Source organism: Leuresthes tenuis, unplaced genomic scaffold (assembly GCF_036924035.1).
Source record: "Leuresthes tenuis unplaced genomic scaffold, fLeuTen1.0.hap1 SCAF_16, whole genome shotgun sequence".
Lineage (NCBI taxonomy): Eukaryota > Metazoa > Chordata > Actinopteri > Atheriniformes > Atherinopsidae > Leuresthes > Leuresthes tenuis.
The window spans coordinates 733,737-866,551 of NW_027325370.1; the positions used below are offsets into that span (position 1 = coordinate 733,737).

The 132,815-nt window shown below is 47.6% G+C and overlaps 7 protein-coding genes across 9 annotated transcripts in view; 6 read left to right on the forward strand and 1 right to left on the reverse strand.

Moving 5' to 3' along the window:
• Window positions 1–4,598, reverse strand: part of cdk20 (cyclin dependent kinase 20) — a 12,321-nt gene extending 7,723 nt beyond the window's left edge. For both annotated transcript variants that reach the window (XM_072367758.1, XM_072367757.1), the window contains exons 1-5: window positions 4,071–4,598; window positions 3,782–3,895; window positions 1,543–1,731; window positions 1,211–1,332; window positions 795–857 (exon numbers count right to left, since the gene is read on the reverse strand). In XM_072367758.1, coding sequence (XP_072223859.1) covers window positions 795–857; window positions 1,211–1,332; window positions 1,543–1,731; window positions 3,782–3,895; window positions 4,071–4,145 — 563 coding nt within the window. In that variant the 5' untranslated portion in view covers window positions 4,146–4,598. The remainder of the gene's footprint in view (window positions 1–794; window positions 858–1,210; window positions 1,333–1,542; window positions 1,732–3,781; window positions 3,896–4,070) is intronic.
• A 1,131-nt stretch (window positions 4,599–5,729) lies between these two features.
• On the forward strand, window positions 5,730–9,820 carry uxt (ubiquitously-expressed, prefoldin-like chaperone). Its single transcript, XM_072366841.1, has 6 exons — window positions 5,730–6,015; window positions 6,423–6,504; window positions 6,642–6,709; window positions 7,588–7,695; window positions 7,766–7,829; window positions 8,955–9,820. The coding sequence occupies exons 1-6, from the start codon at window positions 5,912–5,914 to the stop codon at window positions 9,015–9,017; spliced, it is 489 nt and encodes a 162-aa protein (XP_072222942.1). The 5' UTR covers window positions 5,730–5,911; the 3' UTR covers window positions 9,018–9,820.
• A 2,860-nt stretch (window positions 9,821–12,680) lies between these two features.
• On the forward strand, window positions 12,681–32,097 carry elk1 (ETS transcription factor ELK1). The gene is made up of 11 exons (XM_072367256.1): window positions 12,681–13,596; window positions 20,605–20,813; window positions 22,723–22,908; window positions 22,982–23,155; window positions 23,263–23,409; window positions 24,211–24,531; window positions 24,618–24,768; window positions 24,864–24,979; window positions 25,110–25,193; window positions 26,370–26,471; window positions 28,186–32,097. Exons 1-11 carry the CDS (start codon window positions 13,572–13,574, stop codon window positions 28,282–28,284), a joined length of 1,614 nt encoding a protein of 537 aa, XP_072223357.1. The 5' UTR covers window positions 12,681–13,571; the 3' UTR covers window positions 28,285–32,097.
• Window positions 32,098–36,868: 4,771 nt separating this feature from the next.
• Window positions 36,869–70,392, forward strand: LOC140271644 (leucine-rich repeat neuronal protein 1). The gene is made up of 14 exons (XM_072366926.1): window positions 36,869–37,051; window positions 41,968–42,101; window positions 42,674–42,819; window positions 49,235–49,336; window positions 49,533–49,717; window positions 50,323–50,565; window positions 50,675–50,797; window positions 53,892–54,014; window positions 64,585–64,999; window positions 66,267–66,384; window positions 66,459–66,634; window positions 66,786–66,929; window positions 68,848–68,921; window positions 69,058–70,392. The coding sequence occupies exons 2-14, from the start codon at window positions 42,026–42,028 to the stop codon at window positions 69,452–69,454; spliced, it is 2,322 nt and encodes a 773-aa protein (XP_072223027.1). The 5' UTR covers window positions 36,869–37,051; window positions 41,968–42,025; the 3' UTR covers window positions 69,455–70,392.
• Window positions 70,393–77,792: 7,400 nt separating this feature from the next.
• On the forward strand, window positions 77,793–99,236 carry otud5a (OTU deubiquitinase 5a). Of its 2 annotated transcripts, none has more exons than XM_072366668.1 (9): window positions 77,793–78,638; window positions 80,127–80,220; window positions 90,813–90,877; window positions 90,948–91,104; window positions 91,173–91,321; window positions 91,408–91,593; window positions 94,974–95,175; window positions 95,257–95,328; window positions 98,264–99,236. In XM_072366668.1, exons 1-9 carry the CDS (start codon window positions 78,051–78,053, stop codon window positions 98,401–98,403), a joined length of 1,653 nt encoding a protein of 550 aa, XP_072222769.1. In that variant the 5' UTR covers window positions 77,793–78,050; the 3' UTR covers window positions 98,404–99,236. The 2 variants fall into 2 exon arrangements, with proteins under 2 accessions (XP_072222769.1, XP_072222770.1); XM_072366669.1 differs by having other exon boundaries at window positions 80,130–80,220.
• Window positions 99,237–100,691: 1,455 nt separating this feature from the next.
• pim2 (Pim-2 proto-oncogene, serine/threonine kinase) lies at window positions 100,692–103,245 on the forward strand. The gene is made up of 7 exons (XM_072366671.1): window positions 100,692–100,987; window positions 101,383–101,483; window positions 101,562–101,612; window positions 102,049–102,257; window positions 102,334–102,503; window positions 102,582–102,758; window positions 102,827–103,245. Exons 1-7 carry the CDS (start codon window positions 100,930–100,932, stop codon window positions 102,973–102,975), a joined length of 915 nt encoding a protein of 304 aa, XP_072222772.1. The 5' UTR covers window positions 100,692–100,929; the 3' UTR covers window positions 102,976–103,245.
• Window positions 103,246–105,507: 2,262 nt separating this feature from the next.
• slc35a2 (solute carrier family 35 member 2) lies at window positions 105,508–115,589 on the forward strand. Its single transcript, XM_072366959.1, has 6 exons — window positions 105,508–105,873; window positions 107,444–107,626; window positions 107,708–107,859; window positions 108,036–108,158; window positions 108,739–109,340; window positions 115,299–115,589. Exons 1-6 carry the CDS (start codon window positions 105,810–105,812, stop codon window positions 115,324–115,326), a joined length of 1,152 nt encoding a protein of 383 aa, XP_072223060.1. The 5' UTR covers window positions 105,508–105,809; the 3' UTR covers window positions 115,327–115,589.
• The last annotated feature ends 17,226 nt before the right edge of the window (window positions 115,590–132,815 follow it).

The following is a 132,815-nucleotide window of genomic DNA, read 5'->3' on the forward strand; positions in this document are numbered from 1 at the left end:
GACAGCAGGTGATTGACAGCAGGTGATAGACAGCAGGTGATTGACAGCAGGTGATTGACAGCAGGTGATAGACAGCAGATGATTGACAGCAGGTGATTGACAGCAGGTGATTGACAGCAGATGATTGACAGCAGGTGATTGACAGCAGGTGATAGACAGCAGGTGATAGACAGCAGGTGATTGACAGCAGGTGATTGACAGCAGGTGATTGACAGCAGGTGATAGACAGCAGGTGATTGACAGCAGGTGATTGACAGCAGGTGATTGACAGCAGGTGATAGACAGCAGGTGATAGACAGCAGGTGATTGACAGCAGATGATTGACAGCAGGTGATTGACAGCAGGTGATTGACAGCAGGTGATTGACAGCAGGTGATTGACAGCAGGTGATAGACAGCAGGTGATTGACAGCAGGTGATAGACAGCAGGTGATTGACAGCAGGTGATTGACAGCAGGTGATTGACAGCAGATGATTGACAGCAGGTGATTGACAGCAGGTGATTGACAGCAGGTGATTGACAGCAGGTGATTGACAGCAGGTGATAGACAGCAGGTGACTGACAGCAGGTGATAGACAGCAGGTGACTGACAGCAGGTGATTGACAGCAGGTGATTGACAGCAGGTGATTGACAGCAGATGATTGACAGCAGGTGATTGACAGCAGGTGATTGACAGCAGGTGATTGACAGCAGGTGATAGACAGCAGATGATTGACAGCAGGTGATTGACAGCAGGTGATTGACAGCAGGTGATTGACAGCAGGGTTTTTGGGGGCGGGGCCAGTATTCTTACCACAGGTCGACTCCCTCATCGTACTTCCTGGCTCCGTACAGCAGCTCCGGCGCTCTGTACCACCTGAACACACAAAGCGTAGAGGAAAAACCGTCTGTGATGGAGAGCTGACATCACTGCCAGGGCCGCAGCACAGGATCATTCAGGTAATCAATTATTCCAGCGACTGATCGGATCAGCTAAATTCTCAGCTGATTCTGTATCGCTGACTTGCTGCTAGTAAACACACAGATACAGCGCTGGGCCTCCTCTGATTGGTTGGTTAGGATTACCAAAGAGGCGTGGCTTGGATAAGGTGAAAAGGTCTGAGTGACGGGTTATCAGAGGGTTAATATTCACCAGCATTTCAAAGCTGTGGACTCACACACAAACACACACCTGTGTGAAAATAACCAGGGGGCGGAGCCTGGGCTCACCTGGTGGCCACCTGGTGGCTGTAGAGTCTGTCGCCATGGTCACTGAACAGCCTGGCCAGGCCAAAGTCTGCGATCTTCAGGTGACCGGAGGAGCTGATGAGGAGGTTGGCTGGCTTCAGGTCCTACACACACGCGCACACACACATGCACACGCACATCAGCGACTGTCTGAACCTATCTGACCTGTCCTGGAAAGTCATGGAAAGTCCTGGAAAGTCATGGAAAGTCCTGGAAAATCCTGGAAAATCCTGGAAAGTCATGAAAAGTCCTGGAAAGTCCTTGAAAGTCATGGAAAGTCCAGCCTTCACAAACCAAACAATGTGAGCGCTCACCCGGTGCATGATGTTGTTGTGATGCAGGAAGGCCACGCCCTTCAGCAGCATCATCATGTAACCTTTCACCTGAGCCGGGGTCAGAGGTCGCTGGTAGTTCCTGATGACCTCAGACAGGTCCGACAGCATGAAGTCAAACACCAGGACAAAGCCGGTGCCGTGAGGAAAGACGTCTTTCAGCTTCACCACCTGAAGAGTCCCAGAGAGACAAAAACACGTGAAGCAGCTTCGTTTTCTTCATTAAAGAAACCAAACATGTTCAGATGAGTCACAAAATACCATCAAAGCTCTGATGGACCGGTTCTGGTTCTGGTCCAGTCCAAAGCAGGTGCTGTGTCAGAGGTTAGATGTTAGAGTAATGAGCCAAAACACTCCCAGAGAGTCTGTTTCATTCTGATTATTCACTGATTTATTCAGCAGCTTCTGTTCTGTTCCAGGTCCGGTTTAAAAGGTTTATATTAAAATATAAACCTTATAAACCCAGAAATGTTAACTTTGGACACGTCTCTACATCTTTAACAGAACCAAGACACTGGTTCAGAAATGTGGGATCCAAACTCAAGTGGAGGCTTTGATGGATCACATCAGGAGGACCTGGACCCTGGAGTTTCACAGAAACCTCCAGACAGACCAGAACCTGCTCCAACACTCTGTGGACGTCCAAACTGGGCCTTTACAGAACCAGAGAAGAAACCTGGACCAAACCACACAGTTAGAGAAGAGAAGAAGAACCGGAGCAAACACACTGTGGCAGGAGAACCCCCTCAGGCAGAGGCTGCTTCACCCAGAGTGGTGTCGTAAGTGATGGACCTTTATAAAGGAGAGAACCAGAACCAGAACCTCAGCTCCAGACCCAGCAGCTCACCTCCATCTGAAGGAGAACGGACCCGAGGACAGTAAAGTCCAAATTCTGGTTCCAGGGAGGTGTCAGAGAAGCATCTGTGTTAAACCGGATCTCAGTCTCAGGTATCAGCTTCCAGGAGGGTTCACGCCTCGGATCATGTGACCAAAACATGCCCTTTCAGACAGGTAAACACGTAAAACCCCCTCATTGGTCAGGTGACCGACCCACCAACGAGTTCAGAGCTGAAGAACCTTTCAGCTGAGAGGGGAACCATTACTCAGCCCTGAGGATCACCTCACCTGGAGGCTGGAGGTGAAACGCCTTCAGGAACCATTACTCAGCCCTGAGGATCACCTGGAGGCTGGAGGTGAAACGCCTTCAGGAACCATTACTCAGCCCTGAGGATCACCTGGAGGCTGGAGGTGAAACACCTTCAGGAACCATTACTCAGCCCTGAGGATCACCTGGAGGCTGGAGGTGAAACACCTTCAGGAACCATTACTCAGCCCTGAGGATCACCTGGAGGCTGGAGGTGAAACGCCTTCAGGAACCATTACTCAGCCCTGAGGATCACCTCACCTGGAGGCTGGAGGTGAAACACCTTCAGGAACCATTACTCAGCCCTGAGGATCACCTCACCTGGAGGCTGGAGGTGAAACGCCTTCAGGAACCATTACTCAGCCCTGAGGATCACCTGGAGGCTGGAGGTGAAACACCTTCAGGAACCATTACTCAGCCCTGAGGATCACCTCACCTGGAGGCTGGAGGTGAAACGCCTTCAGGAACCATTACTCAGCCCTGAGGATCACCTCACCTGGAGGCTGGAGGTGAAACGCCTTCAGGAACCATTACTCAGCCCTGAGGATCACCTCACCTGGAGGCTGGAGGTGAAACGCCTTCAGGAACCATTACTCAGCCCTGAGGATCACCTGGAGGCTGGAGGTGAAACACCTTCAGGAACCATTACTCAGCCCTGAGGATCACCTGGAGGCTGGAGGTGAAACGCCTTCAGGAACCATTACTCAGCCCTGAGGATCACCTGGAGGCTGGAGGTGAAACGCCTTCAGGAACCATTACTCAGCCCTGAGGATCACCTGGAGGCTGGAGGTGAAACGCCTTCAGGAACCATTACTCAGCCCTGAGGATCACCTGGAGGCTGGAGGTGAAACGCCTTCAGGAACCATTACTCAGCCCTGAGGATCACCTGGAGGCTGGAGGTGAAACGCCTTCAGGAACCATTACTCTGCCCTGAGGATCACCTGAACCACCCTGGGCAGAGCTGGGTTGTAACACACCTGCTGGCAGATTATCTGAAAGACCTCCGTAAACCTCTGGCTTTTCTTCTTCTGTGAAATCTTTGAAGGTACTGTTCCAGCAGTTCAAACATCGACTCACGTGCTGGTTGTCCTCGATCTCCTGCAGGGCCTTGATCTCCCTCAGAGCCTGGTTGGGGATGCCGTCCTCCAGCCTTCGCAGAGCCACCTTTTTCAGAGCCACCGTCTCTCCTGTCTGACAGAAAACACACTTCACTGACACAGGTTACACCTTTACGCCCTGCAGCTGATCAGAAATCAGTTCCAGGCGGATCCATCAGTTAGGTTAGGGATAACCCTAACTCTAACCCTAACCCCAGCTGTTTCCTCCAGCTCCAAACCAAAGTACAGGTGACGACTTCAGTCATTACCTCGATATGTTTGGCCTTGAAGACAATACCGTGAGCTCCTTCACCGATCCGACCCAGGATGCTGTACTGCTCCATGATCTCCTCAGCAGTCAAACCACCAACTACTGTCTTTACTTCTGTCACAGCTGTCTGTGTTCACAAAACATCCTGGTGTTTTCTGCAGAAAAACGTCTTTTAAATCATCTTATTTTCCTTGGTTTCACTTTAAATCGCATTTAAGTTTAATCTCAAATGTGTGAAACAGGCGCTAAAAGGCTGAGATAGAAACGAACGACGTGCTCCGTTGAAAGAAGAAGCCTTTCAAGGCACTTCGCATTTCGGCTCAATTAAAACATAAAGTTACTTAATAATTACTCAACTTCTTACGGAGAGAAATCGAATAACTTTAATTCGGCGTCTTAAAACAATGGCAAAACAATCCGTTTTATAAGAACAATCCACGTTTACTGAAGAAGTCGATCGCACCGAAATTAACCTAGTTCACGTTGCCTTGGCAACGTGAGGGCTAAGCTAGCTAAGCCAAAACAGCAAACCGGAAGTGTTGTAAAGAGTGTCGGACTGAACAGGAAGTAAAGAAACAGAGTCACAGTTCTCTTCTTTTTGCCTTTCTACGGTTTAAAAATGTGTTACACGGAGAGCCACCCATAGACATATAAAGAATGTATTTGTGTTTCTTTGTGTCTTTGGAGCCACCTGTCCGCCATGTTTGTTTACGGTGACGTAATTATTTAATATATTTTTTTTATAAAAAAAAGTTATTTTAATCTATTATTTTCTTTTGTCTTGCTTACAAGATGTTTTCTGTCAGTCTGAATATAACTTTAACTTATTATTTAACATATTTAACGTTTTCTTCTTCGGCTCCATGTGAACTTTCCACTGTCCGGTGATACTGAGACACCTGTTCTGTTCTTTATGCGTGTGTGTTGTGACATTACGACCATGTAGTTTATGCCATTATGCTTATAAATCCAAGTAATGTTGATAAGTTTTGTTGTCTTATCTAAATGTTTGTCTTGCTTCTGTTTTAACTCACTTAACAAACTTCCTGTTGCTTTATTGAAGTTTTAATCCCTTTTTGCCAGAAGTTTCTGCTTCACTCACAGATATTCTCATGAATCCTGTTAGTCTGTTTCGATTTATCTTAATTTTGTTTGCCTACATTTTTTAAGTCTGTTATTTTGCTCTCTTTTGTACATTTCTGAACGTATGTTTCTGAATTATTTAGTACATGTTGGACACTAAATAAAGGTAATTAAAAAAGTTCTTCTAATCACAATTTAAAAACAATAAGAAACTTTTATTTAAAAATCACAAAACTGTTACTGAACCAGCATATTTTTTAACCTTTTAACCTGGAAATAAATCTGATTCAGTAACCTCACGAACATGAGGATCAAGAACTAATAAGCAGAGAACAAGTGAGAGAAGAACTCGGGAAAAACGACAACAAAATGTGACCAAAGAGCATAAAAAGGATGATTAAAAACCCGTCCCTGACCCAAGTTCTATCCCATCCTGCACATCCCGAAGGGAGAGGATGAAATTCAAGCTTTAAACCGCACGTGTTTGACTCCAAAATATACATTTTCCTTCTAATTCAGTCTGCGTCTCTGCGGGCTTTTATGCTGAAATGCGGAAGTTCCCGTTGATGTATTTCCGGTGCAGAGTGTTGTTTATGTGCGATTTCTGAATGCTAACCGCGCGAAGCCAACAGTTTAAGGTGCAGAAACGTTACATTTAACTCCCGGGAGAGCTTCAGCAGGGACCAGCGAACTTCACCTTCACCGCAGCTGGAGGTCATTTGGATTTAATTTGAATTTTGGGAAGAAACGGTGAACATGACTCCGCCGGTTGATGCTAATGCTAATGCTAATGCTAACGCGGAGCAGAAGGTGCTGCAGTATGAAGCGTTCATCAACGAAGTTTTGAGGAGAGACCTGCAGTAAGACCCTTTGAAACACTTTAATCTGAGTCTGTTCTTTGTGTTCTTGCTGCTTTTAGATGAAGCTGAGCTGTTTATTTGGGAGAAATCATCCTAAAAAACTTAGTTAAATTCTACCAAAGTACTTTTTTAAAATGTATTTTCTATAATCTGATCATTTTTTATTATTAATGAGTTACATTAAAGTGTAATATTTAATGAAAAAATATCCCAAACACATTCAGATTTTTTTAAACATTTACTTTTTTTTGTAGGAATATTAATATTTTCAAATAATTAAAGACACTTTATTAGGAAATGTTGGCCTTCTTAAAAATTATTTTATAAACCTTTCGGAGCTCTGTATATATTATAGAAGCACTTCAGAAGCAGATTTGCTGCTGATGAAGTGTGGTTCTGTCTGACAGGAAGGTGCTGGAGCAGCGGGACCAGGTGTACGAGAAGATGTCTCAGTACCTGCAGCTGAAGAACACCATACAGAGTCTGCAGGTGCACACAGTATTTCTTCAGGGTTTTTCCTCATGTTTCTGGGACATTTCATGTCATTTCTTCAGATCATGTTGTGTTGGTCTGATTCCGTGAGGTCAGTGATGTCACAGTGACGTCACAGTGCTGTGTTCCTGCAGGAGGCGGGCTCTCAGCGGCTGAAGGCAGATGTTGACCTCGGCTGTAACTTCTACGTTCAGGCTGAAGTGTAAGTTACCTTCATCTGCAGCAGAATGGCGGCGGCGTGCATGTGTGGCGTGGTACAAAGTCCAGTTGTCCTCCACTACACATTTAATTTGAAAGTCTTTTATTTTTGTTCTGCAAAAAGCCAAAAATATATATTATTTATGGCGTTGTGCCACACAGATCTTCACACTCAGGTGTGTTCCCGTTCTCACAGCGTATTCTCGCGAGATTTCCCTTGTCCCTGTTCATAGTGTAGCGAACGCCCTCTGCTGGTGAGACTTAGACACTGCATCACCATGTCAAACAATAAACGAACCTTTCCTGATCAGACAACACACTCATGACCTTAATGCAAGTAATATTAGACATAAATAATGCTGTTGCAAAGGCTTCTGTCCCAACTGGGTCCCTCCGTTGGTCCCAGGATTGTCGTCTAGCAGCTCCTACACCACGCCTAAGACAATCCAAACTCTGTTCATGTGTCGTCCCACGATGGTGGAATGACCTACCGAGCGCTACCAGAACAGGGGCGTCCCTGTCTATCTTCAAGAAGCTCCTGAAAACCCAGCTCTTCAGAGAGCATCTCCTATCCCAGCACTTACCTTGTACTTCCCTCCCCCCTCCATCTCTGCACTTTATCTTTCTGCACTTCCTTCTATGCCTGCACCCTATCTCTACTCTGTCCCCTCTGACAGAGTCGGACTCCTGGGTTCCTTCTATGGAGCTTATTGTTAGCTTTATAAAGCTGTTATATCTTCATCTGTAAGTCTCTTTGGATAAAAGCGTCTGATAAATACAGAAACAGAAATAATAATGTTGGTCCCTGATGGCTCTGTGTACCACACATCCGCTCGGTCACAGAAACTTAAACCCGCCCCCCCTCCTCTCCTCTTCCGTCAGCGAGGACTCGTCCAGGATCTTCGTGCAGGTCGGCTTTGGCTTCTTCGTGGAGATGACGCACGATGAAGCTCTGCGATTCATCGACAGGAAGACGAGTCAGCTGACGGCGTGAGTTCTCCATCATTTCAGACGTTTGTTAGCTCGATGCTAACCTGCTAACGCTAGGTTTGTGTTTCAGCTTCACGGAGCAGCTGACCAAAGACTCGGCCAAGATCAAAGCCCACATCCGCATGGTGCTGGAGGTCAGTTCAGACATGATGAATCAGCCTCATCAGGGCTCAGTCAGTTGGTTTTTACTGACGTTTTTACTCATTTGTTTCACAGATTTGAATATTTTCTTACTTTTTGTGGGCGTTTGACAGCTGAAACGGTCTTTGATGCGTTTCTCTGATCAGAGAACGCCATCAAGCCGCTGAGCCTGCTGGGAACTTTGCTTTAGAGCCGCTTTATGTTGCTGTGTAAACTCTCTGTGGTCATGTGGGCGGAGCAGCAGGAAGTTGTCCCCGCCCCCTCTCTGTGGTCATGTGGGCGGAGCAGCAGGAAGTTGTCCCCGCCCCCTCTCTGTGGTCATGTGGGCGGAGCAGCAGGAAGGTGTCCCCGCCCCCTCTCTGTGGTCATGTGGGCGGAGCAGCAGGAAGGTGTCCCCGCCCCCTCTCTGTGGTCATGTGGGCGGAGCAGCAGGAAGTTGTCCCCGCCCCCTCTCTGTGGTCATGTGGGCGGAGCAGCAGGAAGGTGTCCCCGCCCCCTCTCTGTGGTCATGTGGGCGGAGCAGCAGGAAGTTGTCCCCGCCCCCTCTCTGTGGTCATGTGGGCGGAGCAGCAGGAAGGTGTCCCCGCCCCCTCTCTGTGGTCATGTGGGCGGAGCAGCAGGAAGTTGTCCCCGCCCCCTCTCTGTGGTCATGTGGGCGGAGCAGCAGGAAGGTGTCCCCGCCCCCTCTCTGTGGTCATGTGGGCGGAGCAGCAGGAAGTTGTCCCCGCCCCCTCTCTGTGGTCATGTGGGCGGAGCAGCAGGAAGTTGTCCCCGCCCCCTCTCTGTGGTCATGTGGGCGGAGCAGCAGGAAGGTGTCCCCGCCCCCTCTCTGTGGTCATGTGGGCGGAGCAGCAGGAAGGTGTCCCCGCCCCCTCTCTGTGGTCATGTGGGCGGAGCAGCAGGAAGGTGTCCCCGCCTCCTCTCTGTGGTCATGTGGGCGGAGCAGCAGGAAGTTGTCCCCGCCCCCTCTCTGTGGTCATGTGGGCGGAGCAGCAGGAAGTTGTCCCCGCCCCCTCTCTGTGGTCATGTGGGCGGAGCAGCAGGAAGTTGTCCCCGCCTCCTCTCTGTGGTCAGAGTCTCTGCAGGTGATTAATCTGCTCTCTTCTTCTCCTGTTCAGGGTCTGCGGGAGCTGCAGGGTCTGACTGACCAGCCAGAGAGCAGAAGAAGAGAAGTTTTCTAGGCTCTTCACCGCCAGTTCAGACCAATCGGAGGAACCGGTGGCGCTCTGCATCCTGACAGACGTCCAATCGGGATGAGGACAAATACCGAGTCAGACGGCGCCCGCTTCAGCCTGGGTGTGACATCACTTCCTGCTCAGGCTGCTGTGACAGGAAGTGATGTTTTATGAAAACATTTTTCATGTTAAACTTTATTTTTATTATCAAATATGTGGTTTAAAATCTTTCTGAAAACAGTTTTTCTTTTGGAGATTTTCCAGATTAAACTTTAAATAAATACTTTCTTTCCAGATGTTTTTCCTGTTTTCCAGATGAATCATTTCTCTGTTTTTTTTGGCCCACAAACATCTGGATCCTGTAACTTACTGCCACCAGACAACCGGCCGTCCGTTTACTTTTGGATGGCGATGAACATGGAGCCTGTTGCCATGGGAACAGGCTGCTGAAGAAAGAGCTGGAGGCTCTTGAAATAGACTGAGGAGAAAATCAGCTTCTGTTCGGTTTGAGTCTCAGACTTTGAGCTGTTTTTAAATGAGATTTCTGCTGGACTTCCAAACAGTTTCAGAGGAGAAAACATTTAAAATCCCTTCAGGTTCCGGCTTAAATTGGCTGTTTTTTAAGAGGAGCTCTGAATGGAGGAAGATTGACTATATTTATATATATAATATTATATAAATCATATTTCAGCTGCTTCAGCAACAAAAACATCTGAAATATGAAAGTGATGATTCTCATTTTTGGCTATTTTCCACGTGTATTTTTACCTTTAATGACTTTTATTTTCCGATTGTTTTGCAAATGTTTCATGTTTTAAACCAAAATATTTATTTTTAAATATGTGATTAAACAACATTTTTTGTTTGTCTACATGAGCTGAATAAAAAGTTGTAAACCGGAAGTGGTTTTATTTTGGCGGCTCTGAAGCAGTCTGACGTTTCCTTCCTGTTGCTGCAGCGCGTGTTTAAAGTTAACCGGAAGTCAATCACAGCGCGTGTTTAAAGTTAACCGGAAGTCAGTCACAGCGCGTGTTTGAAGTTAACCGGAAGTCAATCGCAGCGCGATTGTTTCCTTTCAAAACAAAAGCGCAAACCCTCTGATTAAGTGTATTTTATTTTTAAATTTGAATTTCTGAGGTTTTTGATGAGTTTGTGCAGAAATATTGATGTTATTTATGTTTGGGCTGATGGTTCTGATCAGGAGAACCTGGAACATCCTGTAAATCACAAAGTTGATCGCTGAGTTTCTGGATTCTTCAGAGTTTGATCTTTCTGGACTTATTGATCTTCTTATTCTGATTAAGTTCACCCACTTTTTCAGTCGCAGTCTGACCTTTGGTTCTGTTTCTTTAGTTTTAATCTGGTTCTTTCACTCGTTTCCTGTTAGTTTTTAGTTAAAATCACTCGGCTGAACATCAGTTACACTGCATTTCCTTTTTGTCAATTTGTTTTACTTGTAAACTAATATTTACATGTCAGTTTTGATTTCTTGACGTTTTAAATCACCTGAAGCCGTTGTAATTGGACCCGTCCGGGTTCTGGAGGTGTTGGAGCGCTTCCTGTCTGTCTGAAACGCCTGATAGGGATAAAGTTTGATTGAATCGGAGGTGGTCAGCTGGGTTCTGTCTCACTGCAGGTGATCCTCGGAGCTGAATGAGGTCACCTGGACTTCTTCTTCCTGGTTCTCTCATCTGAAAAGTGTCTCGAGTTCAAAGGTTATTAATAGAAACAGCAGGATCTCCACAGAGCAAACAGAGGAACTCAAGACTTGAGGCTCAAAACAAGGGAGACGATGTGAGCAGAAGAGGAGCCAACAGGTGGAAACACTTTGGGGCTCAGGGAAGACCGTCAGACACAGGAGGAAGGTACCTGAACCAAGAGGAAGTTTCAAAATAAAACCGGAAATGACTCAAAGCAAAAGTCGTGACAAAAAGGTTCTTCAGTTTTTGTTCTTCAAGTGTTTGATGCTGATGTTTCCAGATGTTTTGCTCCACACAGGGTTTTAACTCCATCCTTCCTTCTATCTTAACCTCATCAGAAGATATTAAGAAATGTAAATGTTTCTGTTTAGAGTTTCTTCTTCTTTTTCTTCTTATTAGTCAGATTTATTCTTTTTTTATGGCACCTTTAGTGTTTCCAGGCAGTTACACGAAGGAACTTTGGTCTCCATGAACAACTAAAAACTCAAGAAGACTTTCAGACGTCGTGCTTCCAGTTTCATGATGAGGAAAAGCACAGAGCGGTTTTTTCACTTCCATCTCATCAAAGAAACTTCACCAGGTGAGAATGTTTCTGCCCAAAAACACCTTCAGAGCCACAGAAGATGAATGTTTTTATGCATTCAAGTCTTTGAAAAAATGAGTGAAAACAGCAGAAAATGTCATTAAAGTCAGAACTGAACAATAAACACAGAATAAAGAAAAAACATAGTCTAATAATCTGTATAAAGAGTCATTTTCAGCTCTAAAAACAAATCTTCCGTCACCAACAGAAGCTCCGCCCCTTTAAAGCAAAGACTGCTCTGATTGGTCATTGAATTTAAAGAGACGTTTCATTGGACAGATGAAAGGAAAGGCCAGATGGGCTGTAAAACCCCTGGTTCTGTTCACCTGAGGTCGGGTCAGAACCAGCAGGTCCAGGAGGGAAACCTGTTCCCAGGCCAGATGGGCTGTACCTGGTTCTGTTCACCTGAGGTCGGGTCAGAACCAGCAGGTCCAGGAGAGAAACCTGTTCCCAGGCCAGATGGGCTGTACCTGGTTCTGTTCACCTGAGGTCGGGTCAGAACCAACAGGTCCAGGAGGGAAACCTGTTCCCAGGCCAGATGGGCTGTACCTGGTTCTGTTCACCTGAGGTCGGGTCAGAACCAGCAGGTCCAGGAGGGAAACCTGTTCCCAGGCCAGATGGGCTGTACCTGGTTCTGCTCACCTGAGGTCGGGTCAGAACCAGCAGGTCCAGGAGGGAAACCTGTTCCCAGGCCAGATGGGCTGTACCTGGTTCTGCTCACCTGAGGTCGGGTCAGAACCAACAGGTCCAGGAGGGAAACCTGTTCCCAGGCCAGATGGGCTGTACCTGGTTCTGCTCACCTGAGGTCAGGTCAGAACCAGCAGGTCCAGGAGGGAAACCTGTTCCCAGGCCAGATGGGCTGTACCTGGTTCTGCTCACCTGAGGTCGGGTCAGAACCAACAGGTCCAGGAGGGAAACCTGTTCCCAGGCCAGATGGGCTGTACCTGGTTCTGCTCACCTGAGGTCGGGTCAGAACCAACAGGTCCAGGAGGGAAACCTGTTCCCAGGCCAGATGGGCTGTACCTGGTTCTGCTCACCTGAGGTCGGGTCAGAACCAGCAGGTTCTGGAGCTAACTGACCAACAGAAGATGTTTGGTTCTTATGAAGTTTTAAAGATAATAAAGTTACTGAACACCTTCCTCCTTCCACAGAACATTTTCAGTGAATAAAGACCGGAAACAGCTTGTAAACTCCTGAGAGTGAGCGGTCCCGTCTCCTCTCCTTGTTCTGCTCCGGTAAATTAAAACTTTGCCCGTCTCCCCTCCTTGTTCTGCTCCGGTAAATTAAAACTTTGCCCGTCTCCCCTCCTTGTTCTGCTCCGGTAAATTAAAACTTTGCCTCCTGCTGCCACCGGAAGCCGCGGGTTTAAACTGCGGCTAACCTGACTGATGAGCAGCGGTGAGGAGGCGTGGGTCCGAACAGGAGGAAACTGACACTCAGGCCGCTTTTCTCTGCCAGCAAACAGCTGGGAGGATTTCACAAACTACTTTCCCTCCTGCGGAGGGTCTCGGTGAGGTCCGTGGATGCGGTCCGCAGACAGCGGCGCTGTTTCGGGGCTGACGCACCAGCGGGAGTGGAGGGAGGCGGGGGCTGTCGGAGCAGCAGGCTAGGCTAGCCAGCTAGCGCGCTAAGCTAACGGCTTCGCCCCGAACAGGACCGTAACCTCGTTAAAACTTCTTAAAATCCTGCAGCAGCCTTATGTTTGATCAACCACCTTCAAACCCAGTGAGAATATTATATTTTTTTTAGTTTTTAGCTCCCTTTATCTGATAACGCTCTGTTATAAGCGCTAGCATTGCTAGCTAGCACTGCTCAGCGCTGGTGAGCGTCCAGGCTGTGACAGCGGGTCTGCTAGCGGGAGGAAGACATCCAGCTCAGACTAACCCAGCTTCTGCTGATGCGGGGCGCTTACAGGTCAGTCTGCCCTGGGGGGTGTGCAGATAACGGCTGGCGTGTGGAACATTAACAGACAGATAATTCTCGGTGCTTTGGGACGCTGTGAGTTTGAATTTCCCCGCTGTGGATGAGTGTTAGCATGGAGGCAGGGGAGCCTGGCAGCAGCAGCTCGGAGCGGTTACATAACACCAGCAGGTCGGGAGAGAAGCTGCTGAACGTCGCCTCCTCCTCCTCAGCCTCTTCATCCCGGCTCTGACAGCCGCAAACTGCTCCTCTACACCAAAAACCGACCGACAGCGACAGGGCGGCAGCATGGAGGAGGAGTGAGCCGCCGGAGGACCGGACACACCGCGACCAGAAGCCCGCACATTCCCGCTGAAGATGGAGACCAACCCGCTCATTAACGGTGAGTGTGCGTGCGTGTGTGCCGCAGTCCTGCGTGTTTCTGAGCGCTTTGCGCATCAACAGGTGTGTGGAAGCTGCCGAGGCCTGCAGCGGGGCTGGATGGACCCGGCTTGGTGCCGTGCATGAGCCCGGAGGCCCGGTGCCGGGTCCCGGCAGCGCGCGGCAGCTGCTCGGTCTGCAGGAGCCGCTTCAGCCGCTCAGTCATAAAGTTTGTTACAGACTGAAGGAGTTAACTGGAGCCTTTGGGGCTCAGTGGAGTCGGCATCACCCGTGGTGGAGGTGGAGTTTTGGGCTTTTATTGATCTTTTCAGGGCTTCTGCCTCCAAACTGTTTCATGTTTTAACAGGTGGATGTGGCCACTGTGACGTCACCTCAGGTTTTACCTCAGTTCTGAACATTTTGGCTCAGAAGTGGTGGTAAACAGCAGCCATGTTGCCTTTCAGGTGAGGTTTCTGTTGCAGGTGGTCAGGATGGAGCAGTTACGTTTGATCAGAGGTTGCTTAAAGAGGTTGTTGGAAACCAAACGGCTCATCTGGGCTGGAACCAGCTTTTCCCGGTCAGCTGTAATGGAGCAGAGACGTTCACGGTCAGCTTGTGCTGAGAGGTTCACTTTAATCTTTGTCCACCTGCTGAACCTCTGATTGCAGCTTCCTCTGTTGTTGGTGAACGTCACAGCGTTTATTTAGGTGATCTATTATTTGTCAGATAAATAATTTCACAATAAAAACTGTTTAAACAACATCATGAACCAGCTTTCAGCCTCAGTTATTTCTGGCTGATATGAACTAAAGACATTTATCTCCTCCTCCTGATGCTGATAACAGGACTATAGAACAGCAGCTATTAGCCTTCCAGCGAACATCCAGCAGTGCTAACATCTGTTAGCTTCTCTGATGTTACAAATGCAACACGGTCTGATAAAATCAGCTGTTTTTACTCTGGTTGGACTTTGATGTGACTCAGAAATTAGTTCATATTAACAGGCTGAAGCTGCTCTGATGGGCACATTAAGGACAATATGATGGTGTGCTTGTGCTAACGGGGTCGTTCTGGTGACATTTCAACAGAAATTAGATTAAAAACAAGTTGCTTTTGGGATTTAAATACAGGATAGAAATTAAAAGGTGTCTCTACTGCTCAGCCCAAGCGTCAGCATCCTTCTGTTCTCTGCTAGCTTCCTTCTGTTCTCTGCTAGCTTCCTTCTGTTCTCTGCTAGCTTCCTTCTGTTCTCTGCTAGCTTCCTTCTGTTCTCTGCTAGCTTCCTTCTGTTCTCTGCTAGCTTCCTTCTGTTCTCTGCTAGCTTCCTTCTGTTCTCTGCTAGCTTCCTTCTGTTCTCTGCTAGCTTCCTTCTGTTCTCTGCTAGCTTCCTTCTGTTCTCCGCTAGCTTCCTTCTGTTCTCCGCTAGCTTCCTTCTGTTCTCCGCTAGCTTCCTTCTGTTCTCCGCTAGCTTCCTTCTGTTCTCCGCTAGCTTCCTTCTGTTCTCCGCTAGCTTCCTTCTGTTCTCCGCTAGCTTCCTTCTGTTCTCCGCTAGCTTCCTTCTGTTCTCCGCTAGCTTCCTTCTGTTCTCCGCTAGCTTCCTTCTGTTTTCCGCTAGCTTCCTTCTGTTCTCCGCTAGCTTCATTCTGTTCTCCGCTAGCTTCCTCCTGTTCTCTGCTAGCTTCCTTCTGTTCTCTGCTAGCTTCCTTCTGTTCTCTGCTAGCTTCCTTCTGTTCTCTGCTAGCTTCCTTCTGTTCTCTGCTAGCTTCCTTCTGTTCTCTGCTAGCTTCCTTCTGTTCTCTGCTAGCTTCCTTCTGTTCTCTGCTAGCTTCCTTCTGTTCTCTGCTAGCTTCCTTCTGTTCTCCGCTAGCTTCCTTCTGTTCTCCGCTAGCTTCCTTCTGTTCTCCGCTAGCTTCCTTCTGTTCTCCGCTAGCTTCCTTCTGTTCTCCGCTAGCTTCCTTCTGTTCTCCGCTAGCTTCCTTCTCAGCTAACAAGCCGTTTCTTCCGCTCAGTGGACTCGATATGTGAACTGGCTGCTTCCTGCTGAGATGCTGTAGCATGGAGGTTGTGCTATCATGCTAAGCTAACTGGCTTTTACAATGAACACACTGTTGGTGCACGGTGTGCGACAGTAATAACAGTCCGTGTGAAACAGGGCGACTGCTGAGCAGAACATGTTGGTGGGAGTTAAATGAAGCAGATCATTTTAGTTATTGAGTTAATCGATGAATCGTTTGATTTGATGAGGAACAGTTTGAGAACCTGTCGGCCCAAAGCTTTGTTCCAGTCCAACCTGAACTGTGGAGTTTAAAGATGAATCTGAATGATCCAGAAGGTTCTTCTTGATGTTTCACCTTTTTTCAGCCAGACTTTGGTTCATCACCTGTTGGACTGAATGTGGCAGCTGGTTCATCTTCTTTGGGTTCTTTCTTCCAGGATTAATCCATCTTCTCGGATGCTTCTGTAATAAACTGTCTCCTTGCTCTTGGGCAGACTGATCCGTTTGTCTGTCAGCTGCTGATTGGATGTTATAAAAGCGGTCGTGTTGGTGGAATTTGAAGCCATCTGAGAGTCATATGGAGTCTGTTCGAGCACCAAATATCACATAAATCCAGTTTATAAAAACCGTAAAAGACTTCAAGGTCAGGTGCAGATATCACAGAACAGACTCAGTTCGGTTCCTCCCTGCAGAACACTCGGGTTCTGGTTCTGGTTCAGGTTGATCTGAGCTCTCAGCTCCTCCATCAGACCTAAATTTCACCGACAAACAAAAACTGAATGAATAAACACGTTGCCATGGCGACGCTGAGGCACAGAGCAGGGATGTGTTGAGTGTTGATCAGCCGCTCGACTCGTGACAGATGGGAGGTGTTGGTGCTGGAGCTGGTGCCGGTACTGAAGCTGGAGCCGGTACTGAAGCTGGAGCCGGTACTGAAGCTGGAGCCGGTACTGAAGCTGGTGTCGGTACCATCAGGTCCAAAGCGTTAAATCACAAAGGTTCTTCACCTCTGAAGCAGCTGCTGGGGGCGTGCACGTGTCGTTGCTGCGCGCACGTTCCTCTCACAGCAAAACACACTTTAGATCAATTAGCAGCAGAAGCCGATGAAATAATGTGAAATTTACACAACAGGAAAGATTTAGTGTAAAAAAATGCAATTTTGTTACGGTAATGAACATAAAAACTAAAATTACTGTATCAATAAAAACATTTCTGAATGTTTACACTATGTGAATTATTCTGAACTGTTAGTAGAACATGCATGAAAAAAATAAAAGCTCTACCTTTCATACATATTCAGTTATCATCAGTTGAAAATGTGTTACGGTAATGAATTTATTTGGTCAATGACTCAATAAAATGTATTAAAGAACGTGTATTGATCTAAAAACTAATTTTAATCGAGCCAGTTAACTGAGACCCTGCTTAATACCAATAAGAGAAAAAAATAGCAAAATTGACCTAAATTAGTTTTTGCAGAAGTTAGGAGAGTTTCGTGAGAATCTCCCACACGTGCGCTCTCTTTCACGTGCGCACAGTCCACACACCGGTGATGCAGCGATGCAAAAGGCTGTGAAAAAGTGATGAAGAAGAAGGAAAACCAGCAGCAAAGCTCACAGGAACTCTGTTTTCAGCAGCATCGTAGTCTATCTGCGGGTCTTTACCTGTCCGACCTTTCCTGCCGAACAGCTGCTGTCAGGCAGAGTCTCTGGAGGGCGGTGTCGGGGCGGGGGAGACTTTTGGTGTTTTTATGATAAATTTGTCCCTTTTGTTGGCGAAATCAAACTGTTTAACAGCAAGTTTTATCTGACATCACAGCGCAGTGTGCTTCCATTTAACATTAAACTCTGATGTGTGTTAGCTTCAGGATGCTAAAGATGCTAACAGCTCTGTGTGTGTCAGCTGGTGTCTCTGCTGCTCGACCTGGAGCGGGTGACCGTCTCTCAAGGCTCGAGGGTTCGATCCCTTGTCAGTGCGTTGCTCGGTCACAGCAAATTAAAAAGGTCGGCTGCCGGCGCACCTGGTGCTCGGGAATCGAGTTGAACCAGAACATTTAACTCTGATGTGTGTTAGCTTCAGGATGCTAAAGATGCTAACAGCTCTGTGTGGGTCAGCCGGTGCTCAGGAATCGAGTTGTGCTCCGGCCCGGAAGCTCCGGCCCGGAAGCCCCCACAGAATCGGCGCCGATGGTGGGAAGCATCAGCTGATGAGCCGAAGGTCGTTGCAGTCGGGTGTCATTGATCAGTGCGCATGTCAGAGGGTTATCACCTGTGAAAGGTCTACCTGCCTGAAAGGTGCGGTGCAGGAGCTGGAAGCCTGAGGCCAGCAGGAAGCTTTAATTAGTCACAGCCTTTTAATTTCAGACGAGGTTTGAAATCAGAACAGACGGACCGGCACCATCTGTTTCTGCGGTGTACCGTCCCTCCCCCCTCGCCGTGTAGCCCCGCCCACACCTTTCCTCTGAGATGATTCTCCTCGTCTTTGCAGAGTTTGTTCTGTAGCAAACAGCCAGCCTCACATGTAGCGACATGTTGGCCGAAGCAGGACCAGAACAGCGTGTTTCCACCTGAACGCCTTCAGAGCCGCTGCAGAGAAAGCTCTGCTTCAGGTGTGTCCTGCGAAGCTGTGCAGGTGAAGGTGCCTCAGGTGATCGAATACGGAGCCTTTTCAGGGTCATGATGTTTCAAACTGAAGGTCTGACTTTGAACTTTAGAAAAACTAAAAATTATAATGAGCTTAAAAACAGTCGGACCCAAAGTCGATGAAGGAAGTAACTTTAATTAAGTTATATGTGGTGACATCACTGTGTGGCGGCACCTTGGAGTCGGAAAATATGACAATAATAATAAATATTATAATTATCACCGTTGAAGATGCCCCCTCCAGAGAAGGTCCCACCTGCCTCCAGAGAAGGTCCCACCAGAGAAGGTCCCACCTGCCTGCCTCCAGAGAAGGTCCCACCTGAGAAGGTCCCACCTGAGAAGGTCCCACCTGCCTGCCTCCAGAGAAGGTCCCACCTGCCTCCAGAGAAGGTCCCACCAGAGAAGGTCCCACCTGCCTGCCTCCAGAGAAGGTCCCACCTGAGAAGGTCCCACCTGAGAAGGTCCCACCTGCCTGCCTCCAGAGAAGGTCCCACCAGAGAAGGTCCCACCAGAGAAGGTCCCACCTGCCTGCCTCCAGAGAAGGTCCCACCTGAGAAGGTCCCACCTGCCTGCCTCCAGAGAAGGTCCCACCAGAGAAGGTCCCACCTGAGAAGGTCCCACCTGCCTCCAGAGAAGGTCCCACCAGAGAAGGTCCCACCTGCCTCCAGAGAAGGTCCCACCAGAGAAGGTCCCACCAGAGAAGGTCCCACCTGCCTGCCTCCAGAGAAGGTCCCACCTGAGAAGGTCCCACCTGCCTGCCTCCAGAGAAGGTCCCACCTGCCTCCAGAGAAGGTCCCACCAGAGAAGGTCCCACCTGCCTGCCTCCAGAGAAGGTCCCACCTGCCTCCAGAGAAGGTCCCACCTGAGAAGGTCCCACCTGCCTGCCTCCAGAGAAGGTCCCACCTGCCTCCAGAGAAGGTCCCACCAGAGAAGGTCCCACCTGCCTCCAGAGAAGGTCCCACCAGAGAAGGTCCCACCTGCCTGCCTCCAGAGAAGGTCCCACCTGCCTCCAGAGAAGGTCCCACCAGAGAAGGTCCCACCTGCCTCCAGAGAAGGTCCCACCAGAGAAGGTCCCACCTGAGAAGGTCCCACCTGCCTGCCTCCAGAGAAGGTCCCACCTGAGAAGGTCCCACCTGCTTGCCTCCAGAGAAGGTCCCACCAGAGAAAGTCCCACCAGAGAAGGTCCCACCTGCCTGCCTCCAGAGAAGGTCCCACCAGAGAAGGTCCCACCTGCCTGCCTCCAGAGAAGGTCCCACCTGAGAAGGTCCCACCTGAGAAGGTCCCACCTGCCTGCCTCCAGAGAAGGTCCCACCTGAGAAGGTCCCACCTGAGAAGGTCCCACCTCCCACCTGAAGCTCCTGCTGACATCATGCATATAAAGAGATGTAATAAAACATTTATGCACGTGCAGCTCGGTTTAATAAGTCTGTTGGTCCCGTGTTTTGTTGTTGTAGTTTTCTTAAAGTATAAAAGTAAAGTATATATAAAGCGTTCTCTGGAACATTTTGAACCTTAATTCAGGGATGCTTCAGGGGGGCTTCAGATGGCGGGGGTCCCTGTGTCGCTGCCTTCAGGAAACGTGGGAGCTGCTACAACTCGTTTCACATCTCAGATCCACAGAACGTGGCCCAGTCTGATCTGGATACTTTTCTTCTTCTTCTTCTTCTGTTCCAGTTAAAGTTCACATCATTTAATTCAGAGTAAAGTCTGGGGGCTGCAGCACCTCCACTCCTCACCTCTCCATCCTCTCGCCTTGGTTACAGTTGATGAAAGGTCGGTCACCATGGTGACGGTTTCCAGGCTGTTCGATAGGTTTGTTGTGTAATAGGTCAGCCGATGGTAATGAGTTTCATTTCCATGGCTGTGATGTGTTCAATGTCCCAGCCTCGGTTCCTCTGCCCTCGGTTCCTCTTCCCTCGGTTCCTCTGCCCTCGGTTCCTCTTCCCTCGGTTCCTCTTCCCTCGGTTCCTCTTCCCTCGGTTCCTCTTTTTTTTTTCGGTTCTTCTCCTTTTGCTTCGGCCCGTGTGGTGCGTTCAGGTGCTGTTTGTTTTCCCAGAGGCGGTGCAGGTCAGTGTTCTTCTGGTTCTTCTGACCCTCAGGCTGCAGACGCTCTCCAGACCTCTGGGTTCCTCGTTTGAAAGGATGCAGGACGGCTGATCTTAGTGTTTTATCTGATCTTAGTGTTTTATCTGATCTTAGTGTTTTATCTGATCTTAGTGTTTTATCTGCATCTTTCTTTAAAACAACACGAGTGACTTTAAATGGAAATTAAAGGATGACCAATGAGACGAAATGTTTGGAATTGAACTGTTCTGGGATCAATGTTTAAATCGTGTTAAACTGCGACTGAATGTTCTCTGCATGCTCTCAAAACCTCTCCCTGTGCTTTCAGCCATGGACCCGTCCATCACGCTGTGGCAGTTCCTGCTCCACCTGCTGGAGGACCAGCGCCAGCGCCACCTGATCTCCTGGACCGGCGAGGACGGCGAGTTCAAGCTGCTGGACGCAGAGGAGGTGGCGCGACTCTGGGGGCTCCGCAAGAACAAGCACAACATGAACTACGACAAGCTGAGCCGAGCGCTCCGATATTACTACGACAAGGTACCGCTGGTTCTGCCAGAACCGGGCACAGGGCGGTTCTCTGCAGAGAACCGGGCACAGGGCGGTTCTGTGCAGGACCGGGAACAGGGCGGTTCTGCAGAGAACCGGACACAGGGCGGTTCTGTGCAGGACCGGGCACAGGGCGGTTCTGTGCAGGACCGGGCACAGGGCGGTTCTGTGCAGGACCGGGCACAGGGCGGTTCTGTGCAGGACCGGGCACAGGGCGGTTCTGTGCAGGACCGGGAACAGGGCGGTTCTGCAGAGAACCGGACACAGGGCGGTTCTGCCAGAACCGGGAACAGGGCGGTTCTGCAGAGAACCGGGCACAGGGCGGTTCTGCAGAGAACCGGGAACAGGGCGATTCTGCAGAGAACCGGGCACAGGGCGGTTCTGCAGGACCGGGCACAGGGCGGTTCTGGCAGAACCGGGAACAGGGCGGTTCTGCACAGGACCGGGCACAGGGCGGTTCTGCAGAGAACCGGACACAGGGCGGTTCTGCAGAGGATCGGGAACAGGGCGGTTCTGCAGAGAACCGGGCACAGGGCGGTTCTGCAGGACCGGGCACAGGGCGGTTCTGGCAGAACCGGACACAGGGCGGTTCTGCAGAGGATCGGGAACAGGGCGGTTCTGCAGAGAACCGGACACAGGGCGGTTCTGCAGGACCGGGAACAGGGCGGTTCTGTTGCTGTTTGCACAGGTTCAGTGGGAGTCAGGTGGTTCGGTTGCTTTACCTCAGACTAATATTTTAGCTTTATTTAACCAGGAGTAAAGTTCCTTTAGGTTCTGGTCAACAAATCTCACATTCTGCACCAAAACTAACCTGAATTAAGGTAAAACTGCCTTAAAAAACCCAACAGAACCATCAGAGGACGGACCCAGGGTGACCCAAACCCAACTTTAAACACCTTTCAGCTCAGACTGAGGGAACAACTCCTCATAACTTGCTGTATTTTACTGAAAGATGCGGTTCTGAAGGTGACCTGGGACCAGATTTAGAAAGTTTGAGCCTCCAGAAGCACGAGTCCAGCTGGAGCTCTGAGGTGAAGCTCAGACAGAACCGGCTCAGACGGAACAGGTTCTGCAGAACCGGCTCAGACGGAACAGGTTCTGCAGAACCAGCTCAGATAGAACAGATTCTGCAGAACCAGCTCAGATAGAACAGATTCTGCAGAACCAGCTCAGATAGAACAGATTCTTCAGAACCAGCTCAGACAGAGGATTCTGCAGAACCAGCTCGGACGGAACAGGTTCTGCAGAACCAGCTCAGACGGAACAGGTTCTGCAGAACCAGCTCAGACGGAACAGATTCTGCAGAACAGATTCTGCAGAACAGATTCTGCAGAACCAGCTCGGACGGAACAGGTTCTGCAGAACCAGCTCGGACAGAACAGATTCTGCAGAACCAGCTCAGACATAACAGGTTCTGCAGAACCGGCTCAGACAGAACCAGCTCAGACAGAACTGATTCTGCAGAACCAGCTCGGACGGAACAGGTTCTGCAGAACCAGCTCAGACAGAACAGATTCTGCAGAACCGGCTCAGACAGAACCAGCTCAGACGGAACAGATTCTGCAGAACCAGCTCGGACAGAACAGATTCTGCAGAACCAGCTCAGACATAACAGGTTCTGCAGAACCGGCTCAGACAGAACCAGCTCAGACAGAACTGATTCTGCAGAACCAGTTCAGACAGAACAGATTCTGCAGAACCGGCTCAGACAGAACAGATTCTGCAGAACCAGTTCAGACAGAACCAGCTCAGACAGAACCAGCCCAGTTTTAAGGTGTGAAGCAGAGAGAATCATCGGTTTGGTTTCCTGAACAGTCAGAGCAGCAGAGGAAGAGTGACCCATGTGTGCCGGCCCGGTTCTGCTCTCAGTTCTGCTGATCCAGCTGTCCTCCTCTTCCAGAACATCATCAAGAAGGTGAGCGGTCAGAAGTTCGTCTATAAGTTTGTGAGCCAGCCCGACCCGTCGCTGCCTGACGGCGCCCGCGGCACCGAGGAGGGCCAGAGGCGGGACCCTGCTGACCCCAGCAGCCAGTTAAAGGGCCTGGGGGGCGTGGCCTCTGCCTGCCCGCCAAAGGGCTTACCGCAGGTACGTGTGACTGTTGTTACTGCGCTTTGTTTATCGCCGTGGCGACAGTTTGCTGATGAGCTGTGATCCGCAGCGCTCCTCGCTCAGCGGCTCCCAGAAGAGCTCCAGGAACGACTACATGAAGTCCGGCCTCTACTCCACCTTCACCATCCAGTCCCTGCAGAACCCACCCCCCCCCCGGCCAATCAAATCAGAGCTCCTGCTGCAGCAAGACCCCGCCCCGAAGGTGGACCGCGCAGCTCGAGAGGTGAGTGCAGACGGCCGCCATGTAAAACAGGTCAACGGCGCCTCGGGCGTCGGATCAGGTGTCCGATGTGGGTCAGAATCTCTGCTGAAACTCCTCCTCCTCCTCAGGTGTGTGTCCTGCCAGACTCTAAGTCCTCCTCGCCAGCAGGCGGCGGTGTTGACTCCGCTCTCCAGGTGATCGTCACTCAGACGTCTCCCTGTCCGACTCCGGCGCTCAGCCCGCAGATCCCGGCCAACACTGCCAGCCAATCACAGGTCAGTACCTGGCTCCGCCTCCCAGGAGACCAGCCAATCACAGGTCAGTACCTGGCTCCGCCTCCCAGGAGACCAGCCAATCACAGGTCAGTACCTGGCTCCACCCCCATGAGACCAGCCAATCACAGGTTAGTACCTGGCTCCACCTCCCAGGAGACCAGCCAATCACAGGTCAGTACCTGGCTCCGCCTCCCAGGAGACCAGCCAATCACAGGTCAGTTCCTGGCTCCACCCCCATGAGACCAGCCAATCACAGGTTAGTACCTGGCTCCACCTCCCAGGAGACCAGCCAATCACAGGTCAGTTCCTGGCTCCACCCCCATGAGACCAGCCAATCACAGGTTAGTACCTGGCTCCACCTCCCAGGAGACCAGCCAATCACAGGTCAGTTCCTGGCTCCACCCCCATGAGACCAGCCAATCACAGGTTAGTACCTGGCTCCACCTCCCAGGAGACCAGCCAATCACAGGTCAGTTCCTGGCTCCACCCCCATGAGACCAGCCAATCACAGGTTAGTACCTGGCTCCACCTCCCAGGAGACCAGCCAATCACAGGTCAGTACCTGGCTCCACCTCCCATGAGACCAGCCAATCACAGGTTAGTGGGATGATTTGTCCCTGAGGTGTCGGAGCCCGGTGGGCTCGGGTCAGATTCTGACCCAAAGTTAGCGAAGTTAGCTTTAACCCTTCTTCAGGTTACCGGAACATTTTTCTCACTTTAAATGGGGATACTTCAGATCATTCAGGGTGGGGGGGCTGAAAGGTTCAGAACCCTGCTGACCCGACCCGTCTCCTCCCACAGAACCCTTCCGGGGCCCCTCTGACCGACCCGCCTCAGATTTATCTCACCAACGTCGGAGACTCCTCCTCCCTCGCCCCCCTCATCCCTCTGGGACCCGTGGGGGGGGCCGTGACCCCGGTCCTTCCCTCCCATGTGTCTGTGGGCCCCCAGGGGCCGGAGGACGCCTTCCCCCCCCACCCCCCACCGGTGTTCGTCATCATCAACCCGCCCCCCCAGCAGCAGCCGGCGGCCCCGCCCCCCATCATCATCAAGGAGGAGAACCTGCCGTCGGAGGAGGAGCTTCTGGAGATGGTGACGCTGGAGAGGAAGCAGGGCGAGGAGGTGAGAGGAAGTGACATCACAGGATGATGTCACCCCACTGTGTCCCGCCGGTTCTGCTTAAAACCTTTTCTCTGCTCCTGCTGCAGGTGCCTCAGCTGATCTGCGGCTCGGTGGAACCAGAACCCCCCCTCACCATTGTGGAGAGCCCGTCCCCGCGCTGCCTGGAGCCCGGGGTCGAAGTTCAGCACCGAGGGGGGGAGGCGGGGCCAGAGGAGGGCGGCAAAGACACGCCAACAGGTAACAGGAAGTGGTGTCAGTGCGGCGACCCGGTTTGATAGAACTCAGCGGTTCTGGTCGTGATGAAGTCGTCTGTTTGTCTCTGTTTCTGTCAGACGTCCCTCCGGCGACCTCCTGCCCCCCCGACGCCGCTCCTCCCAAACCGAAGAAGCCGCGGGGCCTGGAGCTGCCCTCCTCCCCCTCCCTGCCCCCGGGCCTCTCGCTGGATAAGGTGTGGACATGCGGCCGTGCGCTCGCGGCCGTGCGCTCGCGGCCGTGCGCTCGCAGCCGTGCACGGCTTCACATTCTGAAGCGTCTGTTGGAGCTCACAGGTGTGACATCACTTCCTGTTCCCTCTGCAGGTGAATGCAGCCGTCAACAGTTTACTGGCTCCTGGATCAGCGACCAACACGCTCACCCCGACTGTCATCACCTCCCACTCCCTGGTACGTGTGTTCTGTACCTGCTGACTGACCTCTGACCTCTGACCCTGTGTTCTCTGTGTGTGACTCAGTAAACTGACCTCTGACCCTGTGTTCTCTGTGTGTGACTCAGTAAGCTGACCTCTGACCCTGTGCTCTCTGTGTGAGACTCAGTAAACTGACCTCTGACCTCTGACCCTGTGTTCTGTGTGTGTGACTCAGTAAGCTGACCTCCGACCTCTGACCCTGTGCTCTCTGTGTGTGACTCAGTAAACTGACCTCTGACCTCTGACCCTGTGTGTGTGACTCAGTAAGCTGACCTCTGACCCTGTGTTCTCTGTGTGTGACTCAGTAAACTGACCTCTGACCCTGTGTGTGTGACTCAGTAAACTGACCTCTGACCTTGTGTTCTGTGTGTGTGTGACTCAGTAAGCTGACCTCTGACCTCTGACCCTGTGCTCTCTGTGTGTGACTCAGTAAACTGACCTCTGACCCTGTGTGTGTGACTCAGTAAGCTGACCTCTGACCCTGTGTTCTGTGTGTGTGTGACTCAGTAAGCTGACCTCTGACCTCTGACCCTGTGCTCTCTGTGTGTGACTCAGTAAACTGACCTCTGACCCTGTGCTCTCTGTGTGTGACTAAGTAAACTGACCTCTGACCCTGTGCTCTCTGTGTGTGACTCAGTAAACTGACCTCTGACCCTGTGTCCTCTGTGTGTGACTCAGTAAACTGACCTCTGACCCTGTGTTCTGTGTGTGTGACTCAGTAAACTGACCTCTGACCCTGTGTCCTCTGTGTGTGTGACTCAGTAAACTGACCTCTGACCCTGTGTCCTCTGTGTGTGACTCAGTAAACTGACCTCTGACCCTGTGTTCTGTGTGTGTGACTCAGTAAACTGACCTCTGACCCTGTGTCCTCTGTGTGTGTGACTCAGTAAACTGACCTCTGACCCTGTGTCCTCTGTGTGTGACTCAGTAAACTGACCTCTGACCCTGTGTCCTCTGTGTGTGACTCAGTAAACTGACCTCTGACCCTGTGTTCTGTGTGTGTGACTCAGTAAACTGACCTCTGACCCTGTGTCCTCTGTGTGTGTGACTCAGTAAACTGACCCCTGACCTCTGACCTCTGACCCTGTGTTCTGTGTGTGTGACTCAGTAAACTGACCTCTGACCTCTGACCCTGTGCCCTCTCTGTTGTCAGACCCCCGTCCTGCTGACTCCCAGCCCGCTGCCCTCCACCATCCACTTCTGGAGCACGCTCAGTCCCATCGCACCGCGCTCCCCGGCCAAGCTGTCCTTCCAGGTAATAGACCGAGCCCAGCTGCACAGACCCAGCAGCTGTTCAGCTTGTTCCTTCGGTGAAACCGGAGCTCAGACGCTTCGGTCTCTGAGGGAAAGGTGTGAACATGTTGCACCTTTACTCAGTTTTTCATTCATTTATTTGAGCTCAACATTAAAAAGGAAGAAACTCAGAGAAGTTGGACCAAACTGAACGTTGACGGGATTCTGTTTTTCTTTGGTTTTGGTAAATAAAATGTTATTTTTCTGTAAAAGTCTTATTTTATTCCTCATCTTTAGTCCAAATTATTTCCACAGCAGTGTGTTGGAGTCAGCTGCTCACAGGGTTAAAGAAACCATCAGAACCGTAATGAACCGGATGTTTTTTCTGTTGCTTCTTCACTGTTCAACTCTAAGTTTGGTTTCTGTGGCAGTAAATCAGTCACTGAGCCAAAGTGCAGAGCCTGGAAACCTTTTTCTCTGGCGTTTAAAGGTGTTTTTGGTCGGTTCAGATCTCACTGAGCTGTGATTTCTTCCCTGAGAGTAACTTCCTGTTGCTTTCAGAGCATCAGGACTCAGCTGATGCAGCTGATCTCACTGCTCTCTCTCATCAGTTAAATTATTGAGCTAAATGCTTCCATAAAGTTCCTCACAACACCACAAATGAAGAAAATGTAACGTCTCATTCACTAAAACATGAAGGCAGTTGTAGTACACGTAGGTTTTAAGTGCATGTTGAGCTCCACCCACACAGACGTGTCAGCAGCAAACAAACCCTCCCTGAGCTCCATTTATACCTGAATCTGACTCACACACACATTTACTCCTCTGTCTCTGTGAGGACTCACTGACATTTCAACCTGACCCAGGATCTGACCTGAGCCCTAAAACCAGACCTGACACCTTTAAACGGGCCTTTAAAGGCGTTTTTTAAACATAAGGACCACAAACGATGTCCTCGTAAGGTCAAAGACTCTGAGGTGGGTCCCCATAAAGATGGAAAAGCAGGTTGTGGACCCTGCAGGTTTCTGGCTCAGCTTGTTCTCCATCTGTCATCTGGTGAAATTATTCAGATTCAGTTCACACAAAACCTGCCTCAGAATAAGGAACTACATCCTGTTAAACTGTTAAAACGTGTGGATTTGAACTAAATTAGAAGGAAAAGCACCTAAAGTCCAACCCTAAAGGTTGATGTATGTCAGTAAATGATCATAACTCTGACTGATCTGACTCAGTGTCGCCTCCCTCTGGTTCAACCGCAGAATGCAGGTTTTCTTTCATATCTTTCCTTCATCTGAAGTTAATTAAACTATATTTAAACTAGTTTAGTGAAATTTAATAATTGCAATCTTTATTTCTAAATAAAGTGTTTTAATTTCCCTGAAAAGCCTCAGAAAAGCAGAGGGTTTTTGAACATTTGCTTCCCAGTAAAGAGGTTTATTTCAGTGAAATCTGAATCTTTCTCTTTCTAGTTGAATGAATCCAGGATTTCCTGCTGCTGGTTTAATTCAGGCCCAGATGGATGAACAGTTATTTAGTTGAATGGATGTTGCTTTGTGGTTCTGCCTGAACACGGATCAGTTGCAGAGCAGATCTCGAGGGTTTTTCCTGACTGAATCGAGGTTTGAGTGAAGGATGCCAGGAGCTGGGTGATGTCAGGATGAAGCGTTTCAGGCGCAGAAACAAAGTTAAACTCTGATTAATGTGAGATGAAGCTCAGTCTTTTTGTCCCTCTGCAGTTTCCGTCTAACGGCAGTAACCAGATCCACATCCCAGCTCTGAGCGTCGACGGCCTCTCCACCCCCGTGGTTCTCTCCCCCGGCCCCCAGAAACCCTGAGCTCCCTGCCCGCCTCACGCAACTCCTCCCTGGGCCCGGCCTCGCCTGACGGCCCTCCTGGAGGAGCCGGATCTGGACTCACGCCAACAGGAACCAGGAGGTGTCAGCTGACCGGTTCCCGCCGGTAAAGAACCATGACGGCTGCACTGATTGTTTTTGAACCTGCAGCCAGCAGACGGGCGCTTCGTCCTCTTCAGCGAGGGGCTGTTGGAAAACTCCTCGGGACTTGAACGCATCACGAGGCAGACGAGGAGGCGGCCCGCTTTAGCCCTGCGGATGGGTCTGGTTCTGCTCTGAGAGGCGGCTGCAGTCTTTAAAAGACTTTGAGTTTTTACAGATGACCAGCAGGGCGGCGCCACGTTTCCCCCGAAGGCGCTCTTGTTGCTCTTTGTCGTCCAGTTTTTAAAACGTGGTTATTTATTTCTGCAGATGTTTCTGTCGGGCGGCGCCGCCCAGGACCGCCCGCCGTGTCGGGTTTTCAGCTCTTTTCTAACCAAACTTTCTTCACACATGACTTTGAGCCATTGAAGGTTCTTGCTTTGCTCTTATTGGCCGCTTTTTAAGGCCACGCCTTTCTGCGGTTGTGCATGGCCTCTGATTGGACCGAGCTCCTCAGCATCACTTTAAGCTGACCAATGACGGAGGAGAATGTCGTTTCTTTAAAAGCCTCCAAAAGTGACGGATCCTTTCATGGACCGCGGTCACATTCCTCCAGACTGACCCGGTTTCTGTGGGGTTATTGATTATTGGCTGTTTCTGATCAGTGATCATTCCATACTCGCAGTTCATGTACATTTAGCTGCTTGTTGTTGCTGAAAGCCTCGGATTCAGAGTCGTAAACCTGCAGAGATGTTGCCACAAGTTTCTGAGACTCAAAGTTTGTAAAAAGTTTCCATAAAAGAAGCTCGACTCCACAGAGGAGGGTGGGGGGGCGGCACCTTGTTTTCTGCTCCAGTTTCAAGAATAAACTCTAAATATCGAGAGTAAAGTGTAATTATTGTGATTAAATCAAACGGCTTCAGCAGGGATATGTGAGGATATAAAAGTAAGTTTTATTCTCAATGTTCCGACTTTATTCTTGAAACTAAAGAACAGATAATTTTCAGTTCATCACATGAGACTCAACATTTTCCCTTTGGTTAAGAAAATGTTTAATTTCTGAAAACCCCTTCAGAGCCAAATAATTTATTCTACAAACTAAGACTGAAACGATTAATCGATTTAAATTCGGTGCTTCATTTAACCCCAACATGTTTCACACGGACAGTTTTTACTGTTGCACAACTTGCACAAAAAAGAGAAAATACTGAACAGTGTGTCCATTGTAAAAGCCAGTTAGCTTAGCACGATAGCACAACATAAATGCTGCAGCATCTCAGCAGAAAGCAGCCGGTTCACACATTGAGTCCACTGAGCGGAACAAACACAAGAGAACATTTCATGTTAGCATTTTAGTGGAAGTCAGTTGGGTTATTAGCTGAGGATGCTAGCAGAGAACAGCAGGAAGCTAACAGAGAACAGCAGGAAGCTAACAGAGAACAGAAGGAAGCTAGCAGAGAACAGCAGGAAGCTAGCAGAGAACAGAGGGAAGCTAGCGGAGAACGGAAGTAAGCTAGCGGAGAACGGAAGGAAGCTAGCAGAGAACAGAAGGAAGCTAGCGGAGAACGGAAGGAAGCTAGCGGAGAACAGAAGGAAGCTAGCAGAGAGCAGAAGGATGCTAACAGAGAACAGGAGGAAGCTAGCAGAGAGCAGAAGGGAGCTAGCAGAGAACATAAGGAAGCTAGCAGAGAACAGAAGGAAGCTAACAGAGAACAGGAGGAAGCTAGCAGAGAACAGAAGGGAGCTAGCAGAGAACATAAGGAAGCTAGCAGAGAACAGAAGGAAGCTAACAGAGAACAGAAGGAAGCTAGCAGAGAACAGAATGAAGCTGAGGCTCATATTGTCCTTAATGTCATCAGAGCAGCTTCAGCCTGTTAATATGAACTAATTTCTGAGTCACATTAAAGTCCAACCAGGATAAAAACAGCTCATTTTATCAGACGTGTTGTATCTGTAACATCAGAGGCTGCTGGTTAAGGTGTCGTGTTAACTGCTGTTATTCTGAGTCACTGTGTTGTCTGATAACAGACAATAAAACAGGAAATAAGAGGTTTTTTAGGATTTCAGCTGCATTAAAACACAGCTTATGAAAGCAGAGACAGCAGGAGAGAAGCTAACAGATGTTAGCACAGCTGGATGTTAGCTGGAAGGCTAATAGCTGCTGTTCTATAGTCCTGTTATCAGCATCAGGAGGAGATAAATGTCTTTAGTTCATATCAGCCAGAAATAACTGAGGCTGAAAGCTGGTTCATGATGTACTTTTTTCTCTTTTAAATAGTTTTTATTGTGAAATGATTTCTTATCTGATAGATCGAACTGATAACATTTATCAGATTATTTCTTCAGAGCACTTTAATGAAGCACTTCAGCAGAATCATCTGTTGGGCTGAACAGAACCGAGACAATCAATGGCTCTGATGGGATCATGTTTGAGGGAAACTTGTGGCAACACTGAAACCTGCTCATACGCTCACGTGCGCACTCACGTGCACACTCTTATCTTAAAGACTGTTCTTGTTATTCTTGATGCTACCTGTGGTTGCCACGCTAACCTGACCCGACTGTTGCTGAGCTGCAAGTTGCTGTTGTTCTTGTTGCTGCTGCTGTTAATGTGTTTCTATGCTTCTGTGTGTTCGTGCACACGCACACGCACACACACACACACACACACACACACACAGCTGGAGCATCTGGAACTGACTGAGGCTGTTCTCACGTCAGATGATGGCGCGTCGCGGCTCATCGGCCCGACTTGTTGAGCTCAGCCTCAGACGAGTTCCCGACGCTGAGATTTCCCAGCCAGCCTGTGAACGCAGCACGGTGTTGGACTGTTTTACAGCATGACTCTATTTTTCTATCGTGAAGCCTTAACGTGATGCATGACCAAGAAGAAGAAGAAGCCATCTGTTTACCATGAACGTTTCTCTCACCAGCACAACAGGAAGATTGTAACAGCGTTGCATTCTGGGTAAACTTTTAGAGCCAGCAGCTCTGAATTCATTAACCGAGTGAACTGATCCTTTGAAATGTTGCTGCAATGCATGATGGGATTTTATGAATGACCCTCGTGAGGCTCTGAAGCTGCATTCAGATGTTTATCTCTGATTCATCTCGCCATCGACCTCCTCGTGGTTTAAGACTTCATCCAGAGTGAAAACAGGAAGTCAGACTTGTTTTTGGTAAAAACTCATCAGAGCTTCATCGAGCTCAGCGTTTCGGTGTTTTAGAGACGCTGCTGTCAGACAGAAGCTGATTAAAAATCCAGCCATTTTGTAAAGTTTGAACTAAAATGGGCTAATTAGCTGTTAGCTGTTAGCTTTCCCCCTTCCTGTCTCTGAAACCCCGCCCCCTCATTTGCATAATAAGGAAGAAATGCGTAAATATGGAATAAAAAGTCAAATTAACCATACATTAAATCAGTAAAAGATGTAATAAAGAAATAAACCTTTTTGAGGGAATAAGTGGATCAATACGAGGTCAAAGAAAATAAAAACAGGAGTAAAATAAATGAAATATTTTCCAGTGAAAAAAGGTAAATTAAATAAACATTAATTAATGCAGTTTAAAACATTTTACTTATGGCATAGATTTTTATTTTAGGAGGAAAATAATATTTCACCCCAGTTTTTGATGGTCATAAAATGTGCAACAAGATGCTAAAACGCTAAAGTTTTCTATATTATATAATAAGTGCAAAGAGGAACAAACAAGCAATACATTTTGTTCCAGTTATCATCGATCAGTGGGTTCCTGTGGGCCACGGATTCAGTCGTTTGGGTTCTTTTACTCTGCTGTTCCTGAGGTTCCATACAGGCCTCTGGAGCCTCAGGCCTCTGGAACCTCAGGCCTCTGGAGCCTCAGACTTCTGGAGCCTCAGGCCTCTGGAGCCTCAGGCCTCTGGAGCCTCAGGCCTCTGGAACCTCAGACCTCTGGAGCCTCAGGCCTCTGGAGCCTCAGGCCTCTGGAGCCTCAGGCCTCTGGAACCTCAGACTTCTGGAACCTCAGGCCTCTGGAACCTCAGGCCTCTGGAGCCTCAGACTTCTGGAACCTCAGACCTCTGGAGCCTCAGGCCTCTGGAGCCTCAGGCCTCTGGAGCCTCAGGCCTCTGGAACCTCAGGCCTCTGGAGCCTCAGACTTCTGGAGCCTCAGGCCTCTGGAGCCTCAGGCCTCTGGAGCCTCAGGCCTCTGGAACCTCAGACTTCTGGAACCTCAGACCTCTGGAGCCTCAGGCCTCTGGAGCCTCAGGCCTCTGGAGCCTCAGGCCTCTGGAACCTCAGACTTCTGGAACCTCAGGCCTCTGGAACCTCAGGCCTCTGGAGCCTCAGGCCTCTGGAGCCTCAGACTTCTGGAGCCTCAGACCTCTGGAGCCTCAGGCCTCTGGAGCCTCAGACCTCTGGAGCCTCAGACTTCTGGAGCCTCAGGCCTCTGGAGCCTCAGGCCTCTGGAGCCTCAGGCCTCTGGAGCCTCAGGCCTCTGGAACCTCAGGCCTCTGGAGCCTCAGGCCTCTGGAACCTCAGACCTCTGGAGCCTCAGGCCTCTGGAACCTCAGGCCTCTGGAGCCTCAGGCCTCTGGAGCCTCAGGCCTCTGGAACCTCAGACCTCTGGAGCCTCAGGCCTCTGGAACCTCAGGCCTCTGGAGCCTCAGGCCTCTGGAACCTCAGGCCTCTGGAGCCTCAGGCCTTTGGAGCCTCAGGCCTCTGGAACCTCAGGCCTCTGGAACCTCAGACCTCTGGAACCTCAGGCCTCTGGAGCCTCAGGCCTCTGGAACCTCAGGCCTCTGGAACCTCAGGCCTTTGGAACCTCAGGCCTCTGGAACCTCAGGCCTCTGGAACCTCAGGCCTCTGGAGCCTCAGACCTCTGGAACCTCAGACCTTTGGAACCTCAGACCTCTGGAACCTCAGGCCTCTGGAACCTCAGGCCTCTGGAACCTCAGGCCTCTGGAGCCTCAGGCCTCTGGAGCCTCAGACCTTTGGAACCTCAGACTTCTGGAACCTCAGACCTCTGGAGCCTCAGACCTTTGGAACCTCAGACCTCTGGAGCCTCAGACCTTTGGAACCTCAGGCCTCTGGAACCTCAGACCAATGACTGAGGCAACGGATGAAAAATAGCATTTTACTTTATAAAGAAAGACAAAAAGTGTCTTTACTCAATCAAATATGCGTCAAACACATCAGATACTATTTATACAAAGTTATTAGAATTTAATCAAGTTGAAAAGTGAAATTTATCTTACCTAACCCCCCCCTCTGACGACAGGTCACACCAATCAGATTTCATTGGTCAGAGACTTCTCTCCAGACTGGTAATATGATATTTTATTTTTAAAAGGGGGTTAATTACTGTTTGTATTGACCTGAAAGCTCCCCCAGATGAACTCTTCCTGTGAGCTGAAGGGCTCAAAGCTGCAGAGCAGGAAGCTGCAGCATCTGAAGTTACCTGCAGAGCGCCCCCCGGTGGTCAGAATGCAGCTCGACTCCAGGTGGAAACAAACTGCTGGCACATTTTCCAGATTTTATCAGTTCTGTCGTGTTTCAGGAAGTCTTTTGGCTCCGCCTCCAGGTTTAACTGAGACGGAGGTTCCTGTCTGAGACCTGCTCACCTGTTCACACCTGCAGGTCCCATGATGCTTTGCAGCAGGTCAGACGGGACGCTTCTCTGTACATAAGCTCTGTTTGAACGTATATATTCTGTACCGGCCCGACCAATGTTTCTGTGGCCTGTTTGTCGCTCCTCAGAGCCAGCGTGGCCCCGCCCCTCCTCGGCTGTGATTGGTCGAGGGTTTGATTGATGTAAGGGGGGGGGCCTGCTTTTATTTTTCTGGGACAGATTCTACGTGTTTAACGTGTTATTTACTGGAAACATTAAAAAGAAAATATTTTTATGGACTTTAACAGAGTGTAAATGTTGTTTTATACACACAAACACACACACAGTAACACACACACACACACACACACAGAGACACACACACACAGTAACACACACAGAGGACTTATTTTCAAAAGCAGGTCGAGTCCCCACAACGTGATGAAAACCAGACACACTCCTGATGAGGATTACCGTTTAACTCGGCTTTAATCCGCTCTAAGCTGGATTTCAGAGGCAGGATTGTTTCTACTGACAGACTCTGAGATCATTTATTTTTTATTATTCTTTCTGCTGAACCTGATTTGTCATAAATCTCCTGCAGATAACGAGAATCGTTTGATTTAAACACACAAACACACTGATTTCCAGATGAAATGAGGCAGAATCTTAAATGTGACGACGGAGACGTCTCAGAACTGTTAGACTAAAGTTCTCCGGACACCAGGAGGAAGCCAGATATCAAGAACTTTGGTCTTTCAGCATCTACAGAGCAGGATATTGGGAACAGATTCAGGGAGTCTGGGGAAGTCTCAGTGTGGAAAGGCCAAGGACAGAAAGCCCTGCTGGATGAGCTCGGAGCCCTCAGGCAGCACTGCAGGAGAAACCGTCAGGCCACCATGATCCATACAGCCACATGGGCTCAGGAGGAGCTGGGAAAAGCATTTCCACTCAACACAGTCCACGGCTGCATCCAGAAATGTGAGCTGAAGCTGCATCACACCAGGAGGAAGCCATATATCAGCTCTGAGCAGAACCACGGCCCAGTTCTCTGGACTCCAGCTCATCTCAGAGGGACAGAAAGACAGTGGACACGTGTTCTGTGGGCAGATGAGTCCACGTTTCAGCTGCTTCTGGGGAAAACTGCTGAGAAAGAGCATCCAGCTGTTCTCAGAGGAAGGTTTAAAGCCAGCGTCTGTGATGGTCTGGGGCTGCAGCAGAGTCCAGGGCATGGAGGGCTTCATCTGGGTGAAGGTACCACTGATGCACAGCTGGATGTTGGAGTTCTGGAGAGACAGATGCTGCCATCAAGGTGCCGTCTTTTCCCGGGAGGTCCGTGGTTATTTCAGCAGGACGATGCCAGACCTCATTCTGCAGGACTTCCAGCAGCTTCAGACACACAGAGTGTGTGAGCTCGGCTGCCTGCCTGCAGTCCACATCTGTCTCCTGCTGCAGATGTTGGAGCATCATGAAGAGGAGAACCAGACAACCAGGGACTGCTGAGCAGCTGGAATCTGGGATTCAGCAGGAATGGACTCAGATTCCTGTGAAAAACTCATTAAAAAGAGTCATTAAAGGAAGCTGAAGGATGGAAACATGAGTCTGGAGCAGCTTTTACTGAGTGTTGCTGCTGCAGGTTCTGGTTCTGGTTCTGGTTCTGGTTCTGGTTCTGGTTCTGACTCTGGTTCTGGTTCTGGTTCTGAACACTGAAGCTGGTCGGTGAAAACTCTCAGAATCATTTATCTGGACTCATGTCTGTTAAATAAAGGTCTAAACTTTTAATTCGGTAAATATTGGAAAACTCTTTGAAATCAGATGAATAAGCAGGTCTCCAGCATGAAGGTTCATTTTGTCCCACATCCTCCACAACAGGCCAGTTAACACGGGTCCAGTTAAGTCTAAATGCCACATTCTTTCTCTCATTCAGACAATCTAACACTAATACTGGAGTTCCTTCAAAGAAAAATGATCAAATGAAACAGGAAAAATGCTCATTATGTCCCTGGGACCTGAAAGTGAGCCACAGACCTCAGAATAATGCAATAAATGGAGTTTAATTGAGTCTTTGATGCAGATTTTAACAGGAGTCTGGAGCAGCTTTCACTGAGTGGTGCTGCTTCAGGTTCTGGATCTGGTTCTGGTTCTGGTTCTGGTTCTGAACACTGAAGCTGGTCGGTGAAAACTCTTTATGTTTGTGTTAAATAAAGGTTATTGATGGAAAACACTGGGATGAAGGTTCGGCCTCTTCATCATCCTCGCCTTCATCACTCTGAGTCACTCTGAAGGTTTACCGGAACGCTGTGACATCACTGATGATGTCACCACCTGTTTCTTCTTCTCCTTCCTCAGCTGGTTCTGTTCGGACTGAGCTGGGATTGGCCCAGCTGATCAGGTTCTAAATGAGCCGGTACCGTCGGCCCGGAGCCGCTTTGCCTCCATCACACTGAATCTGTTGCCTTTAAGCAGCTGGAAGTGAAGCTTTGAAGCTGAACTGTTTCCATCTGTTCGCTGCTCCTTAGATCTAAATAAAGTTTAGATTGAATTCAAATAACTGGGCTGGTTCTGTTGTGTTTTTAGATCCATTTGCTGTTATTTTCTTTAACTTCATCAGTTTCAAACAGTAAAAGTTGCTCATCTCTGGGAACCAGAACTTTTCTTCTGATTTTGTTCCGTTAGAAGTTGGAAACCATCCGGATCACATCCGGTTCTGTTTGTTTCTTTATCCCAACAGAATTGTTTGTAAACAACATGAAGAGCCGGAAAGTCGCCGCTGAACAACACGCACGCGCTCGTGCTCTCAGGTGCACCCAGAGGAGAACAGGCCCCGTCATTAGGTGAATGTGGAGCATTACGTCATGCCTTCAGATCCCCGCCCCCCCAGCGCAGCATCCGGCGGCTGAGCATCTGATTGGCTGCCGCGGAGTCAGCGGACAGCAGGATGCTCCAGATAAAAGCCTCCGCTCATCCGGATCATCAGAACCTCTGAGAGGACCGGAGACCCCGCCGGACTCTGGGTGACTCTGCGGCCGAGCTCGGTGTGACTGTGGGCGGCCGGCGGCGGTGCGGCGGCTCGGCGGAGCAGGTGAGAACACGGATGTTCACACCGAGAGGTCGCGGTGCGGCGCCTCGTGAGTCTGTGGGGGGGCTGAGGGTGGGATCCGCTGCTGTCAGGGTGGGTTTGGGGCGCAGGAAGTTGGGCGGTCAGGTCTGTGAGCCGAACCAGGAGAGGCGCGGTCTGGTGCTGGTTCGGCTTCAGACAGATTCACATGTTCAGCAGCGCCCCTGGCGGCCGGAAGCAGGAGCTGCAGCAGCTTCAGGGCCACAAAGACACGTTTTAAACGAGCTTTTAAAGTGTTCCGCTGAGCAGAAACAGCACGAAGAGCCGGTTCTGTTTCCGGGGAAGTGTCTCCGTCAGGTGATGGAGGAGGAAACCTGCTGCTGGGATGGAAAACTTTCAGAGTTCTTCACCTCAGTGACGAACATTCTGGTTTCCCATTTCTGATGGACATTGAATGCAGCACTAGCTGATTCTTCTCAGATCTTTTGATCAAATCTTCATCATGAAGTGGGATCAATAACTGAGCCGTTATTGATCAGACAGCTGCATCACAGCAGGTCGTAGAGTAACATTTCCATGGTAACAGGGACTCTGCTTCAGCCAACATCTGGCAGCTCAGTTCTTCCTCAGATTGTTGAACTTTTGCTCATCTTCGCTCTCAGCTGCTTCCAGCATCTGTCTCCAGCTGTTTCTTCTTACCTTTCCGGCCTTTTGCTGCTCCTGACCTTTATGATCCGTCAGATTTAAGATGAGCTGATAAAATGTTTTCTGTTGGGAATCACATGTTGGTTAAAATGTGTCCCGGCTGATCCGCTCACTGGTGTGAAGCGAGGCCTCAGAAGAGCTCCAGAAGAGCTCCAGAAGAGCTCCAGAAGAGCTCCAGAAGAGCTCCAGAAGAGCTCCAGAAGAGCTCCAGAAGAGCTCCAGAAGAGCTCCAGAACGCCGTCATCACACCTCTGACACCAAACTCATTCAAGAACCAAACAGCTCGATGTCTGCACCAGACCTACGGGACCAGAAGAAGAAGAAGAAGAAGAAGAAGAAGAAGAAGAAGAAGAAGGCCAGCTGACTGTTTTCAGCTGTTTAACCTGAGCTGACTGACACCAACAGTGATTCTTGCTCAGATCCACATTAAGGTTTCGGGTCGACCCACATCAGCATCTGGGGTCTTTATCTTTATCTTTATCTTATCTTTAACATCTCTTTAAAGCACAGCTAAGACAAAGGAAGCTGCTCCTCCTGTTTCCCTCCATCCTGCTTTAGCTTTAGAGAGACTGCGGACGTCCCGGTTCTAGGCCAGGAGCAGGTCTTCTTCTTCTTCTTCTTCTTCTTCTCCTTCTGGTAGAGTTTGGTACAGATCAGAGCACCCAGGACTGATGCCAGATGTGCACAGAGCTGGTCGCTGTGAGTCCTTTGTCCCACCTCCGTGTTTTTTAGCCCAAATCAGAGCATAAACGGCTGTTTGGGTCATTTTGTGTTGTTCTTACTTGGTTAATTTGGAGGCTTTTGAAGGAACTTCAGGTTTGGATGTTGGAGGGTTGCTGGTCCTCACAAAGGCAGAACTACCCGTGTGTGTGTTGGAGTTAAGCAGCATCTCTCTCTCCTCCAATCACAGCCGGCGCTCGGGACACTTAACGAGGCGCTCGTTGAATAATTGATGCCAGCTCATCAATATTCCAGGAGGAGGAGATCTTCGGTCTGTGTTGAACATGAAGAAGAAGATGAGCTGCGTTCAGGTTCGACGTGTTTTTCTCAGCGTGAAGCCACAAAAACACCCAGAAGGTGGAAACTCCCACAGGCAGCGAACGCGTCTCTAACTGAGCTGAAGACCTCAGGCTGTGGGAGGAAGACCGCCATCTTGGTTCCACTGCTTTAAAGCTGGACCTGAGCAGGGCCGTCTCTACGATTGGACACGGGGGGGCTCAGCCCTCAGGGGAGGCGGGGGGGGGGGGAGGGGGGGGATAATCGGTCAGTAGCTTTTATCTTCTGATGAAAAACATGATTTCTGTTCGATGAGTTCCAGCTTTCTGTGTGGAAGCTGCATGTTCTCCCCGTGTTTGCTGGTTCTCTGCTGGTTCTCTGCTGGTTCTCTGCAGGTTCTCTGCTGGTTCTCTGCTGGTTCTCTGCGGGTTCTCTGCAGGTTCTCTGCTGGTTCTCTGCGGGTTCTCTGCTGGTTCTCTGCTGGTTCTCTGCGGGTTCTCTGCTGGTTCTCTGCAGGTTCTCTGCTGGTTCTCTGCAGGTTCTCTGCTGGTTCTCTGCTGGTTCTCTGCTGGTTCTCTCCGGGTTCTCTGTGGGTTCTCTGCAGGTTCTCTGCAGGTTCTCTCCGGGTTCTCTGTGGGTTCTCTGCAGGTTCTCTGCAGGTTCTCTGCGGGTTCTCTGCGGGTTCTCTGTGGGTTCTCTGCAGGTTCTCTGCGGGTTCTCTGCAGGTTCTCTGCAGGTTCTCTGCTGGTTCTCTGCTGGTTCTCTGCAGGTTCTCTGCTGGTTCTCTGCAGGTTCTCTGCTGGTTCTCTGCGGGTTCTCTGCAGGTTCTCTGCTGGTTCTCTGCTGGTTCTCTGCGGGTTCTCTGCGGGTTCTCTGCTGGTTCTCTGCTGGTTCTCTGCGGGTTCTCTGCTGGTTCTCTGCAGGTTCTCTGCTGGTTCTCTGCAGGTTCTCTGCAGGTTCTCTGCAGGTTCTCTGCAGGTTCTCTGCAGGTTCTCTGCTGGTTCTCTGCAGGTTCTCTGCTGGTTCTCTGCTGGTTCTCTGCTGGTTCTCTCCGGGTTCTCTGTGGGTTCTCTGCTGGTTCTCTGCAGGTTCTCTGCAGGTTCTCTGCTGGTTCTCTGCAGGTTCTCTGCTGGTTCTCTGCTGGTTCTCTGCTGGTTCTCTCCGGGTTCTCTGTGGGTTCTCTGCAGGTTCTCTGCAGGTTCTCTCCGGGTTCTCTGTGGGTTCTCTGCAGGTTCTCTGCAGGTTCTCTGCAGGTTCTCTGCGGGTTCTCTGCTGGTTCTCTGCTGGTTCTCTGCTGGTTCTCTCCGGGTTCTCTGTGGGTTCTCTGCAGGTTCTCTGCGGGTTCTCTGCAGGTTCTCTCCGGGTTCTCTGTGGGTTCTCTGCAGGTTCTCTGCAGGTTCTCTGCGGGTTCTCTGCGGGTTCTCTGTGGGTTCTCTGCAGGTTCTCTGCGGGTTCTCTGCAGGTTCTCTGCAGGTTCTCTGCTGGTTCTCTGCTGGTTCTCTGCAGGTTCTCTGCTGGTTCTCTGCAGGTTCTCTGCTGGTTCTCTGCGGGTTCTCTGCAGGTTCTCTGCTGGTTCTCTGCTGGTTCTCTGCGGGTTCTCTGCGGGTTCTCTGCTGGTTCTCTGCTGGTTCTCTGCGGGTTCTCTGCTGGTTCTCTGCAGGTTCTCTGCTGGTTCTCTGCAGGTTCTCTGCAGGTTCTCTGCTGGTTCTCTGCAGGTTCTCTGCTGGTTCTCTGCTGGTTCTCTGCTGGTTCTCTCCGGGTTCTCTGTGGGTTCTCTGCAGGTTCTCTGCAGGTTCTCTCCGGGTTCTCTGTGGGTTCTCTGCAGGTTCTCTGCAGGTTCTCTGCAGGTTCTCTGCTGGTTCTCTGCAGGTTCTCTGCTGGTTCTCTGCTGGTTCTCTGCTGGTTCTCTCCGGGTTCTCTGTGGGTTCTCTGCAGGTTCTCTGCAGGTTCTCTCCGGGTTCTCTGTGGGTTCTCTGCTGGTTCTCTGCAGGTTCTCTGCAGGTTCTCTGCTGGTTCTCTGCAGGTTCTCTGCTGGTTCTCTGCTGGTTCTCTGCTGGTTCTCTCCGGGTTCTCTGTGGGTTCTCTGCAGGTTCTCTGCAGGTTCTCTCCGGGTTCTCTGTGGGTTCTCTGCAGGTTCTCTGCAGGTTCTCTGCAGGTTCTCTGCGGGTTCTCTGCTGGTTCTCTGCTGGTTCTCTGCTGGTTCTCTCCGGGTTCTCTGTGGGTTCTCTGCAGGTTCTCTGCGGGTTCTCTGCAGGTTCTCTGCGGGTTCTCTGCAGGTTCTCTGCAGGTTCTCTGCGGGTTCTCCGGCTTCCTCCCACGTCCTAAAACATGCTGTCAGGTTAACGGAGAGTTTCAGCTCCATCCTTCTGTCCGTTCTCTGTCCTTCGGCCTCTCTTTGGGTCAGCTGACGGCGGGACAAAGTTTCTCCTCCTCCATCTGAGCCACCATCATGCAGCCTGCTGCAGGTCCACTGAAGGTTAATTCCACCAGTTTCTGATCTGTAGTTTTAGGTTTTAAACATTTTCATTGTGCGTATATTTGAGCTGCTACCTTTCAGGAAACTGTATTCTTCAGAGTATTTTCTGCAGGAGTCGCCCCCTGTTGGTCATTGGTTAGGATGCAGGTTTCATCCTCTGCAGCCCGAGCAGTAAACTGAACAAACTTCTGGAGTTTATCAGCTGCTCTGAGACTTCAGCTGCTTCTGGAAACTGTCCAATGATGTTCTCGTGCATGCCGGTGGATGCTGTGCGCTCCTGAAGGGGGAACAGGATGTGGAGGATGATTTCTGACTACCAGCTGTTTTATAAGACACATATCTTTATGTAAAATATTTATTTGTGTTTCAAACTGTTGGAAAGCAGAGGAGCAAAGTGCAGCTCTCATTGTTCTGTATTTACTGTTATTGAGCACAAAGTGGATTTGGGACGCAGTGAGAAGCAGCTTAACCAATCACAGCACAGATCAGAGGTCACTTACTGGATGGTTGCCATGGCACCAGAGGCAAGGTGTCCCTGTTTCCCAGCCCGCTGTGTGTGAGCCCACAACAACATCATCAGCATCATCACGGCTGTCTGGTCACATTAGCTCAGTGTGTTAGCGCCCGCTGTGTGAAGCTTATTCTCCCAGATGTTTGGTCCAGAGGCAAAAAACACGTAGCACTGATTATCTGCTGCATATTAAATGGTTAAACACTCAAAACTAACACTTTTGTTTGGTTTAAATGTTCTTTATGTTCTCAGATTCATCTCCTGAGAGAAAACAACATTCTTTATCCTCTCTGTGAAACCTCAGTGCATCATGGGATCTGCGGTCCTCTTCGTGCTTCTTCTTCTCCTGTTTTCACTGTGTGCTGGAGTGGGCGTGGCCAGCCAAGGTAAGCAGCACATTTATTCAGGTAAAGAGTTAAACAGAGTAGAAATGGAAAAATACTGTATTCATCCTCCAGTGGAGGAAATTTAAATGAGTCAAGTAGCTCAATCTTTAAAGAAAATAGACTAAATGTCCTTCTTGGGATTTGTCTCTGTTACGTCCCCACCGTTAAGATCGGGGGAAGAAGGTGGGGAGCAACAATGTAGATCACCGGGAATAAGAACCAAGAGAACAAAACCCCGGGTTCTCAGGCCCATAATACTGACAATCAGCAGCAACCTCCTCATTGCTTCTGCTGCCACAACACACAGTTAGCAGCAAGCTGCTACCAAGGAAGACTCCAAAAAGGCTTTCTGGGTCAGCCTCCAACACCAAATGTCACGGTGGTCTGCGCCCCCCCCCCCCCCCCCCCCCCCCCCAAAAGCATATAAAGGTGTTAAGTTACTCTTCCACCATTTTGCAAACACAGACTTTGTCAGTCATTAAAAGAGCTCATTTGGCTGATGGAGATCAGGTCATTGCTTTAGAAGTAAAAACAGAGAAAAACTAATCTCTGGGCTGATGTTTGTCCTCCAGGTGGCACAGCGCTGTGTCCTCTGCAGTGTGTTTGTGAGACACGACCCTGGTACACCTCACAGTCTGTGTACCACCAGGCCAGGACCGTCGACTGCAACGAACTCCACCTGCACAGATTTCCAGCCAACATCTCTGCTGACACACAGGTAAGGTCACAGGTAACATTATAGGTAACATCTCACAGGTAACATCACAGGTAGCATCACAGGTAACATCACAGGTAACATCTTACAGATAGCATCACAGGTAACATCACAGGTGACATCACAGGTAACATCACAGGTAGCATCACAGGTAACATCACAGGTAGCATCACAGGTAGCATCACAGGTAGCATCACAGGTAACATCACAGGTAGCATCACAGGTAACATCACAGGTAGCATCACAGGTAACATCACAGGTAGCATCACAGGTAGCATCACAGGTAGCATCACAGGTAGCATCACAGGTAACATCACAGGTAACATCTTACAGATAGCATCACAGGTAACATCACAGGTGACATCACAGGTAACATCACAGGTAGCATCACAGGTAACATCACAGGTAACATCTTACAGATAGCATCACAGGTAACATCACAGGTGACATCACAGGTAACATCACAGGTAGCATCACAGGTAACATCACAGGTAGCATCACAGGTAACATCACAGGTAGCATCACAGGTAACATCACAGGTAGCATCACAGGTAGCATCACAGGTAGCATCACAGGTAACATCACAGGTAACATCACAGGTAGCATCACAGGTAACATCACAGGTAGCATCACAGGTAACATCACAGGTAACATCACAGGTAGCATCACAGGTAACATCACAGGTAGCATCACAGGTAGCATCACAGGTAACATCACAGGTAGCATCACAGGTAGCATCACAGGTAACATCACAGGTAACATCACAGGTGACATCACAGGTAACATCACAGGTAACATCTTACAGATAGCATCACAGGTAACATCACAGGTGACATCACAGGTAACATCACAGGTAGCATCACAGGTAACATCACAGGTAGCATCACAGGTAGCATCACAGGTAGCATCACAGGTAACATCACAGGTAGCATCACAGGTAACATCACAGGTAGCATCACAGGTAACATCACAGGTAGCATCACAGGTAGCATCACAGGTAGCATCACAGGTAGCATCACAGGTAGCATCACAGGTAACATCACAGGTAGCATCACAGGTAGCATCACAGGTAACATCACAGTTAATGTTACACAGGTAACATCACAGGTAGCATCACAGGTAGCATCACAGGTAGCATCACAGGTAGCATCACAGGTAACATCACAGTTAATGTTACACAGGTAACATCACAGGTAGCATCACAGGTAACATCACAGGTAGCATCACAGGTAACATCACAGGTAGCATCACAGGTAACATCACAGGTAGCATCACAGGTAACATCACAGGTAGCATCACAGGTAGCATCACAGGTAACATCTTACAGGTAACATTTTACAGGTAGCATCACAGGTAACATCACAGTTAATGTTACACAGGTAACATCACAGGTAACATCACAGGTAGCATCACAGGTAGCATCACAGGTAGCATCACAGGTAGCATCACAGGTAACATCACAGTTAATGTTACACAGGTAACATCACAGGTAGCATCACAGGTAACATCACAGGTAGCATCACAGGTAACATCACAGGTAGCATCACAGGTAACATCACAGGTAGCATCACAGGTAACATCACAGGTAGCATCACAGGTAGCATCACAGGTAACATCTTACAGGTAACATTTTACAGGTAGCATCACAGGTAACATCACAGGTAGCATCACAGGTAGCATCACAGGTAGCATCACAGGTAACATCACAGGTAGCATCACAGGTAGCATCACAGGTAACATCTTACAGGTAACATCTTACAGGTAACATCTTACAGGTAACATCACAGGTAACATCACAGGTAACATCACAGGTAGCATCACAGGTAACATCACAGGTAGCATCACAGGTAGCATCACAGGTAGCATCACAGGTAACATCACAGGTAACATCACAGGTAGCATCACAGGTAGCATCACAGGTAACATCTTACAGGTAACATTTTACAGGTAACATCTTACAGGTAGCATCACAGGTAGCATCACAGGTAGCATCACAGGTAACATCACAGGTAGCATCACAGGTAGCATCACAGGTAGCATCACAGGTAACATCACAGGTAGCATCACAGGTAACATCACAGGTAGCATCACAGGTAACATCACAGGTAGCATCACAGGTAGCATCACAGGTAACATCTTACAGGTAACATTTTACAGGTAGCATCACAGGTAACATCACAGGTAGCATCACAGGTAACATCTTACAGATAGCATCACAGGTAACATCACAGGTGACATCACAGGTAACATCACAGGTAGCATCACAGGTAACATCACAGGTAGCATCACAGGTAACATCACAGGTAGCATCACAGGTAACATCACAGGTAGCATCACAGGTAACATCACAGGTAGCATCACAGGTAACATCACAGGTAACATCACAGGTAGCATCACAGGTAACATCACAGGTAGCATCACAGGTAACATCACAGGTAACATCACAGGTAGCATCACAGGTAACATCACAGGTAGCATCACAGGTAACATCACAGGTAACATCACAGGTAACATCACAGGTGACATCACAGGTAACATCACAGGTAACATCTTACAGATAGCATCACAGGTAACATCACAGGTGACATCACAGGTAACATCACAGGTAGCATCACAGGTAACATCACAGGTAGCATCACAGGTAGCATCACAGGTAGCATCACAGGTAACATCACAGGTAGCATCACAGGTAACATCACAGGTAGCATCACAGGTAACATCACAGGTAGCATCACAGGTAGCATCACAGGTAGCATCACAGGTAGCATCACAGGTAGCATCACAGGTAACATCACAGGTAGCATCACAGGTAGCATCACAGGTAACATCACAGTTAATGTTACACAGGTAACATCACAGGTAGCATCACAGGTAGCATCACAGGTAGCATCACAGGTAGCATCACAGGTAACATCACAGTTAATGTTACACAGGTAACATCACAGGTAGCATCACAGGTAACATCACAGGTAGCATCACAGGTAACATCACAGGTAGCATCACAGGTAACATCACAGGTAGCATCACAGGTAACATCACAGGTAGCATCACAGGTAGCATCACAGGTAACATCTTACAGGTAACATTTTACAGGTAGCATCACAGGTAACATCACAGGTAGCATCACAGGTAACATTTTACAGGTAACATCTTACAGGTAGCATCACAGGTAGCATCACAGGTAGCATCACAGGTAACATCACAGGTAGCATCACAGGTAGCATCACAGGTAGCATCACAGGTAACATCACAGGTAGCATCACAGGTAACATCACAGGTAGCATCACAGGTAACATCACAGGTAGCATCACAGGTAGCATCACAGGTAACATCTTACAGGTAACATTTTACAGGTAGCATCACAGGTAACATCACAGGTAGCATCACAGGTAGCATCACAGGTAGCATCACAGGTAGCATCACAGGTAACATCACAGGTAGCATCACAGGTAGCATCACAGGTAGCATCACAGGTAACATCACAGGTAGCATCACAGGTAGCATCACAGGTAGCATCACAGGTAACATCTTACAGGTAACATTTTACAGGTAACATCTTACAGGTAGCATCACAGGTAACATCACAGGTAGCATCACAGGTAGCATCACAGGTAGCATCACAGGTAACATCACAGGTAGCATCACAGGTAGCATCACAGGTAGCATCACAGGTAACATCACAGGTAACATCACAGGTAGCATCACAGGTAACATCACAGGTAGCATCACAGGTAGCATCACAGGTAGCATCACAGGTAACATCACAGGTAGCATCACAGGTAGCATCACAGGTAACATCACAGGTAGCATCACAGGTAACATCACAGGTAGCATCACAGGTAACATCTCACAGGTAACATCACAGGTAACATCACAGGTAGCATCACAGGTAACATCACAGGTAGCATCACAGGTAGCATCACAGGTAGCATCACAGGTAACATCACAGGTAGCATCACAGGTAACATCACAGGTAGCATCACAGGTAGCATCACAGGTAGCATCACAGGTAGCATCACAGGTAACATCTCACAGGTAGCATCACAGGTAACATCACAGGTAACATCACAGGTAGCATCACAGGTAACATCACAGGTAGCATCACAGGTAGCATCACAGGTAGCATCACAGGTAACATCACAGGTAGCATCACAGGTAACATCACAGGTAACATCACAGGTAGCATCACAGGTAGCATCACAGGTAGCATCACAGGTAACATCTTACAGGTAACATCTCACAGGTAACATCACAGGTAACATCACAGGTAGCATCACAGGTAACATCACAGGTAGCATCACAGGTAGCATCACAGGTAGCATCACAGGTAACATCACAGGTAGCATCACAGGTAACATCACAGGTAGCATCACAGGTAGCATCACAGGTAGCATCACAGGTAGCATCACAGGTAACATCTCACAGGTAACATCACAGGTAACATCACAGGTAGCATCACAGGTAACATCACAGGTAACATCACAGGTAGCATCACAGGTAACATCACAGGTAGCATCACAGGTAGCATCACAGGTAACATCACAGGTAACATCACAGGTAGCATCACAGGTAACATCACAGGTAGCATCACAGGTAGCATCACAGGTAGCATCACAGGTAACATCACAGGTAGCATCACAGGTAACATCACAGGTAGCATCACAGGTAACATCACAGGTAGCATCACAGGTAACATCACAGGTAACATCACAGGTAGCATCACAGGTAACATCACAGGTAGCATCACAGGTAGCATCACAGGTAACATCACAGGTAGCATCACAGGTAACATCACAGGTAGCATCACAGGTAGCATCACAGGTAACATCACAGGTAGCATCACAGGTAGCATCACAGGTAACATCTTACAGGTAACATCTCACAGGTAACATCACAGGTAACATCACAGGTAGCATCACAGGTAACATCACAGGTAGCATCACAGGTAGCATCACAGGTAGCATCACAGGTAACATCACAGGTAGCATCACAGGTAACATCACAGGTAGCATCACAGGTAGCATCACAGGTAGCATCACAGGTAGCATCACAGGTAACATCACAGGTAACATCACAGGTAGCATCACAGGTAACATCACAGGTAACATCACAGGTAGCATCACAGGTAACATCACAGGTAGCATCACAGGTAGCATCACAGGTAACATCACAGGTAGCATCACAGGTAACATCACAGGTAGCATCACAGGTAACATCACAGGTAGCATCACAGGTAACATCACAGGTAACATCACAGGTAGCATCACAGGTAACATCACAGGTAGCATCACAGGTAGCATCACAGGTAACATCACAGGTAGCATCACAGGTAACATCACAGGTAACATCACAGGTAGCATCACAGGTAACATCACAGGTAGCATCACAGGTAGCATCACAGGTAACATCACAGGTAGCATCACAGGTAACATCACAGGTAGCATCACAGGTAGCATCACAGGTAGCATCACAGGTAACATCACAGGTAGCATCACAGGTAGCATCACAGGTAACATCACAGGTAGCATCACAGGTAGCATCACAGGTAACATCACAGGTAACATCACAGGTAGCATCACAGGTAACATCACAGGTAGCATCACAGGTAGCATCACAGGTAACATCACAGGTAACATCACAGGTAGCATCACAGGTAACATCACAGGTAGCATCACAGGTAGCATCACAGGTAGCATCACAGGTAACATCACAGGTAGCATCACAGGTAACATCACAGGTAGCATCACAGGTAACATCACAGGTAGCATCACAGGTAACATCACAGGTAACATCACAGGTAGCATCACAGGTAACATCACAGGTAGCATCACAGGTAGCATCACAGGTAGCATCACAGGTAGCATCACAGGTAACATCACAGGTAGCATCACAGGTAACATCACAGGTAGCATCACAGGTAGCATCACAGGTAGCATCACAGGTAGCATCACAGGTAACATCTCACAGGTAACATCACAGGTAACATCACAGGTAGCATCACAGGTAACATCACAGGTAACATCACAGGTAGCATCACAGGTAACATCACAGGTAGCATCACAGGTAGCATCACAGGTAACATCACAGGTAACATCACAGGTAGCATCACAGGTAACATCACAGGTAGCATCACAGGTAGCATCACAGGTAGCATCACAGGTAACATCACAGGTAGCATCACAGGTAACATCACAGGTAGCATCACAGGTAACATCACAGGTAGCATCACAGGTAACATCACAGGTAACATCACAGGTAGCATCACAGGTAACATCACAGGTAGCATCACAGGTAGCATCACAGGTAACATCACAGGTAGCATCACAGGTAACATCACAGGTAGCATCACAGGTAGCATCACAGGTAACATCACAGGTAACATCTCACAGGTAACCTCAGACATGTTTGTGTGCTCCAGGTGCTGCTGCTGCAAAGCAACAACATCTCCTCCATCGTGACTGAACTGCAGAGTCTGACCAACCTAACAGAACTGGACCTTTCACAGAACCACTTCACGCAGGTAACACACCTGCTGTCCTCCACACTAAACGTCCTTCTACACCTGATAAAGGGTCACATGACACCTGCAGGTGACAGGTGTGTGGTCCACCCTGGTTTCCCCACCTGCTGCCCAATCCATCGTTCTCCAAACCTTTGTGGAGTTTAATTCACCTGCTCTGATGCCAGTCTTTGTGACGCTGTCTGTCTCTGTCCAGGTGAGCTCCATGGGCCTCTCTTCTCTGGCCCACCTGGTGACTCTGTACGTGGAGGAGAACCACATCGCAGAGCTGGAAGACTTCAGCCTGAGAAACCTGTCCAGCCTGGAAGAGCTCTACATCAACCATAACCACATCTCGTCCATCGGACCCAAAGCGTTTGCTGGTCTCACCAATCTGCTCCGGTGATTTTAACATTTTCAGCTTCAGTGTTCAATATGAGAACTTTGGAACCCCCAAAAGACCAAAAGTACCTGTTGAACTTTGTCAGTGAGTAAAAGATTCTTATTCTTACAGGCTTTCTACCATTTTACAAGATAAATGGAACCACCAAAGTAACTGAAACACATCAGTGAGGATGAATCAATTCTAGGATCATTAGAGCCTCAGAGGACCCCCAGAAGAGTTTGAAGGTTATAACGAACCACCAAAAGTTCCACCTGTGACACAAGAACGTGTTAAAACTCCTTAAAGGACCAATTGACCTTAAAAGACCTTAAAAAGAAGTTAAGATTACTCACAGAACCTCTTGATTAAACAAAGAAACTCCACAGGATCAGTAGAACCTGAGCATTCGACCTTAAAGAGGGACATGAAAACATTCATCCTTTGCCCTAAAAGTCTAGAAGAACCAGTAGCTGAAATCTATCCTGATGCAACTAAATATCACTTGGAGCTGCATAAGAACGCAGTGGAATTGTCTGTATTTGGTTTTCTGTTCGTCCTTCAGAGGTTTTACCTGGATGTTAGAAATAATTCATTATGAACATCGATTTGCTCGATCTCTCAGGCTCCATCTGAACTCCAACCGCCTGGTGGCCATCGACAGTCGGTGGTTTGAGTCTCTGCCGTCGCTGGAGATCCTGATGATCGGGGAGAACCCCATCCTGGGACTGGAGGAGAAGAACTTCCTGCCACTGTCCCGCCTCCACAGCCTGGTCCTGGCTGGGATGGGACTGGTCTCCGTCCCCTCCTCTGCTTTCCTGGGCCTCGACTACCTGGAGAGCCTTTCTTTCTATGGCAATCAGCTTAGGTGTGTCTGCTTCCTGGTCCATTTGTGTCATATTCGGCTCCTAATCTGCCACAAAGTTGGAGAATCAGTGTTGTTAGTTTATTCGGATTCTCTCTGGTCCACCTGGCAGGTCTGTTCCTCGGGATGCTCTGAGTGTGCTCCAGAACCTCAAGTTCCTGGACCTGAACAAGAACCCGATCAGCCGAATCCAACAGGGAGACTTTCAGAACCTTCAACACCTGGAGGAACTCAGGTGAGTCTAAAAACACGTATTTACATGTTCCATGACTTCCTTCAGGGACAATTAAAGCAGCAGAAAGTCCAAAAGTTCTTCTTCATACGCCTGATTGTGTATCCTGGGTCCGGTAAAATGGAGTCGAGCTGCAACTGTTGCTGGACTCAACTGTGGACATGAAGTTTAAGAAAGTGACTCCTGGAACTGTCATGAAACAAGGAAAATAACACGTTCTGTTCATGATGTTTCTGTATTTATCAGAAGCTTTTATCCAAAGCGACTTACAAATGAAGATATAACAGCTTTATAAAAAGCTAACAATAAGCTCCATAGAAGGAACCCAGGAGTCCGACTCTGTCAGAGGGGACAGAGTAGAGATAGGGTGCAGGCATAGAAGGAAGTGCAGAAAGATAAAGGGCAGAGATAGAGGGGGGAGGGAAGTACAAGGTAAGTGCTGGGATAGGAGATGCTCTCTGAAGAGCTGGGTTTTCAGGAGCTTCTTGAAGATAGACAGGGACGCCCCTGTTCTGGTAGCGCTCGGTAGGTCATTCCACCATCGTGGGACGACACATGAACAGAGTTTGGATTGTCTTAGGCGTGGTGTAGGAGCTGCTAGACGACAATCCTGGGACCAACGGAGGGACCCAGTTGGGACAGAAGCCTTTGCAAGAGCATTCAAGTAGATGGAGCCGTTCCATTAAGCTCTTTGTAGCTAACATCAGGGACTTGGATCTGATGCGGGCGGCTAAGGGCAGCCAGAGGAGCTCAATGAACAGAGGGGGGACGTGTTCTTTTAGGCTGATCCAAGACCAGACGCACCGCTGCGTTCTGGACCATCTGCAGAGGTTTCACAGGCTGGAGACCAGTTAGGAGAGCAGTTAGGAGAGCAGTTAGGAAACTAGTTAGGAAACCAGTTAGGAAACCAGTTAGGAGACCAGTTAGGAGACCAGTTAGGAGACCAGTTAGGAAACCAGTTAGGAAACCAGTTAGGAAACCAGTTAGGAGACCAGTTAGGAAACCAGTTAGGAGACCAGTTAGGAGAGCAGTTAGGAGAGCAGTTAGGAAACCAGTTAGGAGACCAGTTAGGAAACCAGTTAGGAGACCAGTTAGGAAACCAGTTAGGAAACCAGTTAGGAAACAAGTTAGGAGAACAGTTAGGAGACCAGTTAGGAGACCAGTTAGGAGACCAGTTAGGAAACCAGTTAGGAAACCAGTTAGGAAACCAGTTAGGAGAACAGTTAGGAGACCAGTTAGGAGACAAGTTAGGAGACCAGTTAGGAGACCAGTTAGGAAACCAGTTAGGAAACCAGTTAGGAAACCAGTTAGGAAACAAGTTAGGAGAACAGTTAGGAGACCAGTTAGGAGACAAGTTAGGAGACCAGTTAGGAGACCAGTTAGGAAACCAGTTAGGAGACCAGTTAGGAAACCAGTTAGGAGACCAGTTAGGAGAGCAGTTAGGAGAGCAGTTAGGAAACCAGTTAGGAGACCAGTTAGGAAACCAGTTAGGAGACCAGTTAGGAAACCAGTTAGGAGACCAGTTAGGAAACCAGTTAGGAAACCAGTTAGGAAACAAGTTAGGAGAACAGTTAGGAGACCAGTTAGGAGACAAGTTAGGAGACAAGTTAGGAGACCAGTTAGGAAACCAGTTAGGAGACCAGTTAGGAAACCAGTTAGGAGACCAGTTAGGAAACCAGTTAGGAGACCAGTTAGGAAACCAGTTAGGAGACCAGTTAGGAAACCAGTTAGGAAACCAGTTAGGAGAACAGTTAGGAGACCAGTTAGGAGACAAGTTAGGAGACCAGTTAGGAGACCAGTTAGGAAACCAGTTAGGAAACCAGTTAGGAAACAAGTTAGGAAACCAGTTAGGAGACCAGTTAGGAAACCAGTTAGGAAACCAGTTAGGAAACAAGTTAGGAGAACAGTTAGGAGACAAGTTAGGAGACCAGTTAGGAGACCAGTTAGGAAACCAGTTAGGAAACCAGTTAGGAGACCAGTTAGGAGACCAGTTAGGAGACCAGTTAGGAGAGCAGTTAGGAGACCAGTTAGGAAACCAGTTAGGAGACCAGTTAGGAAACCAGTTAGGAAACCAGTTAGGAAACAAGTTAGGAGAACAGTTAGGAGACCAGTTAGGAGACAAGTTAGGAGACCAGTTAGGAGACCAGTTAGGAAACCAGTTAGGAAACCAGTTAGGAAACCAGTTAGGAAACAAGTTAGGAGAACAGTTAGGAGACCAGTTAGGAGACAAGTTAGGAGACCAGTTAGGAGACCAGTTAGGAAACCAGTTAGGAAACAAGTTAGGAGAACAGTTAGGAGACCAGTTAGGAGACAAGTTAGGAGACCAGTTAGGAGACCAGTTAGGAAACCAGTTAGGAGACCAGTTAGGAAACCAGTTAGGAGACCAGTTAGGAAACCAGTTAGGAGACCAGTTAGGAAACCAATTAGGAGACCAGTTAGGAAACCAGTTAGGAAACCAGTTAGGAAACAAGTTAGGAGACAAGTTAGGAGACCAGTTAGGAGACCAGTTAGGAAACCAGTTAGGAGACCAGTTAGGAAACCAGTTAGGAGACCAGTTAGGAGAGCAGTTAGGAGACCAGTTAGGAGACCAGTTAGGAGACCAGTTAGGAAACCAGTTAGGAAACCAGTTAGGAAACAAGTTAGGAGAACAGTTAGGAGACCAGTTAGGAAACCAGTTAGGAGACCAGTTAGGAGACCAGTTAGGAGACCAGTTAGGAGAGAGAACTTATATGATGGTCAACAGGGAAAAATATTCTGATAGTTTAGGTTAACTTGGTTGTTACGCCATCATGTGCCTAAAAGTGATGGACATTTGAGTCAGAACGATGAAGTCAATGTAGCTTCTTTCTAATGTCCATCAGGCTCTTCTTTGCCTTTTGGGTTACTTTATCTTTTTCATGACGTCTTTCAATGTGAAGTTAAAGCTTCCCAAACACAAACGTGTGGGTGATGTCATCATGAATAAAATCAATAGTTTAGGTACTTTTAAATCTCATGGTTGCATGTGTGAAACCAGCTGAACTTCTCAGCTCGTAGAGATAATGGTTTATTCATATTAATATGTATTATCATAGTTCTGTGTTGCGTTTGGCCTCAGTTTGAACAACATGGACGAGCTGCTGATGGTGGAGCGAGCAGCTTTCCAGAACCTTCCAGAGATGGCCAAAGTTGAGCTCTGCAACAACCCTCGTCTGTCCTACATGGACCCTCAGGCCTTCAGGTGATTCAGCCGGTTATTCCTGCTTTTCATGCAGTTTGGTTTTCCTTCTTCTTTTCGGGGGGTTGCAGCAGCAGCTTCTGTCGCTGTAAAGCAAAATAAACTAAATAAAGGCAAACGCTTTGTATGGATCAAGCTGCCAGTTCTGTTAAAGAGATTATAATCTCTTAAATCCAGGGATTTTAAAAACTTTTACTCTGCTGAAACAAAATAACATGATATCAGCCTGAATCTGATGGTTCTGTCCTGCAGAGACATTAAAGCAGAAGTAAGCCTCTATGCTGATGACACGACCATTTATAATTCCAAAAGTAACTTCAATCATTTAATTACATAAAATGTCGCACACGGACAGTTATTGCTGTCGGACACGGACAGTTATTGCTGTCGCACACGGACAGTTATTGCTGTTTCACACGGACAGTTATTGCCGTCGCACACGGACAGTTATTGCTGTCGCACACGGACAGTTATTGCTGTCGCACACGGACAGTTATTGCCGTCGCACACAGACAGTTATTGCTGTTTCACACGGACATTTATTGCTGTCGCACACGGACAGTTATTGCTGTTTCACACGGACAGTTATTGCTGTTTCACACGGACAGTTATTGCTGTCGCACGGACAGTTATTGCTGTTTCACACGGACAGTTATTGCTGTCGCACACGGACAGTTATTGCTGTCGCACACGGACAGTTATTGCTGTCGGACACGGACAGTTATTGCTGTCGCACACGGACAGTTATTGCTGTTTCACACGGACAGTTATTGCTGTCGCACACGGACAGTTATTGCTGTCGCACACGGACAGTTATTGCTGTCGCACACGGACAGTTATTGCTGTCGCACACGGACAGTTATTGCTGTTTCACACGGACAGTTATTGCTGTTTCACACGGACAGTTATTGCTGTCGCACACGGACAGTTATTGCTGTCGCACACGGACAGTTATTGCTGTCGCACACGGACAGTTATTGCTGTCGCACACGGACAGTTATTGCTGTCGCACACGGACAGTTATTGCTGTCGCACACGGACAGTTATTGCTGTCGCACACGGACAGTTATTGCTGTCGCACACGGACAGTTATTGCTGTCGCACGGACAGTTATTGCTGTTTCACACGGACAGTTATTGCTGTCGCACACGGACAGTTATTGCTGTCGCACACGGACAGTTATTGCTGTCGGACACGGACAGTTATTGCTGTCGCACACGGACAGTTATTGCTGTTTCACACGGACAGTTATTGCTGTCGCACACGGACAGTTATTGCTGTCGCACACGGACAGTTATTGCTGTCGCACACGGACAGTTATTGCTGTCGCACACGGACAGTTATTGCTGTTTCACACGGACAGTTATTGCTGTTTCACACGGACAGTTATTGCTGTCGCACACGGACAGTTATTGCTGTCGCACACGGACAGTTATTGCTGTCGCACACGGACAGTTATTGCTGTCGCACACGGACAGTTATTGCTGTTTCACACGGACAGTTATTGCTGTCGCACACGGACAGTTATTGCTGTTTCACACAGACAGTTATTGCTGTCTCACACGGACAGTTATTGCTGTCGCACACGGACAGTTATTGCTGTTTCACACGGACAGTTATTGCTGTTTCACACGGACAGTTATTGCTGTCGCACACGGACAGTTATTGCTGTCGCACACGGACAGTTATTGCTGTCGCACACGGACAGTTATTGCTGTCGCACACGGACAGTTATTGCTGTCGCACACGGACAGTTATTGCTGTCGCACACGGACAGTTATTGCTGTCGCACACGGACAGTTATTGCTGTCGCACACGGACAGTTATTGCTGTCGCACACGGACAGTTATTGCTGTCGCACGGACAGTTATTGCTGTTTCACACGGACAGTTATTGCTGTCGCACACGGACAGTTATTGCTGTCGCACACGGACAGTTATTGCTGTCGGACACGGACAGTTATTGCTGTCGCACACGGACAGTTATTGCTGTTTCACACGGACAGTTATTGCTGTCGCACACGGACAGTTATTGCTGTCGCACACGGACAGTTATTGCTGTCGCACACGGACAGTTATTGCTGTTTCACACGGACAGTTATTGCTGTCGCACACGGACAGTTATTGCTGTCGCACACGGACAGTTATTGCTGTCGCACACGGACAGTTATTGCTGTCGCACACGGACAGTTATTGCTGTCGCACACGGACAGTTATTGCTGTTTCACATGGACAGTTATTGCTGTCGCACACGGACAGTTATTGCTGTTTCACACGGACAGTTATTGCTGTCGCACACGGACAGTTATTGCTGTTTCACACGGACAGTTATTGCTGTTTCACACGGACAGTTATTGCTGTCGCACACGGACAGTTATTGCTGTCGCACACGGACAGTTATTGCTGTCGCACACGGACAGTTATTGCTGTCTCACACGGACAGTTATTGCTGTCGCACACGGACAGTTATTGCTGTCGCACACGGACAGTTATTGCTGTCTCACACGGACAGTTATTGCTGTTTCACACGGACAGTTATTGCTGTTTCACACGGACAGTTATTGCTGTCGCACACGGACAGTTATTGCTGTCGCACACGGACAGTTATTGCTGTCGCACACGGACAGTTATTGCTGTCGCACACGGACAGTTATTGCTGTCGCACACAGACAGTTATTGCTGTCGCACACGGACAGTTATTGCTGTCGCACACTGACAGTTATTGCTGTTTCACACGGACAGTTATTGCTGTCGCACACGGACAGTTATTGCTGTTTCACACGGACAGTTATTGCTGTTTTACACGGACAGTTATTGCTGTTTCACACGGACAGTTATTGCTGTCGCACACGGACAGTTATTGCTGTTTCACACGGACAGTTATTGCTGTTTTACACGGACAGTTATTGCTGTTTCACACGGACAGTTATTGCTGTCGCACACGGACAGTTATTGCTGTTTCACACGGACAGTTATTGCTGTCGCACACGGACAGTTATTGCTGTTTCACACGGACAGTTATTGCTGTTTTACACGGACAGTTATTGCTGTTTCACACGGACAGTTATTGCTGTCGCACACGGACAGTTATTGCTGTTTCACACGGACAGTTATTGCTGTCGCACACGGACAGTTATTGCTGTTTTACACGGACAGTTATTGCTGTTTTACACGGACAGTTATTGCTGTTTCACACGGACAGTTATTGCTGTTTTACACGGACAGTTATTGCTGTTTCACACGGACAGTTATTGCTGTAGCACACGGACAGTTATTGCTGTTTCACACGGACAGTTATTGCTGTCGCACACGGACAGTTATTGCTGTTTTACACAGACAGTTATTGCTGTTTCACACGGACAGTTATTGCTGTTTTACACGGACAGTTATTGCTGTTTCACACGGACAGTTATTGCTGTCGCACACGGACAGTTATTGCTGTTTCACACGGACAGTTATTGCTGTCGCACACGGACAGTTATTGCTGTCTCACACGGACAGTTATTGCTGTTTCACATGGACAGTTATTGCTGTTTCACACGGACAGTTATTGCTGTTTTACACGGACAGTTATTGCTGTTTTACACGGACAGTTATTGCTGTTTCACACGGACAGTTATTGCTGTTTCACACGGACAGTTATTGCTGTCGCACACGGACAGTTATTGCTGTCTCACACGGACAGTTATTGCTGTTTCACACGGACAGTTATTGCTGTTTCACACGGACAGTTATTGCTGTTTCACACGGACAGTTATTGCTGTTTCACACGGACAGTTATTGCTGTCGCACACGGACAGTTATTGCTGTTTCACACGGACAGTTATTGCTGTTGGACACAGACAGTTATTGCTGTCGCACACGGACAGTTATTCCTGTCGCACACGGACAGTTATTGCTGTTTCACACGGACAGTTATTGCTGTTTCACACAGACAGTTATTGCTGTCGCACACGGACAGTTATTGCTGTTTCACACGGACAGTTATTGCTGTCGCACACGGACAGTTATTGCTGTTTCACACGGACAGTTATTGCTGTCGCACACGGACAGTTATTGCTGTTTCACACGGACAGTTATTGCTGTCGCACACGGACAGTTATTGCTGTTTCACACGGACAGTTATTGCTGTTGCACACGGACAGTTATTGCTGTCGCACACGGACAGTTATTGCTGTTTCACACGGACAGTTATTGCTGTCGCACACGGACAGTTATTGCTGTTTCACACGGACAGTTATTGCTGTCGCACACGGACAGTTATTGCTGTTTCACACGGACAGTTATTGCTGTTTCACACGGACAGTTATTGCTGTTTCACACGGACAGTTATTGCTGTCTCACACGGACAGTTATTGCTGTTTCACACGGACAGTTATTGCTGTTTCACACGGACAGTTATTGCTGTCGCACACGGACAGTTATTGCTGTTTCACACAGACAGTTATTGCTGTCTCACACGGACAGTTATTGCTGTCGCACACGGACAGTTATTGCTGTCTCACACGGACAGTTATTGCTGTTGCACACGGACAGTTATTGCTGTCGCACACGGACAGTTATTGCTGTTTCACACGGACAGTTATTGCTGTCGCACACGGACAGTTATTGCTGTCGCACACAGACAGTTATTGCTGTCGCACACGGACAGTTATTGCTGTCGCACACGGACAGTTATTGCTGTCGCACACGGACAGTTATTGCTGTCGCACACGGACAGTTATTGCTGTTTCACACGGACAGTTATTGCTGTCGCACACGGACAGTTATTGCTGTCGCACACGGACAGTTATTGCTGTCGCACACGGACAGTTATTGCTGTCGCACACAGACAGTTATTGCTGTCGCACACGGACAGTTATTGCTGTTTCACACGGACAGTTATTGCTGTCGCACACGGACAGTTATTGCTGTCTCACACGGACAGTTATTGCTGTTTCACACGGACAGTTATTGCTGTCGCACACGGACAGTTATTGCTGTTTCACACGGACAGTTATTGCTGTTTCACATGGACAGTTATTGCTGTCGCACACGGACAGTTATTGCTGTTTCACACGGACAGTTATTGCTGTTTCACACGGACAGTTATTGCTGTTTCACACGGACAGTTATTGCTGTCGCACACGGACAGTTATTGCTGTTTCACACGGACAGTTATTGCTGTCGCACACGGACAGTTATTGCTGTTTCACACGGACAGTTATTGCTGTTTCACACGGACAGTTATTGCTGTTTCACACGGACAGTTATTGCTGTCGCACACGGACAGTTATTGCTGTCGCACACGGACAGTTATTGCTGTCGCACACAGACAGTTATTGCTGTCGCACACGGACAGTTATTGCTGTCGCACACGGACAGTTATTGCTGTCGCACACGGACAGTTATTGCTGTCGCACACGGACAGTTATTGCTGTCGCACACGGACAGTTATTGCTGTTTCACACGGACAGCTATTGCTGTTGCACACGGACAGTTATTGCTGTCGCACACGGACAGTTATTGCTGTCGCACACGGACAGTTATTGCTGTCGCACACAGACAGTTATTGCTGTCGCACACGGACAGTTATTGCTGTTTCACACGGACAGTTATTGCTGTCGCACACGGACAGTTATTGCTGTCTCACACGGACAGTTATTGCTGTTTCACACGGACAGTTATTGCTGTCGCACACGGACAGTTATTGCTGTTTCACACGGACAGTTATTGCTGTTTCACATGGACAGTTATTGCTGTCGCACACGGACAGTTATTGCTGTTTCACACGGACAGTTATTGCTGTTTCACACGGACAGTTATTGCTGTTTCACACGGACAGTTATTGCTGTCGCACACGGACAGTTATTGCTGTTTCACACGGACAGTTATTGCTGTCGCACACGGACAGTTATTGCTGTTTCACACGGACAGTTATTGCTGTCGCACACGGACAGTTATTGCTGTCGCACACGGACAGTTATTGCTGTTTCACACGGACAGTTATTGCTGTCGCACACGGACAGTTATTGCTGTTTCACACGGACAGTTATTGCTGTCTCACACGGACAGTTATTGCTGTAGCACACGGACAGTTATTGCTGTCGCACACGGACAGTTATTGCTGTTTCACACAGACAGTTATTGCTGTCTCACACGGACAGTTATTGCTGTCGCACACGGACAGTTATTGCTGTCTCACACGGACAGTTATTGCTGTTGCACACGGACAGTTATTGCTGTCGCACACGGACAGTTATTGCTGTCGCACACGGACAGTTATTGCTGTCGCACACAGACAGTTATTGCTGTCGCACACGGACAGTTATTGCTGTCGCACACGGACAGTTATTGCTGTCGCACACGGACAGTTATTGCTGTCGCACACGGACAGTTATTGCTGTTTCACACGGACAGCTATTGCTGTTGCACACGGACAGTTATTGCTGTCGCACACGGACAGTTATTGCTGTCGCACACGGACAGTTATTGCTGTCGCACACAGACAGTTATTGCTGTCGCACACGGACAGTTATTGCTGTTTCACACGGACAGTTATTGCTGTCGCACACGGACAGTTATTGCTGTCTCACACGGACAGTTATTGCTGTTTCACACGGACAGTTATTGCTGTCGCACACGGACAGTTATTGCTGTTTCACACGGACAGTTATTGCTGTCGCACACGGACAGTTATTGCTGTTTCACACGGACAGTTATTGCTGTCTCACACGGACAGTTATTGCTGTTTCACACGGACAGTTATTGCTGTCGCACACGGACAGTTATTGCTGTCGCACACGGACAGTTATTGCTGTTTCACATGGACAGTTATTGCTGTCGCACACGGACAGTTATTGCTGTTTCACACGGACAGTTATTGCTGTTTCACACGGACAGTTATTGCTGTTTCACACGGACAGTTATTGCTGTCGCACACAGACAGTTATTGCTGTTTCACACGGACAGTTATTGCTGTCGCACACGGACAGTTATTGCTGTTTCACACGGACAGTTATTGCTGTCGCACACGGACAGTTATTGCTGTCTCACACGGACAGTTATTGCTGTCTCACACGGACAGTTATTGCTGTTTCACACGGACAGTTATTGCTGTCGCACACGGACAGTTATTGCTGTCGCACACAGACAGTTATTGCTGTCGCACACGGACAGTTATTGCTGTTTCACACGGACAGTTATTGCTGTCTCACACGGACAGTTATTGCTGTTTCACACGGACAGTTATTGCTGTCTCACACGGACAGTTATTGCTGTTTCACACGGACAGTTATTGCTGTTTCACACGGACAGCTATTGCTGTCGCACACGGACAGTTATTGCTGTCGCACACGGACAGTTATTGCTGTCGCACACAGACAGTTATTGCTGTTTCACACGGACAGTTATTGCTGTCTCACACGGACAGTTATTGCTGTTTCACACGGACAGTTATTGCTGTTTCACACGGACAGCTATTGCTGTCGCACACAGACAGTTATTGCTGTCTCACACGGACAGTTATTGCTGTCTCACACGGACAGTTATTGCTGTTTCACACGGACAGTTATTGCTGTGTCACACGGACAGTTATTGCTGTCGCACACAGACAGTTATTGCTGTCGCACACAGACAGTTATTGCTGTTTCACACGGACAGTTATTGCTGTCTCACACGGACAGTTATTGCTGTTTCACACGGACAGTTATTGCTGTTTCACACGGACAGCTATTGCTGTCGCACACGGACAGTTATTGCTGTTTCACACGGACAGTTATTGCTGTCTCACACGGACAGTTATTGCTGTTTCACACGGACAGTTATTGCTGTCTCACACGGACAGTTATTGCTGTCGCACACGGACAGTTATTGCTGTCGCACACGGACAGTTATTGCTGTTTCACACGGACAGTTATTGCTGTCTCACACGGACAGTTATTGCTGTCGCACACGGACAGTTATTGCTGTCGCACACGGACAGTTATTGCTGTTTCACACGGACAGTTATTGCTGTCTCACACGGACAGTTATTGCTGTCTCACACGGACAGTTATTGCTGTCGCACACGGACAGTTATTGCTGTCGCACACGGACAGTTATTGCTGTTTCACACGGACAGTTATTGCTGTCGCACACGGACAGTTATTGCTGTCGCACACGGACAGTTATTGCTGTTTCACACGGACAGTTATTGCTGTCTCACACGGACAGTTATTGCTGTTTCACACGGACAGTTATTGCTGTCTCACACGGACAGTTATTGCTGTCGCACACGGACAGTTATTGCTGTTTCACACGGACAGTTATTGCTGTCGCACACGGACAGTTATTGCTGTCGCACACGGACAGTTATTGCTGTCGCACACGGACAGTTATTGCTGTTTCACACGGACAGCTATTGCTGTTGCACACGGACAGTTATTGCTGTCGCACACGGACAGTTATTGCTGTCGCACACGGACAGTTATTGCTGTCGCACACAGACAGTTATTGCTGTCGCACACGGACAGTTATTGCTGTTTCACACGGACAGTTATTGCTGTCGCACACGGACAGTTATTGCTGTCTCACACGGACAGTTATTGCTGTTTCACACGGACAGTTATTGCTGTCGCACACGGACAGTTATTGCTGTTTCACACGGACAGTTATTGCTGTCGCACACGGACAGTTATTGCTGTTTCACACGGACAGTTATTGCTGTTTCACACGGACAGTTATTGCTGTTTCACACGGACAGTTATTGCTGTTTCACACGGACAGTTATTGCTGTCGCACACGGACAGTTATTGCTGTTTCACACGGACAGTTATTGCTGTCGCACACGGACAGTTATTGCTGTTTCACACGGACAGTTATTGCTGTCGCACACGGACAGTTATTGCTGTCGCACACGGACAGTTATTGCTGTCTCACACGGACAGTTATTGCTGTCTCACACGGACAGTTATTGCTGTTTCACACGGACAGTTATTGCTGTTTCACACGGACAGTTATTGCTGTCGCACACAGACAGTTATTGCTGTCTCACACGGACAGTTATTGCTGTTTCACACGGACAGTTATTGCTGTCTCACACGGACAGTTATTGCTGTTTCACACGGACAGTTATTGCTGTCTCACACGGACAGTTATTGCTGTTTCACACGGACAGTTATTGCTGTCTCACACGGACAGTTATTGCTGTCTCACACGGACAGTTATTGCTGTTTCACACGGACAGTTATTGCTGTCGCACACGGACAGTTATTGCTGTTTCACATGGACAGTTATTGCTGTCTCACACGGACAGTTATTGCTGTTTCACACGGACAGTTATTGCTGTCTCACACGGACAGTTATTGCTGTCGCACACGGACAGTTATTGCTGTCGCACACAGACAGTTATTGCTGTCGCACACGGACAGTTATTGCTGTCGCACACGGACAGTTATTGCTGTTTCACACGGACAGTTATTGCTGTCGCACACGGACAGTTATTGCTGTCGCACACAGACAGTTATTGCTGTCGCACACGGACAGTTATTGCTGTCGCACACGGACAGTTATTGCTGTCGCACACAGACAGTTATTGCTGTCGCACACGGACAGTTATTGCTGTCGCACGGACAGTTATTGCTGTTTCACACGGACAGTTATTGCTGTCGCACACGGACAGTTATTGCTGTCGCACACGGACAGTTATTGCTGTCGCACACGGACAGTTATTGCTGTCGCACACAGACAGTTATTGCTGTCGCACACGGACAGTTATTGCTGTCACACACGGACAGTTATTGCTGTTTCACACGGACAGTTATTGCTGTTTCACACAGACAGTTATTGCTGTCGCACACGGACAGTTATTGCTGTTTCACACGGACAGTTATTGCTGTTTCACACGGACAGTTATTGCTGTCGCACACGGACAGTTATTGCTGTTTCACACGGACAGTTATTGCTGTTTCACACGGACAGTTATTGCTGTCGCACGGACAGTTATTGCTGTCTCACACGGACAGTTATTGCTGTCGCACACGGACAGTTATTGCTGTCGCACACAGACAGTTATTGCTGTTTCACACGGACAGTTATTGCTGTTTCACACGGACAGTTATTGCTGTCGCACGGACAGTTATTGCTGTCTCACACGGACAGTTATTGCTGTCGCACACGGACAGTTATTGCTGTTTCACACGGACAGTTATTGCTGTCGCACACGGACAGTTATTGCTGTCGCACACGGACAGTTATTGCTGTCGCACACGGACAGTTATTGCTGTCGCACACGGACAGTTATTGCTGTTTCACACGGACAGTTATTGCTGTTTCACACGGACAGTTATTGCTGTCGCACACGGACAGTTATTGCTGTCGCACACGGACAGTTATTGCTGTCGCACACGGACAGTTATTGCTGTCGCACACGGACAGTTATTGCTGTCGCACACGGACAGTTATTGCTGTTTCACACGGACAGTTATTGCTGTCGCACACGTTTGTAGCAGCTGGATTTGATGGAGGAAACCGGAGCTGCTGCTGGTTTGTATCTAATCTCAGGACGGTTTCCTGTTTACATAAAGGTGATTTTCTTCTATCTGCTTCCCCCTCAGTGACCTTTCCTCCCTCCGGACCCTCCTCCTCCATAACAACCAGCTCAGCCTCCTCTCCGGTGACCTCCTCTCCTCCCTGCCCTCCCTGGAGAAGGTGTCCCTGCACTCCAACCCCCTGCGCTGTGACTGTCTCTCCTCCTGGGGGCCCCACATCGGCAACCAGTCGCACCTCAAGCTGCTGGAGCCCTCCATCACCCTCTGCTCCTTCCCACAACATCTGGTTGGTCGGGAGCTACAGGAAGTGGTGGCGGCCGCATGGGGAGGGGGCGGAGCCAACAGCTGCCTGCCTCATATCTCTCCTCATGCCTTCCCTTCAACCATGAACGTCAGCTTCGGGCAGCCAATCACACTGGAGTGCTGGGCGGATGCTGACCCCGCCCCCCAGTTCTACTGGGTGACACCGACTGGAGACAAGGTGGGCGGAGTCACATGGGTGTGGGTGTCTGCTAATGATGGGGAGCAATTTCATTCAATTCAGTTCAGTTTTATTTGGAAAACACTAAATCACAACAAACGTCATCTCAAGGAACCTCAAAGATCCAATTCAAGCCAATTATAATTCAATTCGTTGTAATACAATGAGAATAAAGAGACAGAGGGAGGAGAGGTGCATCATGGGAGCTCCCCCAGCAGGCTGGGCCTATAGCAGCAGAACTATGGGATGTTTCAGGCTCACCTGAGCTAACCTCGGCTAACCTAAGCTAACCTCAGCTAACCTTAGCTAACCTGAGCTAACCTCAGCTAACCTCGGCTAACCTAAGCTAACCTCGGCTAACCTAAGCTAACATAAGCTAACCTCAGCTAACCTAAGCTAACCTCAGCTAACCCAAGCTAACCTAAGCTAACCTCGGCTAACCTAAGCTAACCTCGGCTAACCTAAGCTAACCTAAGCTAACCCAAGCTAACCTCGGCTAACCTAAGCTAACCTCGGCTAACCTATGCTAACCTCGGCTAACCTAAGATAACCTCGGCTAACCTAAGCTAACCTTAGCTAACCTCAGCTAACCCAAGCTAACCTAAGCTAACCTCAGCTAACCCAAGCTAACCTCAGCTAACCTAAGCTAACCTAAGCTAACCTCGGCTAACCTAAGCTAACCTCGGCTAACCTAAGCTAACCTCGGCTAACCTAAGCTAACCTCAGCTCTGGCATTAATGTTTAGTAAAAAGTAGGAACAAGATCACTTTCTCTTTATCTGTTTAAACTAAAATAATGAACAAAAGAAGTATAAAGTGCACCAACAGATATTCTTTTATCTGCAGAGCAAAATATCAGAGATGAGCTGGATTAAAGTTTCAGACATTTCAGAGCTGTTTGGACTGTATTTCATTCAGACTGTGAACTATCTTATGTCTTATGTGGATAACAACAACATTTTATACACTCCTCACATTAAAATAAATACCAAGCAAAGCAACAAGTGCAGCTACCTAAAATGCTGCTGTTTATGAACGATGAACGCAGGTTTATGTATAAAACAGGAGGGAATTCCTTCAGTATTTATGAAAAGTCTGAAGCAGCTAAAGTCCAGACAGAAGCTCACATTTGTAAAATTTATAGAAATCTGGTGATAATTTTACCAGGAAAAGGCTTAAATGTTACTGTGGGAGCTGCAATTTCTTTCTAAACTCATAAGCCGGAGATGAAGACTGAATGGCGGCCGTTTCTCTCCCTTCCTGCTCAGGTGAGCTCTCAGGCGGTGGCTGCACCAATCATATCAGAGGAGGGCCTGAGGAAGAAGAAGCACCGCATGTCGGAGCCCGGGGCGCTGGTGATGGAACACGCCGACCCGTCAGACGCAGGTCAGTCTGAGCGTTTCCATGCTGGTTAAGACTGGATTTCCACCTCTTTGTTGTGTTAAATGTGTCCTCCTCAGGTGTGTACACCTGCGTGGCCTGGAACACCGAGGGAGCAGACACCAAGAGCGTCTCAGTGTTGGTGAACTCTCACGGGTCTGATGGGGGGAGCTGGCGCGGCAACGAGCCCAGCAGGGAGCAGCTGTGGCTGGGGAACTCTTCCAGTGCTGCAGCCTCTCTGGTGGTGCTCGCTAAGGTCGGCATCTCAGCTTTTTATCTTTCTGAAACATGTTAGTTTCTCTTTGTGTGAAATCTGCACCTTTATTATTCATCTTTACTTGTACCTGTTCACATGCCCGAGCGCTCCACCAGACTCACCTCTCCACCACCTGCTGCTTCCTGTCCAGGTGGTTCACGCCCAGTCGGTGGTGCTGGAGTGGAAGTTGTTTCCCACCGGAGAGGCTTTACCTGGTCAGAACCAGCAGGACGCCCCCCTGTGGACCAGCGCCACCGTGCACATCGACAACCCTCACATCAGCTACACTGCCAAGGTCAGCACAGAGGTCACAGAGGTCACAGAGGTCACAGAGGTCACATGACTTCCTGTTTCTACCTAAAGCGGTTCAGTAGTGAGGACCTCACAGCAGGGTGGGATTACTGGTTTAATGAGGAGTCAGAGGTCAGGACCAGGTCTGGAGGTCAGGACCAGGTCAGGAGGTCAGGACCAGGTCAGGACCAGGTCTGGAGGTCAGGACCAGGTCAGGAGGTCAGGACCAGGTCAGGAACAGGTCAGGACCAGGTCTGGAGGTCAGGACCAGGTCTGGAGGTCAGGACCAGGTCAGGAGGTCAGGACCAGGTCAGGAACAGGTCAGGAACAGGTCAGTACCAGGTCTGGAGGTCAGGACCAGGTCAGGAGGTCAGGACCAGGTCAGGACCAGGTCAGGACCAGGTCAGGAGGTCAGGACCAGGTCTGGAGGTCAGGACCAGGTCAGGAGGTCAGGACCAGGTCAGGACCAGGTCAGGAGGTCAGGACCAGGTCAGGACCAGGTCAGGACCAGGTCTGGAGGTCAGGACCAGGTCAGGAGGTCAGGACCAGGTCAGGACCAGGTCAGGAGGTCAGGACCAGGTCAGGACCAGGTCAGGACCAGGTCAGGAGGTCAGGACCAGGTCAGGACCAGGTCAGGAGGTCATGACAAGGTCAGGACCAGGTCAGGAGGTCAGGACCAGGCCAGGAACAGGTCAGGACCAGGACCAGGGCAGGACCAGGAACAGGTCAGGAACAGGTCAGGACCAGGTCTGGAACAGGTCAGGACCAGGTCAGGACCAGGTCAGGAGGTCAGGACCAGGTCAGGAGGTCATGACCAGGTCAGGAGGTCAGGACCAGGTCAGGACCAGGTCAGGAACAGGTCAGGAACAGGTCAGGACCAGGTCTGGACCAGGTCAGGAACAGGTCAGGAACAGGTCAGGACCAGGTCTGGACCAGGTCAGGAACAGGTCAGGAACAGGTCAGGACCAGGGCAGGAGGTTAGGACCAGGTCAGGAGGTCAGGACCAGGTCTGGAGGTCAGGACCAGGTCAGGAGGTCAGGACCAGGTCAGGACCAGGTCAGGAGGTCAGGACCAGGTCTGGAGGTCAGGACCAGGTCAGGAGGTCAGGACCAGGTCTGGAGGTCAGGACCAGGTCAGGAGGTCAGGACCAGGTCAGGACCAGGTCAGGACCAGGTCAGGAGGTCAGGACCAGGTCAGGACCAGGTCAGGAGGTCAGGACCAGGTCAGGACCAGGTCAGGACCAGGTCTGGAGGTCAGGACCAGGTCAGGAGGTCAGGACCAGGTCAGAACCAGGTCAGGACCAGGTCAGGAGGTCAGGACCAGGTCAGGAGGTCATGACAAGGTCAGGACCAGGTCAGGAGGTCAGGACCAGGTCAGGAGGTCAGGACCAGGTCAGAACCAGGTCAAGAACAGGTCAGGAGGTCAGGACCAGGCCAGGAACAGGTCAGGACCAGGTCTGGAACAGGTCAGGAACAGGTCAGGACCAGGACCAGGTCAGGACCAGGACCAGGCCAGGACCCGGTCAGGACCAGGTCAGGAGGTCAGGAGGTCAGGACCAGGCCAGGAACAGGTCAGGACCAGGACCAGGTCAGGAACAGGTCAGGACCAGGACCAGGTCAGGAGGTCAGGACCAGGTCTGGAGGTCAGGACCAGGTCAGGAGGTCAGGACCAGGTCAGGAGGTCAGGAGGTCAGGACCAGGTCAGGAGGTCAGGAGGTCAGGACCAGGTCTGTTCCTCCTCAGTGTTAGAGTAAGAAACAGCTAAAAAAAGCCACTCATTATTGTTATTCCAAAGGAAAAGGACCTAAAATAAGGCTAAAGTGACGGCCGAGGCAGCAGCATCGGGGGGGGGGGGCTGACTTTGGGCCTGATGTGATACTCTGAGTTGGTTCAGAACCACAGACGGATCTCTTCTCCCTGCAGGTTCCAGCTGATGTTCAGGAGTACAACCTGACGCACCTCCTTCCTGCCACCGAGTACCACGTCTGCCTGTCCGTGTCCTCCTCCCCCACCCCCCCCTCCAAGCTCCTCCCCCAGCTCCCCTCCGAGCTCCTCCCCCAGCTCCCCTCCAAGCTCCTCCCCCAGCTCCCCTCCCAGCTCCTCCCCCAGCTCCCCTCCTAGCTCCTCCCCCAGCTCCTCCCCCAGCCCCGTCCACACTTCCTGTCTGAACGTCACCACCAAGGAGGCGGGCTTCTCGGTGGAGCTGGTGGCGTCGCGGCGCAGCAGCGTGGCGCTGGCGGCGGTCATGGGCTCCATGTTTGCCCTGAGCATCATGGCGCTGCTGGTGGTGTACATGAGCCGCCGCGTGCAGCAGCACAAGTCCTGCGGCCACTCGCTGAAGAAGTACATCCAGCACGCCGCCTCCATCCCCCTCAACGAGCTGTATCCGCCGCTCATCACTTTGTGGGAGAGCGAGGCGGAGAAGGAGAAGGATGACAAGGACGAGGAGGAGGGCAGGAAGGAAGGAGGGAGGGACGAGGAGGAGGCCAGGCGGAGTCAGATCAACACCACCAAGACCTACATGTGGTAGCTGGAGGGGCCGGGGGGGGCGTCAGGTCATGTGACTCAGTGAGGAGCCTGACAGACAAGCAGGAGGGAGAAACCAACAGCAGCTGCTAAAGGACCAGTCTGCTGTTTTTCATGTTTGAGCCCATTAATCACAGATCCTGATGACTTCCACCCACCAACAGCTCAGATTCTGCACCATCGTTCCACCAGTTTTTAGTTTCATTAACAAACACGAAACATGACATTTAAATTACAACTTTAAAGACTTTCATTTCACACTTTTCACTTTGGAAATGAATCCACGGCCCAAACATGTTATAAAGCCGATGTGCTCTTCCCTCAGATCCCATCCTGAATCCAGTGTGAGGAGAAGAATCTTAGATTCTATCCTGAATTTAACAGGGAGCCAATGAAGAGAAACTAAAGCTGGAGAAACATGATCTCTGGGCTGAAACATGAAAAACTGCTGGACGTTTCACTTTCTTCTGAACATTTGGCACATCACAGCTGAGCAGCTGGAGGTCCAAGGCTTCTCAAACTGTGGCTCAGGGTCTCTCAGGGGCCTCTCGGGGCCTCTCAGGGGCCTCTTAGGGCCTCTCAGGGTCTCTCAGGGCCTCTCGGGGTCTCTCAGGGCCTCTCAGGGCCTCTCAGGGTCTCTCAGGGTCTCTCAGGGGCCTGTCAGGGTCTCTCAGGGGCCTCTCAGGGCCTCTCAGGGCCTCTCGGGGCCTCTCAGGGTCTCTCAGGGGCCTCTCAGGAGCCTCTCGGGGGCCTCTCAGGGGCCTCTCGGGGCCTCTCAGGGTCTCTCAGGGCCTCTCAGGGCCTCTCAGGGTCTCTCAGGGGCCTCTCAGGGGCCTCTCAGGGCCTCTCAGGGCCTCTCAGGGGCCTCTCAGGGCCTCTCAGGGCCTCTCAGGGTCTCTCAGGAGCCTCTCAGGGTCTCTCAGGGCCTCTCGGGGCCTCTCAGGGCCTCTCAGGGTCTCTCAGGGGCCTCTCAGGGTCTCTCAGGAGCCTCTCAGGGTCTCTCAGGGCCTCTCGGGGTCTCTCAGGGTCTCTCAGGGGCCTCTAAGGGCCTCTCAGGGGCCTCTCAGGGTCTCTCAGGGGCCTCTAAGGGCCTCTCAGGGCCTCTCAGGGTCTCTCAGGGGCCTCTCGGGGCCTCTCGGGGTCTCTCAGGGTCTCTCAGGGCCTCTCAGGGGCCTCTCAGGGCCTCTCAGGGCCTCTCAGGGGCCTCTCAGGGCCTCTCAGGGTCTCTCAGGGGCCTCTCAGGGTCTCTCAGGAGCCTCTCAGGGTCTCTCAGGGCCTCTCGGGGTCTCTCAGGGTCTCTCAGGGGCCTCTCAGGGCCTCTCAGGGTCTCTCAGGGGCCTCTCAGGGTCTCTCAGGAGCCTCTCAGGGCCTCTCAGGGGCCTCTCAGGGTCTCTCGGGGCCTCTCGGGGCCTCTCGGGGGCTTCTTGGGGCCTCTCGGGGCCTCTCTGACTGGAAGTGTACTGTTAAATATGGACTGTTGTACGTTAGTCTGTGCGATGAACACGAATGCACCACAAACACTCGGCACAGGCAGGAATAATTCACTGTGAATGTTCTCTGAGGAGTTTAAAGGTCTTTAAAGGTGCGTCCGGCTCACACTTCACACCTTCTACAGGTGTTTGCTGTTCCTGGTTACTTATTATTTATTTTAGGCCACGCTGTGAGCTCAGATAAAAGCACAGTGACGTCTGGAGGCTCAGCAGAGCCAACAGACAGCGATCAGGGTTTAAAATGAGAAAATGATTCTTCAGGTTTAAACTTCTTTTGGGTCCAACTGAGAAGATTTTTTTGTCATTCTGAGTGAAAAAGAAGTGATGAGTTTGGTTTTTTCAGAGCTCCACATTCACAAGCTGCATGGGGTTCTGCAGGAGGAGGTCTGGGTTCTGCAGGAGGAGGTCTGGGTTCTGCAGGAGGAGGTTTGGGTTCTGCAGGAGGAGGTCTGGGTTCTGCAGAAGGAGGTTTGGGTTCTGCAGGAGGAGGTTTGGGTTCTGCAGGAGGTCTGGGTTCTGCAGGAGGAGGTCTGGGTTCTGCAGAAGGAGGTTTGGGTTCTGCAGGAGGAGGTTTGGGTTCTGCAGGAGGTCTGGGTTCTGCAGGAGGAGGTCTGGGTTCTGCAGAAGGAGGTTTGGGTTCTGCGGGAGGAGGTCTGGGTTCTGCAGGAGGAGGTCTGGGTTCTGCAGGAGGAGGTTTGGGTTCTGCAGGAGGAGGTCTGGGTTCTGCAGGAGGAGGTCTGGGTTCTGCAGGAGGAGGTCTGGGTTCTGCGGGAGGAGGTCTGGGTTCTGCAGGGGGAGGTTTGGGTTCTGCAGGAGGAGGTTTGGGTTCTGCAGGAGGGGGTCTGGGTTCTGCAGGAGGAGGTTTGGGTTCTGCAGGAGGAGGTTTGGGTTCTGCAGGAGGAGGTCTGGGTTCTGCGGGAGGTTTGGGTTCTGCGGGAGGAGGTTTGGGTTCTGCAGGAGGAGGTTTGGGTTCTGCGGGAGGTTTGGGTTCTGCAGGAGGAGGTTTGGGTTCTGCAGGAGGAGGTTTGGGTTCTGCGGGAGGAGGTCTGGGTTCTGCGGGAGGAGGTCTGGGTTCTGCAGGAGGTTTGGGTTCTGCAGGAGGAGGTCTGGGTTCTGCGGGAGGAGGTTTGGGTTATGCAGGAGGAGGTTAGGGTTCTGCGGGAGGAGGTTTGGGTTCTGCAGGAGGAGGTTTGGGTTCTGCAGGAGGAGGTTAGGGTTCTGCAGGAGGAGGTTTGGGTTCTGCAGGAGGAGGTTTGGGTTCTGCAGGAGGTCTGGGTTCTGCAGGAGGAGGTCTGGGTTCTGCGGGAGGAGGTTTGGGTTCTGCAGGAGGAGGTTTGGGTTCTGCGGGAGGAGGTCTGGGTTCTGCAGGAGGAGGTCTGGGTTCTGCAGGAGGTTTGGGTTCTGCAGGAGGAGGTCTGGGTTCTGCGGGAGGAGGTTTGGGTTCTGCAGGAGGAGGTTTGGGTTCTGCGGGAGGAGGTCTGGGTTCTGCAGGAGGAGGTTTGGGTTCTGCGGGAGGAGGTTTGGGTTCTGCAGGAGGAGGTCTGGGTTCTGCAGGAGGAGGTTTGGGTTCTGCAGGAGGAGGTTTGGGTTCTGCAGGAGGAGGTCCTCCTCCTGTTCTGCAGGAGGAGGTCTGGGTTCTGCAGGAGGAGGTCTGGGTTCTGCAGGAGGAGGTCTGGGTTCTGCAGGAGGTTTGGGTTCTGCAGGAGGAGGTCTGGGTTCTGCAGGAGGAGGTTTGGGTTCTGCAGGAGGAGGTCTGGGTTCTGCAGGAGGAGGTTTGGGTTCTGCGGGAGGAGGTCTGGGTTCTGCAGGAGGAGGTCTGGGTTCTGCAGGAGGAGGTCTGGGTTCTGCAGGAGGAGGTTTGGGTTCTGCGGGAGGAGGTTTGGGTTCTGCGGGAGGAGGTTTGGGTTCTGCGGGAGGAGGTCTGGGTTCTACAGGAGGAGGTCTGGGTTCTGCAGGAGGAGGTTTGGGTTCAGCAGGAGGTCTGGGTTCTGCGGGAGGAGGTCTGGGTTCTGCAGGAGGAGGTTTGGGTTCTGCGGGAGGAGGTTTGGGTTCTGCAGGAGGAGGTCTGGGTTCTGCAGGAGGAGGTTTGGGTTCTGCAGGAGGAGGTTTGGGTTCTGCAGGAGGAGGTCCTCCTCCTGTTCTGCAGGAGGAGGTCTGGGTTCTGCAGGAGGAGGTCTGGGTTCTGCAGGAGGAGGTCTGGGTTCTGCAGGAGGTTTGGGTTCTGCAGGAGGAGGTCTGGGTTCTGCAGGAGGAGGTTTGGGTTCTGCAGGAGGAGGTCTGGGTTCTGCAGGAGGAGGTTTGGGTTCTGCGGGAGGAGGTCTGGGTTCTGCAGGAGGAGGTCTGGGTTCTGCAGGAGGAGGTCTGGGTTCTGCAGGAGGAGGTTTGGGTTCTGCGGGAGGAGGTTTGGGTTCTGCGGGAGGAGGTTTGGGTTCTGCGGGAGGAGGTCTGGGTTCTACAGGAGGAGGTCTGGGTTCTGCAGGAGGAGGTTTGGGTTCAGCAGGAGGTCTGGGTTCTGCAGGAGGAGGTCTGGGTTCTGCAGGAGGAGGTCTGGGTTCTGCAGGAGGAGGTCTGGGTTCTGCAGGAGGAGGTCTGGGTTCTGCAGGAGGTTTGGGTTCTGCGGGAGGAGGTTTGGGTTCTGCAGGAGGAGGTTTGGGTTCTACAGGAGGAGGTTTGGGTTCTGCGGGAGGAGGTCTGGGTTCTACAGGAGGAGGTCTGGGTTCTGCAGGAGGAGGTTTGGGTTCAGCAGGAGGTCTGGGTTCTGCGGGAGGCCTGGGTTCTGCAGGAGGAGGTTTGGGTTCTGCGGGAGGAGGTCTGGGTTCTACAGGAGGAGGTCTGGGTTCTGCAGGAGGAGGTTTGGGTTCAGCAGGAGGTCTGGGTTCTGCAGGAGGAGGTCTGGGTTCTGCAGGAGGAGGTCTGGGTTCTGCAGGAGGTTTGGGTTCTGCAGGAGGAGGTCTGGGTTCTGCAGAAGGAGGTCTCGGTTTTGCGGGAGGAGGTTTGGGTTCTGCAGGAGGAGGTTTGGGTTCTGCGGGAGGAGGTCTGGGTTCTGCGGGAGGAGGTTTGGGTTCTGCAGGAGGAGGTTTGGGTTCTGCGGGAGGAGGTCTGGGTTCTGCGGGAGGAGGTTTGGGTTCTGCGGGAGGAGGTCTGGGTTCTGCGGGAGGAGGTTTGGGTTCTGCGGGAGGAGGTTTGGGTTCTGCGGGAGGAGGTCTGGGTTCTGCGGGAGGAGGTCCTCCTCCTGTTCTGCATCAGAGGCGACACTCGGCAGCCTCTCTGAACTCTGGGTTTGCTGCTGCATGCCTTTGCCTCACCTTGGGGCTGTTTTTATGAAACCACGACAACCTGCAAAAACTCCAAAAGAAAAGGTTCTGCATCATCTGCCTCGGACAGCTTCACAGGTTCAGATCATCAAAGACTTTCCTTCAGAAGGCGTCTCAGGATTTGTTTCCTTGTCATTTACATGCTTCTGTGTTTAATCTCTGAATTCAGTTTTTCACAGCTCTGATGGAACTTTTCCATCTTCACACACTCAGGATTTCAGTTTGAATTCAAACACTAAAGAGATTCTGTCCTCTTTGCCCCATGTGACCTGAGGAGTTTGTCCTGATTGGTTGGAGCTTGTTGGACTTGGTCAGATCTGATTTCTGAACTGAGAGTTTAGCTGCTTCAGTAAAAAGTTGAATTCAGATCTGATTTGATGTCACAGGTTTGGACTTTCAGCTGAATCTGTTCAGGACTCTTTGAGTCTCTGGTTTTATCGCAGCAGGATGAAACTCTTTCACTTTTCCAGCATCCAAACTGAACGTCTCTTTTCTCTGAGCTTCAGGTTTAATTTCTTTAAACAGAAAAACTTAACTAAAAGTTATTTCTGTCTCTGAGGCTCATAAACCAGGATCCAATGTGTCAGAACCTGGAAAAGCTCAGATTCTCCTTCAGTTCAGATTTGCAGAACCAAACCAGCTGTTCCACATCAGGTTTCAGCTCCTGGTTCTGTTGGTTTTACCTGAGATTCTGATGATTGTATTATGAGTAAAAAGCAGACATTTTCTCCCCTTTTAAAAAACTTTCTGAGCTCTTATTGAGATGTTTGAGAGGCTTTTGGTTAAAATACCTGCTGGTTAAAGCACAGCGGCTCTCTGTCTCAGCCCTGTGGAACTCCTCTCTGTTAACAGCCTGTTTCAGGGGGAGACTTAGCAGGAGCTCAGCCCCACCCTTTGGGTGAAGTCAGCAGCTACACCCAATCCTCCCGTTTTACCGAACGGAACCGTTCAACTAGAAAGCTTCAGCTAACAAAGTAATGTGGGAACAATAATGTTCATCTTTCAGAAAGGAGCAGCAGTAACTCCTTAGAAGTTGGTGTACGTCATCTTCATTAGCTAAGCTGTTAGCGTTAGCTGCTGCTAAAGGAGGAAATAAATCAGTAAATAAACCATGAGGAGTTATTTCATTAGCTAAGCTGTTAGCGTTAGCTGCTGCTAAAGGAAGAAATAAATCAGTAAATAAACCATGAGGAGTTATTTCATTAGCTAAGCTGTTAGCGTTAGCTGCTGCTAAAGGAAGAAATAAATCAGTAAATAAACCATGAGGAGTTATTTCATTAGCTAAGCTGTTAGCGTTAGCTGCTGCTAAAGGAAGAAATAAATCAGTAAATAAACCATGAGGAGTTATTTCATTAGCTAAGCTGTTAGCATTAGCTGCTGCTAAAGGAAGAAATAAATCAGTAAATAAACCATGAGGAGTTATTTCTCAGATGCTTCCATTTCCCTGCTCTGGAGTTCAGGCTCTGAGAGTTGGAACTGATCCTCTTTGTGGCTCAGTTCCTTCAGTCCAGCGTTGAACTGGACCAAGTTGTTAAAACAGTGGGATGAAAAGTGTCTGCTGCACATTCACAGTCTTTAGCTAACTCTGCTGGAACATTAGCCTCAGATATAGTTTATCCACTGGGCTCTTATATCCTCTGAGGCTGCTGCTGGATGGAAGATGCATGCTCCTCAGTGCAGCTGACAGCAGAACATTTCCACCAGAAGCTGGCTTCATCCGTCCAGCAGGGTGGAGGTGAGTGGGCGGGGCTTAACAGAGGAGGCGGGGCTTAGCAGAGGAGGCGGAGCCAACTTAAGGAGTGACGTACTTTAGAAATGAACTGGACCAAGTTGTTAAAACAGTGGGATGTAACATTTGATGTCTTTAAGTGTGAAGTTAACATCAACACCTCTGAAGCTCTTCCAACCCACCGGGACGCTTTTAGGGGCTAAAACAGTTTCCTGATATTAATCAAAAACCCAAATAATGAAGTCACCCTTTAGTTTGGTAAATATGAGCTGAGAAAAGGAGAATTTGCATCTTTTTCTTGTTTCCTTGTGAAGTTTCTTCTGCTGTCTGTGAAACCAGACGAACCTTCATCGAACTCTGCAGATGAATCTTAAAAGCACCTTTTTATTGATCTTTGAGCTCAGAAACACAGTAATCTGCAGGGTATTTTGTACAAAGTCTTCACTCTATATTTGAAGAATTGCTTATAGAATTATTGTTGTTGTTGTTATTTATTCGACACTGAGCACCAACTGTAAGTAAAGTTTGTGTGTGAAGGATGGAAAGCTTGTATAAATACACTTTGTCACCTCACAGCCTGTTTGTCTTATTATAAACTCCATGTTCAGTCATATAAAGACCAGCTGCTGCTCAGCAGCCTCAGATCTACAACATGTGAAATATTACACCGTCTCATTATTTATGGAACCAAAACTGAGACAAAATCAATAGAAAATATAAAGAAATACATTATTTCCACGACTGAAATGAAAAGTAAACGATTTGAACTCGTTTAGAGGTTAAAATGCTGAAATCATCTTTTTTTAGATGATTTCTGATTTGATTCAAGATTAATTTTCATATTCAGAGACAATAAATGAAGTTGTTTTATTATTCCAATAAAATTCGAGACGAGTAAAAATGAATCAGAATCAAATGGAAAATAACAAGAAATAAACCTGAGTTCAGACTTAATCTGAAAGTTTCTTCAGCTTCTCTCTGATTAATCTGCAAAGTTAATGCATCTCATTTTATATTCAAGCAGAAATACATTCAACATGTTTTCATGGAAAAAAAACAACTTTATTTTCTTCATTTATTTGGTTCAATAATCCTGACAAAATGTCAGTTTAACACGAAATAAAAACAACAACCTGAGAAACTCAGAGGCTGAATCATCTGTTCAAACAAGAAGGAAAAACTGAGTCGGGTGGTTTTATTATTTTAACGGATTGTTTCCCTCCAGGAGTCACGTTCTCACCTGCTCTGACCACATGTCAGACTCACCTGGACAGGTTGGACCTTCAGTCTGAGCAACAGCTGCGTTTTAAAGAAATCTAACGAATTTGGATCTGAATACATTAAGATTTAGAATATTCAGAGAACATTAGCAACATCTTAAAATAACCATATATTGCGGATTCTTTGGTTTTTATCCACAGAGATAAATCACTCGCTGTTATAATGACATTAAAATCTATTTGAATGATTTGATTTTGATTAAATCCAAAGATCCCGACTCACTATCAGAAATAAGGGTAATCTGGTTTATTTTGTTCCATCAGAATTAAAAAGAAATTAAAAACATTTCCATTAATCAATAAACACAAAATGAAATAACCATATTTATGCTGTTAACTGTTAAATAAAAGTATAAATAATAATAATAATTTATGGGTTAAATTAGCTGATAAAAATAAAGCTTGTGTTTCGCTAACAACTTAATAAAATATCTACTTTCTCGCTGATGTTGAAATTTATTTATTTTTTCTGTGAAAGGTTCGATTAACGGCATGACGTAAAAACTGCTGTCGCAACCAGGAAGTGACGTCACCGCGCCCCGTCAGCCTGTGTTGATGTTTTGGAGAACGGGAAGACGGAGACGCTTTTTGTTTTTGTTCAACCGAACCGTCGAACAGGAGCCGAGTCGCCGCTTCTTCCGCCCGTTTCGGTTCGTTAAGGGCCTTATCTCGGTGTTTGGAGCCACACGGCCGGGCCAGAGGGCGAACAGACCGACTCTTTTGATCCAGAACGGGAGGACTTGTCACCCTCTGACCCCCTCCCCGCTCCCCTCACACATTCTCCACCATGACGATCCTCCCGAAGAAGAAGCCCAGCTCCGGGGTCGGCGTCTCGGACCACGCTGATGACAGCGATCGTCGGAGCGGCTCGGACCCTCATCAACACCAGCACCCGCACGCAGGGCGGACGGGAGCCAGACCAAGGGCTTCGCCTCCGCCGTGGTCATACCAGACCGCTCCGCCCTCCGCCAGGGACGACAGGCGGAGCATCGAGGCGAGCTCCCGGCCGCAGCAGGCCTCTCCGCCGCCCGTCGGCTCCGTGTCCCCGGTGGGGCCGGTCGATGGTCGCGACAGCAGCGGTGGGATGGTCGCCGGGTCCCGCGGGGAGCTCGTTGTGTCGGCCGGTGTTGTCGGATGCGGCGGAGGCATAGGCAGCTGCTGCTCCGGGCCTGGGCTGAGCAAGAGGCGGCGGCAGGCAGGCACCTGCTCCGGCGGGGTAGTGGCGGCTCTGGCCGGGGGAGGCCAGCCGGGGGTGACCGGACCAGGGGGTGTGGGCTCCAGCCAGGACACGGAGGAAGGAGCCGGGAACAATAGCGAGGACGAGTATGAGAACGCCGCCCGGCTGCAGTCCATGGACCCGGCTACCGTAGAGCAGGTAGGAGGCTAACGCCGCTGCTAGCACCGATGCTAACAGCGATGCTAACATTGCTACAAAGGTTGAATTCTGGAGGCTTTTAGGCTTTAAAGTTTATAAACAAGCATATAATGACGGTAACACGGTAACGGAGCCGGAACCTAAAACTCAGTGTGTTTTATATACATTAAAAAAAAGCTTTTTTTTTAATATCCGGTCATATAATCATGTAAAAGTCACACCTGTGTTCATCGCTGACACGGTTCAGGCCAAAGTGTGACCCGTTTTCATGAAGCTTCAGGTAACCATAGCAACGGCGTCGATGTTTCAGGTACCAACAGGTGATAGTAGCTAAGGCCTGGCATTGTTCTCCGTGGTTAAACATACCTGTCCGGGTAACAGCGTCATCACACCTGAGTCATGAACGCTTTTAAGCTAAAACAGTTTGAACAGAATCAGGTGTGACTTCTGCTCTCTGATTGGCTGTCAGCTCTCAGGTGAGTCCACCTCAGTTGGACCTTTAAAATCCAGGAGACTCTGAGATTAAGTCTTAGATCCTAAATATATTGTTTTGTGGTCACATGACCTGCTTCGTTTGACTGGGTAAAGAAAAGCAGCTCATCCTCACAGGTGAGGCGCTAACAGCAGCAGAAGTTGGTTCTGGTTCTGGTGGGTTTCTGTCGCTGACTCCACCTGCTGATGGGAGGAAGCAGCAGGTGTGAACACCTGGAACCGGTCGGGTTCTGCGTCACCTCAGTGAGAAACGTCACGGTCTGAAGCTCCAGGTGTGGAATAAATGTTCTCCAGAACCGGGCCCTGAAGGTTCTGTCAGATCATATAGAATAATACATTATTACCGGGCCCAGAAGGTTCTGTCGGATCATATAGAATAATACTTTATTACCGGGCCCTGAAGGTTCTGAACGCCCTGTCGGACCGGGCCACAGCTCGGGCTGAGTTCAGATCCACAGCACCGTGGACCCACTCTGGGTCGAGGTGTTTAAATATTTCTGTTCTGGGACCAGAACGCAGAGTTCTGTATGAAACCCGAAGAAGCTCCAGGTTCTGGTGACACCAGCTGCAGGCTGTGCAGTCAGAGAATGTTCCTGAGGTTCTGTTTTATCTGAGCTGAACCAGAACCCACCCGACGACCCGTTGGACCAGAACTGCTCTGAGTTTGATCAAAACTTTTTCCAGCTTCAGATCAGTGAAATTTCTCCAAACAAACCCTTTAAGGTCGGTCCTGCGTTCCTCTGGAGTTCTTCTTCTTCTGTTTCCGGCGCTTCGGGTTCCTGCAGCTTTGGGAGCACCTGAACACACCTGAACCCGATCATTAGTTCTGAAAATGACCCGTTTTCCAAAATCTGTGTCAAACATTTTCATTGTGAAGCAGTACGTCCATCTTTGGTTTGTGCAGCGCTTAAAGGTCAAAGGTCACATAAGGACACAAATTAATAAGAGATGTGTGTGTGTGTGTGCACGTGTGTGTGTGTGTGTGCACGTGTTCAGCAGGAGCACTGGTTTGAGAAAGCTCTGAGGGAGAAGAAAGGATTCGTGATAAAGAAGATGAAGGAGGACGGAGCGTGCCTGTTCAGAGCCGTAGGTGAGTCCCTGCAGTTCCTCTGCCAGCCAGCAGGCGGCAGCCGTGAGCTGAGTTTCATAAACCAGGAAGTTTAGCTTTTAACCATCAAAGAGATGCTTTTCAGCTGGAAACACGGGTAAACTCTGCTTAAAACTGAACTGGAGGCAGTTTGGTGCTTCACCTGAATCTGTGAATGAATAAAGTAATAAAATGAAGCCTGGAGCTTTAGCCCTGAGAGTCGGTTCTGGTTGATGTTGGACCGTTCACGCCGCTTTTCTTGGCCTTCCTGCAGTCTGTTTTCAGAAGCTTCAGTAACTCTGCAGATGATCTGCTGCTGGTCAGCTTCACTCGCTCCGAATCCAGGTGGAAGCGCTGAGTTTGCTTTTCTCTGCGTTAAAATGGAGTTAAAATTCAATGGGGGGGGTGACCCAGAAGGGAGCCCTGAGGGACCCCAGAATGGAGCCCTGAGGGACCCCAGAATGGAGCCCTGAGGGAGCCCTGAGGGACCCCAGAATGGAGCCCTGAGGGACCCCTGAGGGACCCCAGAATGGAGCCCTGAGGGACCCCAGAATGGAGCCCTGAGGGAGCCCTGAGGGACCCCAGAATGGAGCCCTGAGGGACCCCTGAGGGACCCCACAAAGAGAGACGGGGTGGAAATGAGAGGAAGAGATGCTGGCGGCGAGGATAAGGTTTCATGATCCTGACTAACAGCAGAACACGCTGGCGTCTCATTGGTCAGGAGCTGCTCCTCTTCCTGGTTTTAAAGATGAAACATCCTTTAAACTCAGAGTTAAGAGTTTCTGCTGCTGTGACCAGTCAGTGTCAGCAGGAGGCGCCGGGCGGCGTGATGCTGTTTGAACGTGCACGTGCGTGTGCACGTGCGTGTGCATGTTACCTGTAACTCACCTTTTGTTATGTAATAAAGTTTGTTTCCAGGTTTCAGTCCAAACAGGAAGCTCCATGTTTCTGAGGAGCTCAGCTGGACTGAAGCTGTTTTACCTGAAGCTGAATCTTTGTTCTTTCCTGGAAACACGAGGACAGAACCGGACAGAACCGGACAGAACCGGACAGAACCGGACAGAACCGGACAGAACCGGACAGAACCGGAGGCGTTTCAGCCTTTTCGTGACATCACAGCTTTTAGGAGCCAGAACGACCATATTTGGACAAGAAGCCTCAGACCCAACTGGACCCAACTCTGAGGCCCGGTCAGAATTTAACGGGGAATTATTTTGAAAACTCATGGGCAACAATAAAGAGCCGTGTGGTTTCACAGCAACTTTTTACATTAAATTCAGTTTTATTTATGAACAACAAATGTTTCTTTTCTTTATCGTTTTATTCTTTAACCAAGAAAAGTTTCCATCTGACAAAATGTCAGCTTTTACTTCAGCTTCAGTCACTCTCTGTGAGACTCCACCTGCAGACTCCACCTGCAGACTCCACCTGCAGACTCCACCTGCAGACTCCCTGTGAGCCTCAGACTCCACCTGCAGACTCCACCTGCAGACTCCACCTGCAGACTCCCTGTGAGCCTCAGACTCCACCTGCAGACTCCCTGTGAGCCTCAGACTCCACCTGCAGACTCCACCTGCAGACTCCCTGTGAGCCTCAGACTCCACCTGCAGACTCCACCTGCAGACTCCACCTGCAGACTCCCTGTGAGCCTCAGACTCCACCTGCAGACTCCACCTGCAGACTCCCTGTGAGCCTCAGACTCCACCTGCAGACTCCACCTGCAGACTCCCTGTGAGCCTCAGACTCCACCTGCAGACTCCACCTGCAGACTCCCTGTGAGCCTCAGACTCCACCTGCAGACTCCACCTGCAGACTCCCTGTGAGCCTCAGACTCCACCTGCAGACTCCACCTGCAGACTCCACCTGCAGACTCCACCTGCAGACTCCCTGTGAGCCTCAGACTCCACCTGCAGACTCCACCTGCAGACTCCCTGTGAGCCTCAGACTCCACCTGCAGACTCCACCTGCAGACTCCCTGTGAGCCTCAGACTCCACCTGCAGACTCCCTGTGAGCCTCAGACTCCACCTGCAGACTCCACCTGCAGACTCCCTGTGAGCCTCAGACTCCACCTGCAGACTCCACCTGCAGACTCCCTGTGAGCCTCAGACTCCACCTGCAGACTCCACCTGCAGACTCCCTGTGAGCCTCAGACTCCACCTGCAGACTCCCTGTGAGCCTCAGACTCCACCTGCAGACTCCACCTGCAGACTCCCTGTGAGCCTCAGACTCCACCTGCAGACTCCACCTGCAGACTCCACCTGCAGACTCCCTGTGAGCCTCAGACTCCACCTGCAGACTCCACCTGCAGACTCCCTGTGAGCCTCAGACTCCACCTGCAGACTCCACCTGCAGACTCCCTGTGAGCCTCAGACTCCACCTGCAGACTCCCTGTGAGCCTCAGACTCCACCTGCAGACTCCACCTGCAGACTCCCTGTGAGCCTCAGACTCCACCTGCAGACTCCACCTGCAGACTCCACCTGCAGACTCCACCTGCAGACTCCCTGTGAGCCTCAGACTCCACCTGCAGACTCCACCTGCAGACTCCCTGTGAGCCTCAGACTCCACCTGCAGACTCCACCTGCAGACTCCACCTGCAGACTCCCTGTGAGCCTCAGACTCCACCTGCAGACTCCACCTGCAGACTCCCTGTGAGCCTCAGACTCCACCTGCAGACTCCACCTGCAGACTCCCTGTGAGCCTCAGACTCCACCTGCAGACTCCCTGTGAGCCTCAGACTCCACCTGCAGACTCCACCTGCAGACTCCCTGTGAGCCTCAGACTCCACCTGCAGACTCCCTGTGAGCCTCAGACTCCACCTGCAGACTCCACCTGCTGTCAGGTGATGATCACAGCGGCCATCAGCAGGTTCCAGCTCCAGCAGAAGAGAAATGTTTAATCCTCAGTGGGTCCACTTCTGGTTCCTTTCACTTCTGATCTCAGTGTCCGTTTCACAGAAATCATCTTGTTGTGATCAGCCTCCATCACCTCAGCCTCCATCACCTCGGCCTCCATCACCTCAGCCTCCATCACCTCAGCCTCAGAACCCTCAAACAGCCGGCGGCGGCCCGGCGTGTTGCAGCTGTTTCAGTTTCAGGTGCCAGGTGTTGGTTTCTGTCTGCAGCACTGAGGCTTTTCTCTGAACTCAGATTAAAGTTCAACTCATTATTTAAGCAGAAGACGACTGATCCAGATCCAGAAAGACTCGCCTCTGAACGCCCAGGACGCCGGATCGGGTCGGAGTTTGTTGTGGAGGCCGTGGTGTCGGGAACATTGGGAGACGTCACTAATGTTACTGTGGCGCAGCTGGCGTTGGGCTCTTTGGTTATGAGGGAGAAAGCTGTTCGAATGCAGACGTTTGGGACCTGAAACGGTTTGTGTCTGAGGTCAGATGGACTGCAGCCAATCAGCTCCTCTGAACGCCCAGCGACCCGCATGGTCACCGACCCGGAGTTCGTTCTGAAGCGGCCCAAATCGAGCCTGTGGAGCCTCAGCGTTGTGGCGCCGCTTTCTGTCAGTTAAAAAGGACCCCACCCACCTGATGATGTCATCACTTACCCCCAGCATGAGGCCTGATGGTGTGAAATATATGAATAGAGCACGAGCCCGTTGTCACGGTGACTGCAGGTCTGTGCTTACTGGGTCAGTTTACTTCAGAAACCCGAAGCGAGGTTCGTCTCCTGGTCTTAGGTCACGTTACCGTTAAAAACCCATCGGACCTGCTGGGTTTTTATCTGGGGAGGAAACGGCAGCCTTCAGCTCTGATGGTGGCGGCGCGTTGAAGCGGCCTCCTGCATCCCAAACATCAGCTGATCAATGCCTCCGGTGTTTGTTCAGACTGTGTGTCCACTGAGCTCAGGTCTGCTGTGTCCTCGCCGGTCATATTAAAGATGGAGGTCTCCAGGTTCTGTTTAATGAGGTTAATAAATCCAAAACGTTTAAACGCAGTAATTAACGGTTCACATGCATTACTACGAGTTACGCTGTGCACATCTCCGGCTTGTTCCATCACTGTTGATGGGAAAGCATCGTTTCCTAGCATCTGCTGCTAACTTACTGCTAACTTCCAGCTAACTGCTAACTTTCAGCTAACTGCTAACTTCCAGCTGACTGCTAACTTCCAGCTGACTGCTAACTTACAGCTAACTGCTAACTTACAGCTAACTGCTAACTCATAGCTAACAGCTAACTTACAGCTAGCTGCTAACTCACAGCTAGCTGCTAACTTACAGCTAACTTACAGCTAACTGCTAACTCATAGCTAACTGCTAACTTACAGCTAGCTGCTAACTTACAGCTAACTGCTAGCTTACAGCTAACTGCTAACTTACAGCTAGCTGCTAACTTACAGCTGACTGCTAACTTACAGCTAACTGCTAACTCACAGCTAACTGCTAGCTTACAGCTGACTGCTAACTTACAGCTAACTGCTAACTCACAGCTAACTGCTAGCTTACAGCTAACTGCTAACTTACAGCTAGCTGCTAACTTACAGCTGACTGCTAACTTACAGCTAACTGCTAACTCACAGCTAACTGCTAACTCACAGCTAACTGCTAACTTACAGCTAGCTGCTAACTTACAGCTGACTGCTAACTTACAGCTAACTGCTAACTCACAGCTAACTGCTAGCTTACAGCTGACTGCTAACTTACAGCTAACTGCTAACTCACAGCTAACTGCTAGCTTACAGCTAACTGCTAACTTACAGCTAGCTGCTAACTTACAGCTGACTGCTAACTTACAGCTAACTGCTAACTCACAGCTAACTGCTAGCTTACAGCTAACTGCTAACTTACAGCTAGCTGCTAACTTACAGCTGACTGCTAACTTACAGCTAACTGCTAACTCACAGCTAACTGCTAGCTTACAGCTGACTGCTAACTTACAGCTAACTGCTAACTCACAGCTAACTGCTAGCTTACAGCTAACTGCTAACTTACAGCTAGCTGCTAGCTTACAGCTGACTGCTAACTTACAGCTAACTGCTAACTCACAGCTAACTGCTAGCTTACAGCTAACTGCTAACTCACAGCTAACTGCTAGCTTACAGCTAGCTGCTAACTTACAGCTAGCTGCTAACTTACAGCTAGCTGCTAACTTACAGCTGACTGCTAACGTACAGCTAACTGCTAGCTTACAGCTAACTGCTAACCTGTTTCCCTCTGGGATCAATACAGTAACTATCTGTATCTATATACAGAGCTGGAGTGTTTCTGACTGGAGGAACAGCTTTGGGAGCCTCTAGCTGCCAGGCTCCACCTCCACCTGCACAGAAGGGGGCGCTGGGTGGATTATTTTATCTTGTCACTGTTTGACAGAAGTTTGTTGTTGGAGGATAAAGTGAGAACGTTAACAACCTTAAAACCTCGTGGTGATGATTATGAGGTCATCAGGCCCTCAGGGCGAAGTCCTGATCCCGGTTCAGTCCAGTGTGAGTGTGGGAAGCATCTGACCTGCTTTACTGGGACATGTTCTGGGTCACAGTTGGATTATTTAACTTTGTCTCCTTGTTTGTCTTCTCTCTTTGACTTAATTCCTGACAGATTAAGCTAAAAGTATTTTTAAAGCACATTTAGGACTTTGAAAACTATCAGTAAGATCATGAAGTGGATCCTAAGGCATGAATTAGTTTCTCCAAACTGTGATATGACAGAGAGGGTTTTATTTTAGTGATGCTCAAAGCAGAGGTCAGAACCAAAAATAACAGATTTTCTGAGAGTTACATTCCTGCATTTAGCATTTATTCAAAGGGAAGAAAAAAGAAAAGAAGAGTGCAAATGTTTATGTTAGTTAAGTGGAGTTCAAAAGAAGGGAAAAGAGGAGAAGGAAGTGAATGAAGGAGGAATGAAACGGCTGAGCAGACCCAGAAATCACTGTGTGGGTTAGCATTAGCATTAGCCGGTGTGGCTCAGTGAACAGAGGGGGGCGGGGCATGTCCTTTTAAGGAGAACCAGAAACACGGCCGGGTTCTGGACCATCTGACCCCATCTGTAGCCCGGAGGCTTTTTGTGGGGTGGCTGTAGCTCAGGGGGAAGATCGGAAGGTCGTGGTTCAACTCCCGGCTGCCCCAGGCGGCATTTGAAGCGTACTTGGGCAAGACCCTGAACCCCATGTTGCCTTTGGATGCGTACATCTGTGGATGAAAGCTAAGGCGTGTAGCGTTAAAGCGCTTTGAGCGGTCAGCGAGACCCCGGGAAAACTTGTTGTTGTGTGTCTGGAACAGCCTGAACTTTCTGATGTTGAATAGTGCAACACGACCGGCCAACAGAGGCCACGCTCAGAGAAGGTCAGTTGGTCAATGACGCTCCATTTCAAACCCAGTCTCCTGCTGGAAATGTCGGGTAGAGTTGGGTATCATCTGCGTAGAAGTGATACGAGAAGCCACATGAGCCAAATGAGGGCCTAAAAAGGTGATGTACGTGGCAAAGAGAAGGGGCCCCAGCACTGAGCCATGTGGGACTCCTGTGTTGAAACTGGGTCAGACTGAGAGCTGCACGTTCTGTTCTGATGACTGTTGGATCCAAACAGGAAGTGACTGATAGATTAATACCAGGCTAAACGACAATGGAAATTAATTAATGGAGCTAAAAGGTTGAAATAATAGTTCTTTTTTATTTATTTGCATAATTTAGTGGCATTTTGATGAATTTATTCAGCCTCTGAAGTATTCTTTTATATTATAGATGTTGTCAGGTTCAGTCCGGCTGCAGAGCCGCAGTCTGGTGGTTCTGCCAGATGTTACAGATGTGAGGCAGCATCTGGGCACCTGGACATAAAAAGAACTGACCTGGAGTCAGCACACACACATAAACACACTGAGAAAACTCCCTTTAACAGGAAGAAACCTCCATCAGAACCAGAACCAGGAAGGGTCCATCTGCCTGGACCAGCTGGGGCTGAGAGGACAGGAAAGAGGGGACAACAAGCAGCGTAACACCAGGCCAGAGACACCTGCTGAGAGAGAGAAACACAAGTTAATGACAGCAATGATGTCATCTGTACATGGAGGGAGGAGAGGTGCATCATGGGAGCTCCCCCAGCAGGCTGGGCCTGTAGCAGCAGAACTATGGGATGTTTCAGGCCCACCTGAGCCGTGAATGCAGGTTGTGTCTGAACCCTCCTGATCATGTGTGGATGGTGGGCGGAGCCTCACAGCCGAGTGTCTCTGCCCTCTGATTGGTCGCTGAGGCATCAACCGCCACTTCTTCTGTGGTGGCTGATCTGTGTGAGTCTCCTTTACCCAGCATGCTTTGCAGCTGCCCCTGTGGTCGGAGTCACACCTGGAAGCTCTGATAAGACAGCGGTCGTTACGCACTATTCTCATGAATGAAGCCCCTCCTCTTTTTCTGAGAATAATGGCCAGGCTGACCAATCAGAGCTGCCTGTGGTTTCCTCTGATGTTCGGGTTCTTTATTAATATTTCTGCAGAAGTCTCTGTGGGTTTCTCAGCAGCTGCTTCACATTTACTGTTTCCTCACCTCCTCTCCTGTCTCCTCACCTCCTCTCCTGTCCCCTCCTGTCCCCTCCTGTGTTTCCTCACCTCCTCTCCTGTCTCCTGTTTCCTCACCTCCTCTCCTGTTTCCTCACCTCCTCTCCTGTTTCCTCACCTCCTCTCCTGTCTCCTGTTTCCTCACCTCCTCTCCTGTCTCCTCCTGTGTTCCCTCACCTCCTCTCCTGTTTCCTCTCCTCCTCTCCTGTTTCCTCACCTCCTCTCCTCTCCTGTCTCCTGTTTCCTCACCTCCTCTCCTGTCTCCTCCTTTGTTTCCTCACCTCCTCTCCTGTTTCCTCACCTCCTCTCCTGTCTCCTCCTGTGTTCCCTCACCTCCTCTCCTGTTTCCTCAACTCCTCTCCTGTCTCCTCCTGTTTCCTCACCTTCTCTCCTGTCTCCTGTTCCCTCACCTCCTCTCCTGTCTCCTCCTTTGTTTCCTCACCTCCTCTCCTGTCTCCTCCTGTGTTCCCTCACCTCCTCTCCTGTTTCCTCACCTCCTCTCCTGTCTCCTCCTGTGTTCCCTCACCTCCTCTCCTGTTTCCTCAACTCCTCTCCTGTCTCCTCCTGTTTCCTCACCTTCTCTCCTGTCTCCTGTTCCCTCACCTCCTCTCCTGTCTCCTCCTTTGTTTCCTCACCTCCTCTCCTGTTTCCTCACCTCCTCTCCTGTCTCCTCCTGTGTTTCCTCACCTCCTCTCCTGTTTCCTCACCTCCTCTCCTGTCTCCTGCTTTGTTTCCTCACCTCCTCTCCTGTCTCCTGTCTCCTCCTCTGTTTCCTCACCTCCTCTCCTGTCTCCTCCTCTGTTTCCTCACCTCCTCTCCTGTCTCCTGTCTCCTCCTCTGTTTCCTCACCTCCTCTCCTGTCTCCTGTCTCCTCCTCTCCTGTCTCCTCCTCTGTCTCCTCTCCTGTCTCCTGTCTCCTCCTCTGTTTCCTCACCTCCTCTCCTGTCTCCTCCTCTGTCTTGTCTCCTTGTCTCCTCCTCTGTCTCCTAAGGACCCCTCAGGTCAGGTTCTGTTATAACAGAAGAACTGGTTCTGTAAAACAGAGGAAACTATAAAACTGGGATGTTGTGAAGCAGCCAGAGTCTCAGAAACTGTTCAGTTTCAGTTGAACTGCCTTCAGAAACGAAATGACTCTGAAGCTGATTTTCTTCGTGGAGCCTGTCTAATGACACCAGAACCAGAGGGTTGGGACAGCTGCAGCTGATCGATTGATCGATTGGCTGAAGTGAGTCAGTGTGTTCAGGGAGGTTCCCTCAGAGCCTCCACCTGAGAACAGCTGCAGGTGACTCAGGCCCACATGCAGACCTGGGTTCTGACCCGGTATCAGTGTTTTTGGCCCTGTGCTGCTCAGGCATGTGTGTTAGTTTAGTTCTGTGTGTGTGTGTGTGTGTGTTAGCAGCCACACACACACACATGCTAACCGCTGGTGAGAAAAAGGAAGCTGTCGGCGGTTCTGAGAATCGCCGCGGTAACGGATCATGTGACTTGCTGGAAATCAAACTGAAGTTGAGCTCATTTACATACCGCCGCCTCCACTGGGGAGGAAGTGTGTGTGTGTGTGTGTGTGTGTGTGTGACTCTGTGTGTGTGTGTGTGTGTGTGTGTGTGTGTGTGTGTGTGTGTGTGTGTGTGTGTGTGTGTGTGTGTGTGTGTGTGTGTGTGTGTGTGTGTGTGTGTGTGTGTGTGTGTGTGTGTGTGTGTGTGTGTGTCTCTGTGACTCTGTGACTCTGTGACTCTGTGTGTGTTTGAGTTAATTTCTGTGTGTGGAGTTTTAGTTTAAAGTTTCAGCTGAATCTTGATTTCAGAAATGAGTGACGTCACATCAGCATCAGCAGCTTCCATCATCATGAAACAGTTGATCAATTCAATTCAGTTTTATTTTATTTATAAAGCGCCAAATTACAACAAAAGTCATCTCCAGGCACTTAAATCGTCCAATTCAAGCCAATTGGAATTCAATTCATTCAATTCAACCAGGAAGAAACCTCTGGCAGAACCAGAACCAGGAAGAAACCTCTGGCAGAACCAGAACCAGGAAGAAACCTCTGGCAGAACCTGGAAGAAACCTCTGGCAGAACCAGAACCAGGAAGAAACCTCTGGCAGAACCAGAACCAGGAAGAAACCTCTGGCAGAACCAGGAAGAAACCTCTGGCAGAACCAGACCCAGGAAGGGTGTCCATCCGCCTCGACCAGCTGGGGTTTGAGAAGACAGAAAAGAGGGAAAAGAGGGGGGAAAAACACCATAACACCATTCAAAGGATATCTGTTGGAACAGGGAAACACAAGTTAATAACCACAATAATGTCACATGGACAGCAGATATTGATCAGTTTTAATGGCTCCTGGTGCTGATCGATACGCTGACGACACGTTAGCTCTGCGTTAGATGATTCGTGTTCTGTTTTCAGTCTGTGTGAAACTCAGTAAAAACTGTGTGAAACTCAGTAAAAACTGTGTGAAACTCAGTAAAAACTGTGTGAAACTCAGTAAAAACAGTAAAAATTGTGTGAAACTCAGTAAAACAGTAAAAATTGTGTGAAACTCAGTAAAACAGTAAAAATTGTGTGAAACTCAGTAAAAACAGTAAAAACTGTGTGAAACTCAGTAAAAACAGTAAAAATTGTGTGAAAGTTTCTCAGTAAAAACAGTAAAAATTGTGTGAAAGTTTCTCAGTAAAAACAGTAAAAATTGTGTGAAAGTTTCTCAGTAAAAACAGTAAAAATTGTGTGAAACTTTCTCAGTAAAAACAGTAAAAATTGTGTGAAACTTTCTCAGTAAAAACAGTAAAAATTGTGTGAAACTTTCTCAGTAAAAACAGTAAAAATTGTGTGAAAGTTTCTCAGTAAAAACAGTAAAAATTGTGTGAATGTTTCTCAGTAAAAACTGTAAAAATTGTGTGAAAATCAGTAAAAACAGTAAAAATTGTGTGAAACTCAGTAAAAACAGTAAAAATTGTGTGAAACTCAGTAAAAACAGTAAAACTTGGTTAATTTGTGTGTTTGAGGAACAGAATAAGTCTCTGACCTAAAACTGCATCCCCGTTGAAGCTGATTTATTGTGAATAAAAGGTGACCCCCCCCCCCCCCCCTCTCTGTGTCTCTCAGCTGATCAGGTGTACGGGGATCAGGACATGCACGAGGTGGTGCGGAAACACTGTATGGATTACTTGGTGAGTCCCTTTCTGTCCTTTCACTCTGACACCTGTCTGCTGTCCGTGTTAATAAAGTTGTTTCGGACAGATGAAGAACGCCGACTACTTCTCCAACTACGTCACAGAAGACTTCACCACATACATCAACAGAAAGAGGAAAAACAATTGCCACGGCAACCACATCGAGATGCAGGCCATGGCCGAGATGTACAACCGACCGGTGGAGGTTTACCAGTACAGCACAGGTGAGTCGGTCCGTCCTCCCGCCTCACAGCCAGCCAATCACAGCCACTGACCCCCCCTCCTCCTGCAGAGCCAATCAACACGTTTCACGGCATCCACCAGAACAACGACGAGCCAATCAGAGTGAGCTACCACCGCAACATCCACTACAACTCTGTGGTGAACCCCAACAAGGCCACGATCGGGGTCGGACTGGGTCTGCCCGCCTTCAAACCCGGGGTACCAGAACCAGAACACACTACACACCCTCTGTTAGTTCAGAACCACAGGCGCCGCATGTTAACCGGTGGGCTTCCCCCCCACAGTACGCAGACCAGTCCCTGATGAAGTCGGCCATCAAGACGTCGGAGGAGTCGTGGATCGAGCAGCAGATGCTGGAGGACAAGAAGAGGGCGACGGACTGGGAGGCCACCAACGAGGCCATCGAGGAGCAGGTGGCCCGAGAGTCCTACCTGCAGTGGCTGCAGGACCAGGAGAAACAGGCCCGACAGGTAGGACATAGCGCCAGGGGGCGGGGCCAGCGCCAGGGGGCGGGGCCAGCGCCAGGGGCGGGGCCAGCGCCAGAGGTGGGGCCAGCGCCAGGGGGTGGGGCCAGCGCCAGGGGCGGGGTCAGCGCCAGGGGGCGGGGCCAGTTCCAGGGGGCGGGGCCAGCGCCTCGCTGAACTGATGCTGCACTCGGCTTTTTGTCTGTTGCATTTCTGTTTTCAGTCATTATCAGCTGTGGAACCAGCTTTAGTTGCCAGTATCTGTAATTCAAACTGATCAGGGAACAGTTAGCAGGCGGAATCTGTGGCTCTGAATGTTAAAGGAAAGGAAACAAGGTGTGTTTGGGGTGATTTAAGACTTTAAATCAGCAGTAAATCTAACAGGGAACCAAACACTGTGAACAAACTGTAACGAGTCGAGCTGCAGAGGTTTAAATCAGACGCTGGAGGAGTCCTGACTGTATGGAAGCTCCAGAACCTTTTAAAGAAAATACATTTTTAAGCTGTAAAAAGAAGAGTAAAAGTTAGCTGTAGCCAGACTGATATCTGACAGCGATCAGAACCAACTGACTTCTTTAATTTAAGGAAACTTCCAGGGTTTAATGTCAGAAAGAGGAGCTGTGACATCATCGAGGCTGCAGGGATCTGTGGGTTTTATCTGCATCTACAGCCGAGTGTCATCAGCGTAAAAATGTTCATTATGTCCGAGCAGAAGCTTGTAAACAGAGAACAGAAGGGGGCCGAGGACTGAGCCCTGTGGTACACCACGAGCGAGCTGAGCCCCTGAGGTGAAGTTATTCAGAGAGACTGAAAGGGCTTAAATAAAGACACATGAGAGTAAATCTGAGAGTAAAACGTTCAGAACTAAGAAAGCTTAAAGACGTGTAAGATAACGGGCCTGACTGTGCCGAGTGGGAAGAATCCCATCCCTGCTGCTTCCCATCAGAACCAAACCGCTGATCCAGATAAACTAGGGTTGGGGTTAGCCTAACCCTGGGGCGTCTCTGGGAATAAAAGCTTCTGACAGAATGAACCAGCAGGGTTCTGCTGTCTCTGCCTGTTTGAATCACTCAAAGCTGTAGAAACAGAGCCGGTTCTGGTTCATGTTGGACCGTGTTGGACCGTCTGTTTTCAGAAGCTTCAGTAACTCTGCAGACTTCATCCTGATTGATTTGCTTTGCATTTAGTTATTTTATTTAGTTATTTTATTTAGCTCTTTTATTTAGTTCTTTTATTTAGTTCTTTTATTTAGTTCTTTTATTTAGTTCTTTTATTTAGTTCTTTTATTTAGTTATTTTATTTAGTTATTTTATTTAGTTCTTTTATTTAGTTATCAGCCTGTTTCATTGCAGAAAGTTAAAATGAATGAACTGCAACATGAGAAGTGATTCACAGGAGTTTGTATCCGTCTTTATGAGCACCACCTCCTCTGAGGACAAACCTCTGATTCTCCTGTGGTTCTCCTCTGGTTCTCCTCTGAGGACAAACCTCTGGTTCTCCTCTGGTTCTCCTCTGGTTCTCCTCTGGTTCTCCTCTGAGGACAAACCTCTGGTTCTCCTCTGGTTCTCCTCTGAGGACAAACCTCTGGTTCTCCTCTGTTTCTCCTCTGGTTCTCCTCTGGTTCTCTTCTGGTTCTCCTCTGGTTCTCCTCTGGTTCTCCTCTGGTTCTCCTCTGAGGACAAACCTCTGGTTCTCCTCTGGTTCTCCTCTGAGGACAAACCTCTGGTTCTCCTCTGTTTCTCCTCTGGTTCTCCTCTGGTTCTCTTCTGGTTCTCCTCTGGTTCTCCTCTGGTTTTCCTCTGGTTCTCCTCTGGTTCTCTTCTGGTTCTCCTCCGGTTCTCCTCTGGTTCTCTTCTGGTTCTCCTCTGGTTCTCCTCTGGTTTTCCTGTGGTTCTCCTCTGGTTTTCCTGTGGTTCTCCTCCGAGGACAAACCTCTGGTTCTCCTCCGAGGACAAACCTCTGGTTCTCCTCTGTTTCTCCTCTGGTTCTCTTCTGGTTCTCCTCTGGTTCTCCTCTGGTTTTCCTCTGGTTCTCCTCTGGTTCTCCTCTGGTTCTCCTCTGGTTCTCTTCTGGTTCTCCTCTGGTTCTCCTCTGGTTTTCCTCTGGTTCTCCTCTGGTTCTCCTCTGGTTCTCTTCTGGTTTTCCTCTGGTTCTCCTCTGGTTCTCCTCTGGTTCTCCTCTGGTTTTCCTCTGGTTCTCCTCTGGTTCTCTTCTGGTTCTGCTCTGGTTCTCCTCTGGTTCTCCTCTGGTTCTCCTCCGTTTCTCCTCTGGTTCTGCTCTGGTTCTCCTCTGGTTCTCCTCTGGTTTTCCTCTGGTTCTCCTCTGGTTCTCTTCTGGTTCTCCTCTGGTTCTCTTCTGGTTCTCCTCTGAGGACCTCCTCTGGTTCTCCTCTGGTTCTCCTCCGTTTCTCCTCTGGTTCTCCTCTGGTTCTCCTCTGGTTCTCTTCTGGTTCTCCTCCGGTTCTCCTCTGGTTCTCCTCTGGTTCTCCTCCGGTTCTCCTCCGGTTCTCCTCTGGTTCTCCTCTGGTTCTCCTCTGGTTCTCCTCTGGTTCTCTTCTGGTTCTCCTCTGGTTCTCTTCTGGTTCTCCTCTGGTTCTCCTCTGGTTCTCCTCCGGTTCTCCTCCGGTTCTCTTCTGGTTCTCTTCTGGTTCTCCTCTGGTTCTCCTCTGGTTCTCCTCTGGTTCTCTTCTGGTTCTCCTCCGGTTCTCCTCTGGTTCTCCTCTGGTTCTCTTCTGGTTCTCCTCTGGTTCTCCTCTGGTTCTCCTCCGGTTCTCCTCTGGTTCTCTTCTGGTTCTCTTCTGGTTCTCCTCTGGTTCTCCTCTGGTTCTCCTCTGGTTCTCTTCTGGTTCTCTTCTGGTTCTCCTCTGGTTCTCCTCTGGTTCTCCTCCGGTTCTCCTCCGGTTCTCCTCCGGTTCTCCTCTGGTTCTCTTCTGGTTCTCCTCTGGTTCTCCTCTGGTTCTCCTCTGGTTCTCTTCTGGTTCTCCTCCGGTTCTCCTCTGGTTCTCCTCCGGTTCTCCTCTGGTTCTCTTCTGGTTCTCCTCTGGTTCTCCTCTGGTTCTCTTCTGGTTCTCCTCTGGTTCTCCTCTGGTTCTCCTCTGGTTCTCCTCTGGTTCTCTTCTGGTTCTCCTCTGTTTCTCCTCTGGTTCTCTTCTGGTTCTCTTCTGGTTCTCCTCTGGTTTTCCTCTGTTTCTCCTCTGGTTCTCCTCCGGTTCTCCTCTGGTTCTCCTCTGGTTCTGCTCGTGTTCTCCTCCGGTTCTCCTCTGGTTCTCCTCTGGTTCTCCTTCCTTCGCTCTTTCTCTCCTCAGAACCTTTAAAGCTGTAAATGTGTCTCCAGCTGCTGTTTGTTATTCCAACAACAGACGACTAACAGCTCTGAACCCGTTTCAGCCTCGTAAAGCCAGCGCCACCTGCAGCTCGGCCACGGCAGCGGCCTCCAGCGGGCTGGATGACTGGAATGCCCGGTCACCGCGGCAACGCGACGCTGACCCCTCCCACTCTGACCTCACTGCCCCGTCGACTCACAACAAGCCCCCCTCCCCCGCAGGAGCCGCCCTCATCCTGAGCAAACCCCCGTCGCCCTGCGCCCCAGGTAACGTGCACACGTGCACACACACACACGTGCACGCACACGTGCACACCCCACAATGTGAGTGTCGCTCTCTGTGTGCAGGTCCCAGTAATCAGAGTCGTCATCATTTGGAGTACAGAGCCATCATGCAGGAGATGTCACCGACAGCGTTTGGTAAGACGCACGCATGTGGGGTCACGGGGGGTCACAGGGGTCACAGGGGGGTCACGGGGGTCACGAGGGGTCACGGGGATCTGCCCATCCTCTGTAAACCTTTGAAAGCACAGAGCTGCTGCAGGAGGCTGTCAGTCTTTCTGTTGTTTACAGTCAGACCTCAGCCTGTGTCAACAGGAAGCAGCAGAGCGGCGCGCGTGCACGTGCACTTGTGTGCACGTGCTCATGCATGTTGCACCTGAACACATCTTTATCTGAACCAGTTTATCAGAACTTAAAGTCCACGAGTAAAATAAAGAGCATGTGCAGCTCAGCTTGTTCTGCAGTTAGTTCTGGTTCCTGTTGCTGCTGCTGGTTCTGGTTCTGGTTCCTGTTGCTGCTGCTGATTCTGGTTCTGGTTCCTGTTGCTGCTGCTGGTTCTGGTTCTGGTTCCTGTTGCTGCTGCTGATTCTGGTTCTGGTTCTGGTGCTGGTTCTGGTTCTGGTTCTGGTTCCTGTTGCTGCTGCTGATTCTGGTTCTGGTTCCTGTTGCTGCTGCTGGTTCTGGTTCTGGTTCCTGTTGCTGCTGCTGATTCTGGTTCTGGTTCTGGTGCTGGTTCTGGTTCTCATCCACAGGTCGCTCAGTGAGGCCTGAAACATTCAGTCTCTGTGGATCAGCTGAGACTCAGCAGCAGCCTCCATGTTCCAGCTTCCTGTCTCTGCTGCTGGTTCTGGTTCTTGTTCTGGTTCTGGTGCTGGTTCTGGTTCTGGTTCTGGTTCTCATCCACAGGTCGCTGAGACTCTGCTGAGACTCAGCAGCAGCCTCCATGTTCCAGCTGCTGAAAGCCAAAACCAGATCAGAAACAAAGTGGAGCAGCAGCTCATTTACTTGGTTCAGTCTGAAGTCGCCTTTGAGCGACTGGCTGATTTCAGACTTTCTGTTTCTGACTGAATATTTCAGCTTCAGAGCAAAGTTTCTGCTTTAACTGACCAGAAGTGAGAGCTGCTCCCTCAGAGTCGGCTTTACAACACATTTGACTCTGATGTTCTGTCTCAGTATCTGTCAGGAGTTCGATTAAAGCAGCAGGTGTTTATCACCTCCTCCACCTCCTCCACCTCCTGCTGAGCAGCAGGGAGACAGTCCAGGAGCCTCCAGTTTTATCGCTTTAGCTGCAGACTTTCCAGCATTTTTACCACTTCTGATCCTAATAAGTATAAATCTGATAAGTAAAGTAAGTCCAGAAGCTTTCAGGATAAAAATCACAAAGTTAAAAAGCTGCTTTTCAACAGAAGCTTCGCAGCAGCGTCCTGAATCCCAATAATCCAGAGCTGGTGGAATAAAAGCAGGAAGAAGAGTTTCCAGCTCAGAGCGGGACTCAACTGAGAGATACGAGCATCCAAAGTGAAAGCTGAGAGGAAAGTTAGGTTCCTGATGTTAGATTTATCAGAAGAAGCAGAGTTTCCCTGAGCTCAGACACAGATCTGTGGGGCTCAGACTCTGTTTCCTCTTCATTAAGGTGCAGAAAGCTGTCAGACATCCAACTTTTAACAGTCTGAGCAGCTGAGAAAGATCTGAAATACAGCTGAACATCATCTGCATAGTGAGAGGATTCGTCCTTAAAGAGGGAGCAGATAGAACAGCAAAGGGCCCAGAACTGAACCCTGTGGGACACCGTAGGAAAGAGAAATACAGCTGAGCATCATCTGCATAGTGAGAGGATTCGTCCTTAAAGAGGGAGCAGATAGAACAGCAAAGGGCCCAGAACTGGACCCTGTGGGACACCGTAGGATGACTAACCCTGAAACAAGATCACTAACCGCTTTGTTCATAGTTCAGAAAAAAGAAAAACGTGGAAATGTGTTCAAAATCCAATGTTCACACCACGCAGTGATGTCATCAGTGATGTCACCACATGATAATTAGGTGTTTAGTATTTCTCCCTTTATCTCTGACTGTTGTTAATCTGCCGCCTTTAAAATGGGTCACTTGGTTTCGGGGTTCTGGTTAAGTTTCTGGGTTCTGGTTAAGTTTCGGGGTTCTGGTTAAGTTTCGGGGTTCTGGTTAAGTTTCGGGGGTTCTGGTTAAGTTTCGGGGTTCTGGTTCTGGTTAAGTTTCTGGTTTCTGATTAAGTTTCGGGGGTTCTGGTTAAGTTTTGGGGTTCTGGTTAAGTTTCGGGGCTCTGGCTAAGTTTCGGGGCTCTGGTTAAGTTTCGGGGTTCTGGTTAAGTTTCAGGGCTCTGGTTAAGTTTCGGGGCTCTGGCTAAGTTTCGGGGCTCTGGTTCTGGTTAAGTTTCGGGGTTCTGGTTCTGGTTCAGTTTCTGGGTTCTGGCTAAGTTTCTGGGATCTGGTTAAGTTTCGGGGCTCTGGTTCAGTTTCTGGGTTCTGGTTCTGGTTAAGTTTCGGGGCTCTGGTTCAGTTTCGGGGTTCTGGTTCTGGTTCAGTTTCTGGGTTCTGGCTAAGTTTCTGGGATCTGGTTAAGTTTCTGGGCTCTGGTTAAGTTTCGGGGCTCTGGCTAAGTTTCGGGGTTCTGGTTCAGTTTCTGGGTTCTGGTTCTGGTTAAGTTTCGGGGCTCTGGTTAAGTTTGGGGGTTCTGGTTCAGTTTCTTGGTTCTGGTTCTGGTTAAGTTTCGGGGCTCTGGTTCAGTTTCTGGGTTCTGGTTCTGGTTAAGTTTCGGGGCTCTGGTTCAGTTTCTGGGTTCTGGTTCTGGTTAAGTTTCGGGGTTCTGGTTCAGTTTCTGGGTTCGGGTTCTGGTTAAGTTTCGGGTTCTGGTTAAGTTTCGGGTTCTGGCTAAGTTTCGGGGTCCTGGCTAAGTTTCGGGGCTCTGGTTAAGTTTCTGGGTTCTGGTTAAGTTTCGGGTTCTGGTTCAGTTTCTGGGTTCTGGTTCTGGTTAAGTTTCGGGTTCTGGTTCAGTGGAGAGCGCCCACAGGGATATAAACCCGACGTTTCACCTGTTTCAGGTCTGACGGACTGGGAGGACGATGAGATTCTGGCGTCGGTTCTGGCCGTCTCCCAGCAGGAGTATCTGGACAGCATGAAACACCAGGGCGCCGCCACCGCCATGCATCGAGAGAGGGAGCCGTCGCCTGACAGCAGCTGATCCCGGCGACCCACACACAGCGCCACGCTGACCCTGCCTCACCCCTCCCCCCCGCCTCACTTCTGACCCACAGACGAAGCTTGAACAGGGAAAAAATAAAACCTCCAACCAAGATTCACTCTTTTTTCTTTACCATCGGCTTCCTCATGCCTCCTTCCTGCCTCGCCTCCTCTTCCTCCCACTTCCTGGTTATCTCTCAGATGGAGCTCGGTCTTAATGCTGATCTGGGATCAGTCGTCATTATTTAAACATCGTTTTCGGCAGCTTTCAGCAGTTTGAATTTTAATCCTTCAGTGGTCACAATCAGGCTGCTAGCTCTGTTGCTAACGGAGCCATTGGTTTCAATGAAGAATGCTAATCAGAACTGAACCTCGCCGCCTGTCTGTGATGTGTAGGCTACGTTAGCGCCCTCTGTAGCGAGCAGGCTATCACACTAAGAAGTCTTATTATGTTTTTTGCTGCTGTTAGCTTAGCCGCCAACAGCCAAATCATCTCCCCACCACTGGCGGCCATTTTGTGTCAACACATCATCATCTGACGAATGAAAGCCTTCAGCCTTGCGGCGTGTAACACCTCCTCCCTCCTCCTCCTCCTCCTCCACCTTCATCATCAGACTTATTTAGCTGCATGTTTAATTGACCACGGCCAATATCATCATAGAGAAAAAGCGACAAATAAAAAAAGAAGAAAATAGAGAATTGTCATACTTATCCTCTTAATGATTGATTATTGTTGTTATTATTAATAATATAAGTTTGTTTTATTTTATTTTCTCGTTTGGGATGAAAAACCTTTTTTTCTTGGAATAAAAAGAGGAAAATGTTTCTGAAAAAGTTTGTGTTTTTATGACTTCTTTCATTCATGTTCTAGTTTTTCTTTTCAGAGGCTAAATCTGTCTTTTATAAGCATTCAGTTTAATGAGGAGGAAGAGAAAACAGCCTGTTTTTAACCAGGAGTAGGAGCTGATCAGCAGTGTAAAGGTGGAGGTTCTGCTGAGGAAGCTTTTAATTTGTCAGACCAAAACAGGAAGTGATGTTCAGGTCAGTTTTCATCCTGCGAGAGGTTAAAACAATGAGAAGAGAGATGAAACAGAGTCGGAGAAGCTTTTTTATCTCGACTCCAGACTGATGGAGACCATTTCTGATGAGGCTTGGGCCAACAGTAGATGGATCAGCTGAAGGTCCAGATGCATCTCTCAGGTCCTGTCAGGTCACAGCTGGATTTTTTCCTCTTTCTTAAGGACATCACTTTCAGATCCTGTTCATCTGCTGGAGATAGTTTTTTAGGCCTGACACTTCTTCTTTTGTCCTCCACTTGTCCAGTTTCCTCAAATGTTTTAAGGACACACTGCACACCATGCTGAGATATGCCAAGTTTTCAGCTAATAGCTCTTTGGGAATCACCTTGTTGCTGCAGAAATCCTATTTTCTGTCTGTCAAACTGTGTTTTCTTTGCTGTTTTTCATAGATGCAGCTAAAGAAATGGGAACAAATGATGTGTCTTTGTGACAAAGTGCCTAAAGATCCAGTTTAAAATGGCTTCTTTGCTAAGTTGTCTGTTCTGTGTCGACACAACACTGGTTCATCCCTTGAGTTAGGAGCCTTTTTTCTGCCTGAATGGGTCAAAGGTCAGAGTTCAGTGGCTGAACAAAGAAAAAACACTGAAAATGCTCAGGAACAAGGACTGAAGATGAGGCAAAAAGCAGAAAATGTCCAAAGAAAAGCTGTGAAAGAGCTTCAGAAAGCTGTAGAACTGATAAGGACACTTTAAGCCTCTGGCCCAGGACTGTGAAAGAAACCGGAAGATAGATTAAAGGTTAAATAGAGAGCACTGACAGAAAATGACCCGCATTGGTCGCTTCAGTTTCGCCTCATTTTCTTCGAAATCTTCCCTGTGACACATTTATTCTGACGGTAACAGGAAGCTGATAAATTAGGTGTCAAGAAGCCTCAAAACGCGTGCGTGACGACGAGGACCCGCCTGGGTTTTTTTAGATTTGTGTGTACGTGCGTGCGCGCGGGTTTGAGGGGAAACCGTCAACTTGTTTCCCGTCAGCGCAGCGCGCGCTTTCCCCGCCTCGTTGGTCCGAATTCTACGAAATTCTCTCGCGGGATTTGAATATTCATCAACCGCAGGTTGAATCTGATTGGTGGAACGGTTCAAAACATTGAGCACACTGCTGCGCGCTGATTGGACGAGGAGCCTGGAGTGGGCGCGGCTGAAAACGAGCGGTATAAATGCGGAAGAAAACAAACCACCGAGCAGAGAAGGCGGTTAGACACGAAGCTTCACGGATTTCTGTCGGGTTTCGGTCCGTGTTATTACTTTCAGCGCTTTGGACCGTTCAGAACCAGCTGGAGGCACCTTTAAAGGAGTTCTGCAGCTGAAGTTGGATCTAAAAAGCGGGAGGGATACTGAAGGAACCTGCAGCTTCATTCCGTAATAACACGGAGAGGTTTTACACCGGAACTGTGCCGACAACAGGATGGATTTAATCAGCTCCAACTGACTGAAACTCTCTGAAAAATGTTGGATAAAAGAGCGATGGAGCTTCCTCTGGAGGAAGAGGTTCGAGGGAAAAACGGTAAGAGCAACAGGGTTTAAAACTGGGTTTAAAACAGTTTATTTACCGTCGGAGAAATCAGCTATTTTACATTTTCAAAATATAACACATTTAAGATCTGCTCTGATACGCAGTCGTTTCTATGGTTACGTAATTTTACTCTTAGCTGTGTGACGTAGGAAAAATTAATAAATACTTTAGTTTTGGTTTGAACTCTCGCTGGAAGTGAAATATCGCGATGCTTTTAAACGAGTTTTGTTCCTTTTTTCGTCCCTGAAAGTCTTTAAAGTTATTACTTTTAAAAAATCTTTATTTATTTCCACCGACATTTGTCTGCTGATGTTTTCCTGGCAATAAAAGACTGTTCTGGTTCTGGTTCTGGTTCTCAGTAACATGCTGTGTGTTGTGGCCCTCAGTGAAGGAGCCCTTCTGCAGCCAGTACCGCTGCGGGTCTCTGGTCGGCAGCGGCGGGTTCGGTTCGGTGTTTTCGGGCCAGAGGCTCTCGGATGGACTCCAGGTGAGGGCGCGCGCCTGCTCTGTGCACATCACGTGGTTTCGGAGGCCGCAGACTGACCCGTGTCTTTTGTCCTTCCAGGTTGCCGTTAAGCAGATTTGCGGTGACAGAGTTCAGCAGTGGGCCCGACAGGTGAGTCCAACCCGTGCCTGCTGGCGCCCCCCGCTGGGGGGCAGCCGTACTGCAGCCTCTGCGTGGGGCTGCCCCTCTGGTTCCCACGGAAACGTGTGACGTCACGGTTTCCCCCGCTGTGACGCACTGGTTCCTTTGGCTGGGATTTCCCCACCTGAACAGCTGTTCAGTTCAGGCTTTAATGATTGATGACTGATCAATAACTGATCAATAACTGATGACTGATCAGTAACTGATCGATAACTGATCAATAACTGATCGATAAATTATCAATAACTGATTGATGACTGATCGATAACTGATTGATAACTGATTGATAACTGATCAATAACTGATTGATAACTGATCAGTAACTGATTGATAACTGATTAATAACTGATTGATAACTGATCAGTAACTGATTGATAACTGATTGATAACTCCTCTGTCCCCTCAGCCGGGCGAGCTCAGCCCCGTTCCCATGGAGATCGCGCTGCTGCAGCAGCTGTCAGAGGTCGGAGGTCACGCCGGCGTGGTCCGCATGCTGGACTGGTTCGAGGTGGAGGGGCGGGGCTTCCTGCTGGTGCTGGAGCGGCCGCCGCAGTGTCAGGACCTGTTTGACTTCATCACGGAGCGCGGCGCGCTGCCCGAGCGCCTCGCCCTCAGGTGCGGTCCGGTCGCCACGTGTCGCTGCGCCGGTTCCGCCCGGCCCGTGCTGACGGCCTGTTCTGCTCCTCTGCAGGTTCTTCCGGCAGATCGTGGCGGCGCTGCGTTTCGTGCACGCTCACGGCGTCGTGCACAGAGACATCAAAGACGAGAACATCGTGGTGGACACGCGGACGCTGGAGGTGAAGATCATCGACTTCGGGTCGGGGGCGCCGCTCAAAGACGTGGCGTACAGCGAGTTTGAAGGTAGGGTCTGATTCAGAGCGCCTGCCGGCGGCTGATGGCGGTGGCGGCGCCGTGACGCCTCTGTTCCCGCCCCCTCAGGTACTCGGGTCTACAGCCCGCCGGAGTGGATCCTGGCCCAGTCCTACGAGGCGGTGCCGCTCACCGTGTGGTCGCTCGGCGTCCTGCTCTTCGATATGGTCTGCGGCGACATCCCGTTTGAGCGCGACCAGGAGATCATCAAGGCCACGCCCATCTTCACACGGCGGCTCTCTAAAGGTGAGCTCCGCCCCCTGGTGGGTTGGAAGGGTTCTGGTTCTGGTTGTTGACCCGCTCTCGTCCCGCAGAATGCCAGGCTCTGATTCGCTGGTGCCTGGCGTACCGGCCGGAGGACCGCCCCTCGCTGGAGGAGGTGCTGTCGCACCCGTGGATGGAGGGCGGCGAGGAGGAGGAGGAGGAGGAGGAGCACGGCTCGCCGCTCAGCCCGTCCCTGTGAGCCGGACCGGCTCAGAACCACAATTAAAGACTTCCTGTTTGAGGAGCCGCTAATTTATTGATTATTTATTTGGTTGTGATCAGTTCTGACTCCATGGTTCTGATGAAGGTTCTGTTCCTCAGCAGCAGTTCAGGATGAACTTATTGATCCGTTTATTGATCTGTGTATTGATGGTTTTACACTCAAAGTGGTTCTGGTCACTTGGTTCTGTTTATTTACATTAAATAAGAGTTTTTGGATCAACTGAAAACAAAAGATTCAACGTTTGAATAAAAGAGTTTCAGTCTCTGGATCACGTGGTGTTCTGTTTGGTTCTGTTTGTGACCCGTTTGGGTCAGTTTGTTTGTGACCCGTTTGGTTCTGTTTGTGACCCGTTTGATTCTGTTTGTGACCCATTTGGGTCAGTTTGTTTGGTTCTGTCTGTTTGTGACCCATTTGGGTCAGTTTGTTTGTTTGTTTGTTTGGTTCTGTCTGTTTGGATCAGTTTGTTTTGTGACCCGTTTGGTTCTGTTTGTTTGTGACCCGTTTGGTTCTGTTTGTTTGTTTGGTTCTGTTTGTTTGTGACCCGTTTGGGTCAGTTTGTTTGGTTCTGTTTGTTTGTTTGGTTCTGTTTGTTTGTGACCCGTTTGGGTCAGTTTGTTTGGTTCTGTTTGTTTGCGACCCGTTCGGTTCTGTTTGTTTGGATCAGTTTGTTTGTTTGGTTCTGTTTGTTTGTGACCCGTTCGGTTCTGTTTGTTTGGTTCTGTCTGTTTGTGACCCGTTTGGGTCAGTTTGTTTGTTTGTTTGGTTCTGTCTGTTTGGATCAGTTTGTTTTGTGACCCGTTTGGTTCTGTTTGTTTGTTTGGTTCTGTTAGTTTGTGACCCGTTTGGTTCTGTTTGTTTGTGACCCGTTTGGATCCGTTTGTTTGGTTCTGTTTGTTTGTGACCCGTTTGGATCTGTTTGTTTGTGACCCGTTTGGTTCTGTTTGTGACCCGTTTGATTCTGTTTGTGACCCATTTGGGTCAGTTTGTTTGGTTCTGTCTGTTTGGATCAGTTTGTTTTGTGACCCGTTTGGTTCTGTTTGTTTGTTTGGTTCTGTTAGTTTGTGACCCGTTTGGTTCTGTTTGTTTGTTTGGTTCTGTTTGTTTGTGACCCGTTCGGTTCTGTTTGTTTGGATCAGTTTGTTTGTGACCCGTTTGGGTCAGTTTGTTTGTTTGTTTGGTTCTGTCTGTTTGGATCAGTTTGTTTTGTGACCCGTTTGGTTCTGTTTGTTTGGTTCTGTTTGTTTGCGACCCGTTCGGTTCTGTTTGTTTGGATCAGTTTGTTTGTTTGGTTCTGTTTGTTTGTGACCCGTTCGGTTCTGTTTGTTTGGTTCTGTTTGTTTGCGACCCGTTCGGTTCTGTTCCACCTGACAGCCGACAGCAGGGTCTGACTCAGACTCTGTTGGTGATGTTCACACAAACATCTGCTGGATCTCTGGATCAGAACCGCTGAGCCTCTCGGTGCAATCGGGTCCACCAGGATCCTGACAGAACCGGCCCACTTCTGTTCAGGATCTGGAGAACAAACGGACCTCAGATCTTCACATCGGAACAAATGTTGATAAATGCTGTCAGAATCTGCATTCCAGAGATAATCTGGACCTTTTTGTTCTGTTGGACTCATCTGAACTTCAGAAAGTGAAACTGGACCACAGTGAGAGTTCTGAAGGAGAAAAGGTTCTGAACAAAGTCAAAGAGTCCAAACTGTGAGGAAGATGTTTTAGATCTTAACCCGGTCAGAACCCAGCTGAGATCAGAACCAAAACCTTCCTGTAAACACCTGACTGTTAAGTTGAGAGAGAAAAGATTTTAAACGAACCGAACCGTCCGGAACCGGCGGAGCTGCCATTTGTCCAGCAGATGGCGACAAACGCCGGAGCCGTCATCCTCACAGCAACCAATAGGAGCTCAGAGAATACGGAAGTGTTTGTCTTTGTGGAAGACAAGAGGTCTCACTCTGACGGATTATTCAGAGCTGAAGCTGCTCGGAAAGTTTAACCTGTTAAATGTACTCAGAACGGCACAGAAATGTTTTATTAAAAGAAGAAACCTCTAAGTATCTTTGATTGTTTTCTGTTGGTGAAATTTTTGAATATGAATTCAGTTTGGATGGAAGCAGAATGACTGAGGTCTCCCTCACCCGCCCCCCTCCCCTTTACCGACCCGCTCACAGCGATCGGTGTTTGTTTCTCAGGATGAAAACGGTCTCATTCACACATTCAGTCTCTCTTTCCTCTTACTTCGGTATCCGTGCTGTTCAGAATAAACCGGAATAAAATCTCTCTCAGAGCCGACTCTCAGTCACATTTTAGAGGAAAATGACAAATATATGCTTCAAAAACCGAGTTTGTTGTTTTAAAATAAGTTTTTAGATTCATAATAAAACATTTAAATGTCACTTTGGTAAATAAATGTGATAAAAATCATATTTAATTTCGGATAAACTTTTCCTCTTGATTAACGCTAATGCTCGTTTTTTGGCGCAGAGTGAGAGCTCCTGTTAGACGGTCAGTCCCATCTCTGGAGCTGTAGTCCTTCGCTTCCTGTACACCTCATCCTGCACGGAATATTCTCCTCCTGATGGTCCCGGTGGCTCCTTCGCTTGTTCCCCCTCAGACCACATCCTCTGCTCCGGTCCTATCTGTCCGACAGGCCCGTCGCCGCCTCCCGCTTCCAGCAGAGCCACAACCCGGGGGTCGGAGCTCCGGCCGGGTCTGACAACTGAGCGGGGCTAGCTGCGAGGCTAGCGGAGCGTTAGCCGAGCAGGCAGCGGGGAAAGGCTCGTCCCAGACGGCGGACTCAGGGAGCGCAGCATGGCCGCGGGGAGCCACAGCAACGCGGGGGAGGAGAGGGCAGCAAACCCGGGTCACGGCGAAGGTGAGCCGGGCTGAGATAACTTAGACTCCGCAGGTGTGTTTAACTGGGACTGAAAAGCTGCCAAACAAACCAACCGACAGCTAGTTCGGTGGGTTAGTTAGGAAGGGCGTTGAAGGCTAGATAACTAGCGGCTAAACTAACCAACCCGACGGCTCCAAGGTGAGCGGAGGAGTTCATGAACGTGGAAAACGTCACAGATTCAGGTGTTAGCTGAAGAGAAAAGGTGTGAATTAAAACCGAAGAAGAAGAGTTGACTGAGCAGGAAGCTGCTGAACAGGACTAACTCATCAGTTAACCTGTTTTAACTAGTCCTCGTGCCGCTAACCGACCAGTCGGTGCTGGTGAATGAGTGTGGAGGCCGAACCGGGACGGGTGAGGCCGAACCGGGACGGGTGAGGCCGAACCGGGACGGGTGAGGCCGAGGTGAGGGGCAAAGGGCGGAAATCAGGTGTGTGTGTGAGCTGCCGACGTGGAGTGTTGGTTCAGGTGTGTAAGTGTGCAGAGCGCACGCGCACACACACTCCTGTGTGAGGTGAGGGGCCCCGTCCTCCTCTGGGGCCACAGTGAGGCTCTGATGGTTGTTTTTCTGTCTTTTTGAGTCTTTTTTTTGTCGTCATGTTGTGTTTTTGTGTGTTTTTTGTTGTTTTTTTGTGTGTTTTTTGTTGTTTATGCTCACAGCGGTTCATGCTTTTGATGTTTTTAGCTCAGTTTGGCTCCGCCTACATCCACCTGGCTGCTAGGCTTAAGGTTCGGACTAAAACAAGCAAATAAAAATGTTAAACTCAGGTTTCTACACAGGTCCGTTTAATCCAGAACTAAATGAATAAAAATGATGTCGTTAGGAACGTTTTTATTTCAGTTCCTGATATTCAAATGAAGGGGCGTGGCTCCTGTGCAGCTATGAGTGTTCAGGATGTTTCCTGCTTTAAGACCAGAACCAACATGAGTAGAAGCTGTTTGTTTATGGTGAGACAGGAAGTGATGTTTTAGACATAAACAGAGGGTCCTGGGCCCAATTCAGTTTATTTAAAAATTCAGTTTATTCATTAATTCAGTTTATTTATTAATGCAGTTTATTCATTATTTCAGTTTATTCATTAATTCAGTCCAATTCAAGTCCAATTTATTTTAATCACAATCCAATAATTCAAAATTAGTCCAATTCATTCATACAGAACCAATTGAAAAACTTCCTAGCTAAGGAAACCAACAGATTGCACCGAAACTTCAACAGTTTAAACTTCGCCGTTCAACAGACGGCCCCCAGAGGGACCCCCAGAGGGGCCCCCAGGACGGCCCCCAGAGGGGCCCCCGGGACGGGCCCCCAGAGGGGCCCCAGGACGGCCCCCAGAGGGACCCCCAGAGGGGCCCCCAGGACGGCCCCCAGAGGGGCCCCCGGGACGGGCCCCCAGAGGGGCCCCAGGACGGCCCCCAGAGGGACCCCCAGAGGGGCCCCCAGGACGGCCCCCAGAGGGGCCCCCGGGACGGGCCCCAGGGGGGCCCCAGGACGGCCCCCATGTGGCTCCGGGTCGCAGCAGTCTGGCTGTGACTGATGATGTGTTCTCTGCAGCCAACAGGCGGCTGAAGTACATCAGTCTGGCCGTGCTCGTGGTCCAGAACGCATCGCTCATCCTCAGCATCCGCTACGTCCGCACGTTGCCGGGCGACCGCTTCTTCACCACGTCGGCCGTGGTCATGGCGGAGGTCCTGAAGGTGCTGACCTGTCTGCTCATCATCCTGCTGCAGAAGAGATGTGAGTGGCTGTTTTCAGGTGAATGAACGTGTCCCTGCCACCAGGAGAGCCTCCTCATCCTCCTCTTCCTCCATGTTTCAGTCAACCTGAAGGAGACCTTCCTCTTCCTGCTCGACTCCATCTTGTTTCAGTACAAAGACACGCTGAAGCTGGCGGTGCCGTCGCTCATCTACACGCTGCAGAACAACCTGCAGTACATCGCCATCTCCAACCTGCCGGCCGCCACCTTCCAGGTGAGAAACTGAAACTGAAATTAAATCTTCTGCAGCTCAGCTTTTTGATCCTCCGGTTAAAATCCGACAGATTTCAGATCCGAGTCGAGCTCCGGCGGGTCCAGAGCAGGCCGGAAGGATCTAGAATTGGGTTTGACTCGTACCTGAGTGGTAGTAACTGACTCCTCCCCCCCCAGGTGACATACCAGCTGAAGATCCTGACCACAGCTCTGTTCAGCGTCATGATGCTCAGGAAGTCTCTGTCCAGAGTTCAGTGGGTTTCTCTGCTGCTCCTGTTCGCCGGTGTCGCCATCGTCCAGGTAGGTCTACCTGCTTTTGTCACATGACGTTACATGACCTGCCACGTGCCACACGGCCTGCCAGGTGCCACATGGCCTGCCAGGTGCCACATGACCTGCCAGGTGCCACCTTGCCTGCCAGGTGCCACATGGCCTGTCATGTAACACATGGCCTGTCATGTACCACCTTACCTGCCACGTGCCACATGACCTGTCACCTGCCACATGACCTGTAACCTGCCACATGACCTGCCACGTGCCACATGGCCTGTCAGGTGCCACCTTACCTGCCACGTGCCACATGTGTCAGGTCAAGTTACAAGTCATTTGATATGTGACACAGGTCATCTGACAGGTCTCTTGACACATGGCAGTTCTTGTGGCACGTGACAGTTCTACCGTCTCGACGCTGAAGTTGTTTTCATAACAGAATTCCTGAAATTAGAATCATTTCCAGGCCTGGAATGAAAACCAAACTGTTTCCTAAAAAGTCTGAGCTGATCGACTTTGAATGAGTCTGAGGAGGTGGGAACCAGAACTGCCCTGAGCCTCAGGTGTGTGGGCGGGGCTTCCTCGGCTGATGATGATGCTCTCCCTGCAGGTGCAGCAGGAGGGGAACAAGGAGGCGTCCGTGGCGAATGACTCCGACCAGAACTACACGGTGGGCCTGGTTGCCGTGGTGATCAGCTGCCTGTCGTCGGGATTCGCCGGCGTTTACTTCGAGAAGATCCTGAAAGGAAGCTCCGCCTCCGTGTGGATGAGGAACGTGCAGCTGGGGATCTTCGGCACGGCGCTCGGCCTGCTGGGACTGTGGTGGAATGACGGCGCCGCCATCGCCGAGCGCGGCTTCCTGTTCGGCTACACCGATATGGTGTGGTGCGTCATCTTCAACCAGGCGTTTGGCGGGCTGCTGGTGGCGGTGGTGGTGAAGTACGCCGACAACATCCTGAAGGGCTTCGCCACCTCCTTCTCCATCATCGTCTCCACGGTGATGTCCATCTACCTGTTCGGTTTCCACGTGGACCTGCTCTTCACGGCGGGGGCGGGGCTCGTCATCGGTGCCGTCTACATGTACAGCCTGCCCAAGGCGCCCGGCGGCTCTCTGTACCCAAGCGCTTCTTCGTCTTCCTCGGCGTCCTCCTCGGCGTCTTCAGTGCTGCCGAGGGCCGACGGAGGCGGCGAGCTGGAGGCGTTTCTGCCAAAGTCAGTGCTGGTGAAGTGATTCTGATTCTCTGTGGCGCCGCCGGGCGCTCACTTCCTGTCTGCTTCTGCGGGTCAAACTAACCAATCACTGAGCTTCATCTGCTGCGTCTGCTCCTCTCTGCTGCTCTGTCTCCATCACAGGCTCCTCCCCCTCGCTTCTAACCCCACCCCCTCTGTCCTGACTCCTCCCCTCTCCGGAGTCTGTTTCCTGTCTGCCTTAAAACTAACTGAATGAAAGACGAACGCTGTGTGGGGGTCACCTGTTGATTGTGGGTTATTGATTGGTTGTGGGCGGGGTGTTTTCGCCGTGCGGCGGCGGCGGCGAGCGGTGCCTTTTCCTCTCATCTGTACAGAAGCCATACGCTCGGATCAGCTGAGCTGGAACGTGCTCGTTGTTTGGAGCACCTTTAATTTACAAATCAAGACTTAACCCTGACCCTCGCTGCCGTGCTGCGGGCCTCGCCACGGAGGAGGCGGGGCCTAACGGTGGCGGCCGAATGTTCTTCTGTTCCAGGGAAATCGTGTTTTCTGCTTCGTGTTGCTTCACTTTGAGAGGAAACTTTCTTTTTGTCTCCCTAACGCTGCGAGGCGAAGGATTCGTGGTCGTCTGAGGCGAAGGATTCGTGGTCGTCTGAGGCGATGAATTCGTGGTCGTCTGAGGCGATGAATTCGTGGTCGTCTGAGGCGATGAATTCGTGGTCGTCTGAGGCCAAGAATTCGTGGTCGTCTGAGGCGATGAATTCGTGGTCGTGTGAGGCGATGAATTCGTGGTCGTCTGAGGCGATGAATTCGTGGTCGTGTGAGGCGAAGAATTCGTGGTCGTCTGAGGCGATGAATTCGTGGTCGTCTGAGGCGAAGAATTCGTGGTCGTCTGAGGCTGAGTGCTGGTGAGTCTGATCGGGCCTGAAGGCGGCGTCCTCGCTGACCGCCACAAAGAGAGTTTGATGTTTGCGTTTCGTTGTTAATATATCTGATGCTGCGTTCACTGACCTCCGAGATCTCTGGAACCAGTGAAAGAAAAAAAGAAAAAGAAAAACTTTACAGTAAGTCTGTAAAGTTTTCTTTATCCAACAAAACGTTTGTAAGATGATTTCTTTCTTGTTTTCAGGGTTAGGGTCAGCTGGAGGTCAGCTGGAGGTCAGCTGGGGGTCAGCTGGCGGCAGCAGCCATGTTGTTTTTACCTTTTCTGTAAACTGACAAGAACCTCATTTTGATTTCCAACTTCATACTTCTGACGTACATTGAATGCAGCACGAAAGCCAGCTGGACCAAACCATTAGGAGGGGGGATCTGGACTATACTATTAATCAGTTTTGTGACTGAACAGGTGATAAAACTGATTAATAGTAGAGTCTGGATCTGATCTGAGGTCAGACGAGCGTTTAAGGACCTGGAGACAAAAAAAAGGAGACCTCTCAAAGTGTTGAAAAGTTTTTCTGAAACAATCGAACTGTGAAGGAAACGAAGAAACAAATTTAACTTTCTGTTTTTGTGGTGTTTGAAGATGAAATATTATTAAATGACCTGAATGTGGGCGTGGCCGGCGATCCGCTGGTTTACTTTGTTTTTGTGGTAAAGGAGGAAGAGGAGGCAGGGCGGGAAGCTTCAGGCGTCAGCTGGGAACCAACGAAGGTTTAGTCTGACGTCATGACATCATCGTTAAATATGGTCAGCGTTGGAGTTTTAACCAGAGAAACGGGTGTTTGGAAAAAACCAGGCGTCCATGAACACAACACGACTATGAACTGATTTTCTGACTAAAGTCATTTTTATTTGTTCTCAGATTTCTTTCTCAAACGTTTTAATCATCAGGATGAAAACATTTCAATAATAAAATGAATTATTCGATATTTCACGAACTTTTCAGGAGCTCTGAAGCAGTAAAACGTGTAAAGTTTCAGTAAAACGTGAAAACGACACATTTAACTCGTTAAAAGGGAACTTTAATTCAAGAAAACTGATGAAACATTATTTACTGAAATTAATCAGGTTATAAATCAGTATTTTGTTGATATTTATGTTTCTTTGTTGTTAGACGACAGAAAATAAACGACTTATTATTAATAAATAAACTCCAGAAACACTAAAAAATACATTTCAGCAGAACTTTGAGCTTCTGCTTTTTTTGTGAAGTTTGTTTAAACTTTTCAAACGTTTAAAAGCTACTTCCTGGTTGGCCGTTTCTCAGCTGACGGACCGAAGCGCCGCCTGCTGGCACTTTAAATCCTGTCAGAACCTTCAGAGGATCCAGAAGGTTCTGGTTCGGTTTCCTCTTCCTGCCGGAGTTTCTTTGGTTTGTGAAACTGTTCCGACGGCTTCACCTCTCAGCTGTTGCTCTCGATTGTTTTTTGTATCGATGTAAATACTTCTTTTGGTAAATTTTTATATAAATAAGGACTCAAAACTCTGGAGTTTGTCTTTAATTTGTGGTGAATTACCCAAACGGGTCGGTTCCCTTTGGTTTATTCTCTGGATCAAAAACATCGAGAATAAATCTGAGTTTAAAGAATAAAGTTGTGTAAAGTTATAACTTCACGAAACTTTAACCCTCGCTGGCGTAAACAGGTAAGATGTGACGTTACAACTTCTAATAAAACATTTAAACTTTATTCTTCTCAGATTTTAATACGACACAAAGAAATGATTCCCCTGATCTCGTCTGAACAGGCAGAACTGAATTTATACAGAACCAGTTCACAACAAACAGGAACTTCAAAGATAATTCATTAAATTCCAAATTAATTCAATTCATTCAGAACCAATTAAAACAGTTTCTGAGCTACAGAAACCAACAGATTCCACTGAAACTTCTCTCTGATCCTGAGCTGCAGGAGGCGACTGTGGAGAGAAAAAACTCCTTTTAACAGGAAGAAACCTCCATCAGAACCAGAGCCAGGAAGAAACCTCCATCAGAACCAGAACCAGGAAGGGTCCATCTGCCTGGACCAGCTGGGGCTGAGAGGACAGGAAAGAGGGGACAACAAGCAGCGTAACACCAGGCCAGAGACACCTGCTGAGAGAGAGAAACACAAGTTAATGACAGCAATGATGTCATCTGTACATGGAGGGAGGAGAGGTGCATCATGGGAGCTCCCCCAGCAGGCTGGGCCTATAGCAGCAGAACTATGGGATGTTTCAGGCTCACCTGAGCCATCCCTAACTATAAGCTTTACCAGAAAGGAAGGTTTATAAATTTGTAAATAATATAAATAAATCTTACCTAATGGAAGCATTTATAAAGAAAAAAGAATCGGTCCAAGCATAGAACCCTGAGGAACTCCATAAAAACTCCAAAAAAAGACCAAAAAGAAGCATAAAATGATCTGACAATGATTAAATAACACTGATCTTTACGTGTTTTCACTGATATTTTTATTTCTGAAGTTTTTTATTTGAATTTGAAACCTGCTGAATCTAACGTGATAAACGATGAGTTAAAGTCTGACTGATCAGACCGAAGAAAAGGTTTTATTAAATGTGGGATTAAAATGCCTTTTAATCTGCAGATGCTGTGCAGCTCAGAACAAAAGCTAAGATTAAAGATTTATTATTTATTTACGCCATCAGTTCATAAATCAAGCTGTAAAATTAATTTCTTCCGTTGGAATCTCTAAACTTAACTAAATTTATCTCTAAACACTGAGAAATATGAATAAAAACAGAAAATGAGACATGTTGCTGCCATCAGGTTCAAGTTAAACTTTCAACATTTGACAGTTTTCTATGTTCTGAATAAATTTTTGGTTTATTGTGAGATTTAGAAAAAAATAATTCTGTTCTTATTTAGATTTTACAGTCATTTATTTAGTTCCCTTTGTTTGAAAGTTCCTCATTTAACGAGCTGTTCTGATTTTCATTTCTAAAGTACGTCACTCCTTAAGTTGGCCCCGCCTCCTCTGCTAAGCCCCGCCCCCCCACCTCCACCCTGCTGGACGGATGAAGCCAGCTTCTGGTGGAAATGTTCTGCTGTCAGCTGCACTGAGGAGCATGCATCTTCCATCCAGCAGCAGCCTCAGAGGATATAAGAGCCCAGTGGATAAACTATATCTGAGGCTAATGTTCCAGCAGAGTTAGCTAAAGACTGTGAATGTGCAGCAGACACTTTTCATCCCACTGTTTTAACAACTTGGTCCAGTTCAACGCTGGACTGAAGGAACTGAGCCACAAAGAGGATCAGTTCCAACTCTCAGAGCCTGAACTTCAGAGCAGGGAAATGGAAGCATCTGAGAAATAACTCCTCATGGTTTATTTACTGATTTATTTCTTCCTTTAGCAGCAGCTAACGCTAACAGCTTAGCTAATGAAATAACTCCTCATGGTTTATTTACTGATTTATTTCCTCCTTTAGCAGCAGCTAACGCTAACAGCTTAGCTAATGAAATAACTCCTCATGGTTTATTTACTGATTTATTTCTTCCTTTAGCAGCAGCTAACGCTAACAGCTTAGCTAATGAAATAACTCCTCATGGTTTATTTACTGATTTATTTCTTCCTTTAGCAGCAGCTAACGCTAACAGCTTAGCTAATGAAGAAATAACTCCTCATGGTTTATTTACTGATTTATTTCTTCCCTTAGCAGCAGCTAACGCTAACAGCTTAGCTAATGAAATAACTCCTCATGGTTTATTTACTGATTTATTTCTTCCTTTAGCAGCAGCTAACGCTAACAGCTTAGCTAATGAAATAACTCCTCATGGTTTATTTACTGATTTATTTCTTCCTTTAGCAGCAGCTAACGCTAACAGCTTAGCTAATGAAGAAATAACTCCTCATGGTTTATTTACTGATTTATTTCTTCCCTTAGCAGCAGCTAATGCTAACAGCTTAGCTAATGAAATAACTCCTCATGGTTTATTTACTGATTTATTTCTTCCTTTAGCACCAGCTAACGCTAACAGCTTAGCTAATGAAATAACTCCTCATGGTTTATTTACTGATTTATTTCTTCCTTTAGCAGCAGCTAACGCTAACAGCTTAGCTAATGAAGAAATAACTCCTCATGGTTTATTTACTGATTTATTTCTTCCTTTAGCAGCAGCTAACGCTAACAGCTGAGCTAATGAAATAACTCCTCATGGTTTATTTACTGATTTATTTCTTCCTTTAGCAGCAGCTAACGCTAACAGCTTAGCTAATGAAATAACTCCTCATGGTTTATTTACTGATTTATTTCTTCCTTTAGCAGCAGCTAACGCTAACAGCTTAGCTAATGAAGATGACGTACACCAACTTCTAAGGAGTTACTGCTGCTCCTTTCTGAAAGATGAACATTATTGTTCCCACATTACTTTGTTAGCTGAAGCTAACGCTAACAGCTTAGCTAATGAAGATGACGTACACCAACTTCTAAGGAGTTCCTGCTGTTCCTTCCTGAAAGATGAACATTATTGTTCCCACATTACTTTGTTAGCTGAAGCTTTCTAGCTGAACGGTTCCGTTCTGTAACTCAGACAACCTGCAGCTGTGTTTAAGGTGTGTTTCCAACACTGAATGAACTGATGGGATCAGTTCCAACTCTCAGAGCCTGAACTTCCAGATTTTTTCTGCATCTTTTCAAAGATCTTTGTTTAGTCTCTCAGCTGTGATTTAGCTGTGGAATTAAGTTATTTTATATAAAGAATTAAGTATTTAGCTCATGGTTGAAAGGTGGTTTCTGCCACCTCTTGGGGAAGCTGGTCATTTATAAATGATGTGTCTGTTGGTAAAAACAGAACAACGTGATGTTTTCCACTTTAACTTTGACATTGTTGCCCGTCGTCTTTGTTGCTTATTTGTATCGAGGTCTTTGGTTTGATCTTTGATTTCTGTGTAAACCTCAGAGAAAACGACCTGCTGACATAAAACCAGACGTCAGGTTTGACCTTAACAGCTCCGGCTGTGTCGGGTCCTCTTCCTGGACTCCTGCCGTCAGTAACCAGGGTGACTTTTCTTCCTCTCCTCCTCCTGTCTGCTCTGCAGGTGTGCAGGTAAAGAAAAAGGATCCTGAGATGCACAGCTGCAGCTTCCTGCCTGCCGAGGTCCGAACCTTTCACAGCGTCACTCCACCAGCTTCTCCTGCAGGGTCACTGTGGTACTTCTGTACTGTCATACAGCTTTTTTATACTTAAGTTATTACTTTACCAGCTGAGATGAACTTTGTTTACACTCCCTCACAGCTCAGACTGTTAGCAACATGTTTCTTGAATGTTCCAGTTTTTCAGGAGCTGCAGGTGCTTCTCAAAGTGAAGGAAGGACTTTAAGATAGTTTCTGGTACAATGATGTAACTCAGAATATTAGCTCACATTAACAGCTTCCACTCTTCTCTGCTAGCGTCCCTCTGTTCTCTGCTAGCTTCCTTCTGTTCTCTGCTAGCTTCCTTCTGTTCTCTGCTAGCTTCCTTCTGTTCTCTGCTAGCTTCCTTCTGTTCTCTGCTAGCGTCCCTCTGTTCTCTGCTAGCTTCCTTCTGTTCTCTGCTAGCTTCCTTCTGTTCTCTGCTAGCTTCCTTCTGTTCTCTGCTAGCTTCCTTCTGTTCTCTGCTAGCGTCCCTCTGTTCTCTGCTAGCTTCCTTCTGTTCTCTGCTAGCTTCCTTCTGTTCTCTGCTAGCTTCCTTCTGTTCTCTGCTAGCTTCCTTCTGTTCTCTGCTAGCTTCCTTCTGTTCTCTGCTAGCGTCCCTCTGTTCTCTGCTAGCTTCCTTCTGTTCTCTGCTAGCTTCCTTCTGTTCTCTGCTAGCTTCCTTCTGTTCTCTGCTAGCTTCCTTCTGTTCTCTGCTAGCGTCCCTCTGTTCTCTGCTAGCTTCCTTCTGTTCTCTGCTAGCGTCCTTCTGTTCTCTGCTAGCGTCCCTCTGTTCTCTGCTAGCTTCCTTCTGTTCTCTGCTAGCGTCCTTCTGTTCTCTGCTAGCGTCCTTCTGTTTTCTGCTAGCGTCCTTCTGTTTTCTGCTAGCGTCCTTCTGTTCTCCGCTAGCTTCCTTCTGTTCTCTGCTAGCTTCCTTCTGTCCTCTGCTAGCTTCCTTCTGTCCTCTGCTAGCGTCCTTCTGTTCTCTGCTAGCGTCCTTCTGTTCTCTGCTAGCGTCCTTCTGTTCTCTGCTAGCGTCCCTCTGTTCTCTGCTAGCTTCCTTCTGTTCTCTGCTAGCGTCCTTCTGTTCTCTGCTAGCGTCCCTCTGTTCTCTGCTAGCTTCCTTCTGTTCTCTGCTAGCTTCCTTCTGTTCTCTGCTAGCTTCCTTCTGTTCTCTGCTAGCTTCCTTCTGTTCTCTGCTAGCGTCCCTCTGTTCTCTGCTAGCTTCCTTCTGTTCTCTGCTAGCGTCCTTCTGTTCTCTGCTAGCGTCCCTCTGTTCTCTGCTAGCTTCCTTCTGTTCTCTGCTAGCGTCCTTCTGTTCTCTGCTAGCGTCCTTCTGTTTTCTGCTAGCGTCCTTCTGTTTTCTGCTAGCGTCCTTCTGTTCTCCGCTAGCTTCCTTCTGTTCTCTGCTAGCTTCCTTCTGTCCTCTGCTAGCTTCCTTCTGTCCTCTGCTAGCGTCCTTCTGTTCTCTGCTAGCGTCCTTCTGTTCTCTGCTAGCGTCCTTCTGTTCTCTGCTAGCGTCCCTCTGTTCTCTGCTAGCTTCCTTCTGTTCTCTGCTAGCGTCCTTCTGTTCTCTGCTAGCGTCCCTCTGTTCTCTGCTAGCTTCCTTCTGTTCTCTGCTAGCGTCCTTCTGTTCTCTGCTAGCTTCCTTCTGTTCTCTGCTAGCGTCCTTCTGTTCTCTGCTAGCTTCCTTCTGTTCTCTGCTAGCTTCCTTCTGTTCTCTGCTAGCGTCCCTCTGTTCTCTGCTAGCTTCCTTCTGTTCTCTGCTAGCGTCCTTCTGTTCTCTGCTAGCGTCCCTCTGTTCTCTGCTAGCTTCCTTCTGTTCTCTGCTAGCGTCCTTCTGTTCTCTGCTAGCGTCCTTCTGTTTTCTGCTAGCGTCCTTCTGTTCTCCGCTAGCTTCCTTCTGTTCTCTGCTAGCTTCCTTCTGTCCTCTGCTAGCTTCCTTCTGTCCTCTGCTAGCGTCCTTCTGTTCTCTGCTAGCGTCCTTCTGTTCTCTGCTAGCGTCCTTCTGTTTTCTGCTAGCGTCCTTCTGTTCTCTGCTAGCTTCCTTCTGTCCTCTGCTAGCGTCCTTCCCACAATCCTTTGTTCACATTGAAAACAGTGCAAACCAATGTGTGTAATATACATTGTTGAGCATCCTGATGTGGTCTTTGAAATAAGGATGTAAAGTTGTTCCTTCTTCTCTTTAAGAAGCACCTCCTTTGTTCTGATTGGATGAATCAGTTCAGACTGACTTCATGTTTATTACACTGACCAAGTTAAAGGACGTTTTGGTTAAAAATCATGAGAAAAACAAAGATTTTAATGATTTCTGGCCTTCATGGTTTCAGTTTCAGTAACAAGCTGCTTTCAGGCTGAAGGTCTCATGACTCTCAGTTTCAGATATTTAATGATGAAACATCTCAGTTAATGAGAGAAAACTGAAGCTAAACTGGTGAAAAGAATCTTTTAATAATCTGAATCAGGATCAGAGTTCAGTGATGAAGAAGCAGGAGAAAACGTCCAGTTAAACCAACAGAAATCAACCAAATTTAACTCATGAACAATTAACATTTTTCTATTTTGTGTTAATTTCGTTCTTTTTTGTAGCTGTTTTTAAATATGAAAAAGTTTACATTTGATTTCTTTTTGTTTTATAATTGAATGAACAAAATAATAATGTGATAAGATTTCTTTGTAAATTTCATGTCCAGATTTTCAAAAATCTCAGATTCAAACGTCAACATTTGTCATAAATATCCATAATTTAATTTATCTTTAATTCTTTTCTCTTCATTTTAGGATAAAATAAAATATTTGATATTCTGTAACATTTTATTAAACCTTTTAAAGTATTTTATTTTTCACAAAAACGAGAAACATTTTTAAAACTAACATTTTTTGACACATTTTTCTATTTTATATACATTTTTGTTATCTTTAAATGTGGAAAATATGAAACATTAAAGTTTGTTTTCTGCAAAGCTGTAACATATTATTATATAATTTATATATTTTTATATAATAATATGTATAATTATTATATGAAGTATATAATATATTATATTACATGTTAGAAGTAACCAAAACATTTCAAAAATACATTTGAGAAACTGAGAAAATTTCAATATTTAAAAGAATTTGATTTACGATGAATATTTTATATTTTCTTATAATAAATCTGGTTTTATTTTTCTGTAATATTGTAATTTATCATTTTAACTTTGCTGTTAAAGTCTGAAACACCAAAGTGCCTCAAACTGAAGTTTAGTTTCATTATTTGATCTGTTATTGATTCTGTATCAGATCTCAGTTTTTAGTCGTTTTTGTGTTAAAAAAAACTGACGTTTGTTTGTGAATTAAATAAAAATTAAAAATAAATCAAAAAAGTTTCTGTTCAGAAATAAAAATGTTTTCTGTTTATTTATGACAAAAAAACACAAAAAGTTTGTCCAGTTTTATCATCCATCATCCATCATCCATCATCCATCCATCCATCCAAAGAGAAAACCTGAAAACCAGTCAGAATGCAGGTTGTTGGAGAACCTGCTGAATTTAAGAGTTAAACTGATCCCTGGAACAGATCCAGATTAAAGGATTCAAGTCATTCACTGACCTGTTGGGAAGAAGAACTGGACTCTGATCAGCCTTCATGCAGCTCTCCTGGCTTCTTCTCTTCTGCTGGTTCCTCTGGTTTACCTTACCTCCCGTCTCACGCAGCCCTTCTGGGTTCACCTGAGGTGGGAGGGGCTAAATAAAAACTAAGACCAGTGTGAATTAGCTCCAGAATGACCAGAATAAAGCTGTAGCAGTTCATGTTTAAACCACTATTCTTTTCCTTATGCAGTAGCTGCAGTTTGACGAAGAGCCACTGGGGGGCGACAGTGACCGTTTCACTGTGAGAGCTTCATTGTTTCTGGTGAACTTTCAAATGAATTTTACTTTTAAGCTAAAGTGTTGATGACACCAACAACCACAGACTCGGGGCTGTGTCTGCCTGTCTTCTTCTGTCTTCTTCAGCTGTTCTGTGACTTCCTGTTCAGCTCTGAGGGTCTGAAACTGATGACGTCAGCAGCTGAGAACAAACTCAGTCTGACAGTTTGTGGTCATGTGACCTGCGGACGAACTGCTGAAGCAGCTGCTTCACAGAAACTCCGGACTGCTGTGATGCTCTGATGGATTCTTGTTGTTTGGTCCTGCAGCTGTTATTCAGCTGCTTCTTCTTCCCTCTTCTTCCTCAGCCCGGCCTTTGGAATGTGGCAGAATGTGGTTTTCCATGGTCACTTCCTGTTCATACCGCTGTCCTGAATGCCACGACGCCCCCAAACGCCCCCCCCAGGCCCCTCCCATGCTTTATATTAAAGGTTCACATTAAAAGTGATGGAATGAGTCTGTGTCCAGCCCAGCCAATCAGATTCCAGCTGGTCCAAACTGCATTTAAAAGATGGACTCGTCCCACTCTTGTGCCTCTGAGGTTCTGAGGTTCTGATGCAGAATCACGGTGAGACCGTTCCTACATCAGTGGACAGACTCCAGCTGCAGCTGAGATTCAAACATTTAATCCTTTTGATAAATTTTACAAAGCAGAAAAACCTGGAACAGTGTGAAGAAAACAACTGAAAAAAGAAAAGATTCTTCATTTCCTTTGATTTCACTTCCTGTTAGTCTGAACTCAACATGTTTCCTGTTCAGCTTCATTTAATCTGTGAACAAACATCATTTCTACACCTCAGACCTGCAGCATCCCATAAAGTCAGTGAACCTTTTCCCACTTTGTTTCCTTCTGCCAACACTTAAAGCCGTTCTGACTCTGAGGAAACCAGGTGATGCAGAGTTCCAGCTGTTATTTTGTCCCATTCCTCCTTAAACAGGTCTTAAGGTGTGCAGCAGTGCGGGGGGGTGGTTGTTTCTCTGCTGGGGACAGGTCAGGACTGCAGGCAGCCAGTCCAGCACCCGTACCTCTTCTTCCTCAGCCAGGCCTTTGGACTGTGGCAGAATGTGGTTTTCCATGGTCTGCTTGAACAATGCTGGGACGTCCCAGGAAAAGATGTGGCCTTGAAGGCAGCATATGTTGCTGTAAAATCTCAGTGAGCTTTTCTGCATTAATGCTGCCGTCACAGAAGTGGAAATGAGCTTTGCCCCCTGATCCAACCCCATACCATCACAGAGCCTGGCTGCAGGGACTGGCTGCTGACAGCAGGCTGGATGCTGCTTTTGCTCTTTGCTCCATTTCTTCCAGCAAAGATGTGGAATACTGATGGGTCTGACCACAGCACACGTTTCCACCGTGTGACGGTCCATCCCAGACGCCTCCGAGCCCAGAGAAGTGGACGAGGTTAACATCAGGCTTCTTTCCTGCACAGTAAAGCTTGTGAATGGAACTCTGTATTGTGGTGCTTGACAAAGGTTTCCACAGTAATCCCTTGTCCATGTGCTTCTATCAGCTGCTGATGAATGACGGTTCTTGATGCAGCGTCTGAGGGGTCAGAGGTCACGGGGTCCAGCTTAGGCTTGCTCCCTCGTCCTTTACACTGAAACTCCTCCAGATTCCCTGAATGCTTTAATGATATTCTGCTCTGTAGAGGCAGAAATATGCAGATCCCTTCCAGTCTTTCTCTGAGGAACATTGTTTTAAACAAACTGGAGCTCCTCTGAACATCTTTGCTGCTCAGACTGTCATGGAGGCTGCTTCAGGACCAGATCAGGGTTAAAATCAGCTGTTGGAAACATCTTTTCAGCCCAAACTTTAGCTCCAGTTCCAGCATTTTTACAACAAAACATAAAATATATTGAATTCATGAAACTTTTCCCTAATTGTCTGTAAATGGATTCTTTCTCTTCTGTTTCTATCATTTCTCTCAGATTCTCATGAAATAAGAAAAGCAAACATTTGAATGTGTTTGCTGGTGGAGAGCCTGTGTTTCTGTTTAACTGGATGGGTTAGTTAACAGGTTAGAGTAACAAACGGATAACGACCTCATGATGCTGCAGCTGATCTGTTGCTTTCAGACGTGAGTTTAGTCTGATGTGGTTTTATATTCTGACTGTAAATCTGAGTAAAATCCATCCAGGAGCTGCAGTTCCTTTGTTAAAAGGATTCATTTACTCACCCTTGGTTATGGTCAATGAAACTTTAGAAATCAAATGATCATAAACCTGGATGAATTAAACTCATCATCTTAATAAATCTAATTGTTGTTCAATGTTCCTTTAAAATGTGTCAATAAACAAAGAGCTGAGACAAAGAGGAGCTGGAAGTTTCATCCAGTTTTCTTTATACTGCAGACAACAACAGGCTTTTATTAGTTACAAAGTTATTAGTTATAAGTTATTAGTGTCCCACAAAGTCATCAAGAACACATTGAACTGAAGTAATTGATTTGTAATGAAGCTCAGACAAAGCTTCACTGAATCAAAATGACTTCACACTGAATATCACAAGCAGAAAGGAGGCTTCCACGACTTTTACTGGGATTAAAAGAAAAAGACGATTTCTTTCCTAAATAAAGCCAATATTCACTTTAATGTTTCAACTCTATTATGAATATGATCATAAACTGAGAGCCTGTCGTCTATTAAAAACACCAAAATGTTTGTTTGAAAACAGCCTTTTAATGTATTTACCATCAGATGTAAATGTTTATGGTGCATTAAATACAATCCGAGGCTTTTCCTTTCATCATAGATAGATTTAAATAAGAGTGTCGTCAGCATAAAGGTTTATTTCTGCATGAATCTTTTTTATTGAAGTCATTTATGGAAAAATAAAACAGAATAAGCCCCAGAATAGAACCCAGAGGAACACCTTCAGTTCTCTCCAAAAGAACGGGTTCGTGGTCCTTCAGTTTCAGCAGATTAAAAAGCTAAAGCAGTCAGTGTAGATCGCTGGAATAGTTCATTTTTCATTATTACTTTTCATTAGATTCTAAATAAATGGGTTTCAATGGGAGTCTTGGTCTTTTAGAGCTCAGCTGTATCTAAATTTTAAGAGTTTTACCAAGAAAGTGAAGGATTTAATGCTGAGTTAAAGCTACTAAGGCTCATATTTATCATACCAACACTTGGTCAGCAGGCCTTCGCTGAGCTTTCACTGCACAGGGAGCACAGCTGGTAATAAATCTCAGTGCTGTTCCAACCTTTAATGGGTGTGAATTTAATTTTTAACCTTTAACCTTTAATCTCAAAGCACTCGTAGAGTGAATGAATGAAAAGAAGGAAGTAAAGTACCGAGGAGCCCCTCCCCCGACTGCCTGATGAGGACCGTGTTGCACATAACTCACAGAAACCTGTTTCTATCCGTCTGTGTCCATCTCACCCGGTGGAGAGTGAAGGATTCTGGGTATTCAGATGGGTTTGTGTACCTTCTTTTGGAGAAGTTATCTTGAGCCTGAATGGGTCCAACATCAGTAAGAGGATGAAACGTTAAACTGGACCTGGACGACCGAGAAGCTTCACAGGTGAGTTCACTCAGTGTTTTGGCCTTTCTGTCCTCATCTCTTTCATTTCCTTTACCTCCTTTTTCTTTCCTCCTTCTCACCAGTTAGCTCCTGTTTTCACCTTCTGTCCTCCTTCATTTACCTGACTGAGTTCACCTGTTCGCTCCTTATTTAAAGCCCGACTCCCCTTAACGCCTCCTTTCACCTTTGCATGGATTTCATCCATATTTCATCCATATTTTATCCATATTTCATCCATATTTCATCCATATTTTGTCCATATTTCATCCATATTTCATCCATATTTTGTCCATATTTCATCCATATTTTGTCCATATTTCATCCATATTTTGTCCATATTTCATCCATATTTTGTCCATATTTCATCCATATTTTGTCCATATTTCATCCATATTTTGTCCATATTTCATCCATATTTTGTCCATATTTCATCCATATTTTGTCCATATTTTTGTCCATATTTTGTCCATATTTCATCCATATTTTATCCATATTTCATCCATATTTCATCCATATTTTGTCCATATTTCGTCCATATTTTGTCCATATTTCATCCATATTTGGCCATATGTCGTCCATATTTCATCCATATTTTGTCCATATTTCATCCATATTTTGTCCATATTTCATCCATATTTCGTCCATATTTTGTCCATATTTCATCCATATTTTGTTCATATTTCATCCATATTTTGTCCATATTTCATCCATATTTCGTCCATATTTCATCCATATTTCATCCATATTTCGTCCATATTTCATCCATATTTCGTCCATATTTCATCCATATTTTGTCCATATTTCGTCCATATTTTGTCCATATTTCATCCATATTTGGCCATATGTCGTCCATATTTCATCCATATTTTGTCCATATTTCATCCATATTTTGTCCATATTTCATCCATATGTCGTCCATATTTCATCCATATTTTGTCCATATTTCATCCATATTTCGTCCATATTTTGACCATATTTCGTCCATATTTCATCCATATTTCGTCCATATTTTGACCATATTTCGTCCATATTTCATCCATATTTTGTCCATATTTTGTCCATATTTCATCCATATGTCGTCCATATTTCATCCATATTTTGTCCATATTTCATCCATATTTCGTCCATATTTTGACCATATTTCGTCCATATTTCATCCATATTTCGTCCATATTTTGACCATATTTCGTCCATATTTCATCCATATTTTGTCCATATTTTGTCCATATTTCATCCATATTTCGTCCATATTTTGTCCATATTTCACATGGAATCTTATTTCTTTACGATGGACATTTAAACCTAATTTAATTTATAATATAAAAGTCTTTTAACTTTAATTTTGCTTTCTTTCAGATTTGATCACCCATGTGAGCTTGTTTTTTCTTGTTTTTTCCTGCATTCTCAGCCCATGATGATCCTCGGATTCAACATCTCTATTTTATAATTACTGCTGTCGTCCTCCTTTAGTAAAACATGAAAAACCTCAGCTTTCCTCAGCACTCGTATGTAAAACCTCTGCAAACACGTGAAAAACAGCTTTCCACTGGTCTTTGTTGGTGTTTCTTTCAGCAGCAAGTTAACATGACATCAAGTTGCATTCTGGGTAATTCATTGTTTTGTTTACATGCTGTTAGGATCCTACAACCAAATATTAAACAAGTAAGTTAATAAGAATGTGATTATATCAAATGTTTATCAGTAAAGTGACTGAATCCCACTGACTGAGAGCACGCAGCTAAATGCTAATGGAAGTTTTAAAGGTGACATATTCTGACACCCCAACAGCTGCAGGTTGGAAACACACCTTAAACACAGCTGCAGGTTGTCTGAGTTACAGAACGGAACCGTTCAGCTAGAAAGTTTCAGCTAACAAAGTAATGTGGGAACAATAATGTTCATCTTTCAGAAAGGAACAGCAGGAACTCCTTAGAAGTTGGTGTACGTCATCTTCATTAGCTAAGCTGTTAGCGTTAGCTTCAGCTAACAAAGTAATGTGGGAACAATAATGTTCATCTTTCAGGAAGGAACAGCAGTAACTCCTTAGAAGTTGGTGTACGTCATCTTCATTAGCTAAGCTGTTAGCGTTAGCTGCTAAAGGAAGAAATAAATCAGTAAATAAACCATGAGGAGTTATTTCTGCATTAGCTAAGCTGTTAGCGTTAGCTGCTGCTAAAGGAAGAAATAAATCAATAAATAAACCATGAGGAGTTATTTCATTAGCTAAGCTGTTAGCGTTAGCTGCTGCTAAAGGAAGAAATAAATCAGTAAATAAACCATGAGGAGTTATTTCTGCATTAGCTAAGCTGTTAGCGTTAGCTGCTGCTAAAGGAAGAAATAAATCAGTAAATAAACCATGAGGAGTTATTTCATTAGCTAAGCTGTTAGCGTTAGCTGCTGCTAAAGGAGGAAATAAATCAGTAAATAAACCATGAGGAGTTATTTCATTAGCTAAGCTGTTAGCGTTAGCTGCTGCTAAAGGAAGAAATAAATCAGTAAATAAACCATGAGGAGTTATTTCTGCATTAGCTAAGCTGTTAGCGTTAGCTGCTGCTAAAGGAGGAAATAAATCAGTAAATAAACCATGAGGAGTTATTTCATTAGCTAAGCTGTTAGCGTTAGCTGCTGCTAAAGGAAGAAATAAATCAGTAAATAAACCATGAGGAGTTATTTCATTAGCTAAGCTGTTAGCGTTAGCTGCTGCTAAAGGAAGAAATAAATCAGTAAATAAACCATGAGGAGTTATTTCATTAGCTAAGCTGTTAGCGTTAGCTGCTGCTAAAGGAGGAAATAAATCAGTAAATAAACCATGAGGAGTTATTTCATTAGCTAAGCTGTTAGCGTTAGCTGCTGCTAAAGGAAGAAATAAATCAGTAAATGAACCATGAGGAGTTATTTCATTAGCTAAGCTGTTAGCATTAGCTGCTGCTAAAGGAAGAAATAAATCAGTAAATAAACCATGAGGAGTTATTTCTCAGATGCTTCCATTTCCCTGCTCTGAAGTTCAGGCTCTGAGAGTTGGAACTGATCCTCTTTGTGGCTCAGCTCCTTCAGTCCAGCGTTGAACTGGACCAAGTTGTTAAAACAGTGGGATGAAAAGTGTCTGCTGCACATTCACAGTCTTTAGCTAACTCTGCTGGAACATTAGCCTCAGATATAGTTTATCCACTGGGCTCTTATATCCTCTGAGGCTGCTGCTGGATGGAAGATGCATGCTCCTCAGTGCAGCTGACAGCAGAACATTTCCACCAGAAGCTGGCTTCATCCGTCCAGCAGGGTGGAGGTGAGTGGGCGGGGCTTAGCAGAGGAGGCGGGGCTTAACTCTGCTGGAACATTACAACATATTTAGCGTAAACGACTCTAAACTGCCCTCAGGAGTGAGTCTGGTTGTTTCTCTCTGTCTGACCCTGTGATGCCGACCTGTCCAGGTGTGACTCCGCCTCCCGCCCGGTGACCGCTGGGATAGGCTCCGCCCCCCCGCGACCCGACCGACAGATTAAGCAGAGAATGGATGGATGGATTATCAAATATGCTGACGACATTGTGTCCCCGGAGCTCTACAAATAGTTCAGTCCTGTGAGTCGACCTTTGAGCGTCACGTTGCTGTAAAACCAAAAGATGCACTTTTATCGCCAGCCAAGAGGTTTAAACCTCGATCCGAAGCTGTTTCACTGAAGCTCTGCTGGTTTCAGGAACTTTAGTTATCTATGAAACCAGTCCAGGTACGAGCCTGTCTCAAAGACCTGGATGACTCAGAATGTTCTGCTCTTTGATCTTTGGACCCGAGCGCTTCAGGTTCTGTGGAACCAGCTGCCAGTTTGGCTTCAGGAAGCAGACACCCTCTCTACCTTTAAGATCAGGCTGAAACTTTCCTTTCTGATAAAGCTTATAGTTAGGGATGGCTCAGGTGACCCTGAAACATCCCATAGTTCTGCTGCTACAGGCCCAGCCTGCTGGGGGAGCTCCCATGATGCACCTCTCCTCCCTCCATGTACAGATGACATCATTGCTGTCATTAACTTGTGTTTCTCTCTCTCAGCAGGTGTCTCTGGCCTGGTGTTACGCTGCTTGTTGTCCCCTCTTTCCTGTCCTCTCAGCCCCAGCTGGTCCAGGCAGATGGACCCTTCCTGGTTCTGGTTCTGATGGAGGTTTCTTCCTGGTTCTGGTTCTGATGGAGGTTTCTTCCTGGTTCTGGTTCTGATGGAGGTTTCTTCATGGTTCTGGTTCTGATGGAGGTTTCTTCCTGTTAAAGGGTTTTTTCTCTCCACAGTCGCCTCGTGCAGCTCAGGATCAGAGAGAAGTTTCAGTGCAGTCTGTTGGTTTCCTGAGCTCAGAAACTGTTTTAATTGGATCTGCATGAACTGGACTAATTTGGAATTGAATGAATTTGCTTGAATCGAATGAATTGGATGAATTTGAATTGGATGAGTTGAATGAATTGGATGAATTGGCTTGAATTGAATTAATTGGCTTGAATCGGCTTGAATTGGTTGAATTGAATGAATTTGACGAATTGAATTAATTGGCTTGAATCGGCTTGAATTGGTTGAATTGAATGAATTGGCTTGAATTGGATGAACTGAATGAATTTGAATTGGATGAGTTGAATGAATTAGATGAATTGGATGAATTGGCTTGAATTGGGTGAATTGGCTTGAATTGAATTAATTTGATGAATTGAATTAATTGGCTTGAATCGGCTTGAATTGGATGAATTGAATGAATTGGCTTGAATTGGATGAACTGAATGAATTGGACTGTATGAGATGACAGTTTATAAATGAAACTGAATTGGATGAATTTGATGAATTGAATGAATTGGATGAATTGGATGAATTGAATGAATTGGATTGTATGAGATGACAATTCCTAAATGAAACTGAATTGAATTAATTTAATGAATTTGTTGAATTGAATGAATTGGATGAATTGGACTGTATGAGATGACATTTTCTAAATGAAACTGAATTGAATGAATTGGATGAATTGGTTTAAATTGGATGAATTGGATTGTATGAGGTGACAGTTTATAAATTAAACTGAATTGTCTGAATTGGATGAATTTGTTGAATTTGATGAATTGAATGAATTGGATGAATTGGATGAATTGAATGAATTGGACTGTATGAGATGAAAGTTTCTAAATGAAACTGAATTGAATGAATTTGTTGAATTGGATGAATTAAATGAATTGGACTGTATGAGATGACAGTTTCTAAATGAAACTGAATTGAATGAATTTGTTGAATTGAATGAATTGGACTGTATGAGGTGAGTTTCTAAATTAAACTGAATTGAATGAATTTGTTGAATTGGCTGAATTGGACTGTATGAGGTGAGTCTCTAAATGAAACTGAATTGAATGAATTGGACTGTATGAGGTGAGTTTCTAAATTAAACTGAATTGAATGAATTAAATGAATTGGACTGTATGAGGTGAGTTTCTAAATTAAACTGAATTGAATGAATTAAATGAATTGGACTGTATGAGGTGAGTTTCTAAATTAAACTGAATTGAATGAATTGGACTGTATGAGGTGACAGTTTCTAAATGAAACTGAATTGAATGAATTGGATGAATTGGACTGTATGAGGTGACAGTTTATAAATGAAACTGAATTGGATGAATTGGATGAATTGGATTGTATGAGATGACAGTTCCTAAATGAAACTGAATTGAATGAATTGAATGGATTTGTTGAATTAAATTAATTGGACTGTATGAGATGACAGTTTGTAAATGAAACTGAATTGAATGAATTTGTTGAATTGAATGGATTTGTTGAATTAAATGAATTGGACTGTATGAGATGACAGTTCCTAAATGAAACTGAATTGAATGAATCGGACTGTATGAGATGACAGTTCCTAAATGAAACTGAATTGAATGAATTGGATGAATTGGACTGTATGAGGTGAGTCTCTAAATGAAACTGAATTGAATGAATTGGACTGTATGAGGTGAGTTTCTAAATGAAACTGAATTGAATGAATTGGATGAATTGGTTTAAATTGGATGAATTGGACTGTATGAGGTGAGTCTCTAAATGAAACTGAATTGAATGAATTAAATGAATTGGACTGTATGAGATGAGTTTCTAAGTGAAACTGAATTGAATGAATTAAATTAATTGGACTGTATGAGGTGACAGTTTATAAATGAAACTGAATTAAATTAGTTGGATGAATTTGTTGAATTGAATGAATTGGACTGTATGAGGTGAGTTTCTAAATGAAACTGAATCGAATGAATTTGAATTAAATGAATTGAATGAATTGGACTGTATGAGATGACAGTTTCTAAATGAAACTGAATTGAATGAATTTGTTGAATTGAATGAATTAAATGAATTGGACTGTATGAGGTGAGTTTCTAAATTAAACTGAATTGAATGAATTAAATGAATTGATTGAATGAATTGGATTAATTAAATTATTTGGATTAATTTGTTGAATTGAATGAATTGGACTGTATGAGGTGAGTTTCTAAATTAAACTGAATTAAATGAATTGAATGAATTAAATGAATTGGACTGTATGAGGTGAGTTTCTAAATTAAACTGAATTGAATTAATTAAATGAATTGATTGAATGAATTGGATTAATTAAATTAATTGGATTAATTTGTTTAATTGAATGAATTGGACTGTATGAGGTGAGTTTCTAAATGAAACTGAATTGAATGAATTGATTGAATTGAATGAATTGAATGAATTGGAGTGTATGAGGTGAGTTTATAAATGAAACTGAATTGAATGAATTTGTTGAATTAAATGAATTGGATGAATTAAATGAATCGGACTGTATGAGGTGAGTCTCTAAATGAAACTGAATTGAATGAATTGAATGAATTGGACTGTATGAGGTGAGTTTCTAAATGAAACTGAATCGAATGAATTTGAATTAAATGAATTGGATGAATTGGACTGTATGAGGTGACACTTTCTAAATGAAACTGAATTGAATGAATCGGACTGTATGAGATGACAGTTCCTAAATGAAACTGAATTGAATGAATTGGATGAATTGGACTGTATGAGGTGAGTCTCTAAATGAAACTGAATTGAATGAATTGGACTGTATGAGGTGAGTTTCTAAATGAAACTGAATTGAATGAATTGGATGAATTGGTTTAAATTGGATGAATTGGACTGTATGAGGTGAGTCTCTAAATGAAACTGAATTGAATGAATTAAATGAATTGGACTGTATGAGATGAGTTTCTAAGTGAAACTGAATTGAATGAATTAAATTAATTGGACTGTATGAGGTGACAGTTTATAAATGAAACTGAATTAAATTAGTTGGATGAATTTGTTGAATTGAATGAATTGGACTGTATGAGGTGAGTTTCTAAATGAAACTGAATCGAATGAATTTGAATTAAATGAATTGAATGAATTGGACTGTATGAGGTGAGTTTCTAAATTAAACTGAATTAAATGAATTGAATGAATTAAATTAATTGGACTGTATGAGGTGAGTTTCTAAATTAAACTGAATTGAATGAATTAAATTAATTGATTGAATGAATTGGATTAATTAAATTAATTGGATTAATTTGTTGAATTGAATGAATTGGACTGTATGAGGTGAGTTTCTAAATTAAACTGAATTAAATGAATTGAATGAATTAAATGAATTGGACTGTATGAGGTGAGTTTCTAAATTAAACTGAATTGAATGAATTAAATGAATTGATTGAATGAATTGGATTAATTAAATTAATTGGATTAATTTGTTGAATTGAATGAATTGGACTGTATGAGGTGAGTTTCTAAATGAAACTGAATTGAATGAATTGATTGAATTGAATGAATTGAATGAATTGGAGTGTATGAGGTGAGTTTATAAATGAAACTGAATTGAATGAATTTGTTGAATTAAATGAATTGGATGAATTAAATGAATCGGACTGTATGAGGTGAGTCTCTAAATGAAACTGAATTGAATGAATTGAATGAATTGGACTGTATGAGGTGAGTTTCTAAATGAAACTGAATCGAATGAATTTGAATTAAATGAATTGGATGAATTGGACTGTATGAGGTGACACTTTCTAAATGAAACTGAATTGAATGAATTGATTGAATTGAATGAATTGAATGAATTGGAGTGTATGAGGTGAGTTTGTAAATGAAACTGAATTGAATGAATTGAATGAATTGGAGTGTATGAGGTGAGTTTCTAAATTAAACTGAATTGAATGAATTTGTTGAATTAAATGAATTGGATGAATTAAATAAATTGGAGTGTATGAGGTGAGTCTCTAAATGAAACTGAATTGAATGAATTGGATGAATTAAATGAATTGGACTGTATGAGGTGAGTTTCCAAATGAAACTGAATTGAATGAATTGAATGAATTGGACTGTATGAGGTGAGTTTCTAAATGAAACTGAATTGAATGAATTGAATGAATTGGACTGTATGAGATGACAGTTTCTAAATGAAACTGAATTGGATAAATTGGACTGTATGAGGTGAGTTTCTAAATGAAACTGAATTGGATGAATTGGACTGTATGAGGTGAGTTTCTAAATGAAACTGAATTGAATGAATTGAATGAATTTGTTGAATTGAATGAATTGAATGAATTGGACTGTATGAGGTGAGTTTCCAAATGAAACTGAATTGAATGAATTGAATGAATTGAATGAATTGGACTGTATGAGATGAGAGTTTCTAAATGAAACTGAATTGGATGAATTGGACTGTATGAGGTGAGTTTCTAAATGAAACTGAATTGAATGAATTGGATGAATTGGACTGTATGAGGTGAGTTTCTAAATGAAACTGAATTGAATGAATTGGATGAATTGGACTGTATGAGGTGAGTTTCTAAATGAAACTGAATTGAATGAATTGGACTGTATGAGGTGAGTTTCTAAATGAAACTGAATTGAATGAATTGGACTGTATGAGGTGAGTTTCTAAATGAAACTGAATTGAATGAATTGGACTGTATGTGGTGACAGTTTCTAAATGAAACTGAATTGAATGAATTGGACTGTATGAGATGACAGTTTCTAAATGAAACTGAATTGAATGAATTGAATGAATTGGACTGTATGAGGTGACAGTTTCTAAATGAAACTGAATTGGATGAATTGGACTGTATGAGGTGAGTTTCTAAATGAAACTGAATTGACTGAATTGGATGAATTGGACTGTATGAGGTGAGTTTCCAAATGAAACTGAATTGCTCGCCGGCTGAGGTGAGGATGAATGAATTGGACTGTATGAAGTGAGTCTCTAAATGAAACTGAACTGAATTAATTGAATGAATTGAATGAATTGGACTGTATGAGGTGAGTTTCCAAATGAAACTGAATTGAATGAATTGGATGAATTGAATGAATTGGACTGTATGAGATGACAGTTTCTAAATGAAACTGAATTGAATGAATTGGATGAATTGGACCTTATGAGGTGAGTTTCCAAATGAAACTGAATTGCTCGCCGGCTGAGGTGAGGATGAATGAATTGGACTGTATGAGATGACAGTTTGTAAATGAAACTGAATTGGAATGAATTGGATGAATTGGACTGTATGAGGTGAGTCTCTAAATGAAACTGAATTGAATGAATTGGATGAATTGGATGAATTGGACTGTATGAAGTGAGTCTCTAAATGAAACTGAACTGAATGAATTGGATGAATTGAATGAATTGGTCTGTATGAGGTGACAGTTTATAAATGAAACTGAATTGGATGAATTGAATGAATTGGACCTTATGAGGTGAGTTTCCAAATGAAACTGAATTGAATGAATTGGATGAATTGGACTGTATGAGGTGAGTTTCTAAATGAAACTGAATTGAATGAATTGGATGAATTGAATGAATTGGACCTTATGAGGTGAGTCTCTAAATGAAACTGAATTGGATGAATTGGACAGAATGAGGTGACAGTTTATAAATGAAACTGAATTGGATGAATTGGACTGTATGAAGTGAGTCTCTAAATGAAACTGAACTGAATGAATTGGACTGTATGAGGTGAGT

Excerpts from the sequence above, each read along its gene's own strand:
- uxt (XM_072366841.1), top strand. The coding sequence starts at position 5,912 with ATGACTCCGCCGGTTGATGCTAATGCTAATGCTAATGCTAACGCGGAG. Across the intron at positions 6,016-6,422 it reads GTTTTGAGGAGAGACCTGCA|GAAGGTGCTGGAGCAGCGGG; the intron begins GTAAGACCCTTT and ends TCTGTCTGACAG. Across the intron at positions 7,830-8,954 it reads ACATCCGCATGGTGCTGGAG|GGTCTGCGGGAGCTGCAGGG; the intron begins GTCAGTTCAGAC and ends TCTCCTGTTCAG.
- elk1 (XM_072367256.1), top strand. The coding sequence starts at position 13,572 with ATGGAGACCAACCCGCTCATTAACG. Across the intron at positions 22,909-22,981 it reads CGCCAAAGGGCTTACCGCAG|CGCTCCTCGCTCAGCGGCTC; the intron begins GTACGTGTGACT and ends TGTGATCCGCAG. Across the intron at positions 24,769-24,863 it reads CGGCAAAGACACGCCAACAG|ACGTCCCTCCGGCGACCTCC; the intron begins GTAACAGGAAGT and ends TGTTTCTGTCAG.
- LOC140271644 (XM_072366926.1), top strand. The coding sequence starts at position 42,026 with ATGGGATCTGCGGTCCTCTTCGTGCTTCTTCTTCTCCTGTTTTCACTG. Across the intron at positions 65,000-66,266 it reads TGACACCGACTGGAGACAAG|GTGAGCTCTCAGGCGGTGGC; the intron begins GTGGGCGGAGTC and ends CTTCCTGCTCAG. Across the intron at positions 66,635-66,785 it reads CTCTGGTGGTGCTCGCTAAG|GTGGTTCACGCCCAGTCGGT; the intron begins GTCGGCATCTCA and ends CTTCCTGTCCAG.
- otud5a (XM_072366668.1), top strand. The coding sequence starts at position 78,051 with ATGACGATCCTCCCGAAGAAGAAGCCCAGCTCCGGGGTCGGCGTCTCG. Across the intron at positions 91,105-91,172 it reads GGTTTACCAGTACAGCACAG|AGCCAATCAACACGTTTCAC; the intron begins GTGAGTCGGTCC and ends CTCCTCCTGCAG. Across the intron at positions 95,329-98,263 it reads GATGTCACCGACAGCGTTTG|GTCTGACGGACTGGGAGGAC; the intron begins GTAAGACGCACG and ends CACCTGTTTCAG.
- pim2 (XM_072366671.1), top strand. The coding sequence starts at position 100,930 with ATGTTGGATAAAAGAGCGATGGAGCTTCCTCTGGAGGAAGAGGTTCGA. Across the intron at positions 102,258-102,333 it reads CCCGAGCGCCTCGCCCTCAG|GTTCTTCCGGCAGATCGTGG; the intron begins GTGCGGTCCGGT and ends GCTCCTCTGCAG. Across the intron at positions 102,759-102,826 it reads CACACGGCGGCTCTCTAAAG|AATGCCAGGCTCTGATTCGC; the intron begins GTGAGCTCCGCC and ends CTCGTCCCGCAG.
- slc35a2 (XM_072366959.1), top strand. The coding sequence starts at position 105,810 with ATGGCCGCGGGGAGCCACAGCAACGCGGGGGAGGAGAGGGCAGCAAAC. Across the intron at positions 107,627-107,707 it reads CATCCTGCTGCAGAAGAGAT|TCAACCTGAAGGAGACCTTC; the intron begins GTGAGTGGCTGT and ends TCCATGTTTCAG. Across the intron at positions 109,341-115,298 it reads CTGGAGGCGTTTCTGCCAAA|GTGTGCAGGTAAAGAAAAAG; the intron begins GTCAGTGCTGGT and ends TCTGCTCTGCAG.